Consider the following 144,179-nt stretch of genomic DNA (forward strand, 5'->3'; position numbering starts at 1 on the left):
TATTTTCTGTCCAAATAGTTTTCTATTATGTAAGGAGAGAAAACACCAAGAGAAACCGTATTAATGCTCGGCCCACTGGTTCTAAATCTAAAATACCATTCATGAGCAAAACTAGGCCTACTTTTAATGTGGTTAAAATTCCGGACCACATGGGGTGTTGGGTAGCTAGGGCTCAGAATGTTTCTGAGTGAGAAACCTCGTCTGTAGGTAATATCTGGTTTGTCTGTGATCACTTCGCTGAGGGATTTGTCTGCCTTTAATAGGTGCCAGTGTTTATTGAGGCTCCGTTTTAGAATCCCAGACCAGTCATTGAAACTAGTGACCAACCGTATCTTGTTGTCGTCCTTATTGACCACTGTTCGCTCTTTCAAAGTGTCTGCCCTTGCGACTACATCAATTCTCTTCTCAGCCCTCCTCAAGGTCTCATGATTGTAGCCTCTGTTCTTAAATCCAGCTAAGGTGCTCCTTTTGTGTGATTTAAAATTAATGTTTGTGCTGCAGTTACGCCTCACCCTCACCAATTCTCCATATGGGATAGACCGAATTTGGTGTTGTGGGTGTGAACTGGATGCGTGGAGTATAGAGTTACATGCTGTTTCTTTCCTGAGCAGTCTACTTTGTAAGCATTTGTCTTTTACATAAAATTCCACGTCCAGAAATGAGATCTTATCTTTACTCTGTTCTGAGGTAAAATGAATGTTATATTCATTTGAATTGAGATGTCTGATAAAGTCAGTAAGTTTAGTCTGGGATCCTGTCCATATCATGAAATCTCTGGAAGTGAGGACGAGGACATGGGACAATAACTAATATGTTAAGTAAGAGGTTGCATTGTTCTTTGATCGAGACGAGTGTAGATAGTGTGAGACTTTGGGTTGTTGTTTTGGAAGCCCGTCACTGTGAACTTCTTTTGAATATCCATGGATTTATCTTTATAATTTACAGACTAGTGCTACACACACGTTACGTTGGGAACTAGATTGTGAGACTCCATTGTCCCCGTCCAGGATTAGACCCCCATGTGGTCAGGAATTTTAACCACATTAAAAGTAGGTCTAGTTTTGCTCATGAATGGTATTTTAGATTTAGAACCAGTGGGCCGAGCATTAATACGGTTTCTCTTGGTGTTTTCTCTCCTTACATAATAGAAAACTATTTGGACAGAAATTAGGTAAATATGCTTGGCCATGGGGCCCTGCTGATTGCGTGTAGTACCACAGGTTGGCATGCTGGCGTGATGCTCACTTTGTCACTATGGTTTCGAGGAACGCGTTTTAACTTATTCTCTATATCAAAAAAATCTAAACAAATTGAAAGAACCACCCAGTTGAAGTGACAATCTTCATATCTATCAATAGCATCTTAATATAAAAACTATTTTGATTTAAAGCTCTGCTTCTTTCGATCAGCCATGTTCTGCATTTGAAATGTATTTACATAAGTAGCATTACTTTTTTTTTTTTTTTTTAGACAAATCGGTTTTAAACTATCATGAATATGCTAATTACCTGGGCCCGAATTTAAACCACCTGTCTTTCTGTTTCCCTACCAGCCAGCCCAAACAATTGTGCTTACCTTGTCACAGTTGTCTGTACGAAACTCATTTTCAAAACTAGAATAATCCTCGTTCCAAGATTTATATCATATATCTTTACATATTAACTGCAGTTTCCCAATAAAGATTCCAACGTCAAAATCTCAAACAAGAAAAAGGCTCAAGTAGGAACACCTCCTATCAACCAAATTCGTAATTCTTGGTCATTAAACCATCACACCTGAGGTTTATTAAAGGCACCATTCAGTCAAATATGTTTCCTTTCTACTGAGCAATGTGAGCAAAACCTCTGCTACATCAAAAAAATGACCCAAGTATCCAAATGTATTCATCATTGAATAAGGTAAAAGAGGCAGATTGAAAGAAAGGAAAAATAAAGGAAAAATGAAAGAAAAAATAGAATAAAAGAAAAAAGTAAAAGAGAGAAAAGAGAGAATAAAAGGAAAAGTCAAGAGCGAAATTCAGAAGGAAAGAAACTGAAAAAAGACATTCTGAACACGGATATGCAAAAATAGATAAGGTCATTTTCTATGCCCTATTCTACAGTGTAATACACAATTCCCTATCTAAATTTGAGACCAAAATCTATAATATATGTTTTTAGACACATATATGAAAAAGTGAATGGGGTCTATTTCTACACACTATTCTAATGTGTAATGTACAATTATCTGTCCAAATTGAGACCAAAGTCAGCAGTACATAGTGTCTCATCCGCCAGGTTTCTTTTAAATGCAGATATTGTGTTCTATCACCACCTCTGTGGTGTATTCCAATATGATCAATACCAATATTTGCAATTCTGTACATCTCACTCTCATCATGAATTTCCTTACTATGTTTTTCAGGAGGAGAGCATTAATGTTTTCTTTGATCCTTTCTTTTAATGGTCGAATGGTTGAATCCACATATTGTTTGTTACATGAACAGATAATCTGATAAACACAAAACCTCACATTACAATTGATAAAAGTTCTAATGCTGATTTTTTGGCTTTTGTAAAATTCTCAAACTCTCTTGTTTTATCCATTACAAACTTACAACACGCCCTTGACATCCGTAACACCCTTCCGGGTTTTCTTTAATCCAAGTGCCCACTTTTTGGGGGACGAATCTGTGTGCATCAATGGGACTCAAAAAATGTTTTCAAGTGTCTCTGGTTTCCTAAAGGTGGTCAGGGGGTGTGGATAAGATAGTTTACGTCTTATATCTAATTTCAGTACATCCCAATGCTTCTTCAGCAAATTGTAAATCTTGCCATTTTCTGCCCAAAAGGTTGACATAAATATTATATGTTGTTGATTTGGTAGTTGTTTTTTCTTATCGGATTTTTTAGGTAACACATCTCAAGGGATATTCAGGTTTTTTTTTACAGTTTGTGTCACAGTATTAAGAGGGTAGCCTCTTTCTAACAATCAGTCAGCCTGTTTTACCTGGCTTTGTCTTTTAAATGTAAGTTGAGACCTGGAGAAGGCTACATGTTGTCCCCTCCGGCCAGGCTGACACCAATCCCAGTGGTAGGGGGGCTACCCCAAGAATTGGCGTTGAATGCACACAGGAGGAGGGACTGATAATTTCCCTAGCCACACCTCTGGGTGGACACAAATTTCTGCACAAGGGAGATAGTGTTTCCCTATCCTGGATTTTAGGGGTGACTGGCACTGTGGGATCGTTTGCAGTAAGGAAATAGATTGTGCAAAAAAAGTGTGAATGGTTGCCCATGAAAACATTTACGTAATTTGTTAGGGAGTGTTAAAGGGTCACCACCACTCACTGGTTAGGCCAATCATAAATAGGGCACCCCAAGGAACCCTTCTCAGAAAACATTCTGGACCTGCAGAAGATATAAAGAGGCCTGGGCCTTTTGTCTGTGATCTGCGGAGAGTCCTTAAGGTCTGGACATGCCTCCTCTTGTATCCAGAACAGACAAGTGGACTCCACGGGTCAGTTTGCTGACCTTCTGTGTGCCTACGGGGACACAACAAGCTGAAAAAACACTTTTCCTGAAGTCACCTGTTGACCAGTACCAACTGGATTTGATCTCCTGGAGTAAGTCTTGGCCCCTAGGTGCTGTCCCCAAGGTCCTGAAAGCCATAGTGGTGCTCTAGAAACCCTGGAAAGTTGGAACTTAAAACAGTCTCAGGCTTCCAAAACTTCCAGTGCCATCAGAGGGATCACGCGGCCAAGGTGTCCAATTTAAATGCATCTTTCTCAGATACAGCTTTGGGCTTGCCTCGCTGGATAGTTTTAAGCTCCAAAAATAAAGACTAGGCAAAAGGTAAAATCTTTGATCGGCCTGAACCAGCTTGAGGTATTCGACACGTGCTCTATTGCAGTCAGTCTGAAATACCGCCTAGGTCTCAGTCTACCACTTCCAGAGACTATTATTGCTACTTAGTGCTTAAAACTTTAAAAGCTGATGTCTTTGATTTCTCCCATTGGATTTTGTCATTTTGGTGAAAGTTTGTTTATTCAAATTTTCGCTATTTTTCTAATTGGGTTTGGTGTTTTGACTTATTATTGTTTTGGTACTGTTTACTTTACACATTGCCCTAAGTTAATTCTGTCTGCTATGTGCCATAGCTATCAGGTGGTTGAGCCAAGGATGATTCAGTGATGTTAGGGTTCAACCAGACATGTTAGTGTTATTATTCCTCACGTGGGCAATCACCCACACCAAATAAAGTTCCACTTTCTTTCATTTGAGAACTGGACTACTGGAAAAAGGATGCAGTAGAATCCCTCATTTCATTCACTGGACAAAACCAGCTCAACTTTTTAACGTTTTTATTAAGACATTGATTCCTGAAAACAAAGCTTCCGCCCATACTGTGCATCTGGAATCAGGATTAAAGATGAACACCAAATTGCATAGATCACTGACAGAATATCGAAAACACAAATATCATTTGGACAGAATATGGTGTAAAAAATGTTGAGGACCAAAATATCAAGAAAGTAGGTGCAAATAGGTAAGTATAAATGTACTATTCATAGCGTAAAATCAAGTCCCATGTGGGCTAGATACTCACACCTCCCTCTTGATCCTCTGCTGAGCTTGTGCCTGCCCACAAGCCAGGACAGAAAGCTGATTGTTGATTCGAGCCTTGCTATGCCACTTTGAGCCACATCTTAGACCTGGTTGTCAACAACAATTTGGAACCTGCCTCCTCTTGAACCTTTTCAACAAAGGCAAACCCAAAGGATGTACTAGTCTTCACGGCATCAGCCCCAACGAATCTGGCTTCCATGAAGCAGTTGCACTTTCTCCGCAGATCTGCCTCTACTTGAGGAACAATCGCCTCTATCATCTTTGTCTAGTTCTTCATCTACAGCCTGGAACCTTCTTGGAATGTTGCTAGCCTCAGTTCCAAGATGCAGACCTGGACTGGGGGACATTTATTGATTCCTATGACATTTGTATTCTGCAGGAACTCTTGTGTGTTGAGCCAGTACACAGGTCCGAGTTTACTACTTTCTTTGTACAGCTACTTCCGGTGGAAGGGGTCCACCAGCAGGCGGTCTAATTATGTGGATTAAAAATTCATTAGCCCTCATTATTATGGGGTGCGTTGGGGGTGTCTCTTGCTGGGGGTGGGTCCTTATGTTGTTTTTAATATTTACAATAGGCCGGGGGTGGCAACATGTTATCCAGCTCCCTACATGCCTTAGAAATTACTATAGATTCCTCTCCCACAACTTCATAAGGTAATCGCCTCTGGCAATTTTAATGTCATCTTTGAACCCTTAGGCTTCGTGCCTTTTAATCTAACAGAAAAAAGATGCTGCTTGGGGCATTCCACAGGTAGATCTGGTCACTGTAAAGAGATGCGACTTCGTTGCCAACCAGTTGCTTTCATTTTGGCCTTTGGGCCTGTAATGGTAAATCTACCTCGGATCGTAGGGGTGCCCTCACATTCAAGAGCATGTCGCAAAAGAGCCGCATTGATTATATATTTCTGTCATTGCAGCTGTGGCCCTCTCTCACAGACTTTGCGGTCATAGAGCGCTTCGATAGTGATCACAATGCTCTCCATTTGATCTTTAGAAGGCCTAGGTATGGTGACCAGCAGGGCCGCAGCTCCAAATCTAGGGTTGAACTCATGAATAATATTCGGGCCCTATAATGGGAGGTGGTTCGCAATTACCCTGATAGGTTGGCCCAGATCTACAGTGGCTGATACTATGGAGTTAATGGGTGGCAGTGGATCAAGAACTCCTGACCTTCTGTCTATCACCAAGCACCATGAAAAGTTGTTTAGGTCATTTGAAGACCTACTATGCAAGGTTGTTCGCAGGGCTTCCAGGGTGTACATGCCTTGTGCATAGTTCAATAGTCACTGCAGGAGACTAAGACACACCCTTATTCAAAGTCTGAAAGATGGAAACAAGCAAGTCATCCCATGTGTCAGAAAGGATTATAAGGATACACTTGCCCAGGCTAAACTGGATTGGGAACATGAGCTGAGGGAGGACCTAGCTGCAGCCTCCAGGACCGGGGATATCAAGGCATTCTGGGGGATAGTGGCTCATGGTAACCGCAAAGCTGTTACCAATGTTGATTACAACCACCAAGCCCAGACCTGGATGGACCATTTCTCGAATATCTTTGCAGCCAAATCCACCTGTGAGAACAGAGAAATGGAAACTGTTACCACCTGTCCTGGTAGCAGAAGTAGCCCTCTGACCTTTGAGTATAAGGATGTTGTGGAGGCAATTATGGCTCTTCCCGCACATAAAGCCCTGGGTCCCAATTCTATCCCAGGGGACTTATTTAGGGCCGAACCTCTGATATGGGCCTCATATTTCCAGCGGATATTCTGCTCCTTGTTGGAAGTTAACCCTATCTCAGGGTATTGGCAAACCACCAAGACTTTACTGATTTACAAAAAAGGCAGTAAAGATGATCCAGTAAACTACAGACCCATCAGCATCATTGACTTCTCACAGAAACATTTTTCTCCTCTCATTCTGGGGTCAATCTGGGGTAGCGATCGCACTAGGTCATGGACAACTCCATTCTTTCTGAGTTCCAGGCAGGCTTTAGAAATAGGGTCAGCACAGTGGACCAAATTCTCTGCTTTTGTTGCCTCTTTTGGGAAAACTTGAATGCTTGACAAAGGCCACTTATATGTTGTTTTTGTCGAGATAAGATCAGCCTTTGATTACATCCTAAAGGGTAAGGTGTGGGAGGTTTTGAAGGAGATAGCTGTCCTGACAACTTTTTGTCTGTTTTAATCAGGCTACATATGCATAACATGGCCAGGGTTAGAGATGGCAATAGAGGTGTGCTTACTGACCCTTTTAACATTCAATCTGGTGTCCGCCAGGGTTGTGTGCTGGCCCCCACATTGTTCACGCTCTACAATAGTTTGAAAACTCAATTTTCACTGGCAATGATGCACCTAAGTTGGGCCTCCATAAAACTGCTACGCTGCTTTTTGCAGAAGACATGCTACTAATATCCAAACTACGCATGGTCTGCAGGCAATAGTAGACCACTTTCTAAATGTTTGCAGTGCACTAGGCTTTGAGCTCACCATCAATAAAAACAAATTCATAGTGCTCAATTCTTATAAATCAGCCAGGGTTAAGATCATGGTGCAGGGTGTTTCACTTGAACAAGTTCAGGAGTTTGTGTACTTCGGGGTATGTTTAACTCATAAAATGAACTGGTCCACACACAAGAAAAAGCGCAATAAAACTCCAACAAGAAGCTGGGGTTGTGTCTAAACTACGCAAGAAGGGCCATGCATGCGCTCTTGCCCCAGTGGTGGAAATTTACAATTGTAAAGTGAAAAGCTCAGCCATGTATGGGGCAGAACTCTGGGGTTCATTCTAGGTCTGATGAACTCTGTAAAATAGAAAACAGGTTTGTGAGGAGTGTCCTTAACCTTCCACAGAATGCCCCTCTCTTCCCCAACTCCTAGCCATGGGTTTTTATGCTATTAATCAAGCGATCAGGATTGACTTATCATGTATTGGCATGGAATTTGGTCTACAGAGGAACTGGAATCCTACTGAGCTTTGAGCAAGGCATTTTAAGTTACCCAGGGTATGAGAAGAACACCTGGCTTTCTTATATCAAGTCCAACCTTTAGAAACTAGGTATGCCCTCTCTTAAGGATTCACTGGGCACATCTAAGTCTGTTTCCTGCTCCTTGATTAAAAATTGTTGAAAGGAGCAGTTGTGGCTGAGGGATCTAAAAAGCATCAAAGCACGGAGCATGACTGATTCATTTTTGGATATGAAGATTAAACCTGCTTATGAATTGTTTTTCGATACACTCCCTGGCTCTACCTCATTACAACTCTATTTAAAATGGAGGTACGGAATTCTCTCAGTGAAAAGTGTGTTTGTGAAGTGGGGCAAGAAGCATTGTAGGTCAAGAAACTGCCCCTCTTGTAACCTTGTGGAAGTAACCCACCACCACTTTGCTTTTTTTTGCCCTGCTTATGCCAAGCCACGTAAGCAATGGCTAAAACCTTTGTGCAAACTTTTGGGCTTCTGGCAATATGCGCTTGCACTTCGCATCCTACATTCCGATACCAGTGAGGTGACTGTGGTTGCAATGTCTACATTTTTACACGCTCCCTGGCTCTTGTGTCTATTATCTGTGTATTTTCTATTGCACTTTGGATCCAATTTCTTATTCTTTTTTACTCATATTTAACCTGAATTCCATGCTGCTTGTATTCTACTTTTTATGTACTAATGTACTCTTGTGGCATTGACGCTTTTTATACAATGGCTGCCATTTACTGTTTTTAACATTACTTATGTTTCGTCCTGCTTTTATGCTCACATTTTGCATTATTTATGTATTGTATTTTATGGATTATTGCTTACCTATGGAAATTTACCATCACAATATTTTCCTCAATATTTTCAACACAATATTTTGTCCCACGATATTTGTGTTTTAAATATTCTGTCTAAATACTGAATTGCATGAGTGTGTGTGTGAAAGCTAGCTTTTTGAACAACCTGCTTATGCCAAGCCACGTAAGCAATGGCTAAAACCTTTGTGCAAACTTTTGGGCTTCTGGCAATATGCGCTTGCACTTCGCATCCTGCATTCCGATACCAGTGAGGTGACTGTGGTTGCAATGTCTACATTTTTACACGCTCCCTGGCTTTTGTGTCTATTATCTGGGTATTTTTTATTGCACTTTGGATCCAATTTCTTATTCTTTTTTACTCATATTTAACCTGAATTCCATGCTGCTTGTATTCTACTTTTTATGTACTAATGTACTCTTGTGGCATTGACGCTTTTTATACAATGGCTGCCATTTACTGTTTTTAACATTACTTATGTTTCGTCCTGCTTTTATGCTCACATTTTGCATTTTTTATGTATTGTATTTTATGGATTATTGCTTACCTATGGAAATTTACCTTCACAGTATTTTCCTCAATATTTTCAACACAATATTTTGTCCCACGATATTTGTGTTTTCGATATTCTGTCTAAATACTGAATTGCATGAGTGTGTGTGTGAAAGCTAGCTTTTTGAACAACCTGTTAACACCCACTGATTTGAAACATTGGCTTCCAATGTTTCCACTAAGCCTTGGTTTTAGTATCCCACTTGCCACAAGGGATCGGCCGCACCCCAAAAGTGCCTAAATTTTGTCCTGCAGGCTGACAAATTGAGGTATATATTCAGGTAGTTATTTCTGGATAGACCGTTTCCCTTCAAAACGAAGAGCATGCTTTCTGCCCTTAAAAGCGTTTGTTGCTATCTGCCGCAGCTGGTCTCCAAACAACTTTATTCCTGAAGGTGTGATCTTGAAAATACTAATTCTTCAGAATTATCAGCTTTCGCATCCCTTAGCCCCATATCACGTTACAAGAAAATAGCACCCCTCTAGTTAGAGGCATGAAGACCATTGCACAACACATATGACAATAATCTGTCTTGTACCACCTGGCCAAAGAGTTACAAACAAACCTCATCCCTCCCAATTGACTCCATGTTGACCAAGGATTAGGCTGAGTATGCTTATTAATTTACAACTCTTAATGTAAGCCTTGTTCACAGGACTTCCTATTTGCTTATTTACTGCATGTGCTGGTGAACAATCCTCTGGATTGACATTCTCCCAGCCAAAGTGACTAATATGTGTCGATCTTTAATATTAAGATCGAACACTCTGTTTTTCCAACGCATACATATATTACATGAATCTGTGTCTAGACGTGTTGGAAGGTGGATTATTAGTAGGGTTAAGTATGTACCTACCACTAGCACTAAGGCCACCAACGCAATATAAGGTCCAGTCAAGGTCTCAATACATTAGCCCCTGGTTCAACCCTAGGTAGCTGGCAGGCTTAACTCAGGACACAGGTATGTAAAGCATTAAAAAACACCAATACATTAAATAAATAAGACAGCACACACAATAAAAATACCTCACCAATGTAAAAACATAGAAAATATTTTTATCTTTAAAATAACACCAAAGCAACAAAAATTCAATAAAGGGAGCTTTCTAGTGCTTAAAAGCATAAAGCACCTACTTGGATCATATGGTAGCGCTTGACCGGGACAAAGTGAAAGTTTGAGGTCGACCGCAATGGAGCCCTGGACAGATACACTAAGAGGGAAGCCTGGGTCAAAATTTTACCTTCACACTTTTCTGGAAAATTGATGGTGAACAAGGCACTTCGTCAAGCTGGATTCGCAGCAGGTTCGCCACCTCGGTCCCTTTATGGAGCTTTGTTTTAAAACAAGTTGCTCCAAACTTCACCAAGCTTCTTGAACGTCTTCCTGAAGTTCCTTATGGGGGTTCAACGTGTCCAGAACACAAACCCAAGGGTCTAAAAGCTCTGAGATGGTCCTTGCAAGCTTGTGATTACAATTCCCACAATTCCCTCGGCCAAATACTTAAAGGTCCACTGGACGCACTCCAGGCTGGGACTTCTTGAGGGAGGTGGAGTAGGAAAACTTTGTTCACCTGTTGCTTTCAGGGAATTCACTCCTTAATCCTTTTAGAAGCAAGGCAAAGTCATAAGGGCTTTATGTACTTGATATGGAATGGTGCACCGGTAACCTTCTTATCCAAGATGACAAATCAAGCAATTGTAGTGATAGGGGTTCCTTTTTATTTTACTTTCTGATTTTTTTTCCATATAAAACATCCAGCCAACGCGTTTCGTTCAATTTGAATTACTTGAACATTGTCAGGGCTGTAAACAATACATATATACATATGAATACACATACCAGATACATAACACCAGATGACATAAAAAATCAAAACACCAATAATTACTTGTTAAAAAGCATACTATACATAAGTACAAACACATAACTGTCACAGACTCTTTTTTCATTACAACACATGTAATACAAGACGTGAATGGTATCCAGAAAGAAGTTCAGACGTTGACCTACGATGACGCCTATTCAAGTTTGGGATATATCTAATACCTCCAAGATGTCTGCCCTTATTGCTGCATTATGAGGTGTGAACGATTAGGGCTGCTCTGATTTGATTAGTGAGTCTCTACAGGGTCATAATAAGCGGAACGACTTTACTTGAATTTGCTTGATTTTCATCATAAGTTTGGAAGTTTCCAGGATTCTGGGCGTCTTCGGATACTCGTTTTTTTTTAGACAACACTATTGCGTATTTTTGAATGATTATTTTCTCTTTATATGCGATTATAAGTGATACTTAATATGCTGGCTATATTTTAAAATAATAAATTGATATTCTTTTATGACTGCATAGCTATTGGGCCGAGTATTAAGTTGACCCCTCTAATATGGCTGCCACGTTTCCCACGGAATGCACTGTGTGTTGTGCCATGGAACTGTTGGGAACAGCATTGACCAATCAGCTGTGTCGGTGTTTACGGGACTGAAAAATAAAATAAAAAGGAACACCTATCACTTCAATTGATGGTTTTGTCATTTTGGATAAGAAGGTTTCCGGTGCACCATTCCATATCAAGTACAATTTTCTATTCTGCGGAGCAGCTGTACCAAACAACGGCAGGTACGAGAAATGTTGTGCACGGACTAGTTGACCAAGAAGAAACAGAAAGTGAGGTGCAACACCTATGGTCCAAAGTTGTGGTTTTGAAGTGGTTGGTTTGAAAAAGTCATTAGGGCTGTAGTTCCCAGTGTGCAGCAAGAGCAGTCCTTTAGAGTGCAATCCTTTGGGGTGCAGACCAGGGTAACAACAGGGCAGTCCTTCTTCTCCTTGTAGTTTCAGGCAGCAGATCTAAGTTACTATGTAGCACTCACATATTTATTCAATGATCTGGGGCGACAAGCAAGGGGGCTCCCCTGTCGAATGAGGTAAAGGGTGCCACCCAAAAGCATGACAGCTTCCTTCAAAGTGTGCCACATTCTCCTTGAGAATAAGACCTGGCTAAGCCAGCCTACTGGTGTGGCTCATTTCCCTTTTCCTCCAGACCTCCTGCAAACGCCATATCAGGGGCTTCCATCTGGCTGGGGGGTACAGAAAGAAGGGGTGAGCCGTGTTTGCATTCCTTACTGTTCTGCTCTCTTTTAAGCCCACTTTGATCTACCCAGCCCCCTTTCTGGCCTGTTCCCTGCATTTGCAGAGCTCACCCCATCAGCTAACCTCTGTCTCTATGCAGGCCACTTATCACCAGTTTAGCTAAGCCTGCAAAGGATGACCAATCAGGACATGCTGCTAGAAGGCTGGATTTTGGCTCACAGAAAAGAAAGGCCTATAATTTATTTTCTGTATTAGTTATGATACATTCAACAGTAGCAAGTTGTTGGTTTTATCATTACCAATCTTTTAAGTCCTTGAAATCTTATTTTAGCTCACTCCTATCAATAGTTATAGTATTAACATATTCCCATGAGTTTTTTTTCCTCACAAGGGCATATAAAACATATTTTGTCTCTGCTTATAAGTACATGGCACCCCACCCCTGTGGCACCTAGGGGAGACATGAGGGGTGACTTATATGTACACATAAGGTAGATTAACACTTTGGAAGTACCTTTAATTCCAAAGCCGAATTTACATAGAACTCACTTTTAAAGACAGTCTGCAAAGCAGGGCTGCCTTTAAAAATGACAGTAAGCAGCACAGCAGTGCACACTCTAGTGCAGGACATCTACTAGGCCTCTAAACCTCTCTGCCCTATTATATACTAGGGCAAAAAAAATATTTAATGGACAGAATGCTGAACGATGTCATACATTCACCCCAGTACAGAGATCTGGGCCTAAATCCATGCCATTCCAGTTTAGACCCAGCCAAATGCAAATCAGTCTTGACACTCTTCCCCGTGGGAATAGTCCACCTGAACTGCCAGGCCAGGTCCTCCCTGGACTGGAAACAAACATTGTAGGATCGGTTTTGGGATATCACCCCTCATCAGCCAGGCTAGCTTGACTCCAGAGGCATGGAGAGCATGGGACAAAAGGCTAGGCATACCCGACACACTTATGACGAGAAAGCAAAATACACACAAATGATGTACGGAATGCAGAACAAAACAAAACATTTACCCCAGTCAAGAGATCTGGGTGAAATCCAACTGGGAGGGCATAGGGAGCAAAAAACTATGAATTTAGGCACAGATCTCTGTACTGGGGTGTATGTATGACATTGTTCAGCATTCTGTCCATCAATCCGTTGGAGCATCACCCCAATTAAATGACCCCAAAGTCCCAGAGCTTAAAAATCCAATGGTCATTTATTGCCATTTTATTTTTCATCCACCAGTCACGAACAAAGAGTTGGGATGGGGCGGGCCTGCTGATTGGCACGAGCAGCAGGGAGGAAGGTGGGCTGTTTGTGCACGGTTTAAAATGTGCATGTCCGTTTGGCCAGCCGTCTTGAGCCAGACAGCCACACATGTGCACTTTAAACCTCTCAAACCAACTGTCAAAGACAGCTAGGTTGAGAGTAAGTGCAGGCCTCCAGTGCGCTCCCTCCAATCAGGGAGCTGCTCACATGCTGTGGAGTTGTAGCATCCAGTTCCAGTTTCTGAGGTGAAAGACGAGGTCCGGAGTGGAGGACGTCATTTTGGTGTTTTAACTTTTAATATTATTCTTATTCTTACTTGCGCACAACCCCCATGTAGATGCCAACGCCCATTAGTGCTGCTCCAGTCCAGGTTTTTCTTTGAATTCTGAGACTTGTAGTCTTGTTTATTACATTATATAAAGGTACAAGTCCCAAAATTCACATGGACTGGAGAAGCACATCATGCATGATAGGCCTGGAAACTTGGCAGCTATGCGTATTACCAAAACAAAGACAATATGTTGTGTTCACAATACCCTCCCAACTAACTACCCAAGTAGGCAAGCACTTTAGCACCCCAAATAGGGATAGTAAGCTCTATATGAATTTTACAATAGACTATATACTAATGTATTTAATTAGAAAATGTCATTTGAGCCGCGTTTCAATGTTTAACAATGCCGATCATGAAAGGAGTTATGCGATCGCCTTACAAGAAAAACACTCTTCAACACTGACACGGCTCACAACTTTTCGCTAGTCCAACTGCAAATTCTATGTAGACTTCCGGTTAACTGAGGCAATTTCCTTCCTCACTTAGCAACCGACAGTGACGCGCCGAGCTACGGTTTGTTGACTGTTAGTCCCGACGGAGTTTCCGCAATGGTAAACCTGCTTTTGTATTAATTTAATCCCTTGACAAATAAAATGCCGGCGTGTGGGAGTGTAATGCGTTTCGCTTTTGAGTCTGCGGCGTGGGCAAGGAGGAGCCGTCCTCCCTGAAGGCCGTTTCCGTGTTTCTTTTTTGCACGCTGCCGGTCATCTTGCAGCTGGCCTCCACCTGGCTTTCCACACGCCCCCCTTTCAGGACGGCTCGGCTTTTTTCGCCTAGATTGAGTTAATGCAAAAACGAACGGCTCTAGCTGTTTAAAGAAATAGTGTTTTTAAAGTTTTTTTTATTTTGTTTCTGTGCTAGGTGTGTCAACGTTACTTTGGTACAGGTGACCGGGTGACTTGGGGCACGTTGTTTTAATATAAAACAAAAATGTAGGTTTGTTTGAAATGGAGTATTTCTGTATAGTTTCTAGGGTGTGAGCATCACAGTTCTGAGGTTTTTAAATTTTGTCGGTGTTGCGATTATAAACAAACGACTGTTCACCTCGTTCCTATCTGTGAAGTAAGCTTAATGCATCATTAAAAAGACGGAGTAAATCGCGAAGTTTATCCTAAGGTATTTGTGGGAAAATTTAACGAAGTGAATTTAGTTTGTGTTGTCTGAGAAAGAAAGTGACAATGTCTTGTTACTATGATTGCATTTAAAGAGGTTCACATTTGCTGTGGCAATTACGAAAGTAAAGTAGTACAGATTATGTGTATGTTGTCTCGAGATTAGATTTATCTATCCTTAGAACTGGCAAGAACGAGTTGAATGTCATCGTACTCAGTTACATATCAATATGCAAAATCAAATCTTAATAGGGTGAACTTTTTTGTAAGACTATTCCATAGCTGCCAAGGTTTAAGACTGCTTTTGTGTGACATTTTCATAATTTCATTGTAATTATAAGTGACATTCAACGACTATGAGTGACACTTTCTCGCGAGCAGAAATCAAGCTATGAAGACATGGAAAACATATAAATATCAGAAATTGCACCCATTTGAGCAACTAAAACTGGTTCAAAGCACCAACAACAGCTGCCAAGTTTGCAGACTGCTTAATTGTGTCATTTTGGTGGTTTTAGTGTGCATATGAGCAGGGCCATTGGAATTATGAGATTTTGTGGCTGCAGTGATTCCCAACTAATTGTTGATTTGCCCCACTTGCTACATAATCCATAGTCTGCTGCATAATCTGCAGATTTTAACAACAAAGTGTGTTTCTAGCTCAAGCAGTTCAAAAGTTAGTAAAAACACAGCAGCAGCTGTTGCCGAGTATAATTCCGCATAACTTGCTTTTCTTGCTGCATAATTTACTCAATCCTGCTGCATAATTTGACCTTCCCTTGCTTCATAATTCCAGTGGCCCTGCGTATGATTGTCATTCTACTGTCAAATGAACGACACTTTCTCACAAGAAAATTAAAGCAGTAATTAACCATTGCCAAGATCTGTGAAAGGGCTTCTGGTCTTCGGAGTGTCTGATCGCTCCTGTTCTCTCCTCACACTGCTTTCATCCGCAGTCTTTCACAGTTAGCCACTTTTTGCCTCTTTTTTTTTTCTCCGCTTCTTTTTGAAATCCTTAATCTTGTGTAATCTCGTTCCTCATCCTCACCTGTTTTTCACTGAGTCCTGCGTGCACCACTTGTATGACCCAATCACCACATATGAACCCACTCTCTCTTTCCTTAACTTTAAACACACAATTTTAGTTTTTAATCAGTGTTTCAGAATGTGCATATTACTCCTTCACACACTTTTATCTAAAATAGAAATCACAATTGGCATATATGTGAACATCTCTCCGCAGAGAAGCCAAGGGTCTGACAGTCTGAACACATTTTTTCGACCCACAAGCAAGCACTGTGAAAATCTCTCTATGCCTTCAGCCTAAGCCACACAGCGCTCTATCATGCCATATAATAGGCACCCCCACTCATAAGCTTTAACTAACTCAGACACCTATAACAAACCAAAACAGTAGAAAAGGCCCATCTGTTTCCTAAAAATACTACAGAAACATCATCCTATGGAAAATGCAAATACTTTTAGGGAATGTAAGTTAAAGTCAAATTTGTTTTAAGGGTTTGGATTTCCTAATAATGCATCACTCTGGGGTACTGTGCCGCCATGAAATATAGGTCAAAAAAGTTCCCAGGCGCAAATCGATACATTTTTACTTCTCTGTCACACCAAACCCAATGCTGTGTGGTGAGAGTGCCACGGGGCTATCTCAAACATGGAGTGGCTCCATTACCTCGAGTCAGCCAATGTCTCTTGCCTTTCCACATGATGACGGCTTTGCACAGCAGCTTCATCGCAGGGTGGCAGGTCCTGGCAGAGGCGATCGGACTGAGATCTGTCCCAGAGATATCGCTGTCTACCCTGCTACAGGCACGCTCATACACAACAGCCTACATGATTGCGTAGGTGATGTGAGCATGAGCAGTATGAAAAAAAACATTACGGATTTAAAGAATATCTAATGCAAATCATGGAGTGCAATATAAAGTAAATCGCTGGATTATTGCTGAATTAGTTTACCAAGAGGCAGGTTGCTGCTGGTTTATTCAGTTTAGTTCGGGAGCTTGTTGCAAACATGACGGTCACAGGCTTTGACCTGTTCTCTCCAGAATTCAGAGCGTAGGGAGGACCAACTCCACCCTCATGTCACTGACCAGGTTGGATACATTAACTGCAGTGGCGCTGGAACCATCACGTGAGGCTGGGTGGGCTTGGCACTTAATAGTTTATGATTTAGTAAGACCCCTCTGAGGCTCTGTCACAATAAAGCCTTCTGCAGCCAGATAAATGAAACAGTGGTACACGTGCATATCTGAGGGGCAGTGTGCCACAATACAATTTGTTTTTACCACGCAGCGCCAAACCAATGTTTCTTATTGAAGTCTTAGACTTTACTAGGGTCACCATGGCAACGTGTGAGTGCCTCAGCTTCAGGATATTAAGCTGTAAAAAGCGCAGGAATTTCCCACGCAGGCCGTTTTTATTTAGCCAGGGAGCACCTCTCATAATCCCCCAGTGTGTCAGGGAGATTTGTAAATGCATGACTAATGCATTTTAGTGCAGTGAAGCAGCCACCAGCACCAAAATGCGTTAGTCTAACACCTGATGCATGGTACTTGGCAGGGCTGCTATTCTTTAGCAATGCTTATCAGTCTTCTGTCTCCAATAACCTAAGTAGCATGGAAACTGCTAGAGCCCACAAGGACTCTCCTTGATGTTTCAAATCTTTACATACACCCACTGGGGAGAGGTTGTGACCTAATGGGCTAGGGCAGTTGATCTCAAATCTAGGGAACCATGTTCGAGTCTCGGCAATGACGCTCAACATCCTGTGATTCTGGGCAAATCACTTAATCTCCCGTGCTTAACAAAAATGAATGTGTCCTTGTTTAGTGTAACTGGTGCTCATGTAAAGCGCTCTGATACCTTCGGGTCAAGTTTGTGCTATCTAAAACAAAAAAACTAAAAATATAACAACTGGCACCATGGGGAATCCTCTAGGCTCAGGAGAGGTTGATGGATCTTTTCCACCGTGCTCAGAATTAGAGCTCTCTAAAAAAATAAAGTCATCAAAACATAGTGGAAATTTATAATTTGGGCTAAGTCAATGATGAGGTTAAAATGGTTTTAAAGGCTTTATTTTATGTATTAAGATTAGAATCTCAAATATCTTTGTTCAGTTTAGTAATTTACATAAATAGGTAAAGATTAGAAATCAATAATCAAGACGCGTTCCGTTAAGAAACCCAATAAACATACTAAGGGACATATTCTAAAAAAGCACCCATAAAAAGTTCTGTTGGAAAAGAGCAGTAAATAAAGGACAAACTTCTCATGAAGAGTAGTTCTGGGAAAATTAGTCGAGTTTCCCTAAATTGCAGGAGCAACTGTTTTAAAATAGGGATCTGTGCAGTGGTATTAATTCCAAATTAATAAAGAAATCACGTAAGGAAATCAACTCTCGACACTCAAGAGTTTCGGGCAAAGGAGAAATCCAGTGGCAAGACTACCAGACGGGTCAAGGGAAAGTAAAGGTGTGGAGTTCTAACAAGCTAGAAACACTTGTTATTATAACCTTTCAACACATATATCAAATCTTTAAAAATGCCTTCACTTGATGTTCGATCAGAACAGCTCGGTGGTGTTGTCAGTCATATAAAGCACCTTCCTTATAGGAAACCCACAGCAGGCAACTCGGTTTTACATGCAACTAGCAGTCGTCCCATCAGACTAGTTAACAGCATCCCTTATGGAGAATTATTACGGATCAAACGAAACAGCTCTAGAGATGTAGACTTCCAAAAGGCAGCAGTAGAAAGCATAGAAAGATTTGAGAAGAGAGGCTATTAAAAGAAAATACTAACAAGAGCAAAGAACAGAGTAGACAATAAACAGAGGCAGGACTTGCTTAATGAAATGACAAAAACGAAAGTGGAGACAACCCAAAATAATTTCAGGATGATCACCAATTTTATGTGCTGCAAAGAACATAAAGCGAATTTTGCAAAAGAATTGGCGGATCCTGAAATCAGATGTGGGTACAGGCTAGGTTAGGAAAGCACGGTCAATCAGGGATGCATTAGTAGAAAGTCATCTGTCTAGGAAACAACCAAATCTATTATTGCACAAACTGAAAGACTTTTTTCCATGTGGCAAGTGTAAAGCCTGTACCCATAGCAATAAGGTATTTACCTATAAATTCCCGGGTATACAGAAACCAAAAAGGATTAAGAAATTCATGAATTGTCACACAACACGCACCTTTATTGCCTAGTGTGCCCTTGCCAACTTAAGTTAGTGTGAATTACCATCCATCCCACTAAGGTGGGGATCTGGAACATTTGAGGGCGATTAATAATAGAGATATTACTTATCAAGTTGCCAGACATTTCGAATCCCTCCATCAGAGTAATAGAAATCTGCTTAAGTTCTTCTGTCTGGACACAGTACCTCAGGATGTGAGAGGTGGGGACAGAGAGTTGAAACTTCGAAGATTGGAGTCTAGGTATATAATAGATTGGCAAACAAAACACCTGTGGGGTTGAATAGTAGTGAAGAATTGGGGGTACATTTGTAAATAAAAGAAGAATGGGAAGAGTAAAAAAGATAGGAGAAAGTTGTTTTTGAATGAGAAATATTACTGACTTTTTGTGTATCAATCGAAGCAGATCAAAAACAACAATGTGATGAGAACATAAGCCCATTCAGGGCATGATAGATATATAGCACGACCAGAAAACCAGAATGAGTGAAGCCCATCTATGGGCATGATTGAGGGATAAAATATATGAGCCAAGTGCCCTGGAGAAAGTGACAATTAGTTCATTAAAACGTCAATAATATGCAAGAAGTAAATACTTTTAAAATAATGGCATGAGCCACTGTTATACTTTTGTGCTAATTGATTTGAGAAAAACATTTAAATGAAATGTGAAATGAATGAACGCGCTAAAAGATGGCGCTTATAGTGAATGAACAATGAAGTCCGTCTTTGATGTTATGAACTTGACTTGATTGATGTTGATTTAAAAAGAGAGAAAATATGGCAGCCGCCTACATTGAGAAAGGTGCTTAGCCAAAATGCGTCTGTGTGCACGAAAAGTCCAATAAATTGTATATTTTTTCTCCCATGAGTGCTGGTCCCAGTTTCTTCTTGAGCAAGATATATAAAATATTTATTCGGTTATCATTAACCATCAAATTGTACACAGACAGAAAGGACAGTGAGAATAAAATATAAAAGCATTAAGTATACAATAACAATCCATGTGTACTTCATCCAAGTTCAGAGAGAGAATATATTTATCAAGTAATAATAGTCCTGTCGTGTTCTATAATAAAATCGATGCAAAGCGCGTCTTCGATTTCATAGAGTAAAAGTACACCCATAGCAGCATCGTAACCGTTCTTAAAACAACATTTTGGCAGAGACAGTACGGGGTAAATCAGTGCAAATAACTCCACACAGGAGACAGTGCAAATTGCGACCAGCAATCATGTGCTAAAAGAGCAAGAGATTTTCAGTTACAGTTTCCCAATAAAATCTCTCAATGTGAAACATATAAATATAGTATAAAAATCCCAAACAACTTAAAAAAATTGGGCGAAAAAAGAAAGAAAGAATTACTTTTACGATGTACCAGATTGCCTGTAAGAACCTGATTACTGCAAATACTATTTTGGAGTAGTATCACTTTTTAAAATTCTAAAAGCTACCAGGTGTCTGGATGTTCTCCTATCGCGGCAAATTAGACGAATCCATTTGCGGCAGAAATTGTGGTACTCAGGGCAGAAATACATTATATGTATCTCATTCCTGTCTCTCAAGCCACACGCTAGGCAAGTACTAGAGTCTTGTTCCAAGTGCCATTTGTAAGTAAATAATCTCAAAGGGAGGGTCCCATGTTGAAATCGTATATACAGGCTCCTAGCTAGAGGAGAGGATACTAAATCTAAAAATTACTCAAAAACCGGAAAATACTTCAAATCTAGAAACAAATTGGTCAAAGAACCATTTTAGCTATTTGTTATGTAGCCATCATTTATATAAGCCCAATAGCGAGCCTTCAGAATGCTAAAGGTCTGCTTTGCGAATTACAGTTGGCTCGTCCCAGTAGCTTTGTAAACCCAATTTCCACAACTAAGCACAAAGAAATTTAACCCAAGGGAGAGTCCAAGCTCCTGGAACTTTTAATAAGTCTATAAGCGAATCTTTGTAATTTCCTAATTCGGTGTAGCCCAAAGGCGGACCCAGTACACAATTTCTTTTTTAAAACAACCAGGCCAGTAATTCTTTTCAGTCCCACATCAAAATATAATGGGGTAAGGGGTGAGCTAGATGGAACGGAAAGCAGCTTCCTAACAGAATAGTTTTCAGCTATAGTTAGCAGGTGAGTGTCAACACAATCCCAGATCTCAGCAACATAAAGCGCCAGATCTTGAGGTTTCGCACAATAAATTTCCAATTTCCTTGCCCTTTCCAAGCACCATATATTTGGTTTTGTTCACGTTTAGCTCCAGTCCACTAGATATGCAAAATAATAAAAATAATCAATTAAAATTTGGAGCCCAGTAGGTGTCTTGGAAATAAGAAGGGAATCATCGGCAAAAAGAAGAATTGGTATCTTTCTGTTGTTCAAGACAGGGGAATAATATCTGCATTCTTCCAAAGCATCTGCAACATCATTCATATATAGAGAGAACAGTGTTGGCGCAAGAACACAGCACTGGCGCATGCCTCACTCAATGGAGATACGGTCAGGCAATTCTCCATTTGGGCCCCAACGAACTTGAGTGTAATTTTCCTCATGTAATTTACTTATAAATTGGATAAGATTACCTGGGGCTCCCATGTTTATCAAAACTCACCATAAGTTTGAGCGTGGGATAAGATGGGACGCGGCTCTTAAATATACGAATGCCACGTAAAGCTTTTGTTTTGTATTCAAACAAATGTCCCATATACAATTGTGAACCTTAAAATCTAATCAATTGTCCTAACCTTTGCCCTAAAACCTGCCTGGAGAGAAGATATATATATATATATATATATATATGATCTACTGGCGGTCGCCAGTAGATAGTTATAGTTAGGACCGAGTTCCCATAGGAAATCTGAAAATTCTATTTTGAATAACTTTGGCGCCGGTTGACTTATCTTCGCGAAGTTTTCAAAACTAATGGGGCGCTCCGCTCAGCTCCTACCCTGAAAGTCTTGGGGTGATTCGTCAAGCGGGGGCCGAGCAAAAAGGGGGGTCCCAAAACACGTTTTTCCCCATGCATTTTCCCATAGGACCTTTAGTCGAAGGTACAGCCTGAACGGCTGAACAGAATTACTTGAAATTTGGCAAAGAGGTAGTCCTCAGGTCAGGCATGTGCCTTTTGCATATATGGTGTAAATTCGTTCAGTAGTTCCTGAGAGAATCAAAAGTAAAATCACATATATATCTGGGCGGAGCCTAACCACACATCTCGTCGTGAGATCTGATTGGCTGTCAGCACTTCATCCAAGAAGTGTTGGCAGCCATCTTGGGACCAATATACATGATAGCACCTAATTAAAAAGCATTGCAGTTAATAGAAGGTTTTAAGACTTTAGTTACATTATAAATCATTTGTTGATGGTACCATACTCATTTTAGGAATTGTGGTGTGTTCTAAGGTGATTTTACCACGTGAAAAAGCCTTCTGCTGTGATATCATGAATCATGTTTGAGAGAAAACTATTTTCTCATGCTTTTCCCACAGAGGTTTGGAAGGTGATCTATAAGCTAAACTGAGAGCATATTTTCTGTAAATTCACATTATCTTTCTCAGTCATGTGAGAATGAAGTCTGACATTCTCAGTAAAACATGTACATCCAACAAGGGCAGAGACTGTCAGTTGATTCCTTTGTGTTCTACTGCAGCTTCCCAGAATGTTCTAAAGAACAACTAGAGCGCTAACAGTCCTACTTATGACAAACGTATAGCACACCTGAAGCCATCTTGGTTGGCATAAAGTGGTAACTCTTAAAACATTTAATTTAAAAAGGAACAAAATGAGGGGGTTCATTTTGCCATAGAAAGTATGATTAGTGCTGCAGAAAGAAAAATTAGGGCACATTTTGAGTGACTTCTCAAATCCTCTTCTATTTCATTAAAAAATTCTGACATGCAGACTGAAACATGCACTTTCAATACCAGCAGCAGACTTCCCTGGTGAGCAGTAGCTTTACTACAGTGATCTAATAAGCAACTAGAGTGCTAACATTCTGAATTTATGGCAAATGTGTGACACATGTGAATGCCTTCTTGATGGAATCAAAGTAAAAAACTGAAAGTATTTCCTACTGAGGAGACTGTAGTAAATGAGGAAATTAGGAAACATCATAACAAATAAGTCTCCCAAAATGGCCACCAGAGACAAAAGAGCCCAAATGTAGCCCAAATATCACCCAGATGTAGCCCAAGTATAGCCCAATCACAGAATGTCCCAGAGTGTTCTAACGAACAACTAGAGCGCTAACAGTCTTACTTATGACAAAAGTATGGTACACCTGAAGCCATCTTGATTGGAATAAAGTGGTAACACTTAAAACATTTAATTTACAAAGGAACAAAATGAGGGGGTTCAAATCCTCTTCTATTTCATAAAAAAATTCTGACATGCAGACTGAAACATGCACTTTGAATACCATCAGCAGACTTCCCCGGTGAGCAGTAGTTTTACTACAGTGATCTAATGAGCAACTAGAGTGCTAACATTCAGAATTCATGGCAAATGTGTGACACAGCTGAATGCCTTCTTGATTGAACCAAAATAAAAAACTGAAAGTATTCCCACTGAGGAGACTGCAGTAAATGAGGAAATTAGGAAACTTCATAACAAATAAATCTCCCAAGATGGCCACCAGAGACAAAAGAGCCCAAATGCAGCACAAATATCACCCAGATGTAGCCCACATGTAGCCCAATGACAGAAGTGTGCAAAACACTTATTTTTTGTGTATTTGCAGTTTTATATAGTGCAGACGTGTCAGGTATTGGAGTGCTTTACATGAGCATTGGTTACATCACACAAGACCAAATTCATTTTGGTTGTAGACATGGGGAGATTAAATGATTTGACCAGAATCACAGAATGTTGAGCTGAAGCAGAAACTCCAACCTGGTTCCCCAGTTGCAAAGTCTGCAGCTCTGGAAGTAACACCACATCCTCTCCCCTAGGTGCAACATTTAATCAAGTGGTCAACTGGATAAAAAAACATAAAGAATACAAATAATGTAAAAGTTCTTTGTCGCTATTTGAAAACTCAGAAAATATGTCCTCATTTTAGTTTTTTAGAGCACTAACCATAATTTTGATGCAAATAAGACCCTCTCATATATTTAATTTCTAAAGGAAATACTCTAGGTATTACAGTTTTGATTACATCAAGATGACGTCAGGCGTTCCACGCTTTTGTAATAAATATAGAATGTTAGCAATCTAGTTGTTCATTGGGATACTGTTGAGAGGCAGAGGCCAGGGGCACGGACTCTGAAAATTGAAGGCAGGTAGGAGAGTGCAGATGCAACAATTTGACCACACTGAGCAGGCAGGAAGGGCAGTGGCAGCACAACAGACTATGGAGGGCAGTGGAAAGGGGGGCAGGAGCAACAAACCAACAATACAGGACTGGCAAGAGAGGATGTGGCAATATAATACACCATTGTGGGCAGAAGGAAGAGGCAGTGGTAGTACAACCATACATGCCAACAGACCCGTTTCAGCCAGGAAACGTCCAATGTTTTTAAGCTCAAATGGGCTTTATTTGATCTCTCTCATGTCTACAATCTCCTCTTTTTCAATGTAACTCAAAGGGGAAATTCAATACCCCAGTTTATTTTCAAAATCTCCCTCTTACCAAGTTCAAAATGTTCGCAAGTATGGTACATTGGATCATGGTAGGCAGGAGGAATTGGGGTAGGGACATGGACTCGGATAACAGAGGACAGGAGGGACATGGAGAGGTGCACCAAACTGACCCTACAGGGCAGGCATCAGGGTTTGCAGCAGCACAATACACCACACAGCGCATGCGGGACAGGAGTGCAGCACAACAATCCATAGAAAGCAATAGGGAGGGGACAGGACCATGCACATGGACAACAGAGAACAGAGGGGAAAGAGGCAATGGTAGCTAGCTGACCATAATGGGCAGACGGGAGAGAAAGCTGCAGCATAACAGATCATAAAGGGCAGGAGGGACGGATCAGGGGCATTACAATGGAACAGACAAGCCAGGAGGGAGGGAATAGGGGTCTGCACATGGAAACAGAGGGCTGGGGGCAAGGGGGCAAGGCAGGAGCAGCAAGATGACCATGGAGGTCAGGCAGGTTGGGCACTAGAAACAAAACACACCATGGAGAGCAACAATGAGACTATGATGGCATACACACAGACCATGGAGGGAAGGTGGGAAGGGGTCAGGGGCAGCTAGCTGACCACACAGGGAAGGTGGGAGGAGCCATGGCAGCACAGAAGACCATGCATGGCAAGCGGGAGGGTTAGTGGCAGCACAATGGCTATGATGGGCAAGAAGGAGGGTGCAGGCGCATGCACAAAGGACCATGGAGGATAGAAGGGAAGGTCAGGACCTGGGCACAGACAAGAGAGTTCAGGGGAAGGGGCCTCACAACAGACCGCGCGGGCAGGCAGAAGGAGCAGTTGCAGCATAACAGACCAGGGAGGGCAGAAGGGTGTGGCAGTAAAATGGACCATGGAGGACAGGAGGAAGGGGATAGGGGCATGGCATGTGGACAGGCAGGGTGGAGGTGGCAGGGACAGGTTACAGTCATCTGACCATGCTAGGCAGGTGGGAGGAGAGTGGCAGCTCAACAGAACACTCAGAGTAGATAGGAGTGGCAGGTCCATGGAACATGGTGGGCAAAAAGGATGGAGCAGGGGCATGCACAAAGACATCGGAGGGCAGGGGGAAGGAGAATAGGGGCAGCAAGCTAAGCACAGAGGCTAATCAGGAGGTCAATGATGGGCCATAGAATTGGGCAATGGAGGGCAGGAGGAGTGGACTGGTACATCATGCTAAATGGAGGGCAGTGGCAGTGCTCCAGCGCGGAGTGCAAAATCCCTCCCTACCGTTGCGGACCAAAAGATCTCACACACGCACACTATCCATACATTCGCTGGTGGGGCCCATAACACCAACACACACTCACCATCAGTCCGTACGAGAGGCGATTATCCTTCCAAGTGCTGGATAATGAGGGAGGAAGATACCACTTTACCCTAATGAGCAACAAACCTACAAACCCTTCTTATACTCATTAGGCCCTAGATTCTACAGCTGGTATTCCCCTCATGACCGGAATGGATCTGTTAGTTGTAGATTTAAGTGAATTTCTAATACTCTAATTAACCTTTTCATTAACACATTTCAATGAATAAACAACCCAACTCATTTTTGTAGATGTTCAATTCCAAATTTATATTAATATTGCAGATTAAATCATTCAATTGATCAAGTTGCCGTTCATATTTTCCTATTCTGGCTAAAGTCGTCCTCTATGTCAAATCTGGCAATCTCGCAAATCTATGCCCATCAATTTAGCAGGTTAAGTTCATCAGGATTTTGGGCATTAATTCAGTCCGTCAAAGATTCAGGCTAACCGCTGTCCTGCAGTGTCACCGTCCTCTTCGTCAGCATATCATCAGGAAATCGAAGGAGCGACCCTCCAACCTCTCTATTCTATGGGTTTTATAATAATTTCAATAGCAAAATGTAACAATATTGAGTTTTAAACTGTTCTGAGTGGCTAATCAGGGGTCAACCTCTCCGTTCCTATAAGGTTTAGTTCATGTTGTCAGCATACTTGCTGGTTCCGGTTCTTTAATAAAGCCTTTTGTCTGTAGCGCTGGCACCTTTCCCAGTGGCCTTGATAAGTACAGCTTGCCTGGGGTCAAGACAGGGCCATTGTTGCTCATCTTTTAGCGCAGGCGCACTTCACCCAAGCCTGGTTCAGCTTTGGCAGGTGGGTTAGGCACCAAAAGCAGCCATCATTTGATAGGCCAGAATAGTCAACATAAGCAAAGAAACACAAAAACGTAATTAATACATAGAAATGACTAATTAAATGTTATTCCCTCGCTAATACCCATATGTGTGTGTATTTATCTAGCCAAAAGCAACACTCAATGCGGTTTATACTTACTAAATAAAGCACGAATCACAATTTCATCACCAAAGCGACATATATCATGCCATGTTCTAATTATCTATCATTAATATGCATACGAAATTTAGTTCACGGCATTAATTAGGCCATGCAGATGCAAATCCCACGTGTATTTCGGTCATTAATAAGGTTGATTAGTTATTTCCACATCACTCCAAACCATTAGTACGATTATGATTAATTAATTAATCTAATTAATAAAACGACATGCAAAATGGGATGGGTATACAAAAATTTTGCATAACCCGCTCCAGCAGCAGCACATCAGACCATGCATGGCAGGAGGGAGGAGGCTAGTCCATGGATTCAGACAACAGAGGATAGGGAGGAGGTGGATGGGGCAGCAAGCTAACTGTTCAGAGAAGGTGGGTATTAGGAACTTTATTGCTTTTAAAATGTGTGTCTGTGCGAACTACTTAAAATATGAACAAGTAGGCAGCATAATCTCACTTTTATTCAGGAAGAAGAGGACGTTTGTGACTGTGACTCCGGGCTCACTTGGCAGAAACACCCCCTGACCCTCCACCCCCCATCGCAAAATGTAATGCCCGTGAAAAGGGTAGGTGGACGCAGTGTTATATATAACATAGTCCTGAGAGCACGATTGAAAATGAAAACTAGATATAGTATATGGTATAAACTATGCACCAAAAAGTGTGATATAAGATGAACCGGGGCGTGAAATATAATATGCAATACATTGTGCGCAATGACAGATTCATTGGAGAGCGCGAGATAGCACAGGCACTAGCGCGTGCTATGCGATATGCGCCTTGGAGTGTAATATGCACAGGGCAGTGTTGTGTAACCTAACTAGTCTCTAAAGTTGTAATATAAAATATGTGCTGGGGAGTTTAACGTTGCATATGCACTGTGACAAAGATATGGATCCCAGATTGTAATATGTATGGCATAGCGCTGTGCGTTATAACATAGGCATCGAGGAAGGCACGTTAGATGGGGCAATATAACCCGTGCGAAGGCAAGTGTGGCATGACATATTCACGGGGTGGTGTTACAGTGCACATGGGCTAGAGAGTGTCATAGCATACGCACTAGCTGGTGGAATACAACACAGAGGTGTGAGGCACTCGGCGGGCACTGGTGGGTGTAACATAGCAATGGGCTCAGCCAGGAGCACGCTGTGACTCTCAAGTGAGGTTCGTCTCCTTTCCAGAGAGTAAAATAAAAAGTATTACACATCCGGCGGTGGATGTGTGTTTTATTAACCGTGAGGGGGATTTCTTGCATAGTTTGGTCGAATTTTTGTCGATTCCCCTTTGAATGACTTGGTGTGCGTGTATATTAAATGTGCCTGTCAATAGCTACCCATGTTTGTATAAATAAACGACAAGGGTGTCTACTTGGAGAGTACCCACCGGCGGGGGTGCCGAGATTAGGCACGGTAGGGCGTCAGACACGTCAGAGCTTCACTAGCGGTGTAAATACATTCCATGTGGCTTCATTCTATGCATAGTCGCCTTTTAATGAATATCACGCAAATCGTCATGGTGATAGGTACATACGGTTTGTCCAGCATGTCCTAGGTGTTTCTATAAATCTATATTTTTTTTAAATAATAAAAAACAAAGGCCGGCCCCGGGGGATGGGGTCCCCGGGGCCATAAGTGGCCTGAGGAGGGGGGCAACGCAGCCCCCTCCTAAAGAATATTTTTTAAAAAAAGGTCATGACCCGGGGGTTGGGGTCCCCGGGGCCGATTAAGGCCTTGAGAGGGCCACATTTATTTTTTTCAACAAAAAAAATTAGGGTGCAGGCCCTGGGGGATGGGGTCCCCAGGGCCAGTAAATTAAAAAAAGAAGGGGGGCCACACAGCCCTCTTTCTCCCAAAAATAAAATAAATAAAAGACCGGCATCGCGCCGGAGGCCACACCCCCTCCTTGCAGCACTCTGCAAACGCGCCCCCTGGCCAGTTGTAAGTTGGGGAATTAATTCCCCTTCAATACTGAGGGTCCCTGAGGGCCAACTAGCCCAACAGGTATCTCCAGTATGCGCCAGGGAGCTGCGTTGCAGACAGGTGTTCTGAGGCCTAGCCCCTTTTGACACCTCTATGCAACGCAGCTCTGTTGCGCTTACTGGACGTACCTAGTGGGCTATTTTGCCCCTAGGGATCCTCAGGATTCAAGGGGACTTAATCTCCCAACTTAAAAAACGGCCACAGGGCGTGTTTACACAGTGGGGAAGGGAGGGGCGGGGCCTGAGGTGACGTGTGCAAACACACCCTGTGGCGCGTTTTAAGTTGGGGAAATAATTCCCTTTCAATCCTGAGGGACCCTGGGGGCCAACTAGCCCACCAGGTGCTTCCAGTAAGCGCCACTGAGCTGCGTTGCAGAGAGGTGGTCCAGGCAGTGCCACTTTTTACACCTCTCTGCAACGCAACTCTGTGGCGCTTACTGGAGGTACCTAGTGGGCTAGTTGGACCCTAGGGACCCTCAGTATTCAAATGAACTTAATCTCCCAACTAAAAACGGCCACAGGGCGTGTTTACACAGTGGTGAAGGGAGGGGACGGGGCCTGAGTTAACATGTGCAAACAAGCCCTGTGGCACGTTTTAAGTTGGGGAAATAATTCCCCTTCAATCCTGAGGGACCCTGGGGGCCAACTAGCCCACCAGGTGCTTCCAGTAAGCGCCACTGCGCTGCGTTGCAGAGAGGTGGTCTAGGCCGTGCCCCTTTTTATATCTCTCTGCAACGCAGCTCTGTGGCGCTTACTGGAGGTACCTAGTGGTCTAGTTGGACCCTAGGGACCCTCAGGATTCAAGGGGACTTAATCTCCCAACTTAAAACGGCCACAGGGCGTGTTTACACAGTGGGGAAGTGAGGGAATGGGGCCTGAGGTGACGTGTGCAAACACGCCCTGTGGCGCGTTTTAAGAGGTAGTTTTAATCCACTGCCCTATTATATACTAGGAGCTTACAGAGGAGGTCATGCTGATCACAGGGGGACCCCAACGCATAGTGTTCCCTAGTGTATGTAGGTGTTTTCACTGTATTCTGAGTGTCTTTTAACATAGCACTGGCTCTAGGACTGGTTAGTCAGACTCAGTTACCACCAGTATCCGACTGAAAAAGTTGAGGGTACAGGATGATTTTGCAACAAGGCTTCTTTCTGCTCTTCTGTTTGTTCTTTCTGCACGTTATCCTTCTTCCTGCACTTTTCTTCATCTTTGAGGACTTCTGTTGCTTCTTTCTGCATTTCTTTTTTTTCTTTCTGTGCGTTTTTTCTTCTTTCTTCACATGTCCTATCTCTGTAGGCATAGTTAAAAATTAGCATTTAAAAAACCTTTAAAATTCACTGAAAAAACCATAGGTTTCAGGCATGTTATAGTTGGGAATTAGCATTTAAAAAACCTTAGAAATTCACTGAAAAAAACCATAGGTTTCAGGGGCGTTATAGTTAGCTGGACTTTTCACTCGTACAAAACCATTGAAATTCCCCCGTTATAGTTAGTTCAGCTAACTATAACTCGCGCGCCCGCAATGCACTGCTGATGACGTCACATATTACATCACTCATGACATGGTCAGTGGCATCACTCATGACATCACTGATGACATCTCAAATGACATCACTGATTACATCATCCTTGTGATAGAGTGGCAGACCTCCTCTCCCCCTAATATAACCTTTGATACACACATTCAAAAATAGAAACTAAAATTTTCAAAACAATGGACATACCAATATCAGTTACAACAACCTATTCGGTAATTCTAAGATCCACATACACATCCACTCATTCACCAACAGTCCTATACAGTCACTCATACATGTACTCACTCATCATATGTACTCATACACCTATACATCCTGTTACACAACGCCACTCATCCATAGAGTTACTCACACACATAGTCACTCATGCTAATAAAGAATCAAACATCCATTTACTTGCATATACAGTTATACACACACCACCACCCTTACTTCTACAGAAATTTACACATACTAAGGGGCATATGTATCAAGTTCCGTTTTTGCAATTCTCAAATAGCGATTTTTAGAGAATCGCTATTTGAGAATTGCAAAACGGGATGTAATAAAAAATTCGCAAATGTTTTGCGATTTCTTAGCATTCCTTAATTGCGATTAGCAAATTGCTAATTGCAATTAAGGAATACCTTCCCATTCATTCCTATGGGCCAGGAGGCCCATAGGAATGAATGAGAAGACATTCTCAATTAGCGATTCGCAATTAGAGAATCGCAAATTGAGAATAATTTCAAGGGTGCAAGGGTGTCATAAGGACACCCTGATGCACCCCTGAAATGAGCATGTGTGCGCATGTGGTGCACATACATGCCCTAAGGGCATGTATGTGCGCCACATGGCACTTTGAAAGATACCAAAAAGTGCATCTTTCAAGGAAATCGCAAATTACCACCAATTTGAAGTTGGTGGTAATTTGCGATTTCTTAAGGAGAAATCGCACAACTTGGGTGCTTGTTACATTGCATTTAAGGAATCGCAATTTGCAATTCCTTAAATGCAATCGCAAAATAGAGAATCGCAAATTTGCGATTCTCTAATTTGCGATGCCCTTTTGGGATGATACATCCCAAAAGGCCTTTTCCTGTTTGCAAACGGGCCGATTCTGAGAATCGGTCCGTTTGCGAACGGGAAAAGGGCTTGATACATATGCCCCCAAGTCTTTTAAACAATCACTTATAGAAACACATACTTATTCATACAGGAACTCTTTCAATCTCTCACTCTCACATATACTCACTTATATACACCAATAGTCACATATACTAGTTTAAAACATATGTAGTTACTCATAAAGACACTATTGAGACAGTCATTCCCTCACTAACACATCCATGCACACACTCATCCACCCATACAGTCCTGCACAAATGCTGTCTTCAACACATACAAACAGTGAGTCACTCATTCATGCACCTATGCACTACGTAATACCCCCCACCGAACCATACAGACACTCAGACACTCATACTGATACTCAAAAAACCAACTAATAACCTATATAGACACTCATGTAGCTACTCACCAACCCATGCAGCCACTTATACACAAAGTGAGAGACTGATACAGATATTTACACATTTAAACATTACTCACTAAGCCATGTATTCACTAAGATACACTTAATCAGTCAGTTATACAATCAATTTTTAAAAAACAAATCATCCATTTAGACACTTATATACCCATTTATTCTTCCATCGACCTTGAGATATACATATATAAAACATATGTAATTTTCAGAAAAACACACATTCACTGGATGATGTCATCAGTGATGTCATTTGAGATGTCATCAGTGATGTCATGAGTGATGTCACTGACCATGTAATGAGTGATGTAATATGTGACGTCATCAGCAGTGCATTGCGGGCGCGCGAGTTATAGTTAGCTGAACTAACTATAACGGGGGAATTTCAATGGTTTTGTACGAGTGAAAAGTCCAGCTAACTATAACGCCCCTGAAACCTATGGTTTTTTCAGTGAATATATATATAACCATAACCTACTGGCGGTCGCCAGTAGTATAGTTAGGACCTATTTTCCATAGGAAATCCGCAACATTCTATTCCCAATAAGTCTGGCGACGGTTGACGAATCCTCGCAAAATTTTCCAATCTTTTGGCCAGCTCCGCTCCGCTCCTACCCTGAAAGTTTTGCGGTGATCCGTCAAGCGGGGGCCAAGAAAAAAGGGGGGTCCCAAAACACGTTTTCCCCATGCAATTTCCCATAGCATCTGTTGTCGTAGCTACAGCTCGAACCGCTGAACGGAATGACACTAAATTTGGCAAAGAGGTAGTCCCCAGTTCGGATATATGGTGTGAATCTGTTCAGTAGTTCCTGAGAAAATTAGAGTTAAAAGTACATATATATCTATGGCCTCGGAGGATCCGCGCACCCTACCTGCACCGTAAGCGCACCCTCCCCGAACCGAGTGCGCACCCTCCCGATCGCACGCTGAATGCTAATTGGCTGTCGAGTGTCTGTCTACATTCGAAATCAGGAACTGTTGGCGGCCATTATCTGCCTTGGTAGAAGAGAGGCTGAAGAAGCAAGGGGAAAAAGTGTGTAAAACATACAAAGGGGGCAGAGTGGAAATGCTCTAACCCTCTAGAGGTGCTTGGGGGGTCCCAGAAGGACCCCCTGGGGCCCCTTTAAAAAAAAAAAAATACAGCGAAATTCGCGCACGGTGTGCGCATCCTATCGCGTTGGATGCATGGATCCTCTCGCTGTGGGTTCGCAGATCCAAGGGAAAAAAAATGAAATTGTTGGGAGATAAAGATTAACCTTAAGTGTTTTGTTCTTGAGTGGCTCTAAAAAGAGCCGTTGTGTTCATTCAGAGTTTTTGGTACTTATAAGTAAGTACCTATACAGAGTCTAAAGTTGTTGAGGAAGACTCTGTTTCCTTCATCAGTAAAGTGTACTCCATCTCTCCTATACATCTCTTGCATATGAAAGCGCAGATTGTTATTGTAAATGGACCCCATTCTGTAGTCTCGGAGAAAAGCAGAAACAGATTTATTCACATGTTTCCTAGCTTTCTCAATCTGTGGACAAAAATGATCGGACCAGTTCCATTTCTGCCTTTGGCATATGTTAGAATACACAAAGGCAGTTTTAGGGAAAAGTGAAATCAGTTCTGCAAAGGTGTCCTTCATAAGCATTTCCAGACCTACCCCAGTCAAAGTGCCTAGGTCATTGCCACCACAGTGCACTATTATGAGGTCAGGGTGTTGGATTTGCATGAAGGATTTCACCAATGGCATCAATTGGTGCCACTTTAACCCTCTCTGTCCAATCCATTTAATGTCTACATTTGGCAAACCTAGGTCTCTGTGAATGCCTTTGTTTTCTGCATACCTTTTGGCTCTAGAAAATGTAGCTGTGTCCCACAATCCACACTGTAAGCATCTTGTAAGGAGGTCTGGATGCACTCAGATGGTCTCTGTAAATGAAATGGCAGTTTGGAAAAGTAAGATGTTTCTAAAATGGTGGCTAAGATGCAATTTTGAAAAAAGACAAGAAATCATTGGTTGTTTAACAACCTTCTACACTGAAAGGTAGGGTGCATATTTCTGTTTTTTAAACGCATGATTCTTATTGGTTAACAAAAACTGATTGTAAGGAACATTATATATGATTAGCTGATATGTTGAGAAGTCAAGCACACTTGCTGTCTTGATTAGCAACATTGTGTGTGCTGAACGTCTGACCTGTGTCCTCAGTACAGTGTTCCATGACCTGTTTCTATGGTAATGGGCAGATGGCAGATTGGGGGAAGGGTTGAAGTTTGTCATTTGAAAAGGGTTGAAATGTTTAACCAATAGAAATGTGTGTTTGCTTTTGAATTTATGTGGGAAGGAGTGTGATTTGATGTTTACATGTATATGTGTGGAGAAACAGAGGGAAACTTTGCCATTCGTTGGTTCTGCTGACAGGTGCACAGTGCAGAGATTCTGTATAAGAAAATCTGGTGTGTGATTGATATCTGGTGTGTGACTGATATACTTCTTAATCTTCAAAACATCTTGAAAGGTGAGTTATTTAATTGTGAGGGGATGTATGTAGACTATTTTGATTTTAATCAGACTAATGTATTTCTTCTGCTAAAGTGTAGGGAGTACTTTTTTTTCTCTACAATCTTATTGACAGTGTGTGTGCATGTGGAAACCATTTTGTGATAAGGATTTGTGTTTTTTCATGTGTTTGTAGAGAGATAACTATGCAGTTCTTATATTTTGGTAGATTTAGAAACCACTTATTGTTTATGAATTTGTGAAATGAGTTATGTTTCTGCAGTAAAATGTAGTACTCCTTGTAGATGAAGAAATGTGTTTTGGTATAGTGCAAGGGATAGTGTTGTTTGTCTAGAATCACACAGTGAGTCTGTGTGCATTTGGGAACCACTGTGAGAGAAGCGTTTGGTAACATCATCTATTTGCTCACAGATAAGTGTTTTAAAACATGTCATGTTGTGAAGTTTTAGTAGCATTAGAAGCCAGTCTTTGCTTATGCATTGATTAAATGAGTCAGGCATTGACACTAAAGTGCAGTTGTGAAATATGTAGATTGTGTGCAGTACCTTTACCACTTTCACTGTAGTGAATAAGTTTTGGTAAACTCCTAGGGAAAGTGGTGCTTGTCTAGAATCACACTGGGAGTGTGTGTGCATTTGGGAACCACTGTGAGAGAACTGTTTGGTAACATCGTGTATTTGCTGACAGATAAATGTTTTAAAACCTGTCATGTTGTCAGGTTTTACTAGCATTAGAAGACAGTTATGGCTTATGCTTTCATTAAATGAGTCAGGTATTGACACTAAAGTGCAGTCGAGAAATATGTAGATTGTGTGCAGTACCTTTACCACTTTCACTGTAGTGAATAAGTTTTGGTAAACTCCTAGGGATAGTGGTGCTTGTCTAGAATTACACTGTGAGTCTGTGTGCATTTGTGAACCACTGTGAGAGAAGCGTTTGGTAACATTGTCTATTTGCTGACAGATAAGTGTTTTAAAACAGGTCATGTTGTCAAGTTTTAGTAGCATTAGAAGACAGTTATGGCTTATGCTTTCATTAAATGAGTTAGGTATCGGCAGTAAAGTGTAGTTGTGAAATATGTAGAGTGTGGGCCTTTCCTTTACCACTTTCAGTGTAGTGAATGAGTTTTGGTATATTCCTAGGGATAGTGGTGATTGTCTAGAAGCACACTGTGAGTCTGTGTGCATTTGGGAACCACTGTGAGAGAAGCGTTTGGTAACATCGTGTATTTGCTGACAGATAACTTTTTTAAAACTTGTCATGTTGTCAAGTTTTAGTAGTATTAGAAGCGAGTCTTTTCTTATGCGTTGATTAAATGAGTCAGGTATTGACACTAAAGTGCAGTCGAGAAATATGTAGATTGTGTGCAGTTCCCTTACCACTTCCACTGTAGTGAATGAGGTTTGGTAAACTCCTAGTGATAGTGTTGCTTGTCTAGAATCACACTGTGAGTTTGTGTGCATTTGGGAACCACTGTGAGAGAAGCATTTGGTAACATTATGCATTTGGTGGCAGATAAGTGTTTTTAAACCTGTCATGTTGTCAAGTTTTAGTAGCATTAGAAGCCAGTGTTTGCTTATGCATTGAAAAAATGAATCATGCTTTGACACTAAAGTGAAGTACCATCTAGTATTGTCTTCACTGCACCAGAACTGAAAATTTAAATTATTTACCCAGGTACTGTCCTAGAAGTAGTCTGATGATTTAGTTAGTTTCTAAGTACTTATGTTGTGAAACATTCATTACCAAATACACTGCTTCAAATGTCTATGCAGTATGCATGTAGTTCTCTAACCACCTATACAGTTGTTTTTCACACCTTCAATTCCCTCGTCAGCATGCATACACTTCCAGGAAACACCCTGTCACTGCCTTTGCAGTGTTCTAGTGACCCATTCAGCACCATGTAGTAATCCATTCACTGTGCCAAAACCCAAACACTTATACATTCACCAAGACACTCTCTTTCCAGTACTCTAATGATTCAGTCACTGCCTAAGTATTCATGCAGTGAGCCAGGTCTTAGCACATGGACTGCTTCAAACCCCTATCTACTATGCATGCAGTCTTCTAACCACCTAGACACTTGTCTTTCACACTTTCAATTCCCTAGTCAGTATCTATACAGACCAGCAAACATCCTGTCACTGCCTTTGCACTCTTCTAGTGACCCATTCAGTACCAAGTACTAATCCATTCCCTGCGCCAAAAGCCTACCACTTATAAGTTCACCCAGGTACTCTCCTTGTTGTACTCTAATCATTCAGTCAGTACCCAAGTACTCATGCAGTGAGCCAGGCCTTAGCACATGGACTGCTTTAAATGCCTATGCAGTATGGATGCAGTCCTCTAACCACCTATACACTTGTCTTTCACACCTTCAATTCCCCAGTCAATATCCATACACTTCCATGAAACACCCTGTCACTGACTTTGTACTACACTACTGATCCATTCAGCACCATGTACTAATCCTTTCAGTGCACCAAAACCCAAATACTTATAAATTCACCCAGGCAGTGTCCTTGCAGTACTCTAATCATTCAGTCAGTACCCAAGTGCTCATTCAGTGACCAGGCCTTAGCATATGGACTGCTTCAAACCCCTATCCACTATGCACGTAGTCCTCTAACCATCTACATACTTGTCTTTCATACCTGCGATTCACCAGTCATTATCCATACAATTCCAGCAAACATCCTGTTACTCCCTTTGCACTCCTGTAGTGACTCATTCAGCACCATGTACTAATCCATTGACTGCATCCAAACCCAACCACTGATAAATTCACCCAGGCACTCTCCTTGCAGTACTCTAATAATTCAGTCAGTATCCAAGTACTTCTAGCAAATACCCTGTCACTCCCCTTGGAGTCCTCTAGTGACCCATTCAGCACCGTGGAGTAATCCATTGAGTGTGCCAAAACCCGAACACTTATAAACTCACCCAGGCACTCTCCTTGCAGTACTCTAATCATTTAATCAGTATCCAAATAGTATTGAAGTGAGACAGGCCTTAACTTATGGATGGATTGAAACATTTGTCCAGTATGCATGTAGGTCTCTAATCACCTACACACTTGTTTTTCACACCATCAATATCCATGTCAGTATTCATACACTTCTAGGAAACACCCTGTCACTCACTCAGTTTGTTTCCTTATAGTATTGTAATCATTCAGTCAGTTAGCATGTAGTCTTTTAGTGAGGTAGGCTTTAGGGCATGAACTGCTTCAAAGTAGTATGCACTATGTATGTAGTGTTTTAATCATCGTCACACTTGTGGTTCAGGGACATAGTTTCTTAGTCAGTTTTTATATAAAATGTGTTTGTACAGTAATAGAATAGTATACATTTTCAAGTTATTAATATTCTTTTATTTGTGATTCTTTTTTACAGATACTGTTTTTCAACGTTAAAATAGAGAAATTATGCCAGAAAAAAAAGAAAAGAGCAGAGACAGGAGGATTATTTGAAGAAACATCAACCACAAGTATTGAATGTACAAGATAATGTGGCTAAAAGTAAAAAATCTTCTGGTAAGATCACGAAGCAATATATTAAAAATGTTTGTAGGAGCAAACAGAATGTAGAGAATACTCCAGTTTCACAGATTTTTTTAAGTAAGACAAAAAATCAAATTAGGAGGAAAAGTAAAAAACCAAATGTTCAGTCAAAGGAGATAACGTATGGTAAAAGAAGACAAAATCAGTATAAGGAATTACGCCAAAAAATATTTTACAAGAGTAGTGAATAATTTGCTGAAAGATGTGAAGAAATATAAAAAGAGAGCTTTATTTTATAAAAAGAAGAAGCATATTAAAAGCATTGTGGAGAAGGCTTTTGAAGTAAAAAGAAAACTGTTTATTTTATTGTTAAACAGAATTCGATCACTAGATAAACCAATATATATAATGAAGGCCAAAAGTAGGAGGAAAAGAATTATTAATAAAAAAAAAAAATTGTGATTTTTTTGGGGAGAATGGAAACACAGTTCTAGTTCAGAGCCTTTTTTTAATGAAGAGAGTTATTCACTAAGTGAAAAATTATTGTATGCAGTTGACACCAGTGATAGAGGTTATGAAGTTAGTGATGGTTGTCCAATGGAGAAAGAGAAAATGGTTGAAAGAAATGCAGAAGAAGTGATAGCTGACGAAGTTTTAGGGAGACGTGCTAAAAACCCTGTGTACACTTGGGATTGCAGTAGTGTTTGCAGTGTATGACAGGAATCTATTGAAAAATTATGTAGTTTTTTACGAACCTATAGTAAAAAAAGTGTAAAACAAAAGATTAAGCTGTTGCAAGGACTAGACCCTTGCAGAGTGAGAAAACATACTGGTTTGCAAGGTCATTCTCTGGCTTGTCTTTCTAGGAAAGTTTGTGAAAGTGTTTTTCACCATTTCAGAATGCTGGCAGTACATCATACTCAAATGCGGAAGTTAGTGAGAAGGTTCTATTATGCAAAAAGTCCAGCACTAAAGTAAAGTGAGTTGAACAGTGCTCTTTTGCGTGGGTCAGTATCAGATGTGAAGCAGGTCTGTGAGGATATTGAGTTTTGTTACTTTGGGCCTCAGCAAGAGAGTGAAGAAACTGACACATTAGTAGAACAAAATGTTCAAGACAATGTAGAACCCGTAATTACAGAAAAATTTGAGGATGAAATCACAAAGTTTAAGGTAATTTCAGGTGAAAGACCAAATGTTTCTTTGTATTTGTTGTCGGCGAAGTCACTATAAAAATCAGACTAGGGGTGTCAATATGTATTTAAAGAGTGAAATGGAAGATAATGATAAGTGGATGGAATTTGCAACTTATTTGCTGATAGAGGATTGTTTTGATTTGGGATCTGAGCAGCGTATTTGCAAATATTGTTATAATAAATTAGATGAGACTAAAATGCCTGCTAGAGCTGTTCATAATAATCTAGAGTTGGTTCCTATTCCTCCAGAGCTGATAGATTTAAATACGTACGAGTCTATTCTGATACAATGTGTTCACCCATTTCAGGCTATGGTTCGTATGGAGCCCAAAACAAGTAAATTACCTCCATCAGAGTTGCAAAGAGGATTGAAAGGAAGAGTTGTGTATTTACCATTAGATTTAAGGAAAAATGTTGAAACCATTGGTGTAGATCATGCAGAAAATGAGCCACTAGTCATTCTGGTTAATGGTGTTCCTACTAAGAATAAGAAAATATGGCAAGTGTTAGTGGATGTTAGAAAAGTGCAAAAGGCATCATTGTATCTGTTAAAAAATAATGAATACTATAGAAATGTGTGTGTTGGAGAAGAAGAAATAGATTTAGCAGAAGATAGTGAAACATTAAGTGGACAAATTGAAAAAGTAGACATGTCCAGATGTGAAGAGATCTATGAACATTACAGTGTACATCCACTTCATTCCAAAGAGGTGATGGGGAATACGATTGAGTTGTTTCAAATGAAAAAGCAACTGGAAGTCCCATGAGTGTATGGGAAGAGAGCTTGGAAGCTCGTTGTTTCCCGCAGTTGTTTCCAGCAGGAAAAGGTGGACGATATGATGAACGTCCTGTGCAGATTCCTGCATCTGAATATCGGACAACAAGATTATATGCAGAAGATCCAAGATTTCGACAATGTATCCATCATATGTTTCATCTTCTGTTTGAAAGTGACTTGTCTGGACTTTCATATGCCGTAAATCACATTTTAAAAACTGGAATGCATCTGCAAAATGTAACTGCAAAGGATTTTATGGATAAAGTGCATCAGAGAGATGATCATTTAGAATCTCAGTTGATTAATCTGATGGCATGTCAGCGTGGGACTAATGAATATTGGTACCTTCAACATGGAGAACTGAAATGCATGCTATGGACCTTGGGAACTCCTACATGGTTTGTTACACTAAGCTGTGCTGAGTATGCTTGGGATGATTTACTTGAATTTCTTCGAGAGGCAAATTGCAATATAAAAAATATTGAATACAAGTTACCTGGAGAATTGTGCTCTTTGGATCCTGTCAATGTATGCAGATATTTCAATCATAGATTTGAAGCTATGATGTCTTTCATCTGCAATAAAAAGAATCCTCCTCTTGGAGAAGTTGTGGATTTCTTTTGGAGAAAGGAGTATCAAGCAAGAGGTGCTCCTCATATACATATGTTGTTATGGGTGAAGGATGCCCCCAAATTTGGAACAGATTCAGATGAACTGTTTTGTCTTTCATTGAAGATTATGCTACATGTGCTCTTCCAAATAGTAGAGAAGAGAAAAACTTAAAACAACAAGTCTTACTATTTCAAAGCCATTGGTGTGGAAAATACTGTCGACGAAAGTACAAGTCAAAGGATAAGTTCTACACCAAATGTCGTTTTGGATTTCCACGTCCTGTATTAGCCAAAGGAAGAGTGAACAGTTTTATGTCAGCTGTACGACATACCATCACAAGAAAGTCTCTGAAAAACACCTACAACTTAAGAAGAAGTGAAGAATCAAAATACATAAATGACTACAATCCAGTTATTTTAAACATGTGAAACGCTAACATGGATATTCAGTATGTTGCGGACAATTCCATTGCTGTTGCTCGATATGTAACGTCTTACATTACTAAATCAGAAAAGACTGAATTGAAAGAAATGTGGGAAGAGATTTCTCACAAGAAGAGTCTAAGTAAGAAATTATACAGTTTTAGTTTGAAGATGTTATCGCATCGTGAAATTGGAGCATATGAATTTTCAGATCGGTTATCATCTGCAAGTCTATATTCCAAAGGTAGAAGAATCATTTGGGTCAGTCTAGGTCTTGCAGGAATGCGAAATCGGGTACTGAAATCTGTTCAAGAAATTGAATATTTAGCAGAAAATGAGCCAGAAAGTACAGATATTTTGAAAACCAATATGTTGGACACATACTATCCAAAGAGAAGTCATCATCTTTAGAACATGTGTCTCTATGAAGTGCTGCAAAACTACACTTTTAAACGGAATATTACAGAGAACATCAACGATGGAAAATATGGAGTGATTGGTTCCGAAGGATGTCTGGTGAAACAAAGGAAAGGAAATTTAATTAATCACAGAAAACTGAGTTGCGACACTGCTGATAAAAGGGAATTTTACTATTTAGCCCTTTTGCAAATGTTCAAACCATGGCGTTCTGAACTGGAATTACTTGGAGATTTTCCCAGCTATGAAGATTCATTTAATGCTTGTAAAGATAGTATACACTGTGGATCAGATCTTCCGACTTCAGGTCCTACATTGGAAGACCGTGAGTTTAGAGGGTGGCAGCCTCTATCTCATTTTTGTTGACCTGAGGTCGGCCTTCGACCTGGTCCCGCGTGAAAAACTGTGGAAGGTGCTCCTGGCTCTTAATGTCCCCTTGTATCTTTTGGACATTATCTGCAGACTGCACACAAAAAATTTTGCACAGGTTAGATGTGGCAAATATGGTGAACTTTCGTCCCGTTTTCCCGTAAACCGTGGGGTCCGACAGGGATGCGTGTTGGCACCCACATTATTTTGTCTTTATATCAATGGGCTTATCAAGCACTTGGCAGATATTAGGGACATCGATGCGCCCAGACTTGCCACAGGCCTGGTGCCAGCGTTGATGTTCGCCGACGACACTCTTTTGTTATCGCGCACATCAACCGGCATCCAACGTATCCTGGATGGCTTTGTGGATTTTTGTGCAGAAAGAGGCTTAGAGATCAACTTGGCCAAAACCAAATATATGATTCTAAATCCCCCCAAACACACACGGCCAAACCCAGTTCTGAATGGTGTATACCTTGAGCGGGTAACCACATTCAGTTATCTGGGGATTCTACTACAGGAAAACTTCGGCTGGGGCGGCCAAGTTGCAAACTCTGTGCTAAAACTTGCACAAACCACCGGGGGAATCTCTCAAGTATTCAGGGGTTCGGTTTCCAAACCAGTGTCCCCTGCATTGGAAATATATCGGACACAAGTAAGAGCAGCCTCCATATATGGAGCGGAACTGTGGGGCCACACCAGAATACACAGCTTGACTGGGTCAGAAAATTCATTCGTGAGGAGCATGTTGGGTCTTCCATCTAGCTCCCCACTAACCCCTATCAGGCTGGATTGTGGGTTATTACCCATTGAACAAGTGGTAATGCTGCGTCCATTGTTATACTGGAAGAGATTATGGTCAAATGAGGAGTTGGGATTTTATCGTGAGGAATTTAAGGGAGTTTGGTCCCAACTAAAGAGCAAGAATATTCCATGGCTGAGATTTGTCAGGGATTCTTGCACTAAGATTGGCCTTCCAGAATTATGGACTACTCCGGAGGCCTCATGCCTGGCCCTACCCAAAGCTAAATTGGTCGAACAGTTTAAAAACCATCACCTTGCGTGTCTGTATGAAAACCCTAAGATCGGCAGGCTGACGGCCGTGTTCCTCCAAATTAAAGATACTTACAGGAAAGAGGAATTTTTAGACCTGGTCAGTCCACCGGCCGCAAGGAAACTTTACTGCCAATTGAGAATGGGTTGTCTCCCGCTTAGGTCATTTACATCTGGATGGGACGCCAACAAAACCACTGCTTGTCCGGCCTGTAGTTATATACTTGAGGATGAAAAACATGTCTTTTTCTTCTGCCCAATATATCTACACCAAAGGAAACGCTGGATCAAGCCCCTTTGCAATAATCTTGGCTTTAGAGAATGCGAAAAAGCAATGAGAATTTTAAAATATGACACAAAACCTATGATAGTTTTCGCTGTTTCCCGGTTCCTCAACTCTGTCTGGTTATTACGCAGGAAATTTTTATAATCGATTATCCTGCCAAATATTTTTCTGCTCATATTGAATGTAATGTGTTATCTTGAAAATGATTGGATTGGCTCTATTTTTATGATTTTTATTTGTATTATCTATTGTGATAACGATTTCCGCTTTTATGGTCATTGAACCGAAATAAAGCTTTTAATGATGATGATGATAGTATACAATGCAGTGCTTTTGCAAATTATGTGAAAATGTTGAATGATGAAATTTATCAAGAAGCTACAATTGCAGCTGAGATTGCTAGAGACAGTTCTCAAGACAGTCAAAGTTCTGCTGTACTGAGTCAAGATCCACTAGGACAACCAATTGTTGAAAATGAAGCAGCGATTGCAATGAATGAGGTGGAAACAGCAATGTATCAAGCACAAGAAGATGCAATACAGTTAGGAAACTTGGAAGAGCAACTAAATGTTGAACAGAAAGAAATATATCAGCAAGTGAAAGAGCAGATTGACCATGGATTACTTCATGAAAAGAAAGGATGCTCATGTACATCATTTCAACCTATCCGAATGTATGTGAGTGGTCAAGCTGGAACAGGAAAGAGTTTCTTAATTAAAGTAATTACAAGTTATCTGCAAAAAAAAACTGAGTCGCATTTGTCTTGTGTTGTCACTGCTCCAACTGGGTTGGCAGGACATAACATTAAAGGAATTACTTTACATCGTTTACTAATGCTGCCAGTAGAGCATGAGAACAAATTGGAATACCACAAGCTATCTGGAGAAGCTTGTTTTGAAGTTTCAAGAGTCCTGAAGAAAAAAACTTCTCATTATTGATGAGGTGAGCATGGTCTCAATCTTGATGCTTGCCTTTGTGCACTTAAGAATGCAGCAAATTGACGTGTTATTTGGAGGAAAACACGTCATCGTTTTTGGAGATCTACTGCAACTGACACCGGTAAAAGGAAAACCGGTATTTAAAACACTTGCCCATGAAGATACCAGAAAGTCTCTTGGCAGTGTTGGTAATGTGAACATTTGGAGTAATTTTGAATACAAGGAACTAACAACAAATATGCGACAGGCAAATGATGCTGAATATGGAACTATTCTTCAAGATATAAGAATTGGAATTCTATCAAAAAAAGGGAAAGAAGCTTTGGAGCGTCGATTACTTTGCAATGTCTTTCCAAATGAAAATGCAGTTGCTGCAAAAGTGTACGTGGAAATTGCTAAAAAAAAGTCAGTGATTTGCTTAATGCCGACACTGCGTGAGTGCTCAATATTCAACGAAGAATTATTAAAATTGGAAAATGAAGAAATTGTGAAAATGGAAGCCATCGATAAAATACTACATGAAGGAATCACTATTATTTTGACGGGTAAGTTGAAATCAAAACTAGATTGTTTAGAAAAAAAAATATCTAAAACTGCTGGTTTGGAAAAGACACTGTATGTGTGTGTAAACTGTCGGGTAATTTTAAGGCGTAATTTGGATGTAGAGAAAGGTTTAGTTAATGGTGTAATGAGCAAAGTGGTGGATTTTGTGAATTATCAGAAAAAAGAAGGAATTGAATTTTTAAAAATTAAATTTGATCAGATTGATGAAGTTAAAGAAATTGGTCGTTGTTCAGTTCGTTTTTTGCTTGTTAAAGATTTATATGTCCGTAGGAAACAATTTCCATTTTCTTTGGCATATGCAGTGACTATTCATAAATCTCAAGGATTAAGTGTAGACAGTGCATTGGTGAACATTGGATCTACTGTATTTAAAGAGGGTATGGCATATGTTGCTTTGTCGCGAGTCAGAACATTATCTGGTTTGTTTTTGATTGATTTTGATGAGACAATGGTTACTGCAGATGCAAACTGTGTAAAAGTGTATAATAGGTTAAGAAGGGTGTATGCTCCAAATTTAGGTCAATATCCTGTATTTGAAAAGCGTATGGTTGGTCGAAAAAGAAGTTTAGAGAATATCTGTTCTGAAGGTATCAAGAAAAGAAAAGAAGAAGATAATGTTGTGATTGCAGGTAAAAAGAAATTGGACACTGTTGAAGAGATTGTTGGTTATCATTTTGAAAATAGTTCTGGTGTCAACTGCTATGCTAATGTAGTAGTTAATGTTGTTTTTTATCTGGAAGGTTTGCAAGCACAAATTATGCAGAATCGGCAAAAAAGATTTTGTTCTCTGTTGCATTCTGTTTATGAAAAATTGACAACAGATAGAAGTAAAATACAATCTGTTTCAGATGTTCGTAATCTTTTGGATGTGTGTTCTGGTTCTACACAATTTACACAAAATATCCAACAAGATGCTCAGGAATTTTTAATGTATATGCTTACAATTTTTGAAAATGAAGGTGTAGAAATAGAAAACATTTTTGGCCTTTCTTACAAATGGGAACATTATTGTGAAAATTGCATGTATACATGTACCACCAATGTAGACACTGAGAGATTTCTGTATTTAACATTACCAGACTGTAAATCAGTGTCTTTCAATAAATAAGTGAAAGGTGCAATTCAAAACATGGAGTGTAGCCAATGTAAATCAGAAATGTTATCCACATTATTTTTAAGAAAATATGGAGAATACATCATTTTAATGATGCAACGTTGTACAGCTGACGGAAGAAAATTGGATACTTTAATAAAACAATTTGTAGCAGCACAACTATCAATATCAGGAAGGACTTTTGTAGCAATTGCAATAATTTTCCATGATGGTCCTTCCACCACATCTGGGCATTACACTGCCTATCTAAAATGTGACAAAGGCTGGACACTTTGTAATGATGCCCAGTTGGTTTTCAAACAACGTTTGCCTAGTGAATTCCCAAATTCCTACCTAATATTTTTAAAGCCTAAGTTTTAGGAAAATAATTCACTCTCTGAGGAATTTATTATTATAAATTAATAGGACTACCATTGGACAATTTACATAAAGAAGAAGTGTAAAATACCATTTGGCCTCAAGGAAAGGTATTTTTTGGAATTATGGACTTTTTGGTGGTTATTTGTTCGGTGATTATTTTAATGCGGCAACATTTACAGTTTTTATAAGTTAAAGTTATAACATTTTGTAATCTGTAAGCATTTCATATATGTATGATTTGTATTTTCTGGTATTCCACTGAGAATAGTATGTTGGGTTTTTTTTAACAATCTTTCTGATTGTCTTTTTTTTTGCCCGCTGTTAAGTGATGAGTACTATTAAAATCACAATTTCTAGTGAAATTCAATATATTCTGAGAACGGCAAAGAAGTTACTTTGTGGACATTATGTTGTGTTGTAAAAAATGTATTATTATATCTTTTCTTTCACAGATCCAAAATTTAAAATAAGCAATTTTTAACAATTTATATTAGATCGAAAAGCAGCAAAAAATGAATACCATTTTTTATTCATATTACTGTAAAGGTAAGTTTAACTAAGTCTGAATATGTAGAATGAAGAGGCCTGCAAGAAGCTACAAAGTTGAAACACGTTTCTAAAAACACTCTGTTTATGTATTTTTGAAATCTGACCATAATCAGATCTCATGGGACCTGCAAAAAAAGAGATTTGAGGGGTTCATAATATTTCACCTTTTTAGCTATTGAAGCACTGCAATCATTTAAATCATTCTTCTTTGGACATCTTTGCAGACAAAACTCTGTGCTTACTTTTATCATTCACTACAAATTTTAAAAACGGAAATATGACAGTTTTTGTAAAATAGTTATTGTGTAAGATAGTGTTTCATATTTAGAAAGAGAGGAAATGGCACTCTGTGCACTTTTTATACTCCATGTAAATACAATCTCATCATGCAGACCACTTTGAGTTGATAGGGTGTTCTATAAGTGTTGTTGTGCATGATTCCACTGAATTCTCATAGAACAAGACATATGTCTAGATTTAGCAGAAATCATAAATCTCGATATGTGTGTGAATGCTGTACCATTCTAAAATTGGTGTAGGAAAGCACAACAAGGAAAATTGTTTTCATTTATCCACATTTTTATTTCTTCAATGCATGTTGAAATGTTCAGCATACATTGAAGGAGAAAAATGCATTTTCTCATTGTTTTTGTGCAGGAAGGTGTGTCTTCCTGCAGAAAAACAAACAGTACATGACACAGATATCCTTGCACTATGGTGCAAGGGTGCCTGTGTCACTACGTGGCTGCAGTTTAAGCAGCCGTGCAGAGAGAAGCATAGACTTGCAACATATTTATGTACATATGTTGCATCCCTGTGCTTCGGAAGTACTACAGCACACTGCAGTTAAAGAGGTTACTGTGTGATGCTGCAGCACTTCCTCATAGTTCTGTACTTTTACATTCACCATACGCTACTAATGCATTAATTCAGTCAATTATGTACTGCTCATACATTCATCTAATCTTTCACAAACTAACAAAGAATTTTTTTTTTTTTTTAAACCAGGAAAGTTAGTTCTTATAAGAACTTTTTTTTTTCTTCTTTTTTGTTTTTTAATTTTTTTGTACTTTTTGGAACAATTTTGTTATTTTTTTGTTTTTTTCAAAAGGAAAAAAAGACAACAGGAGGAACAAAACAGTTAACTTCTCCAAAAAAAAATAAACACAAGTTTAGCACTTGTGATTTTGCTGTGCTCGGCAGATAAGGTCAATTGACTGCTCGCCGTAACATAGCAGTTTGTTGCACTTAATGCAACTTATTTTCAGTTTTCCAAATTCAGGACGTATGTCCGGGTGACTGGTTGATGGTGATGCTGCAGAAGTTGATGCAGAAGTGCTTGCCACTGCTGGCTGAGGCTGCTGTCGGAGTCTTCTGCATTCCTGCCTGGCCAGGTTCACGGGATGCAGAGTCTAGAGGTGTTTTAGCATACTCGCCGTCCCACAAGAGTATTTTTTTGAGGGATCTCCTCTAGAAAGCACTCTTTGACATATTTTGCATTTCACTTTAGTGGAGTTTGTTTTGGGAAGGAAAAAAAATTCCACATCACAGAGGTGTATCTTTCTGGGTGTGGAGGTTCCACAACAAATTCCTCATCTGATGAAAGGTCTTATTCAGATGTTGGTTGTTGTGCAGACGCCATTGTTGTGAGAAAAATTGCAGCTGTGGAAATCTTATCCAAAAAGTTTCTTCTAGATGAGATGTTCCTCTAAAGAAGCTCAAAAAAGAATGATTGAAATGGGTGGGGTCTTTCAGTAGTTAGAAGAGGAAGTGTAATGAACCAATCAAATCTCTTTTTTTTGGGGTCACATGGGATCTGCGCACCGTGCGCTTACGGAGCACGCACCCAGCGCGCATCCGCGATATTTAATTAAAAAAAATTATAGGATTAGATGTAAAAATATATTAGTTTTAAGACTAGTTTAGAGTTTGTCTTCAATTAATATTCACATGAAATACATATATATGTTTTTTTAAATGTTAAATACTTTGCGGGATCTGCGCACCTACCGCGTCATAGACGCAGATGACACATCGCGGAAGCGCGTAAACATCGCGTTTCGTACATCGAATGTGTCGCGTATAGGCTGGGAGTCGTGTACCAGTTGCATAGCGATCGCGCACTAACCACGTACCCGATGCATACCATGCGCGGACGCTATCGCGTAGTAATCGTGAACGGTGCGCTTAGGGTGCGCGGATCCAAAAACATTTAAAAAAATATATATAAAATAAAGTTTTGTACATATAGTTCAAAGAATTTTTTGAAAAATATAAAAAAAAATGTTTGAAAAAGCAATTAACTTCAAATAATATTTTTTAATTTTTAAAAGATTTAATTGAAAAAATAAGTTTAAAATATGGTGATAAAGTCTATAAAAAAACAAAAATTTATAAATTTGACACACTGAATTTGAAAAATATACAAATCCAATCAAAATCATTAAGCATGACATCTTCAGAGATAAGTTAAAGATAGGAATTAGCATTTAAAAAACCTTTGAAATTCACTGAAAAAACCATAGGTTTCATGCATGTTATAGTTAGGAATTGGCATTTAAAAAACCTTTGAAATTCACTGAAAAAACCAAAGGTTTCAGGCACGTTATAGTTAGGAATTGCCATTTAAAAAACCTTAGAAATTCACTGAACTAACTATAACAGGGGAATTTCTAGGGTTTTGTACGAGGGAAATGTCCAGCTAACTATAACGCCCCTGAAACCTATGGTTTTTTCAGTGAATATCTAAGGTTTCTTAAATGCCAATTCCTAACTATAATGTGCCTGAAACCTTTGTTTTTTTCAGTGAATATATATATATATATATATATATATATATATATATATATATATATATTACCTACTGGCGGTCGCCAGTAGGTAGTTATAGTTAGGACCCCTTTTCCATAGGAAATCCGCAACATTCTATTTTGAATAACTTTGGCGCCGGTCGACGAATCCTCACGAATTTCTCAAAATAGGTGGGGCGCTACGCTCCGCTCCTACCCTGAAAGTCTCGGGGGGATTCGTCAAGCGGGGGCTGAGATAAAAGGGGGGTCCCAAAACGCGTTTTTCCCATGCATTTTTCCATAGGACCTTTAGACAGGGCTACAGCCCGAACGGCTGAACAGAATTACTAGAAATTTGGCAGAGAGGTAGTCCTCAGGTCAAGGAAGTGCCTTTTGTAGGTTTGGTGTAAATCTGTTCAGTAGATTCTGAGAAAATAGCCTTTAAATCAATATATATATCTGAGCCAGCTTACGGTACGCTTACCGTAAGCTTACCGTACGCGTACGGTGGCGTGCGCGAGCGCGATTCTGATTGGCTGTTACATCTAAGTAAACATTCGAATCGGTCGAAACCAGGAAGCGGCAGCCGCCATTTTCTCTCTCGCACTCTGAGGGGGGGGCTGTAAACAAAGGCAAAAAACATATAAAGGGGCTGTTTAGACAGCGCCCATGCACATAGCCATGTTAGTTGAGTCCTCAAAGATCCCCCAAGGCCAAAAACGGTAAAAAAAAAATTTTTGAAAATTTCGGCGATTACGCTTACCGTACGCGTACGGTGCGCTTACGCTAAAAATTTTAATAATAAAAAAAAAAAACACTCTGTGCATGGCATATTATTGTCATCACTTACAAATTAAATTTAACAGATTACCTATCACAAGGAAGCGCATAATATGTCCTCCAGGTGCGCACGGTGCGTAACGTGGGCACGCGGTGCGCGTAGCGCACTGCGTGCCCACCTTGCGTGTACGGCACTAACTGCGTAAAGTGGGCGCGCGGTGCGCGAAGCGCACCGTGCGCGCACGGAACGAACTGCGTTAAGTGGGCGTGCACGCCACGAATGGCGTAAAGTAACTTAGCATTTAAAAAACCGTACAAATTCACTGAAAAAACCATAGGTTTCACACACGTTATAGTTAGGAATTAGCATTTAAAAAACCTTGCAAATTCACTGAAAAAACCATAGGTTTCAGACATGTTATAGTTAGCGGAAATTTTACTGATAAAAAACCAATGAAATTCCCCCGTTATAGTTAGTGCAGGCAACTATAACTCACGCGACCGCAATCTTCTGCTGATGACATATGTGTCTTTATGAAAAAAAAATATTTGTAATATATGTATAGCTAAAAATTTATGGAAGAAGACATGGGCAAATAAGTGTCTAAATACAGTATTAGCATCAGCAGAGGATTGCGGTCGCGTGAGTTATAGTTGCCTGCACTAACTATAACGGGGGAATTTCATTGGTTTTTTATCAGTAAAATTTCCGCTAACTATAACATGTCTGAAACCTATGGTTTTTTCAGTGAATATATATATATATATAACCTACTGGCAGTCGCCAGTAGGTAATTATAGTTAGGACCTATTTCCATAGGAAATCCGCAACATACTATTTGGAATAACGTTGGCATCGATTGATGAATCTTCACGAAATTTTCCAAACTTTTGGCCAGCTCCGGTCCGCTCCTATCCTGAAAATTTCACGGTGATTCGTCAAGCGGGGGTCGAGAAAAAAGGGGGTCCCAAAACACGTTTTCCCCATGCATTTTCCCATAGGACCTGTTGACGCAGCTACAGCCCGAAGAGCTGAACGGAATTACACCAAATTTGGCAAAGAGGTAGTCCTCAGTTCAGACTCGTGCCTTTTGCTTAAATGGTGTAAATCCGTTCAGTAGTTCCTGAGAAAATCAAAAGGAAAATCACATATATATCTGGGCGGAGGCTAACCACACATCTCATCGTGAGATCTGATTGGCTGTCAGCACTTCATCCAAGAAGTGTTGGCAGCCATCTTGGGACCAATATACATGATAGCACCTCATTAAACAGCATTGCAGTTAATTCGAGGTTTTAAGACTTTAGTTACATTATAAATCATTTGTTGATGGTACCATACTCATTTTAGGAATTGTGGTGTGTTCTAAGGTGATTTTACCATGTGAAAAAGCCTTCTGCTGTGATATCATGAATCATGTTTGAGAGAAAACTATTTTCTCATGCTTTTCCCACAGAGGTTTGGAAGGTGATCTATAAGCCAAACTGAGAGCATATTTTCTGTAAATTCACATTATCTTTCTCAGTCATGTGAGAATGAAGTCTGACATTCTCAGTAAAACATGTACAGGGCAGAGACTGTCAGTTGATTCCTTTGTGTTCTACTGCAGCTTCCCAGAGTGTTCTAAAGAACAACTAAAGTAAGGCACACCTGAAGCCATCTTGATTGGAATAAAGTGGTAACACTTAAAATATTTAATTTACAAAGGAACACAATGAGGGGGTTCATTTTGCCATAGAATTTATGATTAGTGCTGCAGAAAGAAAAATTAGGGCACATTTTGACTTCTCAAATCCTCTTCTATTTCATAAAAAAAATTTGACATGCAGACTGAAACATGCACTTTGAATACCAGCAGCAGACTTCCCTGGTGAGCAGTAGCTGTACTACAGTGATCTAATGAGCAACTAGAGTGCTAACATTCAGAATTTATGGCAAATGTGTGACACATCTGAATGCCTTCTTGATGGAACCAAAGTAAAAAACTGAAAGTATTTCCTACTGAGGAGACTGCAGGAAATGAGGAAACTTCATAACAAATAAATCACCCAAGATGGCCACCAGAGACAAAAGAGCCCAAATGTAGCCCAGATATCACCCAGATGTAGCCCAAGTATAGCCCAATGACAGAATGTCCCAGAGTGTTCTTAAGAACAACTAGAGCGCTTACTGTCTTACTTATGACAAAAGTATGGCACACCTGAAGCCATCTTGATTGGAATAAACTGGTAACACTTAAAACATTTAATTTAAAAAGGAACACAATGAGGGGGTTCAGTTTGCCATATAAATTATGATTAGTGCTGAAGAAAGAAAAATTAGGGCACATTTTGAGTGACTTCTGAAATCCTCTTTTATTTCATTAAAAAATTCTGATATGCAGACTGAAACATGCACTTTTAATACCAGCAGCAGACTTCCGTGGTGAGCAGTAGATTTACTACAGTTATCTAATGAGCAACATTCAGAATTAATGGCAAATGTGTGACATATCTGAATACCTTCTTGATGGAATCAAAGTAAAAAACTGAAAGCATTTCCTACTGAGGAGACTGCAGTAAATGAGGAAATTAGGAAACTTCATAACAAATAAATCTCCCAAGATGGCCACCAGAGACAAAAGAGCCCAAATGCAGCACAAATATCACCCAGATGTAGCTCACATGTAGCCCAATGACAGAAGTGTGCAAGACACTTATTTTTTGTGTATTTGCAGTTTTATATAGTGCAGACTTGTCAGGTATTAGAGTGCTTTACATGAGCATTGGTTACATCACACAAGATCAAATTCATTTTGGTTGTAGACATGGGGAGATTAAGTGATTTGACCAGAATCACAGAATGTTGAGCTGAAGCAGAAACTCCAACCTAGTTCCCCAGTTGCAAAGTCTGCAGCTCTGGAAGTAACACCACATCCTCTCCCTTAGGTGCAACATTTAATCAAGTGGTCAACTGGATAAAAAAACATAAAGATTACAAATAATTTAAAAGTTCTTTGTCGCTATTTGAAAACTCAGAAAATATGTCCTCATTTTAGTTTTTTAGAGCACTAACCATAATTTTTATGCAAATAAGACCCTCTCATATATGTAATTTCTAAAGGAAATACTCTAGGTATTACAGTTTTGATTACATCAAGATGACGTCAGGCGTTCCACACTTTTGTAAAAAATATAGAATGTTAGCAATCTAGTTGTTCATTGGGATACTGTTGAGAGGCAGAGGCCAGGGGCACGGACTCTGAAAATTGAAGGCAGGTAGGAGAGTGCAGATGCAACAATTTGACCACACTGGGCAGGCAGTAAGGGCAGTGGCAGCACAACAGACTATGGATGGCAATGGAAAGGGGGGCAGGGGCAACAAACCAACAATACAGGACTGGCAAGAGAGGCTGTGGCAATATAATAGACCATTGTGGGCAGAAGGAAGAGGCAGTGGTAGTACAACCATACATGCCAACAGACCCGTTTCAGTCAGGGAACGTCCAATGTTTTTAAGCTCAAATGGGCTTTATTTGATCTGTCTCCTGTCTACAATCTCCTCTTTTTCAATGTAACTCAAAGGGGAAAATCAATAACCCAGTTTTTTTTCAAAATCTCCCCCTTACCAAGTTCAAAATGTTCGCAAGTATGGTACATTGGATCATGGTAGGCAGGAGGAATTGGGGTAGGGACATGGACTCGGATAACAGAGGACAGGAGGGACATGGAGAGGTGCACCAAACTGACCCTACAGGGCAGGCATCAGGGTTTGCAGCAGCACAATACACCACACAGCGCATACGGGACGGGAGTGCAGCACAACTATCCATAGAAAGCAATAGGGAGGGGACAGGACCATGCACATGGGCAACAGAGAACAGAGGGGAAAGAGGCAATGGTAGCTAGCTGACCGTAATGGACAGACAGGAGAGAATGCTGCAGCATAACAGACCATAAAGGGCAGGAGGGACGGATCAGGGGCATTACAATGGAACAGACAAGCCAGGAGGGAGGGAATAGGAGTCTGCACATGGAAACAGAGGGCTGGGGGCAAGGGGGCAGGGCAGGAGCAGCAAGATGACCATGGAGGTGAGGCAGGTTGGGCACTAGAAACAAGACACACCATGGAGAGCAACAATGAAACTATGATGGCATACACACAGACCATAGAGGGAAGGTGGGAGGGGGTCAGGGGCAGCTAGCTGACCACACAGGGAAGGTGGGAGGGGCCATGGCAGCATAGAAGACCATGCATGGCAAGCGGGAGGGTTAGTGGCAGCACAATGGCTATGATGGGCAAGAAGGAGGGTGGAGGGGCATGCACAAAGGACCATGGAGGATAGAAGGGAGGGTCAGGACCTGGGCACAGACAAGAGAGTTCAGGGGAAGGGGCCTCACAACAGACCGCGCGGGGCAGGCAGGAGGAGCAGTTGCAGCACAACAGACCAGGGAGGGCAGAAGGGTTTGGCAGTAAAATGGACCATGGAGGACAGGAGAAAGGGGATAGGGGCATGGCATGTGGACAGGCAGGGTGGAGGTGGCAGGGGCAGGTTACAGTCATCTGACAATGCTAGGCAGGTGGGAGGGGAGTGCAGCTCAACAGAACACTCAGAGTAGATAGGAGTGGCAGGTCCTTGGAACATGTTGGGCAAAAAGGATGGAGCAGGGGCATGCACAAAGACATCGGAGGGCAGGGTGAAGGAGAACAGGGGTAGCAAGCTAAGCACAGAGGCTAAGCAGGAGGTCAATGATGGGCCATAGAATTGGGCAATGGAGGGCAGGAGGAGTGGACTGGTACATCATGCTAAATGGAGGGCAGTGGCAGCACATCAGACCATGCATGGCAGGAGGGAGGAGGCTAGTGCATGGATTCAGACAACAGAGGATAGGAGGAGGTGGATGGGGCAGCAAGCTAACTGTTCAGAGAAGGTGGGTTTTAGGAACTTTATTGTTTTTAAAATGTGTGTGTGCGAACTACTTAAAATATGAACAAGTATGCAGCATAATCTCACTTTTATTCAGGAAGAAGAGGACGTTTGTGACTGTGACTCCGGGCTCTCTTGGCAGAAACACCCCCTGACCCTCCAACCCCCATCGCAAAATGTAATGCCCGTGAAAAGGGTAGGTGGACGCAGTGTTATATAGAACATAGTCCTGAGAGCACGATTGAAAATGAAAACTAGATATAGTATATGATATTAACTATGCTCCAAAAAGTTTGATATAAGATGAACCGGGGCGTGAAATATAATATGCAATACATTGTGCGCAATGACAGATTCATTGGAGAGCGCGAGATAGCACAGACACTAGCGTGTGCTATGCGATAGGCACCTTGGAGTGTAATATGCACAGGGCAGTGTTGTGTAACCTAACTAGTCTCTAAAGTTGTAATATAAAATATGTGCTTGGGAGTGTAACGTTGCATATGCACTGTGACAAAGATATGGATCCCAGATTGTAATATGTATGGCATAGCGCTGTGCGTTATAACATAGGCATCGAGAAAGGCACATTAGATGGGGCAATATAACCCGTGCGAAGGCAAGTGTGGCATGACCTATTCACGGGGTGGTGTTATAGTGCACATGGGCTAGAGAGTGTCATAGCATACGCACTAGCTGGTGGAATACAACACAGAGGTGTGAGGCACTCGGCGGGCACTGGTGGGTGTAACACAGCATTGGGCTCAGCCAGGAGCACGCTGTGACTCTCAAGTGAGGTTCGTCTCCTGTCCAGAGAGTAAAATAAAGAGTATTACACATCCGGCGGTGGATGTGTGTTTTATTAACCGTGAGGGGGGTTTCTTGCATAGTTTGGTCGAATTTTGTCGAATCCCCTTTGAATGGCTCAGTGTGCGTGTATATTAAATGTGCCCGTCAATATCTACCCATGTTTCTATAAATAAATGACAAGGGTGTCTACTTGGAGAGTACCCACCGGCAGGGGCGCTGGGATTAGGCACGGTAGGGCGTCAGACACGTCAGAGCTTCACTAGCGGTGTAAATACATTCCATGTGGATTCATTCTATGCATAGTCGCCTTTTAATGAATATCACGCAAATCGTCATGGTGATAGGTACATACAGTTTGTCCAGCATGTCCTAGGTGTTTCTATAAATATATATATTTTTTAAAAAAATAAAAAACAAAGGCCGGCCCCGGGGGATGGGGTTCCCGGGGCCATAAGTGGCCTGAGGAGGGGGGCAACGCAGCCCCCTCCTAAAGAATAAAAAAAAAAAAAAAGGCCATGACCTGGGGGTTGGGGTCCCCGGGGCCGATTAAGGCCTTGGGAGGGCCAAATATATTTTTTTCAACAAAAAAAATTAGGGTGCAGGCCCTGGGGGATGGGGTCCCCAGGGCCAGTAAATTAGAAAAAGAAGGGGGGCCACACAGCCCTCCTTCTTAAAAAAATAAAATAAATAAAAGACCGGCATCGCGCCAGAGGCCATGCCCCCTCCTTGCAGCACTCTGCAAACGCGCCCCCTGGCCAGTTGTAAGTTGGGGAATTAATTCCCCTTCAATACTGAGGGCCAACTAGCCCAACAGGTATCTCCAGTATGCGCCAGGGAGCTGCGTTGCAGACATGTGTTCTGAGGCCACGCCCCTTTTTACACCTCTATGCAACGCAGCTTTGTGGCTCTTACTGGAGGTACCTAGTGGGCTAGATTGACCCTAGGGACCCTTAGGATTCAAGGGGACTTAATCTCTCAACTTAGAACGGCCACAGGGCACGTTTACACAGTGGTGAAGGGAGGGGACGGGGCCTGAGGTGACGTGTGCAAACACCCCCTGTGGCGCATTTTAAGTTGGGGAAATAATTCCCTTTCAATCCTGAGGGACCCTGGGGGCCAACTAGCCCACCAGGTGCTTCCAGTAAGCGCCACTGCTCCGCGTTGCAGAGAGGTGGTGCAGGCCGTGCCCCTTTTTACACCTCTCTGCAATGGCGCTTACTGGACGTACCTAGTGGGCTATTTTGCCCCTAGGGATCCTCAGGATTCAAGGGGACTTAATCTCTCAACTTAAAAAACGGCCACAGGGCGTGTTTACACAGTGGGGAAGGGAGGGGACGGGGCCTGAGGTGACGTGTGAAAACACGCCCTATGGCGCGTTTTAAGTTGGGGGAATAATTCCCCTTCAATCCTGAGGGCCCCTGGGGGCTAACTAGCCCACCAGGTGCTTCCAGTAAGCGCCACTGAGCTGCGTTGCAGAGAGGTGGTCCAGGCCGTGCCACCTTTTACACCTCTCTGCAACGCAGCTCTGTGGCGCTTACTGGAGGTACCTAGTGGGCTAGTTGGACCCTAGGGACCCTTAGGATTCAAATGAACTTAATCTCCCAACTAAAAACGGCCATAGGGCGTGTTTACACAGTGGTGAAGGGAGGGGACGGCGCCTGAGTTAACATGTGCAAAGAAGCCCTGTGGCGCGTTTTAAGTTGGGGAAGTAATTCCCCTTCAATCGTGAGGGACCCTGGGGGCTAACTAGCCCACCAGGTGCTTCCAGTAAGCACCACTGCGCTGCGTTGCAGAGAGGTGGTCTAGGCCGTGCCCCTTTTTACATCTCTCTGCAACTCCGCTCTGTGGCGCTTACTGGAGGTACCTAGTGGGCTAGTTGGACCCTAGGGACCCTCAGGATTCAAGGGGACTTAATCTCCCAACTTAAAACAGCCACAGGGCGTGTTTACACTGTGAGGAAGTGAGGGGACGGGGCCTGAGGTGACGTGTGCAAACACGCCCTGTGGCGCGTTTTAAGAGGTAGTTTTAATCCCCTGCCCTATTATATACTAGGGGCTTACAGAGGAGGTCATGCTGATCACAGGGGGACCCCAACGCATATTGTTCCCTAGTGTATGTAGGTGTGTTCACTGTATTCTGAGTGTCTTTTAACAAAGCAGTGGCTCTAGGACTAGTTAGTCAGACTCAGTTACCACCAGTATCCGTCTGAAAAAGTTGAGGGTACAGGATGATTTTGCAACAAGGCTTCTTTCTGCTCTTCTGTTTGTTCTTTCTGCACGTTATCCTTCTTCCTGCACTTTTCTTCGTCTTTGAGGACTTCTGCTGCTTCTTTCTGCATTTCTTTTTTTTCTTTCTGTGCGTTTTTTCTTCTTTCTTCACATGTCCTATCTCTGTAGGCATAGTTAGAAATTAGCATTTAAAAAACCTTTGAAATTCACTGAAAAAACCATAGGTTTCAGGCACGTTATAGTTAGGAATTAGCATTTAAAAAACCTTAGAAATTCACTGAAAAAACCATAGGTTTCAGGGGCGTTATAGTTAGCTGGACTTTTCACTCGTACAAAACCATTGAAATTCCCCCGTTATCGTTAGTTCAGCTAACTATAACTCGCGCGCCCGCAATGCACTGCTGATGACGTCACATATTACATCACTCATGACATGGTCAGTGACATCACTCATGACATCACTGAGCATTGCGGGCGCGCGAGTTATAGTTAGCTGAACTAACTATAATGGGGGAATTTCAATGGTTTTGTACGAGTTAAAAGTCCAGCTAACTAGAACGCCCCTGAAATATATGGTTTTTCAGTGAATTTCTAAGGTTTTTTAAATGCTAATTCCTAACTATAACGTGCCTGAAACCTATGGGTTTTTCAGTGTGTATATATATATATATATATATTACCTACTGGCGGTCGCCAGTAGGTAGTTATAGTTAGGACCACGTTTCCATAGGAAAACCTCAACATTCTATTTTGAATAACTTTGGCGCCGGTCGACGAATCCTCGCGAATTTCTCAAAATAGGTGGGGCGCTAGGCTCCGCTCCTACCCTGAAAGTCTCAGGGGGATTCGTCAAGCGGGGGCTGAGATAAAAGGGGGGTCCCAAAACGCGTTTTTCCCATGCATTTTTCCATAGGACCTTTAGAACGAGCTACAGCCCGAACGGCTGAACAGAATTACTAGAAATTTGGCAGAGAGGTAGTCCCTAGGTCAAGGAAGTGCCTTTTGTAGGTTTGGTGTAAATCTGTTCAGTAGATTCTGAGAAAATAGCCTTTAAATCAATATATATATCTGAGCCCGCTTACGGTACGCTTACCGTACGCTTACGGTAAGCGTACGGTGGCGTGCGCGAGCGCGATTCTGATTGGCTCTTAGATCTTAGTAAACATTCGAATCGGCAGAAACCAGGAAGCGGCGTCCGCCATTTTGTCTACCGCACTGAGTGTTATGTATCAAACATGATGGCCAAAAACATGTTACGGGGATGTTTTGACAACTCCCTCTCACATAGTCATGTTGAGGGAGTCCCCAAACATCCCCCAAGAGCAAAAACGGCATTATTTTTTTTTCGGCAATTTCGCGGGGTACGCTTACCGTACGCTTACCGTAAGCGTACGGTAAAAAAATAAAAATAAAAAAAACACTATCCACACTTTCTCCACCCCTTGTGCAAATGGTAGCCAAAGGCCACCATTTGTGCATGGCTTATCAGAGCACAGAAAATTTTCCCCAAAAATTTCAACAGATTACCTATCACAAGGAAGCGCATAATATGTCCTCCATGTGCGCACGGTGCGCGAAGCGCATCGTGCGTACATGGCCCATCTAGCGTAACGTGGGCACGGCACTAACTGCGTAAAGTGGGTGCGCGGTGCGCGAAGCGCACCGCGTGCTCACTGTGCGCGCACGGTGCGCGAAGCGCACCGTGCGCGCACGGATCGAACTGCGTTAAGTGGGCGCGCACGCCACGAATGGCGTAAAGTCACTTAGCATTTAAAAAACCGTACAAATTCACTGAAAAAACCATAGGTTTCACACACGTTATAGTTAGGAATTAGCATTTAAAAAACCTTGCAAATTCACTGAAAAAACCATAGGTTTCACACATGTTATAGTTAGCGGAAATTTTACTGATAAAAAACCAATGAAATTGCCCCGTTATAGTTAGTGCTGGCAACTATAACTCACGCGACCGCAATCTTCTGCTGATGACATATGTGTCTTTATGAAAAAAAAATATTTGTAATATATGTATAGCTAAAAATGTATGGAAGAAGACATGGGCAAATAAGTGTCTAAATACAGTATTAGCATCAGCAGAGGATTGCGGTCGCGTGAGTTATAGTTGCCAGCACTAACTATAACGGGGCAATTTCATTGGTTTTTTATCAGTAAAATTTCCGCTAACTATAACATGTGTGAAACCTATGGTTTTTTCAGTGAATATATATATATATATATATATATATATATATATTTTACAATATATTTTGGTTTATTTATTCGTTCTACTAAAAGGTATTCACACATTTTTGTGAGTCATTTCTAAACCACGCATTTAATTTGTATTTAGACATGTTCAAAATTGCATTTCTAATGGGCTAAAATATGTTGGTTTCAACATATGTGGTCACATCTCTCACATGTATGACTGCCTCTACATGCCTAAGGTTGGTAAGCCTGTAGGGCAAACAGTCACATATTTGCATAGAGGTCCCGTGTCACGAGCCATACCTGCAGTAAGTTCTGTGTCAGCTTAATACAAAGTGGCCATGAAGAAGCAAAATCTAAGGCTGTGAAACACGTGTTGGCTGTAAATATTGTGTTTATAGGAATTAGTTAACTGTTATTCAGTTGTTGAAACACTTAGTCATTATATGCAAGTCTATGTTCTGAATAATACATTTGTGGTATTTCTTATAACAATGTGTTCAGAATACGTTTGAATAAGAATTCAATTGGATGTTTGTGGTAATACTGTTATACTATTGGTACAAATTAGCTCCCTACGAAACCTTTAGTTAGTATGATTTAACTATCACCTTGTTAATAATTATGATGCTGTAGAGTATCTTTTAAGTTCTGTATCGACATTGTTGATCTGTTTTTTCCCAAAAGGCTGAAGTAGAAGAAACACTGAAGAGGATTCAGGCTCATAAAGGTGTTATTGGAACTATAGTAGTAAATGCCGATGGTAAATATATTTTTTATGTGAATTAAATGCAAAATAGAATTGTGATGTAGCATATCTAAGATGAATCCCAGAAATGTTCAGGGCTTTTACAACACACTTCTTGCCCTTTTTGATGTCTTTACTTGTTTACATCCACACCACAGTACATTTCTGTTATGAAAGATATGAAGATTAAATCTGCATTCATTTACTACTGTTAAGAGCTTAACTGGGCCGTAGGGTAATTCTTTGTAATGTTGTGATGTAATGATAGTCTTATGAAAGAAAATACTTGAAAATGTATGTAAATTGCCCCAGCCAATCTACACTTCTGACAGCATTGTATTTCTGAAATGTTAACTTAAAAATAATATAGTTTTCATTCCTATAGTATCACTTGTAATTAATTCCTGTTATGACTGTCAATGCCTTTGCTAAATCCGTAATAATTTGCAGGTAAAGACTATGGAGACTTAGAAGGCTACACACTTATAAGGTGCAAATAGCGTCCTAAAACCGAAAATTTTCACTTGTCTATGGTCCCCATATTTCCATAACCATAATCTCATACAATTGAAAGACTATTAAAAATAAATGCTGTGCAAAATGTCTGTACCTCTATGACATAACTATGTTTGTAAGCTTCTAGGTTGTACAGTTTTCATAGCTTGTTTGCAAATCATGCATTAACATGAACCTTTAACCAAGCCACAGGGTCATTGTAGTTAGGAGTGTACCTAAATTCATCATTTCACAATATAGAGGCGTATAATTCCATTTTTTGGAAGGGTGAGTGATGACTCTTTATGAAACCAGCATGAGTGTCTCTTGCGTAGATTCTGTAATTGAAAGTCCCTACCTGCCCAGATGTATCCTTCCTGTTATTTTATTACAGAGGTTTCAGTACATTCTTCCCTTTTTGGCTGTGTTTGTGGGGTCCCTAATCCTAAAGGTCTAGGGACAGACACCAGAAATGCATCCAAAAAGGAAGAATGTACCAACTGCATGTCTACAGAAACCTAGGGATGCTATAGACTTACCCCCTAAGAAGGGCGACCCTCACTGTTCTCCCTGCCTATAGTTTTGAAGAGTTGCCCTGAAGCCATCCCTATGTAAAGGTGCCATTTTTGATTAGTTGTAATTTCTATCAATACCTAGCAAGAAATCTTTCAAGACCATTCTCTTTTAACAGAACTCTGAGGGGTGAGTTCACGCATGAGATCTCTAATAAGATGGGCAAAGTCTTACGACAAATGTAGTGATTTTGTTCATACTCTGGGAAGTACAGGCCATTCCAAATAGCACGCCCAAAGATAGAATACTGTTTTCTAATAATACAAGAGTAACCTTGATTTTCTAAAGGTGAATGGCAGAGTAATAGGTTAACAAACCAGGAAACGCTAGCCCCTTCCTTTAAAGGCTTTCTGAAGTGTTTCCAGTAGAGATGAATTCCTCTCAAGAAATGCTAATAGCAGTTCTTGAATTCTTTCAATTTCTGCTCTGATAAATTAAGAGTCTCCTTTCAAACAGGAGACTGTTTAGGGAGAATGGCTATCTTCAACACATTCACAATACCAAAGACGGAAAGGAACTTGGTGTTTTAGTAACCTCTGTCTTTGTACCCTTCATATGAATAACAAGTGCCAGATCCTTTAAGTTATTGGTGCCCTCCAAGCCTCCTTTTACTTCCCAATTATGAAGAATCCCGATCTACATTTCAAACATTAATATCAGATTTCTGTGTGTTTATCAGGTACGCTGAACGCTGTCCAAAATCTTCTATAGTCTCATTGTCTTGTGGAATAGAATGAATGGGGATTGGCATATAGATAATTACATCCTCAACAACTAGCTCAACTCTACTTTCACACCATAACAGTATAAAGGAAATTACATTCTCTCCCCCACAGCGTTTGGGCCAGTGGCTGAATATATATGTTGACAACCCATGGGATAATAGGCATTCAGGCAGTGTGCCTCTAGAGATGGAAACTTCAGAGGAGATACTTCTATAAATAAAAATATTTCCACATGGAGTACAATGGAATGCACAACTTACTGAAACCATTTTCTGTCCCACCACGGATCACTTCAGCCCTCAGTACGATGGCAGTCGGTTGGACCACTGACCGCCATCATATCGGGCAGGTGACCGTCCAACAATGAGTCGCTGGTTCCACCTGCCCTATTATGATTAGCTTGCCATGCAGGCGGTCAGAAAGTGTTTTTTTTTTTACTGCAGCTTGTGCTGTGGTTTAAAACAAGGGCAGCAGCAAACGCCGCAGTAGGAAAAGGCAATTTTTGCACATCCATGCACCATTCGCCAGGCACTCTGTGTGTGGATGTGTGTGGGGGCACTATATGTGCAGCCACTTAACAGTAGCCCATGGGGAACCTGGTTGGGGTCCCTAAAGTCCCTTTCCGTCTGCCTTTTCATGGCAGTGGTACCACCATGAAAAGGCAGTCGAAAAGGGATATCCTAACCCTACAACTGTTCCTGCACAGGCACCGCCTCCATTGTAGAGATAAGTGTCTGACCACCACCCCAACGGAATCTTGAATCCTGTCAGAGGTGGCCGTCCTACCCCTGTGACCTTTGCGGTCCGACTGGCTGCATCGAAATGCGGTGGTCAGACCTATGCCTTGAATGTTGGGCAGACACCGACCGATGGCCTGCTGGTGGCAGTCTGCCCGCCGTCGCAATTTGGGCCTTCATGTAGTGCAAAAAAATCCATTCAACGCAAAGCTTTGGTGGCATCTAACTGGGGGTGTACGACATTTCACATATTTACTGAAAATGTCTGAAATATTATGCAAAATGACACAAAATTGAAATCCAGCCTTTAGCTCTATATTTTAAAGTTTAATGCGTTGTTTTGGTTCTATGAAATAGAAAGATTCCTTTTGTTGTCTTCTTTCTTGCCTCGAGACGTCTGCAAAGCTAAGTTCTTCTATGATCTCTTGGAGTATTGGGTCTATAGTATGGAGTAGAAAAGGAGCAATCAAGAGTTTAATTCAAAATTAGGTATAGAAAATGTCTCAGTTTGATGTAAAATCTATGAAGGGATTTATGATCATCCTGAGCAATGGCTCATACCCCATAATGACCCATTATCAAACACCCTAGGTCCGAAAAGCCGCTGTTGTTGGGATGGCCACTCCATTACCATTGCAGAGTTTGATGGAACAAATAAACTACTTGATTTATCTGCCAGATATAGATTTCTGACTCCTGAGGGAAGATTTTATCTAGACTTTTTAAATTGCAAGTATTCCAGTTGTAAAGACCTTTTAGACCTTACCTGCAATCAATTAACTGTCACAGAAACAAGTTCAGTCTCAGATTTCATCACTCAAAATCATAAGGGTGTACAAAAATCAATCATAACCATAACCACAGTGACTAAGAGACAATATTCCATCTATCGCTAAAACTGACAAATGTATCGGTATTGGTAAATAAGTGTAGTTGTAGAGCTAGTGCATAAAACCTTTGCATTCACATTGTCCTTGCAGCTGATGCTCTGTGCAAGCAACTGGTGGCAGAAGTGCAGAGTCTAGCAGAGCTCACAGCTTCCTCCTCCATGTGGCCTGCATTCGGATCACTCTCCCTACACCTCCAGGTTCCTGTGAAGCTGTGCTCCCTATGGTGAACCTCAGACGATGACAATTCTTTGTGGGACCCTGCATCTTTAGCTGAAGACTTACCACCCACTCCATCCAATAAGGAAATAATGTTGGCTCAGTGGCCATCATGGAGGAGAATAATGTCCTCAAGCTCTCAAGAAGTATATATATTAAAAATATCCACCTATAAAACTCCTCTCCCTGAAGCTCTCAAGAAGTATAGACACCAAAATATCTATGTCTAAACCACCAGGATCTAATGGCTAATGAAAGGCAAGACAACACTTTAGAAACAGGCTAAAAGTAGAAAATCCACATAGAAGAGTAAAGAAAAAAGAAGCTTCCGAGCGGTGTCTTAGTCAACTGTCATGTTAACCCTTCAGTTACCCTTCCAAGATCCTTTATGCAGATCCTAGCTGGTGCCAGCATTTATGAAGTTTGGAGTAGTGGCAGCGTCAAGCCAAAATGCTTACTACCCTTTACATATACTCTTAGGGCTTGATTTAGATCTTGGTGACGTGTAACTACGTCACAATGGTGATGCATATCCTGTCCGCTGAAATATAAATCCAATTATATCCTATGGAATTGATAGTTAGGCGGACGGGATGTCTTTCACCGTTGTGACAGAATAACCCGTCTGCCAATATCTAAGTCAGTGGTCTCTCTTCAATGGTGCCTTTTTGGGTTTATATTTTTTCATGAATGGGATTTTTTTGCACACATTATCGCTAACACTTTTAACATTGAAAGGAGTGGAGACTGATATTGGTCTTTGCTGGTGCACTTGTTGTTAGGATTTCCCTTAAATGATCATAAACATCTTTTTGTAGGAAGTCTGAATGTTAGATTGAGTCTTGCTGCTACACACACACAAACACGCACACACACAGAACTGGGGACACACCCATTCCTAATTACTACTGCCTCTCTTTTTTTGTCTCTGCCTTCATGGTGCGCCTTGATGGAATACACAAGGATTGAGGAATGTGTTTGTCTGGTGATATGAAGATTGTAGCCCCTATTTTTCATTCTGGGAGGAAGCCAAAGTCTGCTGATCTCAGCATTCTCGAAGAGGAGGGAAAACCGACTTTACAAACTCTGAAGTTGCAGTTTTGCCCAGCTGCCAATGACTGTGCATAGAATCTAGAAGGCCTTCCCAGCTTTCCATTGACGCAGGCTGCTGTGGTACTTAATGAATATCCTTCGTGTAGTCCAGTTATTCAAGGCCAACTTTAAAAACCTGGTTCCATGCTGAACCTTTCCTTGCTTGTTCTGATGTTGCTGTAGATCTTCCCTGTGAAGAAGCCTCCAGTCTGCACCCAAAAACTAGTGACATATATATAAATATATATATATATATATATATATGTGTGTGTGTGTGTGTGTGTGTGTGTATATATGTGTATATATATATATATATTCACTTAAAAAACCATAGGTTTCACACAGGCTATAGTTAGGTGGACATTTCCCTCGTAAAAAAACAATGAAATTCCCCCGTTATAGTTAGATCACATAACTATAACTCGCGCGGCCGCCACTCTATCACAAGGATGATGTCATCAGTGATGTCATGAGTGATGCCACTGACCATGTCATGAGTGATGTAATATGTGACGTCATCAGCAGTGGATTGCGGTCGCGCGAGTTATAGTTATGTGATCTAACTATAACGGGGGAATCTCATTGGTTTTTTACGAGGGAAATGGCCACCTAACTATAACCTGTGTGAAACCTATGGTTTTTAAGTGAATTTGCAAGGTTTTTTAAATGCTAATTCCTAACTATAACGTGTGTGAAACCTATGGTTTTTTAAGTGAATATATATATATATATATATATATATATATATATATATATATATACATATATATATTCACTGAAAAAACCATAGGTTTCAGGGGTGTTATAGTTAGCTGGACTTTTCACTTGTACAAACGCACTACGTAATACCCCCCACCGAACCATGCAGACACTCAGACTGATACTCAAAAAACCAACTAATAACCTATATAGACACCCATGTAGCTACTCACCAACCCATGCAGCTACTTATACACAAAGTGAGAGACTGATACAGATATTTACATATTTAAACATTACTCACTAAGCCATGTATTCACTATGATACACTTAATCAGTCAGTTACACAATCAATTTTTCAAAAACAAATCATCCATTTAGACACTTATATACCCATTTATTCTTCCATCGACCTTGAGATATACATATATAAAACATATTTATTTTCAGAAAAACACACATTCACTGGATGATGTCATCAGTGATGTCATCAGTGATGTCATTTGAGATGTCATCAGTGATGTCATGAGTGATGTCACTGACCATGTCATGAGTGATGTAATATGTGACGTCATCAGCAGTGCATTGCGGGCGCGCGAGTTATAGTTAGCTGAACTAACTATAACGGGGGAATTTCAATGGTTTTGTACAAGTGAAAAGTCCAGCTAACTATAACACCCCTGAAACCTATGGTTTTTTCAGTGAATTTCTAAGGTTTTTTAAATGCTAATTCCTAACTATAACGTGCCTGAAACCTATGGTTTTTTCTGTGAATTTCAAAGGTTTTTTAAATGCTAATTTCTAACTATGCCTACAGAGATAGGACATGTGAAGAAAGAAGAAAAAATGCACAGAAAGAAAAAAAAGAAGTGCAGAAAGAAGCAACAGAAGTCCTCAAAGACGAAGAAAAGTGCAGGAAGAAGGATAACGTGCAGAAAGAACAAAAAGAAGAGCAGAAAGAAGCCTTGTTGCAAAATCATCCTGTACCCTCAACTTTTTCAGACGGATACTGGTGGTAACCGAGTCTGACTAACCAGTCCTAGAGCCAGTGCTATGTTGAAAAACACTTAGAATACAGTGAAAACACCTACATACACTAGGGAACATTATGCGTTGGGGTCCCCCTGTGATTGGCATGACCTCCTCTGTAAGCCCCTAGTATATAATAGGGCAGGGGGATTAATACTACCTCTTAAAACAGGCCACAGGGCGTTTTTGCACACGTTAACTCAGGCCCTGTCCCCTCCCTTCACCACTGTGTAAACACGCCCTGTGTCCGTTTTAGGTTAAGTTCATTTAAATCCTGTGGAGCCCTAGGGTCCAACTAGCCCACTAGGTACCTCCAGTAAGTGCCACAGAGCTGCGTTGCAGAGAGGTGTAAAAAGTGGCACGGCCTGGACCACCTCTCTGCAATGCAGCTCAGTGGCGCTTACTGGAAGCACTTGGTGGGCAAGTTAGCCCCCAGGGGCCCTCAGTATTGAAGGGAAATTATATCCCCAATTTAAAACGTGCCATAGTGCGTGTTTGCACACGTCACCTCAGGCCCCGTCCCCTCCCTTCACCACTGTGTAAACGCGCCCTGTGGCTGTTCTAAGTTGAGAAATTAAGTCCCCTTGAATCCTAAGGGTCCCTAGGGTCAAACTAGTTCACTAGGTACCTCCAGTAAGCGCCACAGAGCTGCGTTGCAGAGAGGTGTAAAAAGGGGCTTGGCCTCAGAACACCTGTCGGCAGCGCAGCTCCCTGGCGCATACTGGAGATGCCTGTTGGGCTAGTTGGCCCTCAGGGACCCTCAGTATTGAAGAGGAATTAATTCCCCAACTTACAACTCGCCAGGGGGCGCGTTTGCAGAGTGCTGCAAGGAGGGGGCGTGGCCTCCGGCACGATGCCAGTCTTTTATTTATTTTAATTTTTTAAGAAGGGGGGCTGTGTGGTTCCCCTTCTTATTCTAATTTATTGGCCCTGATGACCCCATCCCCCAGGGCCTGTCTCCTAATTATATTTTTTTGACCCCAATCCCCAGGGCCGGCCACTGTTTTTTATTATTTTTAAAAAATATATATTTATAGACACACCTAGGACATGCTGGACAAACCGTACGTACCTATCACCATGACGATTTGCGTGATATTCATTAAAAGGCGACTATTCATACAATGAATCCACGTGGAATGTATTTACACCACTAGTGAAGCTCTGACATGTCTGATGCCCTACCGTGCCTAATCCCGGTAGACACCCTTGTTGTTTATTTATACAAACATGGGTAGCTATTGACGGGCACATTTAATACACATGCACACCAAGCCATTCAAAGGCGATTCGACAAAAATTCGACCAAAACTATGCAAGAAACCCCCATCACGGTTAATAAAACACACATCCACTGCCGGATGTGTAATACTTTTTATTTTACTCTCGGGAAAGGGGACGAACATCACTTGAGAGTCACAGCGCGCTCCTGGCAGAGCCCAATGCTGTGTTACACCCACCATTGCCTGCTGAGTGCCACACACCTCTGTGTTGTATTCCACCAGCTAGTGCATATGCTATGACACTTCCTAGCCCATGTGCACTGTAACACCACCACGTGAATATGTCATGCCACACTTGTCTTCGCACGGGTTATATTGCCCCATCTAACGTGCCTTCCTCGATGCCTATGTTATAATGCCATACATATTACAATCTGGGATCCATATCTTTGTCACAGTGCATATGCAACGTTACACTCCCCAGCACATATTTTATATTACAACTTTAGAGACTAGTTAGGTTACACAACACTGCCCTGTGCATATTACACTCCAAGGCGCATATCGCATAGCACGCGCTAGTGCCTGTGCTATCTCGTGCTCTCCAATGAATCTGTCATTGCGCACAATGTATTGCATATTATATTTCACGCCCGGTTCATCTTATATCACACTTTTTGGTGCATAGTTTATACCATACACTATATCTAGTTTTCATTTTCAATCGTGCTCTCAGGACTATGTTCTATATAACACTGTGTTCACCTACCCTTTTCACGGGCATTACATTTTGCGATAGGGGGTGGAGGGTCAGGGGGTGTTTCTGCCAAGTGAGTCCGGAGTCACAGTCACAAACGTCCTCTTCTTCCTGAATAAAAGTGAGATTATGCTGCATACTTCTTCATATTTTAAGTAGTTCGCACACACACATTTTAAAAACAATAAAGTTCCTAAAACCCGCCTTCTCTAAACAGTTAGCTTGCTGCCCCATCCCCCTCCTCCCTATCCTCTGTTGTGTGAATCCATGGACTAGCCTCCTCCCTCCTGCCATGCATGGTCTGATGTGCTGCCACTGCCCTCAATTTAGTATGATGTACCAGTCCACTCCTCCTGCCCTCCATTGCCCAATTCTATGCCCCATCATTGACCTCCTGCTTAAACTCTGTGCTTAGCTTGCTGCCCCTATTCTCCTTCCCCCTGCCCTCCGATGTCTTTGTGCATGCCCCTGCTCCATCCTTTTTGCCCACCATGTCCCATGGACCTGCCACTTCTATCTACTCTGAGTGTTCTGTTGAGCTGCCACTCCCCTCCCACCTGCCTAGCATTGTCAGATGACTGTAACCTGTCCCTGCCACCTCCACCCTGCCTGTCCACATGCCATGCCCCTATCCTCTTCCTCCTGTCCTACATGGTCCATTGTACTGCCACACCCTTCTGCCCTCCCTGGTCTGTTGTGCTGTAACTGCTCCCCCTGCCTGTCCCGTGTGGTCTGTTGTGAGGCCCCTTCCCCTGAACTTTCTTGTCTGTGCACAGGTCCTGACCCTCCCTTCTATCCTCCATCGTCCTTTGGGCATGCCCCTGCACCCTCCTTCTTGCCCATCATAGCCATTGTGCTGCCACTAACCCTCCCACTTGCCATGCATGGTCTTCTGTGCTGCCATGGCCCCTCCCACCTTCCCTGTGTGGTCAGTTAGCTGCCCCTGACCCCCTCCCACCTTCCCTCCATGGTCTGCGTGTATGCCATCACAGTCTCACTGTTGCTCTTCATGGTGTGTCTTGCTTCTAGTGCCCATCCTGCCTGACCTCCATGGCTATCTTGCTGCTCCTGCCCTGCCCCCTTGCCCCCAGCCCTCTGTTTACATGTGCAGACCCCTACTCCCTCCCTCCTGGCTTGTCTGTTCCATTGTAATGGCCCTGATCCGTCCCTCCTGCCCTTTATGGTCTGTTATGCTGCAGCTTTCTCTCCTGTCTGTCCATTATGGTCAGCTAGCTACCATTGCCTCTTGCCCCTCTATTCTCTGTTGTCCATGTGCATGGTCCTGTCCCCTCCCTCTTGCTTTCTATGGATTGTTGTGCTGCACTCCCGTCCTGCATGCCCTGTGTGGTGTATTGTGCTGCTGCAAACCCTGATGCCTGCCCTGCAGGGTCAGTTTGGTGCACCTCTCCATGTCCCTCCTGTCCTCTGTTATCCAAGTCCATGTCCCTATCCCATTTCCTTCCATGAGCCAATGTACCATACTTGCGAATATTTTGAACTTGGTATGAGGGAGATTTTTTAAAAAAAACTGGGGTATTGATTTTCCCCTTTGAGTTACATTGAAAAAGAGGATATTGTAGACAGGAGACCGATCAAATAAAGCCCATTTGAGCTTAAAAACATTGGACGTTTCCTGGCTGAATCGGGTCTGTTAGCATGTATGGTTGTACTACCATTGCCTCTTCCTTCTGCCCACAATGGTCTATTACATTGCCACAGCCTTGAAGGAGGGTAGATTTTGTATCACAGGGGGCCCCTGGCCCGTTCTGTCCACACCTGAAGTATGAGACCCTTGTCCTTGCCCTGCCAGCCGCATTTGTAGGCCGTATTAAATTGACCAGCGGGTCCTGTGTTGCTATATAATTATCCTGAGACATCCTTACCACTCAGCCAGCATAAAACCCCTGTGTAGGCCCTTCTGTTCAATATGTAGGCCTCTTTGTTAAATTGACCATAGCTCTGCAATTTTAGTGTATAGCAGTCTGAAGGCAGGTCTGCGAGGCCTTCTGCTCCAAACTAGTAGCCCCCACCCTACCCGAGTGCTCCGTGCTCGGTATCAAAGTTCAACATCCCCCTGAAGCTGTCGGCATACAGTAGGCTGCATCCTGGACTGGTACTTGCTTCCTGGGCAGGTTTCCCGCTTTTAAGGAAGTGGCAACCGCAGAGCGTCAAGTTAGGAGAACTGAGGAGATTTTATACATGAATATATTGAATTCCCGTACAATACCCATTATTTTCTGCTTGCTCTATGGAACTTACGATAAGCGATTGGCCTGAGAGACTGACCTTTTCACCCAGTCCATTGTCAGCATTAAGTGGGTAAATGACGAAATGTCTGGTAAAATCTGCAGACGAAGCTTTTGGGTAGCATACGTAGGTAGATGTAGCGTGCAAAGGAGCCCACAAAATGATATAAAAAGGGAGCACCCACAGATATCGACGGACTACCTCGCCGTCTGTATGTAGGTTAACAGGCTGTGCAGGTTTTCCCCAAGAGCTGGGAGCTCTTGTCTTCCTTTGCTTAAAATGTCTTGCTCTGCTTTGCTTGAAGTATCTTATTCTATTTTACCTATATGAAATGTCATGTTATGTTTAACCATTGTTCTCTTTACTTTTGCATTTAAAAGATTTTGTATTGTAATTGCAGGAATGCTTGCTCTAAGAGTAAACGTGAGTGTTCCTAGGTAACATTTTCCTTGGTGTAACTTGTTTCTCATGATGCATTTATAGATGTGTTTTCTCTCTCTCTCTGTCAGTACATTAATTGAGATACAGAGAATATCATGACAGCTGTATGATTATCTGGATTCTGTATTTTGTACTTTATGTCTCTATTCTGCGGTTTCTTTGAAGTTGCATCTTCTCATTAAACTGCCATTGTATTCTGCCTCCAATTCCATGTCTCATATGTCTGTTTTCTTCATTTTTGGAGCAAGCGTTCCTAGGCTCCCCGGCTCAAATTAAGGTGCCCCTTTTGTCCCTGACTCACTCTCCTGCTCAGTTCTGTGGTGGCTCCCGGGGCTCTGGGGACCGCCCCTAGCTTCCTTTACCCGTAATAGATCTTCCCTCCAACAGCCTCTCTTGCAAGTCCTGTATTGTTGGTTTGTTGCCCCTGCCCCCCTTTCCACTGCCCTCCATAGTCTGTTGTGCTTCCATGGCCCTTCCTGCCTGCTCAGTGTGGTTAAATTGTTGCCTTTGCACCCTCCTACCTGCCTTCAATTTTCAGAGTCCGTGCCCCTGGCCTCTGCCTCTCAACAGTATCCTAATGAACAACTAGATTGCTAACATTCTATATTTATTACAAAAGTGTGGAACGCCTGACATCATCTTGATGTAATCAAAACTGTAATACCTAGAGCATTTCCTTTAGAAATTACATATATGAGAGGGTCTTATTGGCATCAAAATTATGGTTAGTGCTCTAAAAGACTAAAATAAGGACATATTTTCTGAGTTTTCATATAGCGACAAAGCACTTTTAAATTATTTGTTATCTTTATGTTTTTTCCAGTTGACCACTTGATTAAATGTTGCACTTAGGGGAGAGGATGTGGTGTTACTTCCAGAACTGCAGACTTTGCAACTGGGGAACCAGGTTGAAGTTTCTGCTTCAGCTCGACATTCTGTGATTCTGGTCAAATCACTTAGTCTCCCCATGTCTACAACCAAAATGAATTTGTTCTTGTGTGATGTAACCAATGCTCATGTAAAGCACTCCAATACCTGTTAAGTCTGCACTATATAACACTGCAAAAACACAAAATAATAAGTGTTTTGCACACTTTTGTCATTGGGCTATATTTGGGCTACATCTGGGTGATTTTGGGCTACATTTGGGCTCTTTTGTCTCCGGTGGCCATTTTGGGAGACTTATTTGTTATGAAGTTTCCTAATTTCCTCATGTACTGCAGTCTCCTCAGTAGGAAATGCTTTCAGTTTTTTACTTTGATTCCATCATGAAGGTATTCAGATATGTCACACATTTGCCATAAATTCTGAATGTTAGCACTCTAGTTGCTCATTAGATCACTGTAGTAAAACTACTGTTCACCATGGAAGTCTGCTCTTGGTATTAAAAGTGCATGTTTCAGTCTGCATGTCAGAATTTTTTAATGAAATAGAAGAGGATTTGAGAAGTCACTCAAAATGTGCCCTCATTTTCTTTCTTCAGCATTAATCATAATTTCTATGGCAAAATGAACCCCCTCATTGTGTTCCTTTTTAAATTAAATGTTTTAGGAGTTACCAGTTTATTCCAATCGAGATGGCTTCAGGCGTGCCATACTTTTGTCATAATGAAGACAGTAAGCGCTCTAGTTGTTTTTAAGAACATTCTGGGACATTCTGTCATTGGGCTATACTTGGGCTACATCTGGGTGATATTTGGGCTCTTTTGTCTCTGGTGGCCATCTTGGGAGACTTATTTGTTATGAAGTTTCCTAATTTCCTCATTTACTGCAGTCTCCTCAGTAGGAAATACTTTCAGTTTTTTACTTTGATTCCATCAAGAAGGCATTCAGATGTGTCACACATTTGCCATAAATTCAGAATGTTAGCAGTCTTTTTGCTCATTAGATCACTGTAGTAAAGCTACTGCTCACCACGGAAGTCTGCTGCTGGTATTAAAAGTGCAGGTTTCAGTCTGCATGTCAGAATTTTTTAATGAAATAGAAGAGGATTTGAGAAGTCACTCAAAATGTGCCCTAATTATTCTTTCTGCAGCACTAATCATACTTTTTATGGAAAAATGAACCCCCTCATTTTGTTCCTTTTAAAATTAAATGTTTTAAGAGTTACCACTTTAATCCAAGCAAGATGGCTTCAGGTGTGCCATACGTTTATCATAAGTAGGACTGTTAGCGCTCTAGTAGTTCTTTGAAACACTCTGGGAAGCTGCAGTAGAACACAAAGGAATCAACTGACAGTCTCTGCCCTTGTTGGATGTACATGTTTTACTGAGAATGTCAGACTTCATTCTCACATGACTGAGAAAGATAATGTGAATTTACAGAAAATAAGCTCTCAGTTTAGCTTATAGATCACCTTCCAAACCTCTGTGGTAAAAGCATGAGAAAATATTTTTCTCTCAATCATGATATCCCAGCAGAAGGCTTTTTCACATGGTGAAATCACCTTAGAACATACCACAATTCCTAAAATGAGTATGGTACCATCAACAAATGATTTATAATGTAACTAAAGTCTTAAAACCTTCTATTAACTGCAATGCTTTTTAATGAGGTGCTATCATGTATATTGGTCCCAAGATGGCTGCCAACACTTCTTGGATGAAGTGCTGACAGCCAATCAGATCTCTGGATGAGATGTGTGGTTAGGCTCCGCCCACATATATATATGCTTTTAAATGCTATTTTCTCAGGAAATACTGAACAGATTTACACCAGACCTGCAAAAGGCACTTCCTTGACCTTATGGCTACCTCTCTGCCAAATTTCAAGTAATTCTGTTCAGCCGTTCGGGCTGTAGCTGTGTCTAAAGGTCCTATGGAAAAATGCATGGGGAAAACGCGTTTTGGGACCCCCCTTTTTCTCGGCCCCTGCTTGACGAATCACCCCGAGACTTTCAGGGTAGGAGCTGAACGGAGCGCCCCATTAGTTTTGAAAATGTCGCGAGGATTCATCAACCGGCGCCAAAGTTATTCAAAATAGAATTTTGAGATTTCCTATGGAAACTAGGTTGTAACTATAACTATCTACTGGCGACCGCCTGTAGATAATATATATATATATATATATATATATATATATATATATATATATATATATAATCACTCCAACCGGCTCACTTTCCCAACCAACGGCGCTCTAAGACGGTGCGCTGTGAACACGGCCGAGCCCAGCCGTCATTGAATTTGCAGCGGTTTTCCTTTCGGAATTATTTCACACGCACTCACGGGTTTCCAATTAACTTACTCTCGTTTATTTTACAGCAATATAGCGGAGAACATACCCTATGCGTTTCAGTCTCTCCCTAGACCTTTTCAACGGGTAACCAGAGCTGATGTCAACGCCATTATTTAAAAGACAATTTTCATTACATCATTTCCTGGTATCTTGGCGCTTAGCATTCTGGTACTTGTAGTGCACTTTTTTTGGTAAATTTTTACAAAACAGTGAAAATTATAATTTTAACAAACTTAAAATAATTTCAGGCATGAGATACTGTAATTGCAATAAACTCATTGTCAATAATTCCATTATTTTGTCCATTGTCTACTGCTTCATCATTTCCATTTGAAAATTAATGTTCTATTATTCATTTTCATTTCCTGGTTAATTTTCGGATGTTTTTTTCACACACCGGGGTCTCGCCCTCTAGTGGGCCGTTAATTACCGTTATACCTTTTGATTCCAGATGGATACTCTTATCTATTAAACTTTTTGTATGCCCCCGTAATTGTGATTTATTGTATCATGCCCTCCAGTGGGCCATAACTTTACATCCATTGTGTTTCAATCATTTGTAATGGATCACATTATATTTACTAACCAACAATGTCTATTGTAACGACAATCCTAATACATTATTGGCTGATTGCTAAACTATTGAGTAACTTTATTGCATTTATCCAATCACATTATTATATACTGTACCATCGTATTATCCAAAGGAGAAGAAAAAAGTCAAAAGACAAAAGCGAGGAGAGGAGAGGAAAAAAGGGGGGGGGGAAGGGGGGGGAGGGGGGAAAGAAAAGGTGGCGGGGGAAAGGGGGGGGCAAGGAGGGGAAAAAAACAACATAAAGGGGAAAGAAAAGAAAAGAAAAGACCAAGAAAAAGAAGAACAACCAGAGGGAGGAATGAAGGGAAATAAAATTGACAGATGAGCCAGTCTCGAAATCACTAGCTTATACCCTAACCATCTGTAGGGAACCAGTTATATTTGTTTTACAAATGTGAATACAATTCTTCATCCTTGTTAAGCCCATAGGGGGCCAGAGTCCTAAAAGCCAAAATATGTCGTGATTCCTTTTGCCTCAATGTTTTTTCACGGTTGCCACCTCTCACATGGCGTGGAACCATTTCTACTGCTTAGAATTTCATTTTTCTCCAATTGCTTTCATGGTATCTTTCCATGTGTTCTGCTACTGCATAACTCCGATCCTTATTTGTTGTTGCTCGCGTATGTTCAAGAATTAGTTTTTTGAGTTCATATACAGTACTGCCCACGTATTTGAGTTTGCAGGGGCACTCAATGATGTATATAACAAAGTGGCTCTTGCAGTTTATCAATTGGTTTATTTTCCATTTTTTTAGGTTGGCCATTTTAATTTCTTTCATCTCTTGGGCTATTGCACACACTTTACATGTACTGCACTTAAAAAACCCTTTTGTACTTAGCCATGTTCTTGGGATTTTATTTGGTACTTGTAAATGACTGTGTACCAAGTCATCCTTTAAGTTCTTTGCTCTCCTGTATGTAATCAGTGGATGTTTTGCCACAATTTCTGCTACAGTCTTGTCTAGACAAAGAATTTTCCAATTTTTTCAGATTATATTTCCGATCTCCTTCGATTCTGTTGAGAAGGTTGTGATTAGTCTTATCTGTGTATCTTCCTCGTTTTGCTGTAATGTGGGCACTTTTTGAGGTTTTATCAATTCCAATCTTGTCTGTTTTTCTTTTTTTTCCAAACACTTTTGAAGAATTCTATTGCTCTATTTTCTTTTTCTGAATCTTGACAAAGATCTTTGACTATGTTTGATCCACTCTTTCCCCTCCGAACATATGCGTCGGATGCGTAGAAGTTCTCCATATGGGATGCTTTCAATAAGCGGGGTTTGGTGGAAGCTCTCTGCATGTAAGGTTGTATTACTTGCTGTGATTTTCCTATGCAAGGTCGTGTGTACCTTGTTTCCCACAACATAGATTTCAGTGTCTAAAAAGACCACACATTTATTGCTTATTTCATATGTGAAGGGCAAGTTTGTATTTGTGTTGTTTAAAATCTTGAAGTACGCCTCAAAATCTTCTGAAGAACCATCCCAGATGATCAAAAGATCATCTATGTATCGTTGCCATGATATGATCCTTTCAACATACTGGTCATTATTCGAATTCCAGGTGATCTTCTGCTCCCACCAGCCCATTGTTAAACAGGCGTAGCTCGGACTAAATGAAAATCCCATTGCTGTTCGGTCTTTTTGTTGGTAGATGTCATTCCCAAACAAAAAGACGTTTTGCGTCAAGCATAGTTCTATCATTTGCATGATCATGTCATTGTGTTTGGTATGTTGGATAATACGATCTTTGAGAAAATATTTACAGGCTTCCATGCCTATTGTGTTCTTGATGTTTGTGTATAATGAGATCACGTCTAGCATGATCAATTTATAAGTTGGTTCCCAAGTCATGTTCTGTACTGTCCTTAAAAGGTCGCTGGTATCTCGTAAATATGATGTTAGCCCCTTTACATACGGTAAAAGGCACCCATCAATAAAGTTGGCAATTGGTTCTAGTAGTGAGCCCTTGGCCGAAATAATTGGCCTCCCTGGTGGTTTTGTAGGGTGTTTATGGATTTTAGGGAGAAAATAAATCGTAGCAGTGATCGGGTGGTCAGTTGTTAAATATCTTTTCTCATCATAATTTATTAGGTTTTCCTCCCACCATTGTTGTAGTTTCTTATCTAAGCTCAAGTTGTACAGGAGTGTTGGATTTTCCTTGAGCTGTTGATAGTGTTTGGTATTCTTCAATTGTGAGTGAGCTTCCTCTAGATATGACTTTTTATCTAGAATGATAATATTCCCACCCTTGTCCGCCATTTTTATTACAACATTTTCATCCATTTTTAAAGTCTTTAATGCATTTTGTTCATTGATTGTCAGATTTTTTCTTTTTTTAGAGTTATTTCTTAACTGGTACAGATCTTTAATCACTGCCTCGTGGAAGATTTCAATTTTGTTACCCGGTGGTAATTGTGGGCGGTATTTGGACTTCGATTTTTTCCCACTGGTGCCTTCTCCCAATTGCATGCAGTATGTTTCTATTTCTTTCGTTGGTTCATTTGCAGACTTATCTAGTTCCATCAGTGTAACAAATGACTCCTTGTCTTCCACTTGAATTTCCGGCCCTTTTTGTTGGTCTATGCAATTTGGGGTTTCCTTAAATAGCTTAGCCAATTTCAATTTACGTACGTATTTGTAAGCATCTATCCTTGTTTGTGCTATGTTCATTTCATTTGTGGGGCAGAATGACAGGCCTCGTTTAAGGACTTGTATTTCAGTTTGTGTCATTGTCCTTTTTGACAAATTATTTCCAATTCCTGTGTTTGTTCTAATTCTTCAAATTCCTTTGTTTCATACTCCGTGTCCATGTTCCTGTTCTTTCTGCTTGCGCGTTTTCCTCTTCTGGTGGGTTTGATTTTGCCCGCCCTCGTCCTCTGCCCCTGTTTGTCCCTGGTTGTGCCCCCATGTTTTTCTCCCAGTTTCTTTGTTGCAGGGCCAACCGCATTTCCCCTAAAAAATCACATTTAGGGCGTGCACCTTCACGTTCCGATTCGTTCTCACTTGCTTCATTTGATGTTAAAGACGATAGACTGTCTGATACATAGGTTGCCATATTAAGTTTGTCCTGTTGCTTTAATATATTGTACCTTCTGGCATAAGTAAAAATACGCCCTTCTTGGTAGTCCTCTTTGTCTCTTTGGAATTTGGTTTGTTTACGTAGTTGCACTGATGACTCATGTTTTTCTATATAATGTTCCAACTCTTGTTTAAATTTTGTCATTTCTGTATTTAATTCATTTTTTTCCAGTTCCTTTAACTGTACCGTTGTCCTCTCTAAAGCTATGGTAATATGTTTAATTAACATCTCCATTAGACCCATAGTTGATTTCAGGATATAATCGCCCCATTCATGTAACAATTCATTTGTAGTGTCCAGATGATTAGGCATTAGGCTTGTACGCAGTCCTCTGGGTACCCTTTTGACTTCTAGGTATTTTTTCAAAGCAGTGACTTCCCACCATTTGTTAATTTCCTTTTTCGATAATTTTTCCCACATTCTTAATTTGCTCTTAATACCCATATTACGTGGGATTGATTATGTATCATTATCTCTATTTCCTCCCTTCTGTTCCTCGAAGAAACTGTCAATTATCTTGTTCCTTTTCGCTTCCCTTTTATCCATGCCTGTGCCTGCCGGCGTTGCCATTGCTTTCTTTAAATTGTATGACCCAATTCTACTTCGTTACGCCCGTCTCCCTGAATCGTAAGTATACTGTTCGTTTTGTTCAGAAACAGTCTGGGGCACGTAAGTTCATGCCTCTCTTGTAAATCCAGTGATACGATGTGGCGGTTTGTTTGTATTGGTTACATTTCAAGAAACAAAAATAATGGTTCGCAGGTTGTATTACTTGTGCACTCACCTACTCGGCTGGTTCTTGCTGTTCACCGCTACACTCCGGCCACTGCTTCGGCGTTCCCCCTCCTTTCGGCGTACGTGCAGCCTTCTTCTGTTCCTGCTCCGTAATCCAACCGCGTTCACCGTTGTCGGATCGCTTATCTCACTCCAACCGGCTCACTTCCCCAACCAACGGCGCTCTAAGACGGTGCGCTGTGAACACGGCCGAGACCAGCCATCATTGAATTTGCAGCGGTTTTCCTTTCGGATTTATTTCACACGCACTCACGGGTTTCCAATTAACTTACTCTCGTTTATTTTACAGCAAAGTAGCCGACAACAAACCCTACGCGTTTCAGTCTCTTCCTAGACCTTTTTCACGGGTAACCAGAGCTGATGTCAATGCCATTATTTAAAACACAAAACTTTTTTTTAATAATTTTCACTGTTTTGTAAAAATTTACCAAAAAAAAGTGCACTACAAGTACCAGAATGCTAAGCGCCAAGATACCAGGAAATGATGTAATGAAAATTGTCTTTTAAATAATGGTGTTGACATCAGCTCTGGTTACCCATGAAAAAGGTCTAGGGAGAGACTGAAACGCGTAGGGTTTGCTGTCGGCTACATTGCTGTAAAATAAACGAGAGTAAGTTAATTGGAAACCCGTGAGTGCGTGTGAAATAATTCCGAAAGGAAAACCGCTGCAAATATATATATATATATATATATATATATATATATATATATATTACCTACTGGCGGTCGCCAGTAGGTAGTTATAGTTAGGACCACGTTTCCATAGGAAATCCGCAACATTCTATTTTGAATAACTTTGGCGCCGGTCGACGAATCCTCGCGAATTTTTCAAAATAGGTGGGGCGCTACGCTCCGCTCCTACCCTGAAAGTCTCGGGGGGATTCGTCAAGCGGGCGCGGAGATAAAAGGGGGGTCCCAAAACGCGTTTTTCCCATGCATTTTTCCATAGGACCTTTAGACAGGGCTACAGCCCGAAGGGCTGAACAGAATTACTAGAAATTTGGCAGAGAGGTAGTCCTCAGGTCAAGGAAGTGCCTTTTGTAGGTTTGGTGTAAATCTGTTCAGTAGATTCTGAGAAAATAGCCGTTAAATCAATATATATATCTGAGCCAGCTTACGGTGCGCTTACGGTACGCTTACCGTACACGTACGGTGGCGTGCGCGAGCGCGATTCTGATTGGCTCTTAGATCTAAGTAAACATTCGAATCGGCCGAAACCAGGAAGCGGCGGCCGCCATTTTCTCTCTCGCACGGAGAGTGATTTTTAAAATATAAAGCTCAAAAACATGTAAAGGGGCTGTTTAGACAGCTCCCACACACATAGCCATGTTGAGGGAGTCCCCAAAGATCCCCCAAGCCCAAAAACGGAATTTTTATTTTTTCGGTAATTTCGCCGATTACGCTTACCGTACGCGTACGGTAAAAAATTTAAAAAAAAAAAAATTATCCACACTCTCTCCACCCCGTGTGCAATTGGTGCCCGAAGGGCACCAATTGTGCATCGCTTATTACACCTGAGATAAACTAAAATATTAAAAAAAATAATAATTAAAAAAATAAATTATCCACACTCTCTCCACCCCGTGTGCAAATGGTGCCCGAAGGGCACCATTTGTGCATGGCTTATAAAATATACGAAAAATTACAATATTACCTTTCAAAACGAAGTGCATCATATGTCCTCCATGTGCGCACGGTGCGCGAAGCGCATCGTGCGTACATGGCCCATCTAGCGTAACGTGGGCATGCGGTGCGCGTAGCACACCGCGTACCCACCGTGCGTGCACGGCACTAACTGCATAAAGTGGGCGCGCGGTGCGCGTAGCGCACCGCGTGCTCACTGTGCGCGCACGGTGCGCGCACGGAACGAACTGCGTTAAGTGGGCGCGCACGCCACGAATGGCGTAAAGTAACTTAGCATTTAAAAAACCGTACAAATTCACTGAAAAAACCATAGGTTTCACACACGTTATAGTTAGGAATTAGCATTTAAAAAACCTTGCAAATTCACTGAAAAAACCATAGGTTTCACACATGTTATAGTTAGCGGAAATTTTACTGATAAAAAACCAATGAAATTCCCCCGTTATAGTTAGTGCAGGCAACTATAACTCACGCGACCACAATCTTCTGCTGATGACATATGTGTCTTTATGAAAAAAAAATATTTGTAATATATGTATAGCTAAAAATGTATGGAAGAAGACATGGGCAAATAAGTGTCTAAATACAGTATTAGCATCAGCAGAGGATTGCGGTCGCGTGAGTTATAGTTGCCTGCACTAACTATAACGGGGGAATTTCATTGGTTTTTTATCAGTAAAATTTCCGCTAACTATAACATGTGTGAAACCTATGGTTTTTTCAGTGAATATATATATATATATATATATAATATTATCTACTGGCTGTCGCCAGTAGATAGTTATAGTTACAACCTAGTTTCCATAGGAAATCTCAAAATTCTATTTTGAATAACGGTTGACAAATCCTCGCGAAATTTTCAAAACTAATGGGGCGCTCCATTCAGCTCCTACCCTGAAAGTCTCGGGGTGATTCGTCAAGCGGGGGCCGGGAAAAAGGGGGGGTCCCAAAACGCATTTTCCCCATGCATTTTTCCATAGTACCTTTAGTCGCAGCTACAGCCCGAACGGCTGAACAGAATTAGGTGAAATTTGGCAGAGAGGTAGCCATAAGGTCAAGGAAGTGCCTTTTGCAGGTCTGGTGTAAATCTGTTCAGTATTTCCTGAGAAAATAGCATTTAAAAGCATATCAATATCTATACGCGCGCACCGTGCGCGCACAGTGCGCGCACCCTGCCGTGCGCGAGCGCAATTCTGATTGGTTGTTAGATGTCGGTAAACATTCGAATCGGTCGAAACCAGGAAGTGTCGGCCGCCATTTTGTCTCTCGCAGTCTGAGGGGGTGAAAAACAATGGTGGAGAACGTGAAAAGGGGGCAGAGTGCTGAAAGTGTGGGCCTAGTGTTAAAAATCACTAGGACTGCAATGTGCACTGCTTTGAGATCTTTTAGATCATTTAATGCATTTTTTCATGAATGATTTTCAAAGAAACATATACATTCTTGTAAAAGAAACAATGAAATATTTCGTGCAAATAACGTTGTCAATGAATATATACACATATATACATTTGATAAACACTTATTTCAAACAGGACAAGCTTATTTTAACACCCAATGCATTTCGGGACGTTTCTGTCCCTTCGTCAGGGGTAAGCTGTAAGGAAAAAAAGGAGAGTTTCAGGATCTGCGTGTAGCGAGATCGTAACGTTTCAGAGAAACTGTGGTGAAAAGTGCTCCCTACACCACAGTGACTAGTGTGCTCAAGGAAAGGTATACGATACCTTAGAAGATTTCTTAAGCGTTTCTAGATTTCACGTGTTCACACTCTGAAGAAACAATATCATTTGTAATAAGAAAACAGGTTCCACATGTTAAACCGCAAGCTATTTGAAACCGTAAAAGTCACACTGCGTACCTGTTGTATAGTGTTCTATGTCTTTAGATGAGTCGTGATCTAAAAACGAATGAAAAAATGGTGTAAACTGCAGAAGAAAAACAATAATAAGCGGTGACTGTCAACCGCAAGGCTGAGATTCAAGGCTCACCTATTTCAATTCGTCTATATGAAGACCCGAGGGGGAGCCGGCCGTGGCATATGGAACGTCTGGAAAATGAAAAAGGTTTAACGATTATCTCGAGTTTAAGGGTGATTAAAAATGTCTATGATTCCGAGGGAAACAGTGCGGTGGGCTTACCGAGTCGAGAAATAAAGGAACCGTGTCTCAAGTCGCTGTTATTCTCAAAGTTGCGTGTACTTCCTGGTTTGTATATGCCGGGATTTCCTGCGTGCCAACGCAGGAAATGGATATGGAAAAAAGACTAACGGATAAATTGCTACAAAAACGACGTCGGTAATATGAACAATGCGTTCTTGAATGTGTATACCAAGAACAAAGATGTTAAAAATTCTCGAGATGTGTCTATCCTATGTGTATAAATAAAATTCCTGAAAAAATCCCCAATGTGGGATATGTACCCTAAACAAAAGTGTATGAATTCCAAAAGATAAAAAAAGAGGATGAAAATTGTTTAACAGAAAGGCATATGATATTCAAAGTGTTTAGTTGGGATGAAAGAAATTTCTAATAAGTGAAGCATATTTTAGGAATTAAACTGTATAATACAACATATCTTATCACATAATCACAATAAAGAGATAGTGTACATCAACAAAACAATGGAATCATTCTGCATTGAAACAGTCATATGTACTGGTTATGTGAATGTGGTGCTAGTGTGATTTATTGTATTTCCAAGTTATGTGGTTTAACATAAGTGTGGAGCCATGCGGGGACTGAATAAATTATAAGAAGCAAGCCATCTCAAACTTGTCATTAAGCCCATGGGGGCTTAGAGTCTTAAGTTTTTTAATCCAAAATGCTTCCCTTTGTAATAAGTATTTTGAATTGTCGCGATCTGGAAGTTTTGATACTTCTTCAATAATCTGAAATTTTAATTGGGCGATTTGATGGGGGCAGAGTGGACAGTTCCTGACCCCCTAGCCTTGGTCAGGGGGGTCACAGAAGGACCCCCAAGGGAGAAAAAAACTATTTTTTTTTTTTTAAATCGCGATGTCCGCGCACCCTGTGTGCACGTCACGAACGCCGAACCGTGGGCGCTCGGTGCGCACACAGAGCGCGCACGGTGCGCACACCTCGCGATTTAAAAAAAAAAAATAATTTGTTTTGTTTGAAAAACCTGAAAGAAAAAAAAAAAGAAAAACATAACTTAGCATTTAAAAACTGTACAAATTCACTGAAAAAACCATAGGTTTCACACACGTTATAGTTACGAATTAGCATTTAAAAAACCTTGCAAATTCACTTAAAAAACCATAGGTTTCACACATGTTATAGTTAGCTGGACATTTCACTCGTAAAAAACCATTGAAATTCCCCCGTTATAGTTACTGCAGGCAACTATAACTCACGCGACCGCAATCCTCTGCTGATGACGTCAGATATTACATCACTGATGACATATGTGTCTTTCTGAAAAATTAATATTTGTAATATATGTATAGCTAAAGATTAATGGAAGAAGACATGGGTAAATAAGTGTCTAAATACAGTGATGTAATATCTGACGTTATCAGCAGAGGATTGCGGTCGCGTGAGTTATAGTTGCCTGCAGTAACTATAACGGGGGAATTTCATTGGTTTTTTACGAGTGAAATGTCCAGCTAACTATACATGTGTGAAACCTATGGTTTTTTAAGTGAATTTGCAAGGTTTTTTAAATGCTAATTCATAGCTATAACTTGTGTGAAACCTATGGTTTTTTCAGTGAATATATATATATATATATATATATATATATATATATATATATATCCTACTGGCGGTTATAGTTAGGACCTATTATCCATAGGAAATCCGCAACATTCTATTTGGAATAACTTTGGCGCCGGTTGACGAATCGTCGCGAAATTTTGAAAACTGATGGGGCGCTCCGGTCCGCTCCTATCCTGAAAGTCTCAGGGTGATTCGTCAAGCAGGGGCCGAGGAAAAAGGGGGTCCGAGTCATGCCTTTTGGTTAAATGGTGTAAATCCGTTCAGTAGTTCCTGAGAAAATAAAAAGTAAAATCACATATATGTCTGGGCAGAGCCTAACCACACATCTCATCGTGAGATCTGATTGGCTGTCAGCACTTCATCCAGGAAGTGTTGGCAGCCATCTTGGGACCAATTTACATGATAGCACCTCATTAAAAAGCATTGCAGTTGACAGAAGGTTTTAAGACATTAGTTACAATATAAATCATTTGTTGATGGTACCATACTCATTTTAGGAATTGTGGTGTATTCTAAGGTGATTTTACCATGTGAAAAAGCCTTCTGCTGGGATATCATGAATCATGTTTGAGAGAAAACTATTTTGTCATGCTTTTCCCACAGAGGTTTGGAAGGTGATCTATAAGCTAAACTGAGGGCATATTTTCTGTAAATTCACATTATCTTTCTCAGTCATGTGAGAATGAAGTCTGACATTCCCAGTAAAACATGTAAAGCCAACAAGGGCAGAGACTGTCAGTTGATTCCTTTGTTTTCTACTGCAGCTTACCAGAGTGTTCTAAAGAACAACTAGAGCACTACCAGTCTTACTTATGACAAAAGTATGCCACACCTGAAGCCATCTTGATTCGAATAATCTGGTAACCCTTAAAACATTTCATTTAAAAAGGAACAAAATGAGGGGGTTCATTTTACCATAGAAATTATGATTAGTGCTCTAGAAAGAAAAATTAGAGCATATTTTGAGTGACTTCTCAAATCCTATTCTATTTCATTAAAAAATTCTGACATGCAGACTGAAACATGCACTTTTTATACCAGCAGCAGACTTCCGTGGTGAGCAGTAGCTTTACTACAGTGATCTAATGAGCAACTAGAGTGCTAACAATCAGAATTTATGGCAAATGTGTGACATATCTGAATATCTTCTTGATGGAATCAAAGTAAAAAACTGAAAGCATTTCCTACTGAGGAGACTGCAGTGAATGAGGAAATTAGGACACTTCATAACAAATAAATCTCCCAAGATGGCCACCAGAGACAAAAGAGCCCAAATGCAGCACAAATATCACCCAGATGTAGCCCACATGTAGCCCAATGACAGAAGTGTGCAAAACACTTTTTATTTTTTGTGTTTTTGCAGTTTTATATAGTGCAGACTTGTCAGGTATTGGAGTGCTTTACATGAGCATTGGTTACATCACACAAGAACAAATTCATTTTGCTTGTAGACATGGGGAGATTAAGTGATTTGACCAGAATCACAAAATGTCGAGCTGAAGCAGAAACTACAACCTGGTTCCCCAGTTGCAAAGTCTGCAGCTCTGGAAGTAACACCACATCCTCTCCCCTAAGTGCAACATTTAATCAAGTGGTCAACTGGATAAAAAAACATAAAGATAACAAATAATTTAAAAGTGCTTTGTCGCTATTTGAAAACTCAGATAATATGTCCTCATTTTAGATTTTTAGAGCACTAACCATAATTTTGATGCAAATAAGACCCTCTCATATATGTAATTTCTAAAGGAAATTCTCTAGGTATTACAGTTTTGATTACATCAAGATGACGTTAGGCGTTCCACACTTTTGTAATAAATATAGAATGTTAGCAATCTAGTTGTTCATTAGGATACTATTGAGAGGCAGAGGCCAGGGGCACGGACTCTGAAAATTGAAGGCAGGTAGGAGGGTGCAGAGGCAACAATTTGACCACACTGGGCAGTTTGGAAGGGCAGTGGCAGCACAACAGACTATGGAGGGCAGTGGACAGGGGGGCAGGGGCAACAAACCAAGAATACAGGACTGGCAAGAGAGGCTGTGGCAATATAATAGACCATTGTGGGCAGAAGCAAGAGGCAGTGGTAGTACAACCATACATGCCAACAGACACGATTCAGCCAGGAAACGTCCAATGTCAAATGGGCTTTATTTGATCTGTCTCCTGTCTACAATCTCCTCTTTGTCAATGTAACTCAAAGGGGAAAATCAATACCCCAGTTTTTTCCAAAATCTCCCTCTTACCAAGTTCAAAATGTTTGCAAGTATGGTACATTGGATCATGGAAGGCAGGAGGAATTGGGGTAGGGACATGGACTCTGATAACAGAGGACAGGAGAGACATGGAGCTGTGCACCAACACTTACCCTACAGGGCAGGCATCAGGGTTTGCAGCAGCACACTACACCACACAGGGCATGCGGGATGGGAGTGCAGCACAACAATCCATAGAAAGCAATAGGGAGGGGACAGGACCATGCACATGGACAACAGAGAACAGAGGGGAAATAGGCAATGGTAGCTAGATGACTATAATGGACAGACAGGAGAGAAAGCTGCAGCATAACCGACCATAAGGGGCAGGATGGATGGATCAGGGGCATTACAATGGAACAGACAAGCCAGGAGGGAGGGAATAGGGGTCTGCACATGGAAACAGAGAGCTGGGGGCAAGGGGGCAGAGCAGGAGCAGCAAGATGACCATGGAGGTCAGGCAGGATGGGCACTAGAAGCAAGACACACCATGGAGCGCAACAGTGAGACTATGATGGCATACACACATACCACGGATGGAAGATGGGAGGGGGTCAGGGGCAGCTAGCTGACCACACAGGGAAGGTGGGAGGGGCCATGGCAGCACATAAGACCATGCATGGCAAGCGGGAAGGTTAGTGGCAGTACAATGGCTATGATGGGCATGCAGGGGCATGCACAAAGGACCATGGAGGATAGAAGAGAGGGTCAGGACCTGGGAACAGACAAGAGAGTTCAGGGGAAGGGGCCTCACAAAAGACCACGTGGGGCAAGCAGGAGGAGCAGTTGCAGCACAACAGACCAGGGAGGGCAGAAGGGTGTGGCAGTAAAATAGACCATGGAGGACAGGAGGAAGGGGATAGGGGCATGGAATGTGGACAGGCAGGGTGGAGGTGGCAGGGACAGGTTACAGTCATCTGACAATGCTGGGCAGGTGGGAGGGGAGTGGCAGCTCAACAGAACACTCAGAGTAGATAGGAGTGGCAGGTCAATGGAACATAGTGGGCAAAAAGGATGGAGCAGGGGCATGCACAAAGACATCAGAGGGCAGGGGGAAGGAGAATAGGGGCAGCAAGCTAAGCACAGAGGCTAAGCAGGAGGTCAATGATGGGGCATAGAATTGGGCAATGGAGGGCAGGAGGAGTGGACTGGTACATCATGCTAAATGGAGGGCAGTGGCAGCACATCAGACCATGCATGGTAGGAGGGAGGAGGCTAGTCCATGGATTCAGACAACAGAGGATAGAGAGGAGGTGGATGGGGCAGCAAGCTAACTGTTCAGAGAAGGCGGGTATTAGGACATTTATTGTTTTTAAAATGTGTGTCTGTGCGAACTACTTCAAATATGAACAAGTATGCAGCATAATCTCACTTTTATTCAGGAAGAAGAGGACGTTTGTGACTGTGACTCTGGGCTCATTTGGCAGAAACACCCCCTGACCCTCTACCCCCCATCGCAAAATGCAATGCCCGTGAAATGGGTAGGTGAACGCAGTGTTATATAGAATATAGTCCTGAGAGCACGATTGAAAATGAAAATTAGATCTAGTATGGTATAAACTATGCACCAAAAAGTGTGATTTAAGATGAACCAGGGCGTGAAATATAATATGCAATACATTGTGCGCAATGACAGTTTCATTGGAGAGTGCGAGATAGCACAGGCACTAGCGCGTGTTATGCGATATGCAACTTGGAGTGTAATATGCACTGGGCAGTGTTGTATAACCTAACTAGTCTCTAAAGTTGTAATATAAAATATGTGCTGGGGAGTGTAACGTTGCATATGCACTGTGACAAAGATATGGATCCCAGATTGTAATATGTATGGCATAGCGCTGTGCGTTATAACATAGGCATCAAGGAAGGCACGTTAGATAGGGCAATATAACCCGTGCGAAGGCAAGTGTGGCATGACATATTCACGGGGCGGTGTTACAGTGCACATGGGCTAGAGAGTGTCATAGCATACGCACTAGCTGGTGGAATACAACACAGAGGTGTGTGGCACTCGGCGGGCACTGGTGGGTGTAACACAGCATTGGGCTCAGCCAGGAGCACGCTGTGACTCTCAAGTGAGGTTCGTCTCCTTTCCAGAGAGTAAAATAAAAAGTATTACACATCCGGCGGTGGATGTTTGTTTTATTAACCATGAGGGGTGTTTCTTGCATAGTTTTGGTAGAAGTTTTTGTCAAATCCCCTTTGAATGGCTTGGTGTGTGTGTGTATTAAATGTGCCCGTCAATAGCTACCCATGTTTGTATAAATAAATGACAAGGGTGTCTACTTGGAGAGTACCCACCGGCGGGGTCGCCGGGATTAGGCACGGTAGGGCGTCAGACACGTCAGAGCTTCACTAGTGGTGTAAATACATTCCACGTGGATTCATTGTATGCATAGTCGCCTTTTAATGAATATCACGCAAATCGTCATTGTTGGACTTGGCCCTTCTGGCAGGTTCACCCCTAAAACTTTTTGCCTTTTAATGTGACCTGATGTTAGTTGTTTTAGGCCTCTAGGCGCTTTTACACTGTGTCCCAGTGGAAAGTGCGTGCGCTCTGTGTTACAGTTAGTGAGACTGACCTGCCCTCCCATAGGAATGCATGGGGAATGTATGTGTCCATGGTAGTTCCTGGTGCGTGGGGAGTGCAGGGTCGAGTTTGGTATGTGCGAACTCGTGAGATTGAATGCTGCGCGATGATGTGTGCGGCGTTAGTGTGTCTAGTGTAGAAGTGCCACTTCTAGAAGCTGGCACGTCTGTGGAATAAATGTGAAGTGACTGTCTGGCTTGTGATTGGCTGGTGTGCCTGGCTCCAGGAGTCAGGATGGTTCTGCCCCGGTGGTGGGTGGAGAGATCTGCATGCTGATGGCAGGGAGGAGTACACCTGGGACCTGAATAGGGCTGGGCTTTCCCTACACAATGCTGGCTCCGCCCCCTGTGGTGCGACTGATGTCCCTAGCCTGTCCTGTGAATAGGGAGAGGGGCTGAGCAAAACAAAGTGCTCAGGAACCAGTTGCATCTGGTTCGCCCCTTCCCTGTACCTTGAGGAAATGTGTATATAAAAAGGGGCTGTGACCCCATGTAAAATGTTCTTCTCTGATCCTAACTAGAGGGGGGGGCCTGCCGCTGCTGCTGGGCGCCAGGAGGACCGCCCCTGGAGACTGCCTCCCTGCCTGGAGGGCCCTGTGAGCTGGCCCCTGGGCCCAGCCCTTGCCCCCTGCCTCCTGAAAGATTTTCCCTGGACTTTAGGGGACTCTCAATCCTAGCGCCTTGAAAGTGCTTCCTTTTTGGTGCGGAGCGCTTTTCTTCTCCAAGGATCAGCTTCGTTGTGAACAGCAGCGCTGATCTGCGATAATTTCCGAGGGAATCCCGACGTAGGGATTCCCCCGATTTGTGCCTTTTGAGCGGGAGCCCACCCCGCACTATTGCCGCCTTGAAGTTTTACTTATCGTAAAGTGGGTGCCCACCCCGCATTGTGGTGCTCTTGCGGGTGCCTACCCCGCTTATTTCCTGATATTTTATTTAAACGAAGGCGGGAGCCCACCCCGCGCTTCGGTGACGGGAGAAGAGAGGATCACCGCCGCAGCCCGGCCCAGACAGGAAGCCAGGCAACCTTGGTGAGGAGGTGGGCGGGACTTGAACAGGAAGCAGATGGGAGCCTACCCCGCGCTCCTGTGACGGGAACCAGGAAGCTGAGAGGGGTCGCGAAGGCAGGGCTCCCGCAGCTGCGGTGCGAGCCCTGCATGTGGTGTCGTCAGAAGCAGGACCCCGGAAAAGAAACAGAGAGCCCTGTGCAGCCTCACCCGGCTGGAGCCTCGCGGGCTCCATGTGAAGTCCCGGTCCCGGGACCGGGCGAAGACACCGCGTCGGCTGAAGTACCCTACAACGTCCCCAATCTGCAGGGTGAGTGGCGCTCCGTGTAAGGGTGGTTGGGGTTGTGTCAGGGCACGTTTTTCGGTGCCCGCCCGTGACTAAGTCGGGCACTGCCTGCGCAGTGCTCATTTCTCCTTCCCGCTGCCCCGCCTGACAGTGGGCAGCGGCAGCGCTTTGGGGGCATGTGTTATTAAAAGCTCCAGCGGGGGCATTATTCTTTTAGAGTCCAGAGGGGCTCCACCAAAGGGGGCATTTTTAGTCTAGAGCCCAGAGAGGCTCCAACGTTTGGGGGCCCCAGCGTTTTCAGAGTCCCAGAGCAGGACTCCAACGTGTACCTGGTTGGTGCTGGCATTTCTCCCAGCTGCCCCGTGTGATAGAGGGCAGCTGCAACGTTGCGCAGTTCTGTCTGAAAGGGCACAGTGAATGCCCGGGCCCATCTTTGAGTCTACAGCTGCCCAGCAAGTAGTGGGCAGCTGCAACGTTTAGGCCTGATCTTTTGCGCCCTCTGCCTTGGCTGTCTGTGCAGCCCAGCCCTGACATTTTGGACAAAGGGCGTTCGAGCCCCTGAGAGGCCAAGTTGGCCTGGGGACAGAATTCCTGTGTTGTGCCCTCACCTAGGGTACATGGTTATTTTTACGTGTGTACTTTTGCGCAATGTGCATTGCCTTTAAGTTATTTTTATTCCTAGCTGTGTCTATGCATAGGAGATTGTTTCTCTAGTAGAAATTATGCTAGCGAGTTCAAGGTTCCCTGCGTGATACATGCCTAAGGTGTTTAGGATTGCGTAGGGTGTACTTACCTTTTACCAGTGGTTACTGGTTGTGCGCTACATTTATTATTTGTTCTACATTTCTACAGTTACAATTGGTGATTTGTGCTAATTCTGACAGTGGTCCATGTGGCCCTGACTTGTGTAAATAGTCCCCTGTAAATTCTGCCCAGTGTCAGTTGGCACAGTGTAAATTGCGTGAATGTTATCTAATGTGTTTTGGTATAATAGTTGGGAAGATGTGCTTGTAAAATGTTACAAAGCATTCCCCATTCTGTCCTATAGGGCAAGATAGCCTTTCAATAGTGAAAAACGATATTGGCAGTATTTCACTATCAGGGCATGTTACATACATCAGTACGTGTCCTACCTTTCACATACACTGCACCCTGCCCAGGAGGGTACCTTGGGCATACCCTAGGGGTGTCCTATATGTAAGAAAAGGTAAGGCTACGGCCTGGCAAGTGGGTGCACTTGCCAAGTCGACATGGCAGTTAAACTGCGCACAGGCACTGTAGCGGTAGGATTGAGACATATTTTCAGGGCTACTCATGTGGGTGGCACAATCAGTGCTGCAGGCCCTCTAGTGCATTTGATTTACTAGCCCTGGCACACTTTGTGCCTTTTACTAGGGACCTACTAGTCAATCAAATATGCCATCAGGGAGAACCAATTGTAATTACAATTTACACTGAGAGCATACGCACTTTAGCACTGATTAGCAGTGGTAAAGTGCCCAGATTCCTAAAGTCAACAGCAGCAGGTCAGGAAAAAATAGGAGGAAGAAGCAAAATGTTTGGGTATAACCCTGCAAAAAGGGCCATTTCCAACACATGTATATATATTTTCTTTAATTTACGCAAATGGCCTGAGTTCAGAAATTTGTTTGCTTTACACATATTTTCTTAAATTTTCAATTCGTAACGCAGCTTTTACACCATTTTATTTTCAGGCATTCCAATCAGAACAACACTTGATAACTCAACTACAGTGCAGTATGCAGGTCTTCTCCACCAATTGTCCATGAAAGCCAGGAGCACCGTAAGAGACATTGACCCTCAAAACGACCTAACGTTTCTGAGGATAAGATCTAAGAAACATGAAATTATGGTTGCCCCAGGTAATGTTCTCACATATTTTCTTATGTGGTAAATGTCTATTTTTTGTTAATATATTTGTTTTTCCAAAGCACAAGCATATTAGATTGCTTGCCTTGGAAACTCGATCTAAATGTCTTGCTTTTTTGTCTCCGTATTCCTATATTGAATAAACCTCTTCTATCTCATGAAATTGATAAGATCTACTCAACTAAAACAAAATGCACCATCAGAAACAGATTCTCTAAATAATGCTCTGTTTTGGAGACTGTAATACTGTCTTCCCATTCATGGTTTTTAGTTTATCTCACCCAAAGGATTGTTCATAGTTGTGCAACACTTAATACTTTTGCATCAAACATTGAATCCTGAAGTTTTATTTCTAGTTTTTCACCTAAATTTGATTTTGAAACAGAATGTGCAAAACTACTCTAGCATGTACAGTTTTCTAATATTCTGTTAAATGTATTGCATATAAACATATGTGAAAGCTTCCAAAATATGAAATGACACCCCTGACCTATCCCTACTGAATTAACAATATAGTTCAATTCATGCTTTTCGAATTGTCCTCAGTTGGTAGCCAGCAGTTTTACATACCAGATAACACTTTTTTCTTGAATATAAAAATGTCACGTAACTTGCACAATTACTCTAGCAAATCGCCATTTTTGATATCTAGCTATGGGTGAAATGAGCAAAGAATGGATTTCCAGATAATAACGTGAATCATATTTCACATTGTCCTTTACACTTATCCCTGAGTCTTTCCAAAGTTGTAAGTCTGGTAACAAACTTGAAGTCCTGTTTGTCAAAACGTGGTTGCTTTTATTGACATTCCGAGGAAAAGTAGCTGAACGATTTCACATAAATTCCATAGGCCTCTATATTTATGTGTATTTGTAACGTTCAATAATGACAAGCCAAACACATAGATTACTGTGACATGATATGGGAAAGCCCAGACACTCGCACCAAAAAGAAGGGTTCTGACTCAAGCTCAGATTTTTTATGGTAATCTTTGTTGTCCTAGGGTTGAATCTAAGTTTGATTATGAACGTCTATTTTTTTTTTTTTTACCCGTTACAAACATTAAAACTGTGTTAGCTCAAACACTTGGATCTCCATTAAGAGGAAAGAGGCTCTGACTCTGAGCATCATTGCAGTAGTTAAAACAGCATATTTGATGGAAATCTTGAAGAATGATGAGTCTATAGATATATATCGAAATTAGTTTAAAGCTTTGTACTTTACCCCTTGACGAATTACTTCTATAAAAGGGTTAGTTGGCTGGCAATGCCGAAGGCCGATGACAAGCTTGTGAATTGTTGATGCGATTGGATCATCAAAACTTCAAAATGTGTAATATGTTTTTTTGCACTGTGAGCCTGAGATTTATTTGCAACACACTGAATCTGCAAGTCTGGCTAGTAGATAGTAGTAGGCTTAACTGCCATTCAAGTTTGACATCGTTTTTTTTATTTTTAGGAGAACTTTTGTACAGAGTACATTGTCAATAACTGAACTGAGTTTGTCTTCACAATCTTTAGGTCGATATAGCTATCCCCCATGGCTTAAAATTATTCTGTGATGAAGTTAATGCCTCCACTGTGACACTCTGTATACAGTCACCCGTAAAAAAGCTTTTAAAAAAAGATATTTTTAAAAATGCTTTTCTTTTTCTTTTTTCAAAATCAAGCCTCCTATAAAGGTACTCCGTGATCGTACATATAGGTGCAAATATTCAGTGTTTGCAACTGTTATTGAATATCTCATAATGGACAAGTAATAATAATCTTTGAAGTCTGAATTCTTCCCAGTTAATGTTTTTGCAAACATATCTAGTGTTCTGTCTCATGTGATCAGCAACATCTGCCAAGATTCTTATTAAATAATTGAACACCATCTGTTTTGCATCGATCTTCTGATGCTCACTAAGCTCCTAATTTGGAAGGAACTCAATGATTGTTGCATATAGTTTTACTCTCTCAAGCGTTCTTAGGATAGCCTAAATTGTGCTGCTCTCATTAATACCTTGCTAATTGAGCAAATTCTATGTCACTACTGCTTTCTTTTATTTTCATACTATGAGGCTCAATTTCATACTTTGACCTGCTTTAACCCCCATAGTTTATATGATTTTGGACAGCGTTGTTTGTGATTTGTGCTTTGAGTGAGTCTCACTGAGTTTCTCTTAATGTAAGGGCTAAAGAAATAGTATTGAGTTCTAATCACCAGTGCCTCTCATAAGAGAAGGTTTACCGCAGTGAAGCAGAGATAAGAGACTTTGTGCTGGTTACACTTGTGCACTCACTTGTGGGGGCTGAGCAAGTAGCAATACTTTCAGACTCAGACCATTATCTGCACACAGGTAAGCATGCGCAGATGGGACCTTCAACACAAGTTAATTGCAGCCATGGCAGCTGCTATGGCTGTAGTGACTGATACATGCCATTAATGTGAGTCAATGGTGAGGGGAGGTCTCTACTCATTCTAGGGTTAAGAGAGCTCATGCACCCCCTCAATGTTTTCTTCTGTAAATCAGTTGTGGCTCTACACAGACAAGATGCATTATGTAAGTAAGAGGGTGTGCAGTCCCTCCTTTCCCACTGCCACTCAGGTCTTGAGGGTAAGCCCTCCTCCCTGGTACCTTCTTGATGGGCGAGAGGGTAACTGAGAGAGGCCCACTATAGACAGATCAGCAGGAGATATCCTTCAAGGACAGGTCGCTGGTCCCCATGTCTGTAAGGGCCAAATTCTCAGCGATCATAGTCGTATTAGTACACCAAGCACCCTCCCTTTTTGGCTCTGATGGTGGGGTCTCTAGTCTCTAGCTGTTTACTACTCTTCAACTTGCTGATGATCGGGTATGGGCAGTCGCAGTATGTAATTCATAATTGTGGCCTATGGGGAATCTCTGAGACCTAAGCTGAAGCAGCCATCATGAAAGCAGCAAAGCCCCTCCACCCATATTTATCTTTTAAACAATTCTAGCCAATATTTATATGAGTGGAATGATGTATTGTATGTGTTTTACCCATATATTTAATAACTGCAATTGGCTGTCACCTGAGAATGGACTTTCAACTTTTCTATGTTGTTGGCAGCTTTGGCCCGGAAATGTCAAAAACTGTAGTTGCTTTCTATCAGGGTAAACGATGCAGAATAGAACAAGTGATGTTTCCTCAAGTGGCCCCAGTTACTCAAAGAGAGGATAACTTTTGTGTGTAGTCCTCCAGGTGCTGTGCTGTTTTGTTTCTCCAAATGATGTCACTATTGTCACCAATAGCAGGTTAATGCAATCCAGCTGAATGTAATCCTTCACTCATAAATTGTCATTATCTATTTCAACATTATTACTTTATAGACATTACTATTCATAATAAAATATGATGTCCTCCACTCAAAGTGGTATGCTCAGACTGCTGGAGGCTTAGGTGAAGTTTGTGACTTTATGCAGTGTGATCAGTTTTTCATTGTGCCAAACAATTAAAGTGAAAGGTTAAGAATGCCCCTCACCATCTAGAAGCATTTAAAACCCACCTCTTCTGGTTACCTCTGGAATCTGTTTCCAAGTAAAGTCTGATTTTAACCCTGCAATTACATTTGTATAGTCCATCACCTCCGTTAACAATCCTGTTAGACTCCAGCGCCCAAGTGATCTGCATTTTTACATCCTAGCACTCTGGGTCTACCTGAGCGAACAGGCCCCTCAACCCTTTTCTGTATGTACACCTACTCTATTTCGATATATTGCTAGCCGTAGTTGCTGCTCTGTGATACATGACAGTTCTCAGTTTTTAATCATTTTCTTCTATTTCTTGTTGTTAGTGCATAGCTTCATGGGACCAGTCTTTTAGAACTAAAACACATGTTTTTGCTTATAAGTAGCCATCATTTTGTGCCTGTTATCCAAGTAAATCATCATTAGACACTTACGTTTGTGATAAAGTACCTGGTAATGCCACTGCTGCTCTAGAGAGATGTCAACAAAAAAATAATTTGGTCAAATAGGTGAGAAATGCATAGTTAATAGAAAAGGAGGAGTCAGTTCATGGCACGCTTGAGTGAAAGTGGGTCCGCTGAAAGAAATACTCATAGCAAATTTCCCTTGCAGCTTGCCCGCAAGTGAATAGAGAAGGTAAATTCCTATAAATATCTCGAGTTGACCTTATACAGTAATCAAAGCTGTATAACTTGGTGGTCAGAATTTCAGCCACATCCGTGGGTTAAGTTAAATTAAGTCATGAATATTGTAGTCCTTTATGCCCCCCCCTTCAAACTACTTTAATGGGTATCATATCCTCACTTGCACTATATAGAGCTGAGGTAATAGTTTGCGATCCAAGAGTATTTGGGATTTCACAGAGAACTTCTACTTTTAAAGTGAATTAATGTCTTCCACCCAATGATAAAGTGGTTAGATGCACACTAAGTGTATTCTTGTGGGCAGACTTGGTGGGTGTACGTCTGTTAAGAATTTTACATTCGTTATCTTGTAGTGACCACACAAAATTTCCCAAATTTATTGGAAAGAGGCCCAAACAACTGAAAGAACATTCAAAGGTCTATAGTAAATTGACTAGAATTATATAAAGAGCTATATTCTACATAAGTGATGAAACATTTTCTCTATAAAACAATTATTGAAAGGGTCAGGTCTACAAATCTCCATCAGAAAGGGTAGAGTATCTCAAGAAGACTCCTTTGATCTCATTAACGTTATCTTATTTGGGGAATGAATAAAGATACCCATCTATAACCCTGTCACTCTATCATCAACTGAGATCTCAGATTTTTACATTTTGGTTAAACATTAATCCCTTGTTCTCTCTCCCTGGAATACTTGGAAGCATTAAAAGTGATTGATGGAGTGAACTTTATTTGCGTTTTCAAATGTAAATGTATGTTTTAGCGTGTATTAATAGATTGTCCAATATTCTTAAATGGACATCAAAAGATTTAAAAACCTTTAGTTTTAAAATATGATAGCTGATAGTGACTTCTAGATGCAGATTCCTTAATTTTGAATTCTTATGCGTCAGGCTGGCTCCAGAAACTTTTGCTTGAGCAGTACTCCTGCATGCACCTTCAGGCAGGTGGATCCATTCAGCTTCGTGTGACATCGTCTGCATCGTTAGCGTCAGTTATGATGTCACTGTCACCTATGAAAGTCCGATCTTTTCTTTCTGAGCTAGTTAAGCGCCGATCTGGAGAAGAGCTGCCCCTCTGTATCTCTTTCGACAAGTTTTGTTAAGGACTTGTTGTCAAGCAAATGTTTTTTCAGTGTGTCAAGGGTTATCTTCTAGAAAGACATGGTTTAAACTGTGTGGCACCTTTCACTGCGTCATGTCGGTAACCGACCCCCACCCAGTCTGTCTCTGGTGTCTCGAGTGCAACCACGACTCAAAGTCATGCTGACTGTAAGGTTGTGGCTGCGAGGACCTTGCGGGAGCGGGCTATGAAGTTCTTTGCAGCCCAGCAGTCGACACCAGCCAGCAAGGCTCCACGGAGATCCTGGTCCTGATCGAAGAAGAGGTGGAGCCGAAGCCAGGGTCAACTTCGTGCCTTCCCCCGTCTCCAGGAGCTTGACCGACCGATTAAAATAAAAGACTTTTATGAGGCTATGCTCTGCGTATTTGAGCAGGCCGACCCGCCTTCGGGCCCAAGGGGTGAGAAGGGGCCCCATCAGATTCAACGTGGTTAGCCCTGGCTATGGAGGGGCCGCATGGATCCAATCCCTGATAATGCCAGTTATGCCAACGTGACCTTCTCCGGCGTTGGACCCGAAGCCTTCGGCGCCCACCAGCAGATCCAGCCCCATCATTATTCCAGACGACTCTGGACATTGTGAGGATTTTTCAGGCACGGGAGAGGATTGGGCGGGGTCTACGGACCCTTTAGAACACCTTGATGTATCTGTAAAACAGATGGATTGGTAGGAGGATCTTGGGGAAGGCAGTTCCATGGTGGTAAGAAGGGCAGCAGAGGTCCTTGGACTGGAGTTGCCCTCCTTGCAGGTCAGGGCTAATGTGACCGAAGTGCTTCAGCTTAGGGAATACACATCTGAACCCTTATTGCGCCTTGATGAAGCACTAACTGATAACCTCCTAGGCACAGTGTCCAAGCCTAGCACAAGGGGTCCAATAAACAGGACAATTGCACTCCGTCATCGCCCAGCTCCAGGCGGCCCAAGCTTCCTCAGCCAACACCCCACCCCTGAGAGCTTGGCTTTGCAGGCTTTGACATCCCCTGGCACGTTCTCTTCCACTCCTCTGGATAGGGAATCCAAGAGGCTGGACACACTTTGAAAATATGTTTTCTTCCACCAGCCTGGCAGTGCAGTCAGTGAATACAGCATGCTTATTGGGCTGGTTTCTCCTACTCCATTTAGGAGATGGTTGCTACCATAGGTCCCAGAGGAGGCCCAGGCTGTACTCACCCAGGAGGCGAAGGATGGGAGAGATTCAGCAAAATTCACCATTAGTCGTGGCCTAGACATGACTGACTCTCTGGGCAGTTCTGACTGTACAGTGTTATGATTATAGGTGTGTTAGCGCTCCAAGGATAAGTAGCACATTTACTCAATTTCTGAATGTACACGATTTCCATTGTATGCGACGAAAAGCGTGTTGGCTGATGCAAGACCTGAAAGAATAAAGAAAAGAAACCAAGCTTACAAATTCTTTGTATCATTTATGCTTACTAATCTCATTGACTCGCTGGGCAGAACGGTTTTGTCGATGGTGGCCTTACGGCACCACACATGGCTAAGAACATCTGGCTTCCCGGGTGATATCCAGGCTAATCAAATGGACATGCCCTTTGACGGATCTCCTCTTTTTGGAGATAAGATGGACTCGGCCCTGAAGCACTTCAAGGACTCTCATGCTATGAATATGGCCAGGTCGCTGGGCCTCTCAGTAACTCCCTGTGGCCAGTCTACCTTTTGTGGCAGTGGAAGGGGTTTTCAGCTGCGCCAAACGTATCCCAGCAACAGTCCTGCGCAGAATTCCCAAGTTGTGCAAGGACCTGGACGCGGCTCATTCCGACTTTGGATTGGAAGCCAGAAGTCGTCTGCCGCTTCTATTTCGCCACTCCAAGAACGGCTGGCGGAGGCTCATCTAACATTAATCCAAGAGGAAGCTAAAGCTCTCCAAGCCAAGGTGGCTATAGAGAGGGTTCCGATTTCAGAAGTAGGCAGTGATTTCTATTCTTGCTACTTTCTGATTCCAAAGAACAACAAAGGGTTGCGGTCCATTTTAGATCTTCGGACTTTCAATCCCTTCTTCAAAAAGGAAAAGTTCAAGATGCTCACGTTGGTTCAAGTCTTGTCTGCCCTAGAACAAGAAGACTGGCTAATAGCGTTGGATTCGCAGGATGAAATTAAATGAAGAATTTCTAAAGCGCGACATAACCCGGAGGTCTCTAGGCGCTGAAAACACTAGAAGGCAGTTATTCCCATAGTAATGTTACTGGTAAAGCCAGGTTTTTAAGCGCTTCCTAAACTGTAGCCAGTTGTGTTAGTTTTTCAGGGAGGTGGGCAAGGAGTTCCAGAGTTTAGTGGTGGTATAGGAGAAGCTTTTGCCTCCCCATTTTGCTTTTAAGATCTTGAGGATGGCAAGATTGCCACCATTAGCAGATGTTTGTGATCTGCCTGAGATGTAGGGTTTAAGGAGTAGTGATGTTCACATCCCCTTTCTGCCAGGCCACAGACATCACCTGCGGTTCAAGGTAGGCCACGAGCACTTTCAGTTTACTATGCTGCCTTTTGGCCTTGCCAGCACCCCACAGGTGTTAACATAAGTGATGGCGGTGGTTGCATCTCCTCTGCACAAGCTAGGGTTTTCAGTCTTCCCCTACCTCGACGACTTGCCTTTGAAGGCGTCCTTGCCCCAAGCTGTTGTTTTTCACCTTCAGACTATTGCGAACCTCCTGCATTCACTGGGGTTCCCTATAAACATGCCAAAGTCACATCTGACTCCTTCTCGGGTGCTCCCTTTCATTGTACCTGTTCTGGACAAAGTGCAGTTTCTGGCTTATCCTCCCGAGCAGCAAGTCTGGGATATTCAGGTTATGATATTGAAGTTTCAGCCTCTATCCTGGATTTCGTGAGACTAACTCTGAGGCTACTGGGTCTCGTAGCACCCTGCATCCTGTTGGTAAAACACGCCAGATGCATATGCGGGCTCTGCATTTGGACCTGAAGTTCCAGCGGTTGAAGCATCAGGGGAATCTTTCTGACATTGTCCAGGTCTTAGAGGTAACTGCAAAAGACCTGTAGTGATGGTTGACGAAATACGATGGGTCAGAGGCAGGTCCCTCTCCGTTCCCCAGCCAGAGTTGACTGTAGAGACGGAAGTGTCACACCTGGGTTGGGGTGGCCATCTGGGAGAGATGGAGATCAGGGGACACTGGCTCCGGCAGAGTCGGGGCTCCACATCTATTTGTTGGAGCTTCAGGTGATCCGGTTGGCATTGAAAGCATTTCTTCCCTCTGTCAAGGGGAAGTTAGTGCAGGTGTTCATGGACAATACTACCACCATATGGTACTGCAACAAGCAGGGTGGGGTGGGGTCGTGGACACTTTGTCAAGAGACTCTGCATCTCTGGACATGGCTGGAACAGCAGGGCATAACTCTGGTGGTTCAACTCCTGGCAGGTTCTCTGAACGCCAGAGAGACTCGTCCCTGACAGAAGACTGTTTTCCCCAGACAGAGGGACCCCTCTGAGAGCCAAAGGCAGCTCCAGACTCACCTTGACTAGTGGCACTAGTTTCCTGCAGTCCTCAAGTTAAAACAACATACTAGAACCAAAAAGTCACTGTCCATCGGGCCCTCTAAGGGGTCGCCCAAAAGTAGATGGTTCAGTGCATTGTGGGAAACGTAGTCCTGACTTCCAGTAAGTTTGACGTTACAAAAAACAAATGATGGACGGAATGCTGACAATGCAGACATTCTCCCCCAGTCAAGAGATCTGGGTTAAATCCATCGTTCTTTTGCCCACTACGCCACCCCATGTTTTTGCATTTCCAGTAAGTTTGAGGCAGCTACCGTTTTCCCCCGTTTGTAGAAATAGCTCTCTGCTGACCTTATCGCTGCTAAGGCTTTCTGATGGCCAATCCTGCAGCCAACACCTTTATTCGACGCTGCACCTCAAGAGAACACCGAAAAGCCTTCATCCCACATCAACAGTGGCTTCGTTGTCAACTTTTCTGCACTCGTTTCCTCACCAGCACTGTGTAAGTGGTAAAACCAGCTCCCCTGTGACTCCTGCTACAGCTTTTAATCACACATGACAGAGAAGCAAATCCTAAAGAATAAGGCAAAGTACTAGCCCTAGTAGGTGGGAAAATCTATAGAGATTTTAATACTGCCCTCACACACCCGAGAGTGTCATGCTTCATCATAGGGCCGCATCATACACCCAGGTGCAGACCAACACCTTGGGTGGAGCGCAAATTTTTTAAGAGAAAGAAATGATATATGATGAAGTCGAGTGGTGAGGGTACAGTGTAAAAGACAAATAGACAGAATCAACACAGCAATGAGGTTCTGACAGTACTGAAACGAATAGTCTCCTAAAGGAAGGGACCAAAGAAAAGTGCAGAGGAAAGCAAAGTATAAAACTGTCTCGAGGTTAACCCTCAATTTTATTCCTGTTAACCTCGGGCAGGGTTAAAATAAATGATATGGGGTATCAAGGGCAGGTAACGACCCCGTAATCCCCACTGCTAAAACCAACATGTTTCTGCCAGTATTCTCTGTGCCCAACCGGGTCACTCTGGCATTCGTCAGGGTATAGGTCCCTTGTTGTCTGGTCTCACCCACTATTTGGGTATGTATTACCTTGATACTCGGGGTATTGCCCCGGCGTTCCTCTATAATGAGATTTCCAAGAGGTTTTATACATCTACAAAAAATAAGAGCACCTTCCCCCGCCGTTCCGGGTTCAGAATTGTAACTGTAAACTCTTGTGAGTATCTAAGATTTCATTTTTCTTAGAACACCAGGAATGTTTGGGGTCAATGGACATCTGAGGATTATGTATTGGGGCACGGTGACCCATTATTACCTGCTTTTAAGGGTGTACCCGGTGAAATAACGAGTCAACCATCAGACACTCGTAACACTTGGTTTAATGTGTATGGTGAGAGGTGGTGCCCACGTGCACAGGGACGTTGATGGTGTTTTTAGTTTTGGCTGCACCATAGACTATTGGTCACTTTTAATGAGTGTGTGGGATTATCTATGAGAAGTATATTCAAGATAGAGAATCATAAGCTTGTGAATTGCAACTTGTTCTCCTTGCTTTCTCTCCCGTTTTTTGTAGATGTATAAAACCTCTTGGAAATCTCATTATATATTTATTTTAACCCTGCCCGAGGTTAACAGGAATAAAATTGAGGGTTAACCTCGAGACAGTTTTATACTTTGCTTTCCTCTGCACTTTTCTTTGGTCCCTTCCTTTAGGAGACTATTCGTTTCAGTACTGTCAGAACCTCATTGCTGTGTTGATTCTGTCTATTTGTCTTTTACACTGTACCCTCACCACTCGACTTCATCATATATCATTTCTTTCTCTTAAAAAATTTGCGCTCCACCCAAGGTGTTGGTCTGCACCTGGGTGTATGATGCGGCCCTATGATGAAGCATGACACTCTCGGGTGTGTGAGGGCAGTATTAAAATCTCTATAGATTTTCCCACCTACTAGGGCTAGTACTTTGCCTTATTCTTTAGGATTTGCTTCTCTGTCATGTGTGATTAAAAGTTTTCTGAGGGAGTCAGAGATAGCCTCGCCCCCTTTCTTTCCCTCGTCTCTCCTACGTTGTGTTTTGACTCCTGCTACAGCACCAAGGACTTCAAGGACAACTCTTCATCTGGACTTTTCGAGCCATGTAAAATCCAATTGACTGTCGTGGCTTGGTCCTGGGACCTCTATCACCCTAACCATCCTTGTGTTCCACACAACTCGACCTGCAAATGACTGATTGTCACTAGTGCTTTTTACCATTTACCAAATAATAAAGTGTTGCAGGACTATTTTGCACTGATTTTTTTTGCTTCTAAAATCCATAATTACAGTTATTCTTATCAGATTGACGTGTACATTTCTTTAAAGATCTTTTATTTCTGTACAAATCTACTTTATTTTTATAAATTGGTGGCAAATTTCTTTTGAGTTATATTAATTACTCATCATCCATGTTGGTACTCTGAAATTCTTAACACGTGTTCGTCTAGTAAAGCCCGGCTGCTATTTGCCACAGTACCAGGACTGAGCTAAGGATTTATTATTGTGAATCCAAGGACCATATTTGTGGTATTGTGAGAGTATTGCATAGTGAAGCCAGATCAGCATCACTACATAATGCTCCACCTTGCTTCACAAATACATACAAATATATTTATAGGTGTCACAGACGGATTCGTTGAATCTATTATGGGCAGTAGGGATGTGTGATGCAAAAACCTTTATGTATTTTTAATGTTTATTTACTTTGTTTCATTATTATGACTGCTAAGATTATTATGATAATTACCATCATTCTGCTACACAAGGTTTATGAGCCGATTGTTCATAATTAATAAGTGTGTATTGCAAACTAATAACTACTGTGTGTGTCTACTGTTTACAGGGGCTGAGTCAACACACACACCTATCTATATGTACATATGCATTCTCCTGGCAGTTAAGACTTCCCCTGGCAGAATCGTCTTTCTCCTCACACTCTGAGCCCTAAATCAGTCTAACCTATCACAGATAAGATTGAGAGATACCTGCCAGCAGGGCTTGGCTGAGAGCCCAAAGAAGCCCTGGCAATTTTGTCAGACCAACCATTGGGGGTGCACAAGTATGCTCTGCTGCCCCTGTTACTTGGGACCGATATTGCAGCACCTCAGAAAAACTGGCCCCCAGTGACAAAACCAGCCCCTACTGCTGAAAAACCAGCCCGCCCTTCCAGCTTCCTGGGAAAACGCCCGATGCCCGCTACGGCCAGTCTGGGCCTGCCTGTCAGTTCTCCCTTTAACCATGGGGAGCGTGACAAACATTTCCTTGGGGCTAGGGAGATCTACCCGGATGCGCGTCCAGGAAATTTGGAGGTTCACGAGATTAACAGAGCTAGTAGTTCTGCTAGCATGAAAGGCTATTGTGAACCACTGCAGGGTGTGGGAGCGAAAAACAAGCATATGGTATTTTGACACCTCTGTCTCCAGCTTGTAGTAGGAATGGTTGGTCCGGGAGATGTCACTCAATTCTAGATGGGTGTTTTTACAAACAAAGATTTATTTATATATGTGAAAATTCATTGGTGATGAAGCTGCATAAAGAGAGCTGAAATTGACTTGTCATCAACATCCAACTCTTTGAGGCTCCAACATCTATCTCTGAATTATAAATGTTTTTTTAGACTGATCAAAAAGAGATTAGCCTATTGGTCACCTACATGCTATTACCCAGAACCGATACCTCAACATAACCTTTCATTATGTATTTAGCTAGCAAAATATAACTAGTTCCTTTGACGCCTAGGAAGCAAATGTACTATTGAGACTAGTTTTAGCCTATTTAAGACCATTTTGTCACATTCTTTTGCAGATAAAGAATATCTCCTTATCGTTATCCAGAACCCATCAGAGTAGATGATCAGACACACCATTCTAGTACCGAAGAAGCTACAGTATTGTGGAGATGCGCTGTTCAGCAGATGTTTCAGTCATATTGTGGCTGGTATTTAATTGCAACTGCTTCTGTAATTCATTTGCTCCCCACGGACTGTTTCATACCATACCCTGACGAAAATAATGAATGTCATTTGTCTGTTTATTTATTTTCAGTTTTTGTATGGAGACTGTTTAAGCAGTAATTATTTTGTGTATTTCTTCTGAGAATTCTGTCTACACCAATAAAACTGATTGTTTCTTACTGAAAATTAAGGTTTTAAAAAAAGGTTAGAGTTGGGTTATGAGTCACTAGTTATTAGTTATGGGTGTGAGGGCTCTTGCTGCATTCACAGTGGTTTCTTACTAGGTTGCCTCTTACATATTGCACCACATGCCTTTTTTTTACCAGAGCAACATTTCTTTTATTTCAATGGAAAATTTGATGTTCAGTCAATTAGAATGTCATTGTAAAAAAATAAAATGTATTAATTGTAAAAAAAAGAATTAAAAAATGGTCTTCAATCGTCAATACATTAGTTTCTTTTGGATGTTTTATGGAGTTATATACAAGCTTTGTCAGGCCTGACATCATTAGTTGAAGAAGACTATCAATCTGCACTCCACAATAACCACTTTAGAGAAATTGCAGGAACGGTTTAGGGCAATGTGGTTTCAAGAGAAGTGGTAGGTCCACTGTCATTGCTAAATTTCTACATCTATCTCACAGTAACACTGCATTACCTCAATCAGAAGCCTATAATACAACTTGCCAGTTCATTACAGTTGAGGAATAGCTCAAAGGTTGGTGCTCTATGGGAACCCCAGAACTCTTTTGCGCTTTTACTTTTTGCCAAATCATAATAGCTCTCTAATGGAGTAAACTGACTTGTATTCATAAACCTTTGGAATTTTACCATGAGTCAAGTGGATCCTGTAACACATCTTATGTTATTCGAAAGGAAACTTCTCTTTTCCTTGATGTAAATGGAGTGTCTCCCTTAATTCGGTCATGGTGGCTTGCAACATCCGCAATGCCGTTTGTTAAACGAGCAACCCTTTGTGCTCCATATGCAACTATATTGGATTTATTACACCTACCAAGTATTTTGGTTTTTCTTTTAGATTATATTCAGCTCGTGTGTTAAAGCCTTGGAAAGGAGAGTGTATTTGGGTTGTGTAAAGGCTTTTTTCAAGTCATTGCATCCTAAGCAGGTATGGTGTTGTAATTCTTTGCAAATATTGCCTCCTAACCTGACCAAGGTGATGTTGCACTTGAAGATGGATACCACACTCTCAGTGAGGACAGCAAGATCCAACTGGAACAGAAATTCGGCTCGGGCACCAAAATAAAAGAGGCCTCCATTAGCGAATTAGGGCTGCTTTGGATTTGTGATGACACACCTAGGAGCTGACTTATATGGTGGTAAGGATGTGCTGTCGCAACAGCGACGGAGTATCCTTACTGCTAACATAATGATCTGCCTGCCCGATTTAGATGCAGGCGGGCAATAGGTTTGGCTACAGCGGTGACTCCGTCACCTCCATAGCAAAACCCTCATGTGGCTATATATATCCACTCACCCAATCAGGATGAGTGGATATATAGCCATTTTTTTTTTATGTGTGTCACTGCGGTTAGGGGCAGTAAAAGTCTAATAATGCCCTCCTGGCCATCGGAGATTTCTCGCATTGCAAGGTGAACATTACGTTTTTTAGTTTCAAAATGAAATCCTGTTTCGGGATTTTCCTTTTGAAAATAACATAAGAAAACTGTTTGGTCAAGGCCTGCATCATGCTGATGCAGCCCTGCACCAAACAGCAAAATGCATTGGCAGAAACAGATGTGATGGCGATTCCTGAGAATGGATTATAAATGACTGCCTGCTTGGCGGTTATTTATAAATGTGGCGGGCAAAGTAATTTACTTTTTCACCCTGACGGTATAATGGGCCGTCTGCCAACTTATAAATGAGGCCCTAAGTGTTTTGAAGGTATGGGAGACCTGCATGCGTTTGTGCTTGCTATTTGTGGAAATGCCATGAAAACCAAGAGTAAATACCGGCTTACCAGACCATAAAACAGGCCCGTAAACAACCAAAAGAATGTTCCACTTCCTGACCTGTCTCACGAGTCCTTCAAGCCTCCACATTGCCCTATCCCTCAGTCCAACCCTGGAGACTGCCATGAATAGAAGACTGTGCTGTACTACTACTACTGCAAACATGCCCAAAATGTGTCTGGGTAAATTCAAGATGATCAAGGTCTTCGGCCACACGCAACTTGAGTTCTCAGGCCTGGGATGTGAATGGGGAGTGTACTATGGTAATCATAGTGTTCTCCCACAACCAACATTAAAATCTTGTTTGAAGCAGGCACTGCACTCCCAACTAACCCAGAGACAGAAGCTTGATAGGAAACAAACAGGATTCTTTAGCAACCAAGCAGGAGATAAGTGTACAAGCAATAACAGGTTCTCCTCAAGGAATATATTTTGGTTTGAAATTTTCTCATAACAATACGACGGCACTAAAAGGAACTGATGCTGTAGATGCTACAATCAGAAGACAGTGATGTGGGAGGGCACTACATGATGAAAGAGACCAACTTCTCATGTTTGAATGGCAGGCGAAGACTCACCATATGCTTCTACTGTGAAGGAGGACTAAAAGGTTGGAAATACAGTGAAGACCTGTGCCAACAACATGCTGAATGGTTTCCAGGATGTGAGAACCTAGTAAAGCAGAAGGACCAAGACTATTTGAACCAAGTTCAGTTATGCACTGGGTCCCAACAGTCTAGGACCTATCAATGGTGGCAGCATTCAAACATAGGGAGAATGAAGCTTCTTATGACCCAAAACTCCCAAAAGGGATTGTCCCTGCCTCAAATATTCAGACGGTCATAACATCACCAAATGGTCGACTGAATTTGAGAGAGCTTGTGTAGCAAGAAAATTAGCTGGAAAAAAACTGTGCTCTCTGTGGGAGCTATTCTCAGGAACATGCAGGGAGAGACTCCTGACATTGAATGAGAAAGAGTCTTATAACCTCATGAAGGTTACCCTGATTGAAGGCATTAGACTCACCACTGAGTAGTATAGGATAAGATTTAGGAAGACTCCAAAAACCCAGAGTCAGTCCTGGGTAGAATTTGTTGACTTTTCAGTAAAAACACTAGGTGGTTGGTAAACAGGTAGCAATGTGCATGATTATGATGGGTTTTATAATTGATAATAAAAGAGCATCTGTTAAGTAATTGTGTGCAGTAAACATTACATTAATACCTAGTAGACCTGGGCCAGTCTCTCCCCTAGAGTTGGGGGAAGAAGGCTAATCATTGGGTAAGAACCAGAGTGTCCAAAACTAGATATGGTGGGGGTGACCGAAAGAATGAGTCCAGAAAGATCCCCCAGAAAAAATAGTGGAGCACTCTGAAAAAGGTAAAAGTAAGGAGATCCCTGTAGGCCAAACAACTGTCCAGGAGGGTGGTTCCAGAGGCACCTCACAACATATACATGTGTACCAGATTAAGAACTGGGACCTCCAGGAGGCTTGGTGCCTTAACTGTAACAAGATAGGGCACCTAGCCAGAGACTCCTGTTGTCCTAAAAAAACCAACCCATTAGTACTTCCCTAGGGGTTGCTAGTGTAGCTTTAGATGATAACTCCGAGGAGGAGGAGGCTACCCTAGCCTTTAGCTGGGAAGTGGGCCAACAAGGCAAGCTGAATATTCCAAAGGGGAGGAGACACGTCCACCACCTACTGGTGAATGGAGTCCCAGCCACTGCTCTGAGAGATACCTGTGCCAGTCACTGTGTTGAGAATGACAAGCTGATTCTTTCCAATCAGTATATCCTAGGTGAGGCAAAAAGAGTAAGAAATAGTAAGATTCATCCCACGGGAGGTCACTGATAGGCCTGTGGCGGTAGTGCCCCAGGAGGTAGCTGGGCCCCTTAGTTAGAAAAGGGTGGTAGTCAGTGAGGGCCTTCCCCTTGACTGTCTCCTTGGGAGTCACCACCCAGAGGTTAGTCTGACCCAAACCGGTACTGGTACAGTGCCAGTCCTCACCCAAGGATTCTGGGAGAAAAGCCTGCAATTAGTGCAGATAAGCCCCAGAATTAAAAGGAGAAGGTGTAGAAAAAGTGGGCATCTGTTAACCACAGTTCCATTGAACCAAACATATTATACACCAATAGGGGAAAACTCCAAAGTTGGCACTGGTGAAACCCTACCTAACCCACAAAAAGTCCTGACTTGTCAGACAGCTGTTCAGCTTGAGTTGGTGGCTCCACAGCTGTCGGGGTGGAAGAAGGGTGCCTACTACAGGATGTAGTAACCCCTACCCTAAAACAGCAGACAGGCTACCCGAGCCCCAAGCAGCCTTAAGTTGGCTCCTTCACCTGTCAGTGAAGGGCTAAGGGTTTGGTTCTGGGCTCTCACAGCTGTCCGTGTCCTCTTCTGGGTGCTAGCCTTCATGGCTGCACTGTTCTTGTCTTGGCATGGTGGTCTGACCCCATGTCAAATAGTAAGTTAGGCCCCTTGACTGTCTTTGTAATGGTTAGGTTAAACAAGCTGTCAGTAACCTGTTTGGGTAAGCTGGGTGTTGCTCTGGCTAAGATGTAATAAGCAGAGGTAGACACCTCTGATGCCAAACCAAAAAGATGGAGTGAAGACACCGTCAGCACTATGACGACGTCCTTTCTAGGGCCTGCCCCAACCAAACTGCACACGAGGTGGGAGGTTGATTCCTGTTCCCACAGTGCCACTTGGTCTCGCTGTGGTAAACTGCATTATGCAAGCTCTGCTCATTGGTGGCTACATTGTCCTGCATTTACAGTATGTGCACAGGTGTTCTAATATGCTTAGTTCACTATTAAACATGAGTCTATGTTTATTTTTCCCTAACATGCCTTTATTCCCTTCTTGCAGGGTGCTTCCAATTCAAAAAACTATATTTCCCAGTTGTCCTTGGAAGCAACCATCTTGGGTGTGTCCTGGATGTGATCTCCCTTGATATAGGCGGCCCGCCCATCAACCACTGCACACTAATCTCCCTGATTCGCTTGGAGCAGGAGCTCCATCTTCCTTCTGTGTGCTGGTCCTCTCTTGGGCGGTTCCGAAGTTGTTTCCTGAATTCAGAGCCCCACTCGGGCATTCTCCAGTCCAGCTCCCTCTGTGATTCCAGTTCCCGCCCGGCTTCCTCTGCTGTTTTGGTGTCTCAGCCCGCTCTCATCGTTAGAGCGTCTACACTCCGGGCAGTTCAGGACTCTAGCTGGCAATTCTGCACTCAATGTCAGAACAGGCCGTGCTCTGGGTGCTGAGCTGCAAAGATATCAATAACAGAACAGTCCCTTCTTTATAGTTCACACTATAAATCAAGCACATCATCGTGCAACCATGCAGTTGTTCTTGTCGCATTTTGCTAATTGTTTTAGCCTCGGGCTTTAGTGAGAGTATTTCTCACAGCTTGAATATAACATTATTCACAAACGTGTGTTTTCTGTGACAGCGAATTTCAAATACAGTATTTAAATATCTCAGAAGCTGCATTCATAGGCAGTAAAAGGATTAATCTCTGCTATGGGCATTTGTGGATTATTATCAGTTATGGAAGTGATTACAACTGTTGGTAGGAATGGTCACATGTGATTTCATTTGAGCAGTATCATAGGAAAGTAACAGCGTAACCACATATTCTGATGCACAACCATAATGGTTGTATACTATTCATTATAAATCTGCTGAAGTTTATGGTATTGTTTTTTTCTTGTGTATTAATCTTTGTTTTACAGGTCTCCTTCCCTGACGTTCCCTTCCCACACCCTCCCCCCCCCCCCCCCCAATCTAGCCACTCAGATCCATGGCGCTATAATAGTATACCTGGTCAAGGGTACCAGGAGGTGCACCATTAACAGCATTGCACAGATTCCAAGGAAACAACCGGCCACTTTGACAGACACTAAAGAGATACTAAAAATGGCATTTCAAATTGGGATCTGAAACTGTTGAGGTAGGCCATCTCCCCAGAGGGACTGATCTGGACAGTAAGGCAGACTAGGCTCTGCAACACTCCATCCAATTCCCCCACTTTTCCTCCCCTGACAGACTAGGAAGACTTTCCCAGGTTTGGCAGAGTCTCTCGGACTGCGGGCTGCGGTGGGGCCTTTGTGAGAAGCTGGGTGTCTGTTGCAGTACCCACCTTTTGCCTGGTTTTTGATGCACCTTTGACTGAGGTGTACTGGGTCTCTGCTAACCAGGTTCCCAGTACCAGTGTTCTTTCCCTAAACATTTACCACAATTGGCACCACCTCAGCCACCCCTGTAAGTCCCTAGTTAATGGTACCTCGGGTACCTAGGGCATGGGTACTGAGGAGGGTCCTCTGGGGCTGCAGCACTAGTTGTGCAACTCGGGGGATCCCTCACCAAAGATATGCGCTTTGCCATTGCAGACTGCGTGTCTTGATGCAGAGAAATCCGAAGAGTCACCATGACACACAGCAATGTGCTCTATGCCACCCACACACTGCAAAATATATTGGTAAGTCACCCCTACTGCAGCCCTTTAGCCCTAAGGCAGGGTGCACTATACCCTATGTGAGAGCATATCAGCATGAGTAGAGTAGATATGCCACTACAATGCACTGTCTATTCTAAGATATTGTAGGTGCATAGAGAAGCCATGCAGAGTACGTGGATACTTGTCAAAATGAGTTTCCTTTCTCCATGATGGCTTCACTAATTTCTAAGATGTTTGGTACCACATGTCTTATCTTAATAAACCCTCACTGAGGCCAGTGCTGGATTTATTAATACATTTACATACATTTAAAATAGGAGACCCTTCTAGAGCATCCCCTAAAAACCTACCAAGCACTGGTGTGGTCTCTGACTTGTTTTCACCAGTCTGCCACCACCAGACATGTTTCTGACCTCATGGAGTAGGAGCCAGCGCTCTCAGAGGACAGAGACAAAGCCTTCTCTGGGCGGATGTGCTACACACCTCCTCCAGAACAGGATGGTCTCCCAGGGCGGGAAGCTTCAATGTGATTGATGCCTTTGAAATCCGAACCAGGAACCTCCAGATAGTGGAGCAGCAAAGCACCCTTTCCTCCTCTGCTTTTGGCGGGAGAAAAGGTGGGAAAATTAGTTGAATTAGGAGGAGGATCCCCAATTAACCAATGTGAACCCCTCTCCTGAAATCCCCCCATCTTGGGATGGTGGGGAAAAATGCTATCAGGGCTAGGGTAGTGTCTCTTCCCACAGAAAGTGGTCACTAGAGGGTGGAGACACACTAAAGGTAGGTAGCTTATTGGCTATTACCTGTCTCTCCAATTAACACCCCTAAATTAGGCATTTAGGTGCCACCCCGAAACCTGAACATCATATTTGACGGACAGGAGAAGACCAGCACAAATTAGACCTGCTGCAGAGAACTGAAGCCCTTCTGTAGAAGAAAAAGGTGCCAAACCCTGCCTGCTGCTCCAAGGACTAGAGAGTCACTGCCTGCCATGTCATCCTGAACCTTAAAGGGCTCCAAGAACCCTAGAGCACCTCCAGCTTTCAGTAAATTGCCAAGAAGCTCCCTTGGAGTGAAGGTAACACTCCCCTGCACTCCACAGGCACCAATCAAGTAAAGTCCGGTTTGTCAACTTGCTGCTCCCTGAAAAAATCGACACAGCATTGAAGCAAGAAAATATACAAAAGCTCCAGAGTGTCCGAGTGGTGTTCCCACCAAGTTTGGAGACACCAGGACCCACCAGAGCCACAGCATACCAATATCTGAGGTGCTGGACCCCCAACGGCAAAAACCAAGAAGAGTCCACATCGGACTCCCAAAGTACCAGAAGCAAGCACCCATTATTGAGACCCCTGAGGCTCAATTCCTTAGTGGCCCAGTTGTCCCGAAATCGCCTCTCCAAGTTGCCTGCTTCTGACCGCAAGGACCTCAAAATGCACGATGCCCGATTGACCTGTTCATCTGCATCCCACCCCACCAGCCCCAGCACCGACCAACTGGCTGTCCTCCCGTGGTCTTCAAGTCCTTGCGACCTCCTCTCTCAAAGGAGCCCCACTGGACTTACATGTAAGTCCTCCTGTGCAGTGTACTTTCAAGTTGTCCCTTCATCTTTGTGCACCAGGTTCCAGGACCCTCAGCACTCTGCTCCCGGCCAATCTGGGATGCTCCCGAACTTCTCCTGCTGGAACTTTGGACCTGGTCTCAACATCGATCTAGAACATGGTGAACTACGTGAAAGCATTGCCTGATTTTCTTTATATGCATTTTTCTGCTCTTTCCGGATTGTTTCCTTTGGCGCGTAATTGTGCACAAAGGTGATAAATCGTCTGAACTTTGCAAAATTTTAACTCTGAAAGTTCATACTTTAGAACTGTGTTCTTGGTCTTTAAAATTATATAAAAATCGATGTTATTTTTATAAATTGGTCTCCGATTTATTCTTGAGTGTGTGTGTCTTATTTATTGCCTCTGTCAAGTACAACAAATGCTTAGCACTACCCTCTAACAAGCCTAACTGCTCGCCCAAACTACCACAAAATACCTCTCTATGGGCCATATGTAGGAAGCCCAATACCGGTCGGTAACGGCCGATTTTCGGTAAAAATCACGTTACCGACCGGTATTCAGGCTTTCGGTATGTAGGGGGGACATTTCAGGATTTGGTAATTTACCGAATCGGTAAAATTACCGAATCGGTAATTTTACCGATTCGGTAAATACCGAATCCTGAAATGAGATGTAGGGGGAGTGTGTGGGTGTAGTGTGGATTCGTTATTTACTACCAACTGAAAGTTGGTGGTAAATGACGAATGTCTGAGTAAATGCATTATGTGGCCCTTAGATGTGTGCAATGTGGCAGACGCACACATGCAGGAATCAGGGGTGCAACAGGGTGTCACTGTGACACCCTGCCACCCTTGATTGTGCTCCCCCCATTACCGATTCGGTATTTACCGGTTCGGTAATGGTAACTGACTTCCCATTGATTCCTATGGGCCTCCTGGCCCATAGGAATCAATGGGAAACAAGTTACCATTACCGAATCGGTAAATACCGATTCTAAAATACCGACACTTACCAAATCGGTATTTTTTTACCTACATTACATTTACCGATTCATAAATACCGAATCGGTAAAATTCGGTATTTAAGAATCGGTAAATGTAATTTACCTACATATGGCCCTATATCATTTGGGGATTCACTGGACTCTTTTAGTAAACTATGTAGAGAGACCGCTTCCTACACCAGAGGTATGCAGAATACCCACCAGGGGTGCGATAACCTAGGCGAATATCTTGGGAGCCAAAGAGAGGCCAAATGGAAGGATCCTGAAGTTGTAATGGATACCATTCACTTCAAATCAGAGAAATCTCTGGGGATTTCTATGGATAAGTATGTTCTGCTAGTCTTCCAGCATATTTATGGAGCACAGAAAGTCCCCTTTTTTGAGTGGCATGCTCAACTGAAAAATCCACCATCTTGAAGGCTTGGTATGGAATTATATTTGTTTGCCACCTTTGAATCTAAGACTGATCTGAAGTTCCTTGATGTCTTCTTGTGGGAAGGGGTTGCAGTTCCTGATGTTGTGGGCGGTCGAAACCAGGAATTTTTGGCTCCCAAGAGCTTTGGATGTAACCCCCTGCCTCAAAAGGGATTGTTATTCCCCTTAACCAGCCCTGGACCAAATTGTCCTCTGTATCTAAATTCATGTCCTCTAGAAAAGGATCATATTTGAGCTAGCAATTTCTTATTTTTTGGCAAGATCGACAAGCTCCTGCCCAAAAATTCTCGAGCCAGAGAAAGGTAGCTTCATTAATATAGTTTTTCGGGAGGCATCAGTTCTCCATGACTGCATCCATACGTGCCTACGGGCTGAAGTTGCTGCTCTGGACCCTGTAGCTGAGGCACACAGATGGTCGAATGAGATGTCTGAGAGAAAACAAACCTGCTGCTCTATAAAAGCAAGAATAGCAGAACAATCCCCTCCTTCATTCATCTGCTCAGCCAGTCCTTGGAAATTCCTGCATAGGGACTGCACTATGTAACATGCTGTAAGTGTTAGCGCACACCGTGAAAGTAGATGCTGAATATAATCTCTTAACAGCAGTTTTAATATTTTTGGCCATTGGGGCATCTTCTGAGATGACTGTGCCCTGAGTTGACAGATCAACCATTAAATTGTCCACTTTGACATTAGCTGGTAAGTCCTCCACAAAATTCTTCAGATAATATAGTTTTGACAACAATCTGAAAAAACACCTTCTAAGTCTTTCCATTCATTTAATAAGACTGTTCTCACTGCACTGTGGAGAGGTAATAACTGGTTTCACCACCCAGTATTGTGCAAAAAAGTCCTCCTCTGATGTTGTTGGCACAGGATGAGGGAAACCTAAATTGGTTCTGTAATGCACGATTTCAAGCATAGCTGGCCTTTGAATATATTTTCCCCTTATATCCTCGTCTGAGTCATTAGGTAGTTCGCTCACATCCAGTCTCTGAACTTTAGGAGGAACAGGGCCCTCTCTGGCTTTTAGTGTATCTTTAACCGCTGCAGAAATAATTTCTTGCAGGACCTGCATATTGGAAGCATCCAGTGAAAGTGCGTTTTCACCTGTCTGCATCCTCTCATTCCGTGTCAGTAAACCGGAACAAAGCCAAAATGCTTCCTGCTTGCACTCATTTCCTAGGAAACAAAAATTATTTTGGAGCTAGAGGATGGAAGGCAGCCATGTTATAGTCAGGTGCCTGGATTTATAGGTATTGCAAGCTCTATAAAAGCCAAATAATGGCTCCAAAATGTGAAATGTCTGAAATTAAAGAAAATGTAGCTCATCTGTTCAAAAGGCTGCCCAGTGAGCATTATGCACTTAAGAATTTCAGTCTCGACTGCCCAGTAGTCGGTCAAACCATTCCTATAAAAACAAGACGTTGCTATAGAAGATGTTAAGGGAATCAAACGCATTAATAAAGCCATAGACAGTGAGGTTAACAGGAGGATCCTATTTTATTTCATGGTGGGATATGGGGTGCCATGTTGGAAGTGTTGTTTTGTGCTAGGATAAGTAAACAATATCTGTTAGGACAGAACATTACTCATAGAGTAAGGATTATATGAGGAAGACAGACGGATAGGTAATGTATGCAGACCATTGTATGAATGACATAAAAGTCAGATGCAAACATGGTTATCTGCTTGCTCAAGAGGGAGCACCAGATAGAGATGAAATATTATCAAGGCAACAACTATAAGATGTGAAAGTCACATTGGTCTCTCAGCTTCCATTTATGATAGTAACAATGTATTGACATACATACACAGACAAGTACATGCTACTTTCTGATTGATACATCTGCCTGTGGATTCCTCACCTTTTGATTTACCGCTTGCGCAGCATTCCCCTTGCGCAGTATTCCACAGAAACTTTTCTCCATAGCTCTCCCACATCGACGAGGACGTAACGATGGAATGGCTCCGCGTGACCTCACCAGAGCCATAAAAAAGACCTTGTTGATGTGCTGACGTCAGTTCCCTTTTTTTCACGCCATTGACGCATAACTGTTTTTCCAGGGCTCTCCATTCCTGAGTGTTTCATTGTTGCAGGTTCATCTGTAATTGTAGTAGTGCAATGGCTGCTCAGAAGAAATTTGGTTGTAAACCTTGTAGGGAATGTGGTGGTCTTATGTCCATCACAGACCCCCATGATGATTGTCTTCGGTGCCTGTCGTCTGACCATGACATCGAGGGATGTTCGTTGTGCCGGCATATGAATCCGAAGACCCTCAAAGAGAGGGAAGCCAAATTGTTTATGGCCAGGGCAAAGAAGCAGAAGATGGGCCGAAGAAGGACGTGATCAAAGTCCAAGTCACCGACTCCGCACGCCTTGAAGTTGTCGAGGAAGCACAAGAAGAAGCCGCATCATGGCTCCAGACATAATTCTTCTAAGGACAAGTCACCAAAGCCAGGGTCCCCAGCTCTATGGCATCACAGGAAGAATAAAGTCTCACCTTCCCCTTCACCTCAGGTGCCTCCAGCTCACTCTCCGACTCAAAGGGGCTCTCCGACGCCCAGGGAAGCGACGGCTTTGCCTTTGACCACTCTGGCTACAGTGTCTTCGGTCCCACAGCCAGATCCTGTCTTACAGCCTCGAGCTCTTCCTGAACAGGCAGTTCCGAATCCGTACACACTATTTCTGGCTCCAGGTATGGATCCATTGCATTTCTTAAATGCAATGTATGGCATGTTTGCCAGGGCAGCTAAACCTTCTGGTGTGCCTGTGGGCCCCATGCGACCGTTATGTTACAACTTGTGAGGCTTGCCATCTCATTTTGCTCGGGTATCTTTCATGCAGTTCTTGCAGATTAACCCGAGTTGTCCTTTCCCGTCCCAAGGTTTTTGATGCCGGTGCAATCCCAGGAGGGAAGGATGGAATATTCTCCGTTGCTGTCGGGCTCTGGTCCAGTGATGTCTCAACTTCGCCCGGCGCCTTCAATCATCCCTGTAGGACCTCCATCGACACTGGCCCCGAAGTCGCTGGCGCCGCGTCTGGTGATGCCGATACCCAAGATAAGATCATGAAGGCAGGCACGGAGTCTACTGGAGGAGGAAGAGTTCCAGGAGCAACAGTAAGAGGCTGAAGAAGGGGAGATTGTTGATTCCATTCATGAGTTTAAAGGTCTTCAGGAAGCTAGTGGACTAGATACATCTCCAGAGTGGGAATTCTCTTCTCCTAAGGGCCTTCCTTCACAGGAGGTCTCTTATTGCCACTCAATTATCAGAAAGGCAGCTGATCTTCTGGACTTGCAGTTACCCACTGTAAATATTAAGTCAAACATCCTTACAAGTGTTCTTCACTCTCCTTCATCTGTGACATTGCCTGTGCTCCCATTTAATGAGGCTTTGATGAAGCCCATATTAGAAGTATTTTCTTTAACGTGCAATTGCCTCTGACACCATTGATCCCAATTGTATCTTTTCTCAGCAAGCCTGTTTAATGACTGCGAGTTTTAAATCAATTATTACAATTTACTGTTGTTTGAAACAAAAAGAACACTTCTTCATTTTGCAACACACATATCCTTTACATAAAACAGTGAAAATTCTTTACATTTTATACAATGACTTAATGACATATCAAAAAGACATAAATATTGTGAACAAACTGAGAAATTATTTCACTACGGTACTGAGGTGTCCACTTTTATAAGTCGTTGGGGCGCAAACTAATTGGCTCCTCTGCGTTAACTAGTTAGTGTGGTCCTAAGCAGAGTCAGAGAGAGATGTTTTAATGGTCGTTCTAGAGAGCTGTGACTGGGTTGTTATTTTTACTCTCCAGGGGACACTGATGTCTGATTTTTATCACGAACGAGTCTGGATCTCTGCTAGCCGACGCGTTTCGACCTGTGTCGTATTGGACCTATATTTGATTCATAAGGTCTTCGTCAGGGCTCATATAATGTTCCGATGGGACCTCTTTTTCACTCAGTTATAGGTTGCTGTATCCTCTTCGCCCTTTTGGATGATTCTAAGGGAGAAGGAATGGCATATGTTTCTGATCCAATCTTGCTTATTGTGGCTAGATTCTCTTGCTGTCGGTTAGATGCCAGCTTTCTGCTAGTTCGGCGTTTCTTCCTCCACGTCCACGGCAATTGGGAAAAGCTCCGTTTCCAAACGGCTAAAAATAAAAATCAGACATCAGTGTCCCCTGGAGAGTAAAAATAACAACCCAGTCACAGCTCTCTAGAACGACCATTAAAACATCTCTCTCTGACTCTGCTTAGGACAACACTAACTAGTTAACGCAGAGGAGCCAATTAGTTTGCGCCCCAACGACTTACAGAAGTGGACATCTCAGTACCGTAGTGAAATAATTTCTCCGTTTGTTCACAATATTTATGTCTTTTTGATATGTCATTAAGTCATTGTATAAAATGTAAAGAATTTTCACTGTTTTATGTAAAGGATATGTGTGTTGCGAAATGAAGAAGTGTTCTTTTTGTTTCAAACAACAGTAAATTGTAATAATTGATTTAAAACTCGCAGTCATTAAACAGGCTTGCTGAGAAAAGATACAATTGTGATCAAGGGTGTCAGAGGCAATTGCACGTTAAAGAAAGTTATTGTATAGATTCAAGCCTCTGAAACCTTACAGAATCCCCCCCTATTGTTTCATGCTCCATATTAGAAGTATGGCAAAAGCCTCTGTCCACCCCTGCTGTGTCCAGATCTGTGGCAAGACAGTACAAAGGTGCGCCTGTGGATCTGGCTTTTTTATCTGCACATCCATCTCCTGAGAGCTTGGTAGTTCAGGCATCATGCTCTTCTAAACAATGTTCTGGCTCTTTTCCGTCCACACATGGAGATACGAAATCAAAAAAGATGGAACAATCAGCAAAGAAAGTATTTTCATTATCCAGCATGGCTTTAAAATCGACGAATGCAACATGCCTATTGGGTCGCTACATTCATGCTTTGATGGATTCCGCTGCCGAGGTGATCCCTAAACTTCCAGATGATGTCCAGGGCCACCCTGCATAGGTTCTGTCGGACACTCACGCTGCGGCTCATCAGGTTATTCAGTCTAGGCTTGACACAGCTGACTCTGTTGCTAGAGTCATGAGTTCCTCAGTGGTATCTAGGAAACTTGCCAGGCTAAGAGGGTCTAGTTTTTCTCCAGATGTGCAGGTCGCCCTTTTGGATTTACCTTTTAATGGCTCTCCACTCTTTGGAACTAAAGTGGACTCAGCGCTGCAGCGTTTTAAAGACAATAGGGCGCTGCTAGATCTTTAGGCATGCAGTCCCAACCTGGAGGCTTTGGTTACGGTAGATTTCAGGCCTTTGGCAAGGCTACTCCATTTCAGATCCGGCAGCAGCAGCAACAACAGCAAGCAAATCCACTGTATAGGTCGTACAGAGGGAAAGGTAGAGGTCACCTGCCAGGCTCAGCTCGCCAACAAGTCTCCTCCTCCTCCTCTCCTGTTCCCTCAACTGGTTCTGCAGTTACATCAGATCTCTGCCTGTTGGATCTCTTAGAAAATGGATACGCCCTTCTTTTCTGGGAGTTTCCCCCTCCTTTCCCCCCATTACCAGGGCTGGTGTTCGGAAGACCATCTTTGCTCCTGCCACAGGAGGTTCTTTCTAGCTACAGAAAGGTGCAATAGAGGTGGTTCCGGAGCAGGAAAGGGGTCAAGGATGCTACTCCCAGTATTTCCTGATCCCCCAAAAGGACAGGGGTTTGAGCCCGATCCTAGACCTCAGGATCTTCAATTTTCACCTCAAGCAGGAAACGTTCAAGATGTTGACCATGGCTCAAGTTCTTCTGGCGCTGCAGCAGGAAGACTGGATGGTGTCGATCGATTTGCGGGAAGCGTATTTTCACATTTCCATCCTGAAGTCTCATCGGAAGTATCTCCGTTTTACGGTGGCATCTCATTACTACCAGTTTGAGGTCCTTCCATTTGGTCTTACTTCTGCTCCACAGGTCTTCACAAAGGTAATAGTGTTGGTAGCAGCACATCTCAGAAAGTCAGGAATTCCTGTTTTCCTCTATCTGAACGACTGGCTGCTCAAAGCATAGTCGCCAGAGATGGTGCTGCATCATCTGCAAGTAACAATACGGCTGCTGTTCGACTAGGGTTTTTCGATAAATGTACCCAAATCTCACCTGGTGCCCACTCAGCGCAACCTGTTTATAGGGGCAGTAGTGGACACTACTGTGAGTCGCGCTTTCCCACCTCCTGAAAGGATTCCAGACAGCCAGGCTATGATTCCAATGTTTCAAGATGGAGCAGCTGTTCCAGTCCTGAAGGTTCTGCGCCTGCTCGGTCTTTTCGCTTCCTGCATACTGTTGGTCAACCATGCATGCTGGCACATGAGGGCACTCCAGTGGTGCCTCTGCAGGCAGTGGTTTCAGCACAACAGCGATCTCAGGGAGATGGTCAGAATCTCCAGAGGCACTGCAGCAGAGCTGTTATGGTGGAGTGTTCTAGGCAACCTGTCTCAGGGAAAGCCGTTTCAACCTCCTTCTCCGGTGGCCACAGTGATAACGAATGCCTCCCCTCTAGGGTGGAGAGCTCACCTGGAGGATCTGTAGGTCAAATACCTTTGGTCTCCAGAGGAAAGATTGTTTTACATCAATCTTCTAGAATTGCAGGTGGTACGTTTGGTTGTCAAGGCCTTACTTCCCTCCCTTCGCAGTCAGTCGGTTCAGGTCCTGACAGGCAACACTACCGCAATGTGGTATATAAACAAACGAGGAGGAGTAGGGTTGTATCGTCTCTGCACAACAGCTTTGCGACTCTGGTCCTCGGCTCAGGACCATCAGATTTCTGTAATTGCAAATCATCTGTCGGGGTGCTGAATGTGCATGCAGACAGTCTCAGTCTGCAATACTCGACCGATCAGGAGTGGCGTCTTCATCCAGAGGTGGTCCATCCCATTTTCAGGATATGGGGGTTTCGTTGGTTGGACCTGTTTGCCGCTCACGAGAACGTACCCTCGCCGTCATTCTGTGGTCTCCAGTATCCAATGGGGGATTGTTGGGGAACTCGTTTCAGTTAGATTGGGGCTCACAGCTTCTTTGCGCATTCCCTCCCATACCCTTGATTCCTCAGGTTCTGAGGAAGATTCGCCAAGACTGGGCCCAAGTCACATTGATCGCCCTGGATTGGCCAAGAGGGGTGTGGTACTCAGACCTCCTTCACCTCTCATTTCACCCTCCGCTCTGTCTCCCTTTCAGGGTAGACCTCTTCTCGCAGTCGCAGGGCAGGTTCTATACCCCCACCTCCAGAGCTTGCACCTTTATGCCTGGAGATTGGGCGGGGCAACCTGAGTTCTTTCTTTCTCCCACCGGATGTGGTGGATGTTATATTATCGACTCAAAGACAGTCCACCAAATCTGTCTATTCTGGTTGGTGGGTCAGGTTTGTTAAATGGTGTGGAGGGAGATCAATCGATCCTTTGCAGGCCCATTTGTTTGCTATTCTGAGTTTCTGTCTTTCCTTGGCTCAACAGGGTTGTGAAGTAGTAACTGTTAAAGACTTCTTGTCGGCCTTTCTTTGCTTACCAGACCAACCCTCTCTGTTTAAGTCTCCCATAGTCATGAGCTTCATTAAGGGTCTCACTAACCGGTTTCCTCACACTCCATTTACCATGTCTCCGTGGGATTTGAATATAGTTCTTACTTTCTTGAGTGGGTCCCCCTTTGAGCCACTGCATAGTTGTCCATTGAGTTTTTCTGATTGCAATTACTTCTGCCAGGAAGGTTAGTGAGCTACAAGCTCTTAGCTCTAAGCCTCCTTTTACCTCGGTTCATGCGGATAAGATAGTTCTTAGGACCATAGCTGCTTTCCTCCTTACGGTGGTTTCTCCATTCCACCTAGGGCAATCTTTCACTTCACCCGCTTTCTATCCCCCTCTTCTACGGAGGAGGAGAGACTTCATTGCCTGAACCCTAAGAGGGTGGTCAACTTCTACCTGGACAGGATAAAAGACTTCAGGCTGGACAACCAACTTTTCTTTGGTTACGTGGGCAAAATGAAGGGCTAGGCTGTCCACAAGAGAACGCTGTCCAGGTGGATCATCCTCTGCATCAAGATTTGCTACGCCTTGGCCAAGAAGCAGATTCCTCAAGGTATTTGAGTTCATTCCACCATAGCTAAGTCTTCTTCTTCAGCTTTGACTAGAGGTGTCCCTGTTGTAGACATCTGTAAGGTGGCAACTTGGGCCTCACTCCACACTTTTGCAACACATTACTGCTTAGACTCAGAGGTGAAGAGGGATGGCCACTTTGCATATTCTGTGCTGCAGGACTTTTTGCTATAGGTAGGCGGGCACCCTCCTTCGGGATCGGGACTGCTTGGGGATTCAATTCCAAAGGTGAGGAATCCACAGGCAGATGTATCCATCAGAAGAACAAGTTACTGACCTTTGGTAATGCTTTTTCTAGTGGGTACAGTATCTGCTTGTGGATTCCTCACTGACCCACCCGCATCCCCGTTGCCTGCCTAATTATACAGTAAAGATTTTTTGCATTAAATTCATGTATTTCATTGTTATTCGAAATGATGTGATGCTTGTCACTAGGAAATGTCTATATTTTAGTATTTTCATTTTCTTTCTTCTTTAAGTTGTATACTGTGTATACTTGTGAAATGTTGTCGGTTTACCTGTTCTCCTCGAAGGCACAGAAAAAATGGATAGAACTGGCGTCAGACTTTTTATGGCTCCGATGAGCAGCGTAGGGCCGCGAGCGGAGCCGTTCCATTGTGTCGTCCTCGTCGACGTGGGAGAGCTATGGAGAAACGTTTCTGTGGAATACTGCGCAAGGGGTAATTCAAAAGGAGAGGAATCCACAGGCAGATACTGTATCCACCAGAAAAAGCATTACAGAGGGTAAGTGACTTGCTCTTTTATGTCAGTTTCTGATAGTGAGAAATGGTTTTGAGCAGAGAAGCATTTCATGATCTAGACAGAAATTTAACTTTAGATGTTGGTGCAGGAGTGTCACCAAGAAAAACGGGCAGTCATAGTATAGCTAATATATGCAGATAGAAGCATAGGGAAAAGTGACCCCTCCCTCCTGGTGTAAGGGGCGGACCAGCACATTTTTAAAGTGGCAGTGTGAGACAGACAGCACTTTAAAGGACAGGTAGAAGGAAGGCAAGGTCTGAACTGACAGAAACCCAGACATGAGGGTGAATTCAGCAGAGAAGAGTGGTTATTCCATGCTCAAGTATGAGGCCGGTTAGACAGCCTTACATATTGAAACAAAGAACATAGGCAGCAGGAAGATGGCACAAGGGGAAGAAAGAGTGGAACTTTGCTGATCATCTGGTTGAAAATCTGTGTTGCTAACATGTGGTCGTTATTTGCGTTCCTCGCTTGACACTATTAGAACCAATTCAGAAATTGTTTATGTGTAGTTATTGAAGTGTCCAGATAGCGTCCCCATTATATTCATGTCGAAAACTTAGATTTTATTGCATGTCTTCACTGTTGTGCAGCAATATTACTCACTCCTACAAGCAAGAATGTATTTGTTTTTGTGAGCTTGTAGAGACAAGCCGGAGGTGAGAGCAACTGGTTTCTTTTTACAAAGTAAATGCAAGTTAATTTTGGGGCTTGAGAAGTGATGATGTGAACACACAATTGAAAAGTGCATTTTTGAATCAGCTAAGCTTATTTTAAGTTTTAAAGAATACATTTATTGTGAATAATGTGATAGTCTAAGATGCAAAAAGGATAATACATTGAAGTAGCAAAAACAACTGAATAATATAAAGAAGGAAATGAGGATGAGAAGGAAAAGTAAGTACATGAGGCATATGCATAAATGTCTGATTCTAACAGAGGATAAATGGATAAATAATGAAATCTATAACAAAACAATATCCAGTAAATAAATATGTAGTCCAGAGTAGGAAGCCAGGGAGGTTAAAAAACGCCTTGAAAGCATGTTAGAGGTGCAAATGACAATTTTACTGCATTATCAATGAAAACTGTAATAGGTGTCCAGAGGAGCTTTCACTTAAAAATAAGTGATACAGGATGCATGGAAGCAGTGTCCAATCAATGATTATGGGAGACTACATACCACCATGTTTTGAACACTAATTGTGTTAAGTCTTTGCAATGTTGAGTTATTTGCTGAAAGGCAATTGCTAATAACATGTTTTCATATCAAATGAGACATTTTCCCGTGCATAAGATAAGGTATGTTAGAATGAAAGTTAATTTGGTCCCAAACTTGTGGCAAAAAATTAGAAACAAGAGGACACATGAATAATAAGTGTTTCAGATCATCTTGTCAAAAACAGTCTAATATATATGAAAAAAGTGCCTGCATCATGTTCACTGCCTGATTTTAATCCAAATGTCCTTCTAAGTTGAGATGGGGAAAGTAGTGGAGAAGTTTGTTTCCCATGATAACTTTGTGCTTGATTTGGATCTATATCTAACTATATTTTGTAGGTATGAGTAAATAGTAGAAGTCTTTATATTTTTGTGCAAAATACTAGCAAGACTTTTGAAAGGACAGATTTGAAATGAGTGTATGCTTGAAGAATAATGTTCTGTAGAGAGATAAGTCTGGGTCAAAAAGCAGATAGGAGGCCAAATAGTGCCAGAGCATGTGAGAAGGATATAAGAGAGTTTTCGTTGAGCAATGGTTTGACCCAGATTAGCCCCTTGGTTCTTCAAGTTTGCCAATAAATTGGTCTATTCTTCATTTATATTTAATGATGATGCCAAATGGTAGAATCCATAAAGGAACGTACATCCATGGAATAGTAAGACAAGATGGGAGCTAATAATTTACAGGTATTCCTAAAGATTGGATTAGAACACTTTTGAGGCTTTCGCCTGAAGGTTAAATATTCAAGGAATGAAAAAGGTGATAAAAGCCCTCTTTCCAGAACTACCCATTGTGGAGTATATGGTAAAGAGGATGTAATCCAATGCACTGATTGCTGCAATAAGAAAGCTTTATGGTATTTGTAGAAATCAGGGAAGTTCACTCCCACCATATCCTTAGGATGTTTTAGTTAAGCGAAGACATACAAGACTTTTTGTGATGCCAAAGAATAGAGGACAAGATTAAATATATTTTTGTGTATGATTTAAGAGGAATATTCAGAGGAATGTTAGATATAGTAACAAGAATGGTAGGGACCAACATCATCTTGATGGTGTCGAGACGAACTCTCTAAGAATATTGTAGAGGATGCCATCTATTAGTTAGAGAGGTAATTTTGTGAAAACAGGTGTCAATATTATTAGAAATTAAGGTGTTAAGGGATTTAGGGCCATATGTAGGAAGCCAAATTGCGATCGCAAATGCTGAAATTCGCCAAATTTCAGCGTTCGCGATCGCAATTTGGGCAGTGTGCTATGTAGCACACAAAAACCCACATGAAAAATAAGTAATCGCAAAATTTGCGATTCCTTATTTTGCTAATGCATTCAAGGAATCCCAAATTGCGATTCCTTAAATGCAATGTATGAAGCACCCAAGTAGTGCGAATTTGGCTGAAGGAATCGCATATTACCACCAACTTCAGGTTGGTGGTAATTTACGATATCTTTGAAAAATTCACTTTTTTGCATTTTTCAAAGTGCCATGTGGCGCACATACATGCCCTTAGCGCATGTATGTGTGCCACATGTGCACACATGTTTATTTCAGGGGTGCAAAAAGGTGTCCTATTGACACCCTTGCAACCTTGAAATTGCATTCTCAATTTGCGATTCTCTAATTGAGAATCGCAAATTGAGAATGTCTTCCTATTCATTCCTATGGGCCTTTTAGCCCATAGGAATGAATGGCAAGGTACTCCTTATTTGCGAATCTCAATTTGGGATTCGCAAATAAGGAATAGGTGGGAATCGCAAAATATTTTGCTAATCCTACCTACATTGCGTTTTGCAATTCTCTAATTGCGATTCCCTAAAAATTGCAATTAGAGAATTGCAAAACACGTTTTACCTACATATGGCCCTTAGTAAATTGAAGAACTAGATATTTAAGTTGTTTAGATTGTCATTGCCATGAATTAGAAGAGGAAACGTCATGCTTAAAAGTGAATTTTTTCAAGGGCCAAATTTAGCATTTGGCATGATTCATTTTATAACCCGATACTAAAGCATAAGAAGAAACTTCTGCTGAGAAAGTAGGAAGTGAAGACTTAGGATGTGAAATAAATAGCAGAATATCATGCGCGTAGGCAGCTAATTTAATGTGTTGTGTGCTCTGTGTGAAACCATGTATGTTTGTTTTTTGTCTAATCCGAGACAAGAATGGTGCAGAGACCAGGTTAAAAAGAAATGGAGAAGGGGGACATCCTTGTCGGACTCCTCTACCGAGGGAAAAATGTGAGCATGTCAACCCATTAGCACAAATGGCCGCTTGTAGAGACTTGTATAAAAGAGAAATTAAAGTAATAATTTTAGGACCAAAGCCAAACTACATGAGTGTATGTAAAAGGAATTTCCAGTTTACAAGATTAAAGGCCTTCTAGAATCTAATGAGACAGCAGCCATAGATTCAGACATACCTGCAAATTTAGATATAACATCAAATAATAAACCAGTGTTATCTGACAGGTATCTGCCCTTGACAAAACCTGACTGGTCCTTTCAGTGCAGGAAGAAAAGGTTCTAATCTAGAGGTTAATGCTTTTGAGAAGACCTTCTAGTCTCAATTGACAAAGAAAATAGGTTTGTAGATCTTCCAATACCTTGGGTCCTTCCCATCCTTTGGAATGAGGCAAATGAGCGCATCCAGAAAAAAACTGGATAAGATAGAAGTAGTAAAAGAATGAATGAGAGTACACAATTTTGGGAGGAGTAATTTAGAAAAAAATGTGTACAATTCAGCTGTAAAACAATCTGGTCCAGGCACCTTATTAAGTAATGCAAGATGAAGATCTGAAATATGTAATATCTATATTTAGCGGGAAAAAAATCTATTTCAGAATAGTCTGATTTTTTAATAGAAGATGGGTATTGTAAATTATCTGAATCTGAGGGTTTATGCTCAGGTGAATAAAGGTTGGTACAGAAGTTCTTAATGCTAAAATATTAAATTCTTTATAACATGCTGTTTCTGTGTCGTCAATTATAGATTCTATAACTAATTTGTTTAGCTTAATTTTAGGAAAATGTGGTAATAATTTCCCAGATTATTTTTTGACCCCGTAATACTTGCTAGTCGATTTAAGTAGGTATGAGGATGCATTTTCAGTTGAGATCTTGTTGAAATGAAGCTTAGCATTAATCAGAAATTGTAATTAATGTAGTGTGCGAGATGTATAATATGAATGTTCAAGATGTCTAATTTCATCGTAAAGTTGTTTGGATTGGACCTGAGACAGTTTCCTTTTCTTAGACACATAATTAATGATAAAATACTCACAAACAGGGAGGCAACAGCTTCAATTATGAAAAGACATCAAGGTTAGTCAATTTAACTAGTATGTGCTAAATTTCAGCATTCCTGCATCCTAAACAGATAACATGATACTTTTAGCAAAGATATAACCTCTTTCAATATATAATTGAAAAGGAAAATAGACAAGGGCATCACTTTTATGAGGGGGCCAATGCATTGATGTCCATTCTTTCTATTTTAGATCTTTGAGGGAAAGCCTGGAGGTGAGATGGATCCTCATAAGTAATCATCCTATTGTTGTATGTGTCTTTAAAAAGACACAGTTGAAAGAACCCAAAACAAGCTCACATAGAACAAAGAGTCAGTCGCATGGTTAAGAAGTTCCTTCGTCAAATTGCAGTGCTCTCAGAGTAATCCTGTGAGAATTATTTCCTGACTAGGTGATGTGTTTCAATTGCTTGGCAGCGGATATGACTTACAATAATTTGGTATACTCCAGAAAATACAGGATAACTCCTCTTGGCTTTTTTGAGGTTGTGGGGATCAATGAAGGAGAACCTAATATGTGAGTCCACTAGATGTTAAGCAGTGGGCCTGCTGGTAGCAGCCATAATTGATGTAAAAATGATTTGAAGAATGAGATAGGGTTTGTCCCCTCTTATCCTTCGGGAAGACCATAAATACGCAGATTGTTCCTTCTATTGCAGTTTTCAAGGTCCTCAATCTGTTTCTGTAAACAGACTATCTGCATTTGTTAATCATTCACCTTAAGAGAAGTTTTGTTGGGATTAGTAATTTGTTGCTCCACTGTGGATAATCTTTCTTCCATATAAGGCCACCTGTCGCTGAGGTTCTTTAGACTTGCACTGCTCTAATCCAAAAAGGGGCACAAGGCTCTAATTTCCTCCAGCAAGAGATCTAGAGAAGCATTTGGAATAGATTTTGTGGGAGAAGTTGGGTCCTGTTTAAGCCTTTCGATCGCTGCTTTGCCAGGATTAGATTGCTCAGAGCTAGAATGGGTGACCGGGGAAGAAGAGGAGCAAAAATTCTTATTTGACCAAGAATCCTCCGTTAAAATATGTGAAAACAATGTAGACTAATATTTTTTTGTATGATACACATAGGATTGCTTTGAAGTCTTTAGTCTGCCCATAAAGCAAAAAGCAGCAAATGTGTAATGTAAAAGGAGTAAATATAGTCCTCACAGCAGAATCTTATTACAGACTAGGGTTCACCAGCTAAACTGGAAAATATTGTGGCACTGAGGGAAAAAGATCTCTGACATCTTGACAGAGAATGTGACCACATGAGTAAAATACTGTTTTCCACCAACCTCCAGGCGTCTAAGCTAATTCCTGATAAAACCAAACTTTAGCGCATTAAGAATCTAATACCTCAGTCTGTGCTTAATTCATGCTGCTAAGGTCACAAAATGTTGGCTGCATTTGAGGAGAAACTAGCACCTTGTCAAAAGTACATAAAGTAAGAATCCCAGCATTTGGAAACTACTCCAATGTCAGCTGCCACACTTGACTTGCTGTAGATTCAGGAAAGGAGGCCTCTCTGATGAGGGAAGCCACTGCTATATCATCGCTCCATGAGCTACCCTCCGGAGCATCAGTCGAGCTCTGCCATCTTGCCAGGTGCCAATCCACCCCCTCCCCCCCCCAGTTGAACTTATGAGTTTTTTCCTGATTCGAGCTTTGTAATGTTTTACAAAAACAGACTGTGGTTTGGCTCTCAACTGCTGTACCTGAGGATGTTCATTTAAAGTTTCAAAGTTTTTATTCTAAGTTTTGGATCTCTCACGAGATCCACATAAGATATACACTAACTATGACAGCTTTGCAATAAAATGAACAGTTTGTAAACATATAATTTAATTGCTTTTACAGGCAAGAAAGAGAAAAAGGAAACAATTGTCACAGTTCCCCTACTAGGTAGACATTAACTCTTACTAGCCCCCCCAAAAAAAATACAGTATTTATACAGTTAAACACAAAGTCAAGGAACTCATAAGAAAATAAAACAATACATTTTGTTTACAAGGAAAGTGAGTAAATGGTGCCCCCAACGGAGCACTGCAGCTAGTGCTTGAACAAAAGTACTGTTACAGAGTTTTAACAGGATTTTACCCTCTACCACATCCAAGAAAGTTGTTTTTTTACGTTGATGACTTCTAAAGCATACAAGAGAGTAGGAGCACCTTTAAGCAATAAATCAATAGTAAGTGAACAAAATGCCAGCAGTCTAGAATGGAATAAAATGATTTAAGGACATTACGATAATACATTGCTTTGTTGGAAATGTGTTTTCATGTGAATTTTATCATTTAGATTACCGGATATGATTTTCCCCAAATAGATGTAAGAGTTTACAATTTCAAAAAGTTCTTTATCAACTTTCGAACGAAATGGGGTTTTCCTCTTATAACTTTTCCCATTAAAAATCAGGATTTTACTATTTGATGTATTCATTTTTAGGAAGTGAGAATATGCATAACCTTGAAGGTGTAAGAGATGATTTTGCACTCTCTTTAGTGTCCGATTCAAGATGACTTTATCCTCTACATACATTAAACCGGATATCCCATCATTACTGATTTTTGGAACATTGCCTGGAAAGTAAGAACAAAGGTGGTGCTAACCCCAGCTTTGTTTTAGACCATTATATGTGGGTATCTTAGACGAAAGAGCTTGATTAGCCCCTGAAGATCTGGTCACAAAGTATTAGAGTATAAAGCTTTAAATAATCTTAGGTGCTTCTTGGGGATTCCTAATATGGGTAATTTATGACATAAAATGTGCCTCTCCACCTTATCGAGCGTCGTACTAAAATCTATGAAGGCAGTGTATAAAGGTTGACCTAGAATGCTAACATATGTATTGGTTATTAATTGTAACTTAGCAATATTCTCTAATGTGCTTCAGTTTTTTATGAACCCTGCTTGTTCTATCTGGAATATCTTTTAACTGGTCACCCTGTCCTGTGGTTGTTTCAGAATACTCTTTGCAAAGATATTTCTTACTCTTTCTATTGCTGCTATTTGGGTGATTGCGGCCCTCTTGTAAAGAGGAACAATAATACTCCTGGTCCATGATTCAGGCAACACATATTGATCATAGCAAAAATCTAAAATGGGAGGTAAAAATGTTCACCAAACAGGTTCTTTTTTTATTACAGAGATTGGGATTTCATCTGGGCCCATTGCTTCCCAGGATCAAGTGCCAAAAATTAAACCATCACATTTTATAGTAGAGGGAGCCCCATAAATGGGGCACTACGTCTGGGGAGACGAAGTTAAATGCATATAAATCAGAAATATTTTTTACCCATTGCTTTACTTGAAATGGAACTGTCATAGAGGTTACTCTACTATGATAGCAGGTTGCAATGGTTGCCCAAAATTTTTTAGAATCTTTTTCTATCTCTGTTTCTCATAATTTAATCCATTTATGATCATTGTAAGTTTATTTCTGGAAAGCTTTCAGTCTTTTTCTCCTTTTTGAAATGTATCCTGCACCTCTCCATTGGAAACAAGAAATTGTCTTCCACCTAGACTATTTATCAACTTTTTAAAATTCAGAATATGACAGGGGAATTTTTTCCATTGTTTAATATTATCTTGGGAGAATGGCTTATCCAGAAAGAACTTCATGTTATTGTGGAATGATGTAAGCGGGTTCAGATGCAGTTTTTTTTCCTCACATAAAATGTTGTTTAACCTGTCCTTTAAGTCAGTTAATTTCAGTGTATTCCAATAAGTTCTGCATCTTTTTAATGTATTCCAACAAGTTCTACCACTTTTCCTATTTAGGCTTACAGTGACCCCCTTAAAGTTCCCTCGGGCTAGAATTTTCCTTGAAATAAAAGTATGGTATTATCACTAAGTGTCTTGTCTATTATATTCAAATCAGTGAGGAAAGGGGAGAAAGGGTAAGAACAATCACATAATCTAATAGAGAGCAAACCCTGGTGTATGTGTGAATGAAAGATGCTGGAATGTCATTGTATAGTCCCCCATTCATAATTAAGTATTCAGCCTCTCGTAAGTGATCTAAGAGGATACTGCCCCCGGGATCAGTTTTTATGTTATCAGGAAGTATCGAAGGGGTAACATTAGGAGACTCTTCCCTTTGTGGGTACGCAAAAACACTTAAAGAATGATTAGACACTTTTGTATTCAGGTCTCCTACCAGTACTATGTTTTTACAATTTTCCTGTTCGGCAATCTCCAAGACTTTTTTTTATTTTTTATTAATTAAATAATAAATATGAGATCCGAGAGGGGCAGGTGCATTTACCAAAAGGAAAGAGACATTGTCATTCCCTTTCGAAGTATTTCTCCACATCTTTATACATTGATCTAGATTTGAACAATGTTGATAAATATTATAGGACCATACAAAATTATTAAATTCCCCTTTTGCATGACCACTTATAGAAGGGGCAGCCGGCAGCTTAAAACAAAATAATTGTCTGCTTGAAAATCTCTCAAGGACCACGTTTCCTGAATACAGATAATATCTCCATTGAGATTACACAAAAAATCATATATTTTCTTATCTCATGATAGACCTGCCATATTCCAGGAAGCTATTCTCAGACCAGTGTTAACTTTGATACTTTAGGAGTGAACCCCAGGGGGCGATTGTAGTTGAGCGCAACTGCCAGCCATCCCTACGTGGTACCCATAGCTTTTGTCATGGGGCTTCAAATCCTTAATGTTTTTTTTCCAGTAAAACAAGGGACCACATCTATGCCACGGTGTTAGAAATGGGTGTCTTTAGCTTGCAATAGTTTGCACCTTTGTCCAAGTAGAGACCCTTCTTCCTTGTCACGATAAGGGGGATACACTACTGAAATAACCAATATTTATATGTGCAAACAAGACCAAAACGATAAACATACAGTAATCCAAAATTGGCACTTTGCGGAAATAACTTTAAAATGCAGTTTCTTGAAGCCGGTAACTCTGTCCGGAGCTACAGCGGTGCTGAATACAACAGAATCCAACAGTTCCTGCTGACCGCGTCAGTTTGGACCGACTTTAGTGTCAGCAGACCCGTAAACAGTACCTTTAATTCCAGCTGACCGCATCGGTCCGGGCCGGTCATGGCAACCATCATGGCTGCAATGTTAAGCGTAGCTGTGCAGCGCCTTCAAGTTGTGGGGCAGGCAGCGGCTTGGTGACGGTCATCCAGTGGCGTTGGTGAGACAAGGCCTGCAGTGCAGAGTGAAGCAGTGCTCGTTGCGGTGCTGACAGGTCATGGTGTAAGCAGCAGTGCCGGTTGATGTTGATGCTGGCGTCGGTCAGCCCAGACTGCAGTGTTGGACAGGCCGGTGCATCGTGTGACTTGCGAGAGGTGCCCCCAAACCACGGTGCAGTCACGGGTGTCACGATCAGCACCCAGAACAGTCGTCGGTAAGACCAGGGCGGTGGAGTGAAGCGAGGTGGTGCAGAGTACGGTGCCCACAGGTCATGGTGCAAGCAGCGGCTCGGTGGAGGCCATCGTTGTCTGTGAGACCAAGGTTGCAGCGTGAAGTGCAGCGGTGACCTCTGCGGTGCCTTCAGGACACAGTCCGCAATGGTGTCAGTGACGGTGTTGGCTGCTTTTCCCCCCTCTGTAATAACTGAAACCCACAGTTCCAGAGGCGGTACCCAAACGTAAATGAAGACCTTGCTGCCCCTGAGACTTCTTGAACAGGAGGCAAGTTCTAGTTCAAGCCCTTGGAGATACTCAGCAACAAGAAGAGAAAGTTCAGTCCAGTCCTTTCACTGCCCAAGGCAGAAGCAACAACTGCAGGCCAACCCAACAAAGCAACAACACAGCAAAGGACAGTAATCCTCCTGGCAGCTCTTACAGCTCTTCTTCTTAGCAGGTTCCTTTATCCAAGTAAGTTCTCTGAAGTCTTTTATCTCTCTGAGACTTCCAACAGGAGGCAAGCTGTACTTCAAGCCCTTGGTGAAAACTCGAACTGCAGAATGATGAAAGTCCCTTCCCTGCCCAAGGCAGAGCACGCAGCAAAGTGACAGTTCCTCTTGACAGCTTTTCCAACTCTTCCTCCTGGCAAGTTCCTTAGTTTGGCAGTAAGCTAAAGTTCTGGGGTTCAGGGCCCCAATATTTATACCACATGTTCCTTTGTTCTCTTGTAGCAAATGTTTCTCACCTCAGTCCAGACCAGTTCTGTCCTCTCTGGCCCAGATTCTCAGCAGCAGGTAGAGACAGCATTGTTTGAGGGAGACAGACCCTAATCAGGTGAAAGGGAAATCTCCTCCCACCACTCTAAATGCAGACCAGGCCTATTCATTGCAGCCCAGACTTATCCAGGAAAGGCAGGACACCTCAACTCACCCTCCAGTGGCTGTCTACAGTGAATGCACCCACAGCCCCTGTCACTCCAAAGGCAGGCAGTCAATCCACAGCCCAGCAGGCACACAGGATGGCTAAGCAAGAAAATGCCTACTTTCTAAAAGTGGTATTTTCAAACCCAGAACATAAAAATCATCTTAACTGAAAGAAGCATTTCTACATTCTAAGTTCAGGCATACCAAACTCTATTCTTCTATCCTATCCCAATGGGACGATATACTTGTAAAATGTTGCAGACTGTTCCCCATTCTATCCCATTGAATAGCTAACCTTTCAGCAGTGAAAACGAATTACACTGTAGTTCACTATCAGGACATGTCACACACACCAGCACATGTCCTACCTTTCACATACACTGCACCCTGCCTTGGGCCTACCTTAGGGGTGACTCACATATAATAAAAGGGAAGGTTAGGGCCTGGCAAGTGGGTGCACTTGCCAGGTTGACATGGCAGTAACAACTGCGCACAGACACTGCAGTGGCAGGTCTGAAAACACTTGGAAGTGCTGCTTGTGTGGGTAGCACAACCAGTACTGCAGACCCACTAGCAACATTTGATTTTCAGGCCTGGACACACATAGTGCACTGTACTAGGGACATAAAGGTAAAGCAAATAAGTAAATCATGGAAACTCCAATCCATAAACACAATCTACATGGAGAGCATATGCACTTTAGTACTAAATAGCAGTGGGAAAGTGCCCAGAGCCCTAAAACCAACAAAAATAGGGTAAAAAACAGGAGAGCAAAAAGCAAAAGTATCGGGGTAAATTCAATGAAAAAGCCAAGTCTAACACACAGGATAAAAAATAATCACACTTCTCTAAAACTAATTTAGCAATTACCAAGTCCAACACACACAAGGAAACCATCAAATGTGTAAAATATCTCCTCAAAATATTAACAAACCAATCTGTTGACCTTTAGCACTGTCAGAGCTACTACCATTATGCTGCATGAAGAAACATACTATGCAGCATGGCTATCTTATTATCATTTCTGATAGTATTATTTTCACCCCTATTAGCTAAAAACATTTTTGTGAAATCTGCAAGTTATACAAATGATAATGCAAATGCAGTAAATCTATGATCATGTGGTAAATGCTACTGGCACAGAACCACATAATTCCATTGGCCCTCGCTATGGTCTATTATTTTATCAACAGGGCACCCAGATCTGTTGTCCTGCATTGCACTAGGTGGAGAAAGTAGCACAGAGCTATGTTACTAATTAAGGCCTGCTGCTGCTCTCTTCCTCTGTGTTGTATCACACAAACTGTCTGTCTAGCGCCACGCACACATCATAGCTCTATCATAGTATGTGTTATGTCTACCATAGGTTTTATAATGGATACCCTTCCACTACAAAATACTCAGATTTTTTTTTTTTTTTAACACTCCACATATTGGACACTTGCAGTACGGAGTAGAATACATGTAATGTGACAAGTTAAAAAAACCTCTCTTCTTTTATGCCTTCTGCAAGCAAGTGTTAAATTTTGTCGTAAAGCGAGATCTGACAATCTTTGTATATCTGACTTTGCATATCACTCATCAAGAGCTGGGCATTGGCTTCATCTCAGACACCATAGAAGTGGCTCCGCTGCTTAGATGGATTAGTGTTTGGATTAACCCTGAACTTGTGATGAATCGTGATATTATCCGTGACTGTTTATCCCTTGACTATGTTAACTGTATTCCATGGTTGAATTATGTAAAAAGGATTGCTACATTTTTGGGGAGACCTGAGTTGTTTAGTTCTTTAGTTCTCCAGAAACAATGGTTAAGGCAGACATATTGTGGGCTAAAAACATGTATGTCCAAATATACCAAAGTGATAGAGAACAGGTAGAATTAAATAGGCCTCTTGTGCGAGCACATCAGTTGATATGCACAACATTAACGATTGAGCCGTATTTCACAATAGAGTCGATTGCACTTGCTCTTTGCTGAACCTAAGGGGTGGAAAAAGTTGGAGGACTTAAATGTATGTGCTTGTGACAATTTTTCTACTCAGGACTGCATGCATTTTGTTTTGTTTTGCAATCACTTTTTGCATACTCGAAATCGATTTATAATTCCCATTTTAAAGGGTAAAGGTTTTTCCCAGGCAAGACCGGCCTACATTTATCTTCAAATGTTGAATAATGCGTGGGAAATTTTCAGTATCGCTAGCTTTTTAAATGCCGCAGTTAGAATAAAGAAGAAATTAGGATAAGATCATAATTTGTGCTCACTGTTGGTAACTTGATGGGACTTCATTTTTAATGTGTACATTGAAGAATTAGATTGTATTTTATAACACTTTTTGGATATTTTATTGTATATTAGTAGCAAACTTTTATGGTTTTAATTAACCAAATAAAGTGAATTTGACTGACTGACTTTGCATGAAAAAATATGGGTGGTGGTGTTGGAATCTCCAAGTAACACATATGGAATGGTTCTTTGACGCAAGGTAGCGCAAAGAACAGCATAGTGCTATCAAAACATTGAGCCGCTTTGTGTGGCTTTTCAGCAGCACGATACAAAGTCTTAATAAAGCTGCCCCCTTTGTGTTGAGCATCTGTCCGGGCACCTTGCATCAAGTCAGGCAACAGGATTTGTGATGCACTTTATTTCTGAAATTCAAAGAATTTATTTGAAAAATGAGCCACTCAGTTTAGTGCTTAAGCAACTGAAGTCTTTGCATTTCAATTTTAAAATGCAAGCAAACATACTGATCATATCCTGTTCCCGGAAAGGTTCACCTTGGAAACAAAAGACCAACTTGGGGGAGAGAGCCCATTGCCCCTTCGCCATTTTGTTAACTTCGCCATTGGCTCTGCACAAGTCTAACTATCCAGATGTTTCATGCAAATTCAGTCAGATTGCCTCACACGTGCTTGTTCTAAAATAATCCAGTAGAAACTGACTGAAAATGGAGACAATACATCTTATAGATTGATTCACCTCTGATTACTTAGTGTAAATATTTGGACATATGTTATATTTATGGCACTTTGGGTTGACAATATAAAATATAACTGTTATGCCCTGCATCATCTGTGCCATGAGCCACATTTCTCAACAGTCTCCGCTGCCTGGTGTTTCCTTGCCTAAGGTACCCCCATGACATTGTCCTTGCAAGGGCTTAGTTCTCAACACAAACTTGATGCCCCTGGCCATGATGTCCCCAGAATCACCGTTTCCCTCTTGGCCACCATCTCTCCCAAGTATCCCTTGGCCCTTATTTTCCCTCCTATAGCCATATATCCACCAAAGACCAGAATTTACTAGCAGCAGTGCCCCCTATTTTCTCTCAATGATATGACTAAAACAGCAGTTTGTGCTTCCATAATCCCAAGGGATCTGATCAAACTATGACAAGAATGCAAAATGTTGGTGAAATGGCAAAAAAGACCACATCCTATTGGCTTTGTGTCTGCAACTGGAGAATAACTTATTAGCTGCTGTCCTGTTCATGCTACAGGGAGACTCTTCTAGCAATGCGTTTCCAGTTTAGGAGATTGTGACTTGTTGTCTTTGACTTAAGAAACCCTTGATGTGTCCTCATATGCCAGCAACCTAGAATTACAAAACATGAAAAGAAGAACTGGTAAAGATGGTTAGTCTATTATTGGCTAATATTGATCAGTACAGTAGAAATATGCCTGAATGAATACAAAGGACAAATTGGAAGACTTCAGAATCGTGGGTGTACTAATATACACCAATATTAGAAATGAATATTGTCTGGAGTACAAAAACAAACTCTTGGAATTCATAATTATAGGGCAGTCTCTGAAATTTAGAACATTGGTATGAAAAATTAAATTAAACAGAAAAACAGCATTGTTTGAACACTTTTTGCTGTGTTTTTTTTTCATGACATGATAACCCTCAGATATAGTATATAAGCTCAGTTCCTGACTGGACAAACTTGATGCTCAACTCATCTAAGCTCTAGTAAGCAGTACAGATGGATTGGGCATAATAACCCATTCAGCATTGTGGGTAGTTGTTTTAGGAGGATGATTGGTTTATAAAGTTGGATTAAATAGCTTGAACTTTGCTACTTTGCAGACAATAACAGTTTTGTGAGATAAGTTTTTAAAGAAAGTCTGGAAAGGTGGAAATGAATTTAGTAGATGATGGTCCAATCCTCTGCATTGCAAACGGAGTTCGGCTCAGGATGAGATTGTTCCAAATCCTGTATTTCCTTTTTAGATTTACTGAGCTGGCATAGCAAACGACTAATCTTTATCTTTGTAGTTAGCCCCACAAAATTTAGAATTGACAGGCTGGTCCGGATTCCTCAATGATAGCAGCAAGTGCACTGACAATGTGAGTGGAAGAGATGCTGCAGCTTTAAACACAGTAGCATTTCTGGTACCAGTTTGGTCAGTTCTGGTCACTGCTCAATATGAGTGTGCCAGTATTTTAATGGTTTTTGGTCCATGGTGAACTGTAAATGTTTGTGCAAGTGTAGCTATACCTGTTCTTTGGAATGTCTTCTCAAACTATGCTTTGATGTTACTAAAAGTGCACCTTTCCTAAAACAGTTGTCAATTGTTTTTTTTTTCCTTTCATGGTCCTATGGCTACAAAAGAAGCAACCAATGTCTCCAAAAGAAGGGACAGCTTAGATTTGTGTTCCGCTGACGGGTGACCGATGAACTGACTGCTTGTTGAGGCTGTAATAGTAGTGTGGTGGTGATGGGGGTAGCATCAGCAGCTGCTAATCGCATTTTCTTTGGTAGGAAGAAAGGACTTCTTTTTAAATGTGTATTTCACTGGTGAAAGCAGTCTGCCTCGTGACCGTAAGCCCTACAGATTTAACTTCCAACCTATCATGGGTAAACCAAAGTCACTTTTCCGGTGCCGGCGGAGAGGGGTAGGTGGCTCGGCCCATTTCCTCAGCGGATTGGACACCATGTTCCAGGTGTCTTGATACCCTGTTGGAGACCAAAGGGAGTGATACTTACACTATGGATAGGTCACTCCATTACACTGCGGGAAAACTTGCTCGTAGTGCTAACATGTGGTAGGTAGAACCCACCACTACCACTTTGTGTAGATAGATTCACTTATTAGGTCCTGAAGAATTGCCACGGATCATACTGACCAGCAGCCATGAAACATGTTGATCTCTAGAGCTGAGCATAGCTTACCTGAATCATCACGTCAGAAAGCTGCCACTCTTTTTGTTTTTAATTAGGTGGATAGCCAGCCTAATAAATGTCTTTATTGGACTATCCTACCTATTTTAGTCAATTTTCCACTACAGCTACACCTTCTAGACCCCTCACACCCACTGGACCATTCGGCCAGGAGCAAAAGATCTCCGCTAAAGAGCCCCTTTATGGGTGCCCGTCGGTTATTGCAGCGCCGACCTGACGAGGAGCAGGTCCATATGATCAAGCATGACACCTAGCTTGCTGGGTGTGTGAGGACCCTAGTTCTGACAGGAAGGATTCCCTTCCTCTCTCTCCAAGCTACCCGCTTTGCACACACAAACAGGGGTTCCCTGATCCTTGTCTCATTGGCACTAAGAATAGAGGAACTTCATATCTTTAGGTGGTGGTATTTGACAGGGCATATATGCTGGACCTCTATAAAAAGCCCTTTAAGTCCCTTTCTTTGTTGATTAATAAAACCAAAGAGACCCCTTTCACCTATTCCCACCTATGCTGTCCACACAGCTTTGTAATTGATCAGCCCCGTGTCTCCTCCAACTCCCTGCTGCCCTCAGCTTCGCTTCTCAGCCACCCAAGACCACAAGGGCCTGCAGGTAATGTCTCTGAATTTACACAGTGGGCTAGTACATCAAAGAGGACAATGGTGCTTAATAATGGAAAATCACAGTTCCTTTGCTACTCAGCTTGCTTTTCTGTAATTCATGTTAAAACAAGTTCAATATTACCCAAGAAAATACTTGATTTGCACAAGTCTTGACAGCCTTCTGTATATATATATAGGACAACTAGATAAATGAATACATTGCTAGAAAAAATCTGAATAAAAATGTATATTATACCCAAAATTTCACTGTGGATGGGTGTCCCTGATAATTGTATAGTTCATGCCACACAACAATAGTAAAAGACCCAACATTTGAAGCAAAAATCACATGACAAAAATCCCTGTCCCAAATCTGTATGGATAGCTATATTAAAGGGCATGGACCAGCACAATCATCCATCTCCTCTTTTTAAAAGTAGGGAACAGCCTGCAAATGATTGGCCACGATTTTGAGCAACCGCGTACAATGGTGAGAATGATGATTACAAAGAAAAGCATAAATGCTTAACTGGAGACTAAAATACATCAGAAATCTAATACTGTACATAACAATTACAACATAATGAAGGGGCTGGTATGAAATAGGAAACTACACAGCTCACATGCCCTAAAGGTTTAGGGTCAATGTTTTACTGTGGTTTCTCAAGGGGGTGTAGCGAAGGTAACTGTGTAATACCAACAATTGATGATATAGAAAACAACCATATTTTCTGTGATGTGACACTAGATGGTTGCCTTGACCTCTTATGCTGGCTGTAGACCTCTGAGAACTTTATTCCTGGTAACCAGTGGGCATGTACCTGTTCTCCACCTTTCAACATGATTACATTGTCATACGTCTGATTGGCATATTTAACTTACCTACAAGTCCCTAGCATAGGGCACAAAAGTGTACCCAGGGTCTGTAAGTTAAATTTCCCAAGTGGTCAGTATCACCCATTGTGTCATCCACCACAGTGACTGTAACAACATGACTGCAGGCATACCCTCTGTAGCCTTGCTGTGCAATTTAAATTGCAAATTCAACCTGTCAAAATAACCCATATTGACAAACTTAAACCTTCATTTTAATAGAAATGATCAAGTCACCCCTAAGTAGGCTTTACTGCCCATAAAGGTGGGTGCATGGCATTTAAAGGTAGGACATATAAAAATGTCCTTGCGATTAAAAGCCCCCCTCCCAAGCTATTTTCACTGTATCAGGTTGACTCCTCCATAAGCAAGCATTGGGATACAATATTACATTTAATAATCCTATATCCATCTACTAAATGGTACAAATAAATTGTTGGACATTTTGAAATATTTATTAGATTTCCAATTTTCAAGGAAATGGGATTTGTAAAAATATTATCAAAAGGGTACTTTTAGAGTTACCTTTTACCTGCCTAACATCTCTAGATGCTAGTTTGCATTACCTTCCACTGTCACATGGCAGCTGGAAATCCCCTATGATGAGGTGTGTAAACTTGCACTCAGAACTGAGACAATGACCTTGGGGTGGGGAGGTGTTTTCTTCCTCTGGCAGGATAACCATCTGGGCTACTGCCCAGGAACTTGATTAATTTCAAGAGGCCTGGCAAATGTTAATTGACACTCGGGCAAGGCCCTTCTTTGTTCCCCCAGTCAGACAAGCACAAATTCTAGCGGGAGAGGTGCTTCCCCCAGAACTGGTTTAGAGTGACCACAGAGGAGGTGTTACTCATTTTCATGACCACACCTTTGGGGTGGGCTCATAGGCTCTGCACTAGGAGAGAAGGGTTTCACCATCTTGGATTTAGGCAAAGAGGGGCACGGTGGGATCGTTTGCAGTAAGGCACACAGCATGTGCTGCATAAGTGAGTAGGATTGTCCCTGGGAACTTTTACCCTATTGGTTAGGGATGGGAGAGGAGTCACCCCCACCTGCAGGCTGCTACCAGGCATAAATGTGGCACCCACAAAACCCCACTTTCTGGGCCTGTGGAAGAACAGATGCAGCTAGATCTGCTGTCTGTGACCCAGGAAGAGCCTAGAAGACTGGTCTCTGCTGCCCCTCATGTACACAGGAAAAATAAGGGGACTCCAAGGGTAATAAGGCTTGATATCATGTTCAAGCTACAGGGTCACAACAAGCTACAAGACTCCTTTCCTGCAACTTCACAGCTGACCAGTTCCAACTGGACCTGCTCCGGACCCCATGGCTGGCCTCTGCTGGAGTGATCCTTGAACATCCCCCCCCCCCCACCCCAGTGCTGTCTACAAGGTCCTAGGCCCTTGACTGATGTACTCATACCTTTTGCTGAAACCTTTGGTTTCGAAACGTTTTGACTCCAAAGATCTCCAGGGGACTGGGAACCAATTCCTGGTCCTGATAAAACTGCAGAGCACTTACAAGCAGTAAAATATCAAGTTACTTGATAAGTTGTGATGCCTGTGTAGGAACACACACAATTAAGAACTGAGAGTGTAGTTAACAACTCATATTTCTTATATATTTACAAATCAATGTAAACTGCTGCAAAATCGTAGATCAGAGCCAATTTAAATAAGTTTTATAAGTTTAAATAAGAGTACATTGCAATATTAAATATCTAATCATTAGTAATACTTGCATGATTTATTTACGTACCAGTCAACTGACTGCATTTTAGGGGTTGTTCTTTTTTCAAAAACACAAAGCATGCTTAGGTTAGGATTGCAGGTTGAAATATGTAATCAGAGAATATATTTCACATGAAAGATGCCACATTCAAGTATGTTTCATAAGTGTGAGGACATTTTAATAGAATCTTGCCCATAATTCATAGGTTGCAGATAGAAACATCTGCCTATTGCGACTAAGGCTATCTGCTAGCACATGTTTGGCACCCCATATATTATTACCTTGCTTCTTCATGGCAGAAATACAGTTTAAATCACACTGAAACATAAACGCAAAGAAATATATAGAACAAGTGAAAATTGATGAACAAAGATAGAGACAGTATTTTAGAGTCATCTAAAGTTCAATGTCAAAATAATACATAGTATTTTAGGAGCATCAACCACCAATGTAAGTAAAATACTGTGCACAATAATAAATGCTTATTAATTGAACATCACAGGCAATGTCTAAAAAAAGCCTTAATAAGTTGTATACGACTACTGTTAGTATGTACTGATAAAACAA

General features: G+C 41.9%; 1 protein-coding gene across 1 annotated transcript; it reads left to right on the forward strand.

The window, feature by feature from the left end:
* The first annotated feature begins 14,109 nt into the window (after window positions 1-14,109).
* On the forward strand, window positions 14,110-106,496 carry DYNLRB2 (dynein light chain roadblock-type 2). The gene is made up of 4 exons (XM_085640017.1): window positions 14,110-14,192; window positions 61,043-61,118; window positions 93,158-93,325; window positions 105,903-106,496. Exons 1-4 carry the CDS (start codon window positions 14,190-14,192, stop codon window positions 105,944-105,946), a joined length of 291 nt encoding a protein of 96 aa, XP_085496143.1. The 5' UTR covers window positions 14,110-14,189; the 3' UTR covers window positions 105,947-106,496.
* Window positions 106,497-144,179: the final 37,683 nt, after the last annotated feature.

Source organism: Triturus cristatus, chromosome 12 (genome assembly GCF_964204655.1).
Source record: "Triturus cristatus chromosome 12, aTriCri1.1, whole genome shotgun sequence".
Classification (NCBI taxonomy): domain Eukaryota; kingdom Metazoa; phylum Chordata; class Amphibia; order Caudata; family Salamandridae; genus Triturus; species Triturus cristatus.

Bases quoted from the DNA above. Each gene is read 5' to 3' on its own strand.
- DYNLRB2 (XM_085640017.1), top strand. The intron at 61,119-93,157 runs GTAAATATATTT...TTTTATTTTCAG, and splicing joins TATAGTAGTAAATGCCGATG to GCATTCCAATCAGAACAACA. The intron at 93,326-105,902 runs GTAATGTTCTCA...ATTCTTTTGCAG, and splicing joins TGAAATTATGGTTGCCCCAG to ATAAAGAATATCTCCTTATC.